The sequence below is a fragment of the Salminus brasiliensis genome, chromosome 12 (genome assembly GCF_030463535.1).
Source record: "Salminus brasiliensis chromosome 12, fSalBra1.hap2, whole genome shotgun sequence".
In the NCBI taxonomy this organism is placed as follows: Eukaryota; Metazoa; Chordata; class Actinopteri; order Characiformes; family Bryconidae; genus Salminus; species Salminus brasiliensis.
The window spans coordinates 8692819-8822944 of record NC_132889.1 but is presented as its reverse complement, the minus strand read 5'-3'; the positions used below and the strand labels follow the sequence as shown (position 1 = coordinate 8822944).

General features: G+C 42.6%; 2 protein-coding genes across 4 annotated transcripts in view; one reads left to right on the top strand and one right to left on the bottom strand.

Moving 5' to 3' along the window:
- Positions 1-13882: 13882 nt before the first annotated feature.
- prkar1b (protein kinase, cAMP-dependent, regulatory, type I, beta) lies at positions 13883-126073 on the bottom strand. 3 transcript variants are annotated; one of them, XM_072694032.1, is made up of 11 exons: positions 125945-126073; positions 124915-125111; positions 99183-99353; positions 94439-94530; positions 49365-49426; positions 48059-48105; positions 38116-38274; positions 34457-34517; positions 30134-30255; positions 17101-17182; positions 13883-15784 (listed from the first exon to the last, which is right to left on the bottom strand). In XM_072694032.1, exons 2-11 carry the CDS (start codon positions 125092-125094, stop codon positions 15612-15614), a joined length of 1149 nt encoding a protein of 382 aa, XP_072550133.1. In that variant the 5' UTR covers positions 125095-125111; positions 125945-126073; the 3' UTR covers positions 13883-15611. The 3 variants fall into 3 exon arrangements, with proteins under 3 accessions (XP_072550133.1, XP_072550132.1, XP_072550135.1); XM_072694031.1 differs by lacking the exon at positions 125945-126073 and adding an exon at positions 125569-125664; XM_072694034.1 differs by lacking the exons at positions 124915-125111; positions 125945-126073 and adding an exon at positions 102484-102661.
- Positions 126074-129453: 3380 nt separating this feature from the next.
- Positions 129454-130126, top strand: part of LOC140573970 (dynein axonemal assembly factor 5-like) — a 51785-nt gene continuing 51112 nt past the window's right edge. The window contains exon 1 of the mRNA XM_072693618.1: positions 129454-129985. Within this exon, the coding sequence (XP_072549719.1) occupies positions 129454-129985 (532 nt within the window). The remainder of the gene's footprint in view (positions 129986-130126) is intronic.

Here is a 130126-nt window from a genome sequence, read left to right as displayed (position 1 = left end):
TGGGGCATTGGTTAAACCACATGGCATCACAGTGTATTAAAAAAATGCTTTCCCCCCATTTCTTTCCTTCTCAGATATAAACAATGTTATAAGTGATTCTCGGATGTAGTTTGGTGATACTGTTCGCGCTGCACAGCTACTCAGATGTTGTTTACATCACCAAAGTGCCGACTGGAGATGGACCACAGGGCTGTAAGGGCCATTCAAGACAGGCTCATATTGTAATTGAAGTAGTAATACTTGTGAGTTTTTGCTGAAAGGTTTTTGTGTCCAAATATACTGCTTGGATGAGAGTGGAGACAATGTTTGTGTGTGTGTGTTCCTGAAGAAACTATTGCAAGGCATCGATCAAGTGTTCACATACGACACTCACACAGGTTTGGATGATGGGCAGACAGACAGAAAGTTCAGTGTTCTTGGCTCTTCTTATTCTCCCCAACACTCCCTGTTTTCTGAATACTCTCTCTTTGATGCCATTCATCCCAGAAGTGGAAAATGCTGAGAAAAAGAAGTGACATGAAAGTGAAAACCAGCATGCTATTCCAAGTTCAGAGTGAGTGTATCGTTCCTTTGTTCTTCATCCTGTGGGTTTATGTGTTCTTCTGTGACCCTAGAACGTGTTCAGAGGGAACCAAACCCTTCCTTCTTTTCCCACATGTGCTGACCACAGCACAGTCCACATTAACCCTGACCCTAAGCATGTTGTTACTTAGCACACAATAAAGTGGTTAGCAGTTCAATACACTGCCAAGAAAACAACAGCACAGTATGAGAAAGATAGAGGCTAATCAGCATTGCAAGAAATAAAAGTCTAAAATGATAGTTAAATTTTTTCCATTTAATCAGTTAAATCTGCAGAGATATGACGTGTCTGAAGTTTTTGTTAAATTTACAATACACCCATGAGGTTATTTTAGATAACAAGCAATGGAAGCATTGGGCAAAATGTCTGTTACTGTGAATAGTTAATAATAAGAATGAATAGAAGATTAACTGATCCCAAAAGGTAATGAAAGATCAGCCATTCTTATCAACACGTTAAGTAAGATTCATGTAACCATTCACTTCATAATGTAATTAAGAAAAGGCAACAACAAGGGATAATGGAGGTCAAGTTGAACACTTTTTTAGACTTTTTTTCTGCTAGAAAAGCAAATCAAATATTGTGTTTGACTGCAAAAGACCTTCAGGGCGATTTAGCAGTGTGGTGGTGCACTGTTCTATAAAGGTTTTCAATGAAACTCCTAAACAAGACTGATGTAGATTTTGAAAGCAAGTCCTGTGGATAAAGGTCAAACAGAACAATGAGAAAAAAATATGTTTGGAGGAAAAAGATTTTTTAGAATTATATGAAAAGAAAAAGCTTTGACAAAAGCTTTGACAGCACTTTAATGACCCTAAACACACCTCAAAATCCATAATGGACTACCACATAGGGCAAGGCTTGGCATGGGCCTCAACCTAAACATGATTGAAAATCTGGTAATAAGACTCAAAAGAGCAGCACAATGTCCCAATAATCTTACAGAACAAGAAGTCTCATGCAAAGAATCCACTCAAACAAGAACGGGAAAAATCGTATTTGGAAAGTACAAGTATTTTCAATCTGTGATACTTGCCAATGTGGGTGTTACCATGCAAGGTGCCCAAAATATTGCTTATGGTCATTTTTCTTTTTTGTATACTTTAAATCTGTAAGTGAAAAAAGCAATGCTTCTTAAAATAACTATTTAGCTGATTTTAAAAAGGCACACAGTCACTGGCCACTTTACACCAGTTAACTTCATGCAACCTTCATGCAGATCATCAAGCCTTGAACTGTTAAGCTATTTAGGAATCACAAAAATTCACACGCTTATATGGTATCAGTCATACTACTAGCTATGCAGAAGTGAGGTCTGCATTTCCCATTTCCATTAATAATGTCATACAGTGTCAGGAGAGTCAGAATTGAGGTTTATGGGATGCTAATTAGTGGGATGATGGGAAATTGGGCAAATACAATTTTAGCAAATTTAGCATGTCTGGATAACAGCAAAGCATAGTTCATGACACACTAAAATACTCTCACTAACGGGTACCCTCTCAATATACACACTCACACACACATAGTAGGACCAGCCTGAACATGCAGTCCCCTCTGATCCCCCTTCAGAATCACTGAGAAACACTACCTCTTTATTCTCCCTTCCAAAAAAAAAGCCCAGGAGTCGGGGAGTTCCAGAGTGAAGGCATGGCTCAGGGTGAAGTCAGTGAGAACATAGCGAGTGTGAAGGGGGAGAAGAGATGGTTCAGAGTGAAGGCAATGAAAGTATGGCTCAGCCTGAAGACAAGACCTTAGAATGAAGGGATGGCTCAGGGTTAAGGCAGTGAAGACATGGCTCAGGGTGAAGGTATGGCTCAGGGCTACATTAATGAAGGTTATGGCTCAGGGTGAAGATATGGCTCAGGGTTTAGGCAGTGAAGACGTGGCTTAGGGTGAAGGTATGGCTCAGGGCTACATTAATGAAGGTTATGGCTCAGGGTGAAGATATGGCTCAGGGTTTAGGCAGTGAAGACGTGGCTTAGGGTGAAGGTATGGCTCAGGGCTACATTAATGAAGGTATGGCTCAGGGTTTAGGCAGTGAAGACATGGCTTAGGGTGAAGGTATGGCTCAGGGCTACATCAGTGAATGTATGGCTCAGGGTGAAGGTATTGCTCAGGGTTAAGGTATTAAAGGTACAGCTCAGACTTAAGGCAGCTAAGGACCATCAGAGTCCATTAAAGAAATGTGTGCACTTGAAAAGAACAGAACCTCTGTATTTATAAAGATTGCATTTGTGGGTGTAACATTACTTTCAACAGGAGTTTTGCTGCCAACACAAAGATTGCAAGAGGCAAAGTCAGGCAAAAAAAAAAAAAAAGTTGTGTAGTGTGTGTGCTCGGACAGTTTTCAGTTTCTCTGACAGTTCTCAGTGTTTTCGCTCATGCTCAGTGGATCAGCTGTCCTCAGTTTGGCATTAGTGGTGGGCTAAGCCTTAAATTACCCCCAATCGCAAGGATGGTGTCATGGGGTGCTTTCCTCTCCCTCTCTTACTGGCCAGTGGATGTGGATGAAAGCTGGTGGAAGGAGAAGGTGGAGGAGGAGGAGAGAGTTAGGGAATGAGTGGGGGAATGAGTGATTCCTGAATGGAGGGGATTATAGGAGATTTCTGTGGTTTGTTTCAGCTTGGCTGGCACTCCAACGCCACTAAGCCTCTGGGGCGGATGTTCGGGAGAAGGTGGAAGGATCTTTCTTTAAAAAGAGAAAGCTCAGTCCAGCGTGAGGAATCTCCAAATGGTGTCCAAAGTCAGACTATGAGCAGCGCTCGCATTCCAGAGCCTGCAGATTGGCCGCATTAAACCCGCCTCAGACACAAGCGTGTTGCGCGAAAAATTGTAAAACAGTGTAAAAAAGAGAACAGTGACACAGCCAGCTGTTTTGCACCAATAACACACCTGATCCTGTCTGAATGGGTGGAGAATGCGGGAACTGTTCAGGCATATTTTGGGTGGAATGAGGAGGCCGCTCTGCATGCAGTTTCTTTGATGTAGCCGAAGTATCTGAGAGCTTACTGTGTGAGTGTGAGTGTGTGTGTGTGGTTCTGTAATGGGAAATGATAATACACCTGGCGCTGCTGTGTGGGTACCTCTACATCGCTGTTTTACAGGCTAAAGCTGTGACGTAATTTTGCATGCATCAGGACATCTGTTAACAGCACCATTAAAAAAACGTTCCAACATGCGGCCTCCTGCAGTGCAGTGAGCTCCTATGGAAGCACTGATCCAGCTGCCAGCCTTTAAAAGATAATTAGAGGAATTTTACACACATCATTTTGGAACATTTCTTATAGTAATTTAACCCTTTACTGTTTGGGTTTGAAGAGTCTGATGAAGAGATATTGGGCAGCACAGTGGTTGTGCGATTAAGAGAGGTCAGCTAGCATATGTGTGTGTGTGTGTGTGTGCATTAAGTTGAGTCTCTGGTGTGCAACAATAACTGCGAACCCTCTCCCACTCTCTTCATTCCAGCCCCTCGCCTCCCTCCCTCTCACACAAACAATACTGTCTCTTCTCTTATGCTAAAGTAAACACACAGGGTATCCCGCCAACACACACACACACACATGCAGTGATACATACTGAGCCGTGGCGTCTGAAGTGTCAAATCCGGCTCAGGAAAAATAAACAGAGGAATCAAAACAGGCTGATTAACAATAGGAAGTGTCTCCATTATGGGCTTATATTAGCCTTCTCTGGTTACAATGCTGCATTCCCGAGCATTCCGGGAGCTTTGGGTGGAAGCCGAGGCAATTCCTGCACGGCCCATCCTCCCTGAAACAGCTGCCAAATGGACAGTGGTCATCACGCTAAGATGAGTTAATGATCCAAGTCAAGAGGCTCTGAAGTGTGTTGTTTACAGAGGGACCCCAGTCTTAGATGGAATTGTGAAGACAGCCTCAGTGCCAGCAGGCCCCGTGTAGGGACTCTATTGACATGCTATCAGGAGATCATCCAGATGTTTTACTGTAATATTGGTAGACAGCTCCTAGTCACCTATTGATCTTAATAAATTAACATAGATGTGATCAATTCAGTGACAATTGTCCACTTATCCTAAGTGTATTTGATCAGCCAAGATGTGTTTCGGGTACTAATTTAGCTTTTTAGTTTTAAACTGGAGTTACGAGTTCACCAAACACTAGAAGTCAATAGTAACCTTAATCCTTTCCACAAATACAAGCCCACACACTCCTCCCAACCACAACCAGGTCTTCATTAAGGTCATGCAGACATTCTTACTGATTGCTGATTCTGTAAAGCTGCTTTGTGGCAATGTCAGTTGTAAAAAGCGATATACAAATAAATTTGATTTGATTTGATTTGACTTCTTGTTCTTGTTCTTCTCGTTTTAACTATTTAAACCATTAACAGTGACAGTGTAACAGTGTTGACATTTTTCACCATTTTGATGACGTTTTTTACCATTTTTGTTCCTTTTGGCATGTCTAAAAACTGAATTTTATGGTATTCGAGTATTATCATTTATAAAAAATGTGGGAGATTCACTCAACATCATGATAACAAATCTGACAAATAAGACATTATTAACACAATATTGTTTCACTTCACTTCACTTTTTTTAGAAGTTAGAAGGTTAGAAGGTTAGAAGTTTGACGTCTTACTGCCACTTGTTTTGTGACACTTTTTTTTTTAACTAGAATTGCTTTCAGATTTTATGCAGTTGTAAATCAGAGGTAACATAATTGACCAGAACTTTAGGACAGATATAAAATATATTTTTTAATTACCAAAATACATATTGCTGCTGCCCAATGAAAAACATGCATCTCCAGTTTTTGTCCGTTTTTAGTTTTCTTCATCCTTTGAACCCTGTAGCCTGTGTAAAGATTTCTAAATGAATAGACCAAAAGAAATGCTCCAAACTTATCTTTCTACATTGACTTCCACTAAAGGTTAAGAAGTTTTTATCCTCTTCCTGTAAAGTTGCTGTTCTGGAGATGGTTTTCTTTGGACAGCGGCGATATTCTACAGAGAATATTCTGTGCAATTGATTCTTGTCATGTGACGTCCCGGGCTGATTTCATTCCAAACAAGGGCTGGTCATAAAATTTTATAGGACTGTGTATTAAGTGAATTGTCTGTTAATTTACTTTAAGTCAATCTGTTCCTAAACTGTTGGTTAAACTGAGATTAAATTTTTTCCCAATATTTAAATCTTGAACCCAACTATCTTCAGTGTGTAGCAAAAACAAAACAATTAGCCTTGCTGTTCTAATACTTTTGGAGGTGACTGTGGCTTATCTACATCCACTGAATATTCTATGAAATTGATTTTGTTAATAGAGTGAGCCCCAACACTGACAACAATTGACTTTGTTTCATGTAAAAATCAAGTTGAAGAACCAAGATGCTTTATTATCTGCATGTACTGATGTACCAAAGGAAGTGGCAAATGAGTGAAGATGTAACCTGGCCAGCCAACTCCAAGGTTTTCAAACATTGCATTGATTATTTGTTCTGGCTCTCTGCTCTGGTTTGGACTGTATGTGCAATTTTCATGACAACCGAACTGGTTCCATGCAATCAATATTGTCACAAGCCTAAGTGGATGAAAAGGTTATTTCAAATCCCAATATTCATAATAGCTCTGTTGGGTCTGAATAGTTTCTTGGGACCTATGGTAAATGTCAAATGAGACAGAGGACAGTGAATCATCAATCAAGGGTCACAGGGGGCTTTCGCTAGATAAGAGTAAAATGCTGCTCAGACTCTAGTGACTACAGTAAGGATAATGTAAATTCATGTGTGCCTGGATCCTTAAAAGTGTAAAGTAAAGTGTAACTGCATGCATATCTGGTTAGAACATAGAGCTTTGTATCTTAAATCTAATTGTATTTAAGTGGATTTAAGTGGATCTAGTTGACATCAATTACTTAACAAGTATAACATTGACAGTCCAAGATTAAAAACACGGAAGCTTATGGCTGCTTAAGGAACTCACTCATTTTTATTGATGATGGGCTCATAATGTACAGCAACAGAATGAAATGAAGTCAGAAATATTATGCTTGCCAATTTACAAAAAAAAAACAATGCCCCTACAACAGGTAACAATCGAAAAAGGTTGGGTAAAAGCCTGGAAAGCATCACAAAAGAAGATACTATCTAGATATTTTTGGTTCGTAGAAGAGTATTTCCGGAAGTTCTACGATTTTATTTTATAATTTTTTTGTACATTTATTTGTTTATTCGCACCATTACATGTAAGCTTTTCAGGTTTAGTAGACATATTTAAAAAATAATACAAGTTCATAATTTAAACATTACATAAACATTTTGCTGTAACCTTACTGGCTAACCTTTTAAGAACATTGTTGAACGTTCCTGTAATGCTCTCTGCTAGCTGGGAATGCATGATGTCAGCAAGCAAGCTATCAGATATCAGATTATGGCCACCTACCTAATAGTAGAAATAACCACCCCTGGCTCAAATGACATTAGGTGACAGAAGGTGTTCATTATAGAGGCTAACTGGTCCACTGTGGTGCATCGATTGTTCATCAGTGTTCACCACATCACTGTTGGGATGCACTTAATGCACTTAAATAATCTGGTCCTATACTTTTGGTCAAGCTGAGATTATGATTCTTTCCAATATTTTCAAAAACAAACATATTCAGTATGTAGCTTATCTACGTCCACTGACGTGGAGCAACTAGTTGTTGGAGGCCTCTGGAACGTTTAGTGGTGTACAAAGCTGACTTCGTCATAGCTCATACAGCAACAATGTCCCTTTGCTTCTTGGCACTTACAGAGATTACCCCAGAGAATACTACCGTCATTCCGAACACATGCTGCCCTGTCAACTACCTTTTCATTCTCCTGTGCCTCTAAGACTTCCCTGGTCAGTGAACAGATATCTGGACATTATCTTCTTTCTTACCATCTCAATGTTCTATTTTTTGGGGGGGATTTTACACAGTTACTATATTAAAATCTTGTAAAGTCTTCATCATTGTGGCCTATCAGGTTGTTATTTTAAGATTTTCAGTTCCTAAGTCACTTCCCAAACATGGCTGTCTTTTGATCCTACATAAGATGTCAACGACTCAATATGACCTCTGTCACCCACCACCCCAAGCCCTACGACTTTGTTCACTCAAAGAGCCGGAAAATCCTAGACGCCATCTTAAAAAGCAATTGTAAAATCTTAACACTCGCAGATCCGGACCACTAGCAGTGTTGTAGGTGTGTTATTTTAACGTTGTGTGGGACACACTGCTTACATCACCTGTCTCATTATATGATTAATGTTTTTCTATCATTTATTTCTAATTTTACCCCATTTTTCTACTCAATTTGGAAGGCCAATTACCCAATCCCATTATGTGAACTCACCCACCTCACTGGCAAAGCCCCCAACACTAGAAGGGTGAAGACTAGCACATGTCTCCTCCGACACATGTAAAGCCAGGCAGCACTCGGAAGAAAAGCAAGGCATCTCCAGCTCTGATACAACAGCTAACAGACACCTGTGCAGACCAACTTCATGGGGGGAGGCCATCAACCCACCCCTGGGAGAGCAAAGCCAATTATGCTGTCTCGGACTCCAGCTGCTGATGGCAAGCACCATGACCCGGGATTCGAATCAGCGATGGGACTCCACAAGATATGCATAATCAAATGGTTACCAGAAAATCACAGTAGTTTCTGCACTAGGATTAATAACTAATGAATAAACCTAGTGTCCACAGGGTTAAGATCCAACAAGGAACAACTTTTAGAATCTTTCAACACTTTTAGAATTAGGCATCTTTGTTCTCATCTTATCCTAACATACCTGATAGCTCAGAATGGCTTTCTTTTCGCCCCTTCTGCTTCAGTTCTTGGCCCACTTCTGTTCACCCTGTGAAGATATTTGGTTTCCCGACTCTTGGCATTTGAGATCTAAGCATGTTCATGAGGCAAAGTCTTTCGTAGTATTAGCTTTTTGCACTAATTTATTGTTCATGTTCTTTAACAATCTTCACATACAACTGTATTTCATATTTTGCTGTTAAGGTTTATCTTGTATTTACTTGATCAGATGAAGGCAATAATAGAGATCTAGTCTTTTAGGTCATAAACCCTTGCAGGTTCTCTGAGTACTTTAAATGTACTGTACCGTAAATTGTTGCAATTGCAGATCAATCACACTGCAGCATCTTCCTGGATTGGAATATGCTCACTGTGAGCTTTGTAATGTCCTCAGGCACCCTGGGAAGAAAAGAATTGCAAAATATAAAGGACCCATTAGAACAACTGCGTTTTCTGCGTTCCTCTAGGGCTGATCTGGACTAAGAGCTGTGGAGGGGTTTTGTCCGTGGGCTGCAAAAGTCATGTGCATCTTTGGGAATGTTGTGGGGAGAATGACTGACCTACTTTGGGACTCCGATGCTTCTGTTTGTGGGCCTTCCGAATGTTTCTTGATGAGTCAAGCTGAAGAAAACTGACGGGGATGAGCACTGACACTGCAAGCCTGAATGATTTCGCCTACACTGGATGTATATATTTGAACTACAGACTTTTAAGCAGCTGGAAATGAGAAAGGATAACAAGCTGGGGAATGAAAACGATGGGGGGAAAAGAACAGCAAACAGTGAGGGTTTATCTTTCTACCATCTCTCTCTCTTTCTCCCTCATTCAGTGGACATCGCCTGGCCTGGTGAAAATAAACAAGTTGATTTAGACTTACCATGACTCGGAGCTTACATAGGCCATCCGTTGATGTCAATCCACTACCCAAGCAGTGGATGTTATGTGCCAGTGCAAAATGTACATACAAGATTCACTGCTGAAGAAAGCGTTTCATCTCAGCCTCTTTGATTTAAATCCCAGCTGCAAGAGCAGTGTGTGGCACCGCGAGCCACAGCTAAAGCATAGCTAAAGCATTTCTTCAGCCTCAGAACAGATGAGCTATCAACCCACCATCAACTTATTTTAAGCATGGTACAGCCCATAGCCCTGCGTCCCATCACACTGCAAGCCTAGGGGTTGATTATTATGGAATGCTTTAAAGTGCCACAAAGCATAAACCTGTGTTTTCGAATAATCAGGGTAACCTGGCACACAATATATACATGTATACATATACAGGATCCTCCCAACCTTCATTAGCACTTTCATAAGCAATTAGAAGGCAGGTATGGCTTGTTTCACCCACACAGCTTTTTTTTTTTACCCCAATTTTAAATTAAGCCAATTACCCAACCCACTTGTTGGGAGTACTCTCCCCCTATCACATGTAATGTTCCCGACATTGGGAAGGTGAGGACAGACATAAGCAGAGCCAGCCACCACCTCTTTCAAACTGCAGCCGATGCAACGTCACCAGACAACCAATACACTTGAAGGAACCCAGCTCCGCCAAGTACCCAGTATACCCAGCTCTGATGTGTCGGCTAGCAGATGCCCTTGCCAGCCCGCATCACATGTAGGGATGTAGTGATAGAGAGCCATCTACAAAGCCATCTACCCACCCAGAGACAGCAAGGCCAATTGCACTCTCTCTTTCTCCGGCTTCTAATGGCAGGCAGCATGACCCAGGATTTGAACCAACGATCCTCAGGTCATAATGCCAGGGCCTTTATGTCTATTAGCTAAAAGGCCTCCTCAGGTCTGACCAGAGGTATTTTGGAGGTGAAGCATTCAACCCAAAATATATTGTACCAGCTGTTAAACATGGTGGTGGTAGCATCATGCTCAGGAGCTGTTTTGCTGGTAGTGGAACTGGTACATTGCACAAAGTGAAACGTGGGCAAAACTGAGGTTTCCAAATAAACATTTAAGGTGTTGTGTAATAGTGTTTTTATACAATGAGAAAAAAAGCAGAGAAAATGCACTAAACTAGTCTTGAGAGTCCTCCGTACCCCAAGACAGAGGTGAGACCTTTATTGCCGATAGCCTGGAGACGTTTAGTAGTCGTTTGAACTGCCTGCACTCTTTTAATTGTCTCTCAGAAAACGATCTATTTTACTTCTTCCATGTAAAACCTAAAGAAATAAAATAAACTGAGCCACAGAGTGAGCACTCACTCATCATCTGGCCTGATCATGCACCATCTGTCTCTGTCCCTTCATTCCCAATCCCTCCACCAATCCTATGAGCCCAGAGCACTGCTCATTCACCTGTGACCCTCAACCCTGGTGGGTCAGGATTAAAGCCTGATATGAATAGGGTCCAGGCTGTGATAGCCGTGTTAGGCCAGGCTTAGCTGTGGCCACGATGGCTAAAAGGTCAGCGGGCATCGCTGTAAAGCTGGACCTCAGTATCAAAGCTCAGTCATTAGCTGCACTGGTCAGGGGCTAATTTTTTAAGCAACGGTGTAAATTGGCCACTCTCCCTGTCTCCCTTGCTTGGCCAGAGGGAAAGAGAGAGTGAGGCATTTTAATTGACCTAAGACAGCTATCACCACCCCCCCAAATCTCCAGAGTAGAGGAATGACAGATGGGTCGCATGGGAAAAGAACATGTAGGGAACAAGAGAGAGAAACACAGTGGTCATCACAAGCCAAGGAGTGGAAAAAAAGCTAAAAAAAATGTAATGTAATGCATACTTTCTCCCAGTCACATCATTTCAAACTGCCATTAATGCAACCTCATTGGACAACTGAACATGCTCGGAGGAGAGCACTGCCAGGGGTGTAGAGGGCTTTTTGGGGGTGTAGAATTAGGATAATTCTAAGAGCCTGTGACTGCGGGGCCCTAAAAAACATAGTAGTAATAAACTGTGTGGGTCAGTGTAGTTTCTTTTCCTAGGGCCCACAATCCCTAGCAGCAGCTCTGTGTTTATAGCTGATAGTTTGAGGTTTTGCTAAAGAACTCTAATGTAGGCCTCCTTTTTAGTACTCCATCCAATTTTATACTGGCAGCAAAACAGCCCCAGAACTTCATGCTACCACCACCATGCTTAACAGCTGCTTATATATGCCCATATGGTCACATAAAGCCGCTCACCAAATCACCAAATCTTTTCAAACTGCCATTAGCCCAACGTCATTGGACATCTGAACACACTTGGAGGAGAGCACTAATGGGCAATTCTGCTATGTCAGCAAGTAGACTTTAATTAACGTACTGCGCATTTTGTATTCCATCATTTTATGAACATAAAACAGCTGCTTTCTCTCTGTATTGTGATCTACGGTTTCATCATGTCCTTTAAAAATAGCTACAGGAAATTGGTAAAGCCTTCAGTTTTAATGGCTCACTAGTTTTACACCGTTACTATCCATTTTTGCACCTCCAAACACAGCCGCTGGCTTATTGAGTCATTTTAGTGCATTATCTGGCCAATCAGTATATTTCCTACTGAGAGGTACAAATATGGCACAGTGTGGAGGGTCTAAAGAACGTTTTTTACAGTGTGGTCAACCCCAAACAATTTAGGCAGTTACTCTGTACGGGGTGATTTGGACAATGAGTGCTGTATCTTAACATGAACTACTGAAAAAGAAGAGTTCATTCATGTCCACACACTTACAATAGGGTTGAGTTCAGGACTTTGGGAAAGCCATTCCAAAAGCTTAATGTTAGCCTGCTTTATGCATTCCACAACCTCTTTAGGTTTATGCTAGGGGTCATTGTGCTGTTAGAGCATCCAAATCCCGTCCAAGCTTCGACAGTATAGCCAGGGGTGCCGTTTGGTGGGGGGTGGTAGGGGCTTGTTGGGGTGTGGAATTAGATCAATTCTAAGGACCTGCGACGTATTACGTGAGTATTTTGGCAGACTTGTTAAGAGTTGTGTGGCCCAGTGTTATATCTTTTACTGGGGCCCAAAATCCCTGCCAGAACCTCTGCATATTCTTCATTATTCCTTTCAATTTTTCCACTGGCAGTAAAACAGCCCCAGAGCATGATGCTGCTACCACCACCATGCTTAACAGCTGGTACCATGTTCTTGGGGTTGAATACCTCACCACCTTTACTCCTTCAAACCTACCTCTGGTCATAGTAGCCCAAATAACTTAATCTTTGTGTCATCTGACCATTAAACGTTCCTTAAGATGGCATCTTTGCTCTTATGGTCAGCTGAAAACTTTAGTCGAGCTCAGAGGCGTTGAGCTTAAAGGCAGCGTCTCTGTCTATGGTGATGTCAAACCTTTTTGGCTGTACTTCTGCACTACTCTTAAACTTTCCTGTGGTACTATGTGTTGGTCAATCAAATGAGTGTTGTCCAACAAACCCTTTTTATGTGAACACAGAATCTACCAGCTGTAGTCCATCATGATCACTGGCAGGAACTGGTTTTGGCAAGTTAGGACATTCAAGCTTTTTGCACCAATAAATTTATATACTTGGCGGGTGTATGTATTATTTTGACCCTGTGTTGACATCAAAACCCCACCGCTCGCTAAATAAATAAATAAATAAATAAATGTGCATCAATTTTTTTTGTTTTCTATTAGGTCTTATGGACTTGATACACATATGCATCATTTGACCAGAAGCAAATATATGATAAAGACAAAAAACACATGAGTGAAAAAAACATGAAAAAAAGATGTAATTCTTCCAGAATTGTAATATGTCTCTTTCAGCCGCAGTCTGCCCTCAGCATGCATAATTGTGTGTGTGTGTGTGTGTGTGTGTGAGAAAGCGGTGGTCTTGGACACTCCAACATTCCTGAGTTGATTTAGTTGATTTAGTGATGTTCAGATGAGTTGGAATGTGTCAAAGCCTCTCTTTAGCTTTTAAAGAGAAAGGGTAATGGGCAGAGAGAAGGAGAGAGAGAGATATGAGAAGGGGGCAAAGAGACACTGACAAACAGACAGACAGAGAGAAAGATGGGGAAAGAACAGATGTGACAAACAGAACAATTCACAGAGAGAGAGAGAGAGAGAGAGAGAGAGAGAGAGAGAGAGAGAGAGGAAAAGAGAAAAAGAAAATGGGGAGAGAGAAAGAGGGAAAAAGAGAGTGAGAGGGAGAAAAGTGACAAAAAAGGGGGAGAGAGAGACTGAGTGACTGAGAGAGAGATAGAAGTGAGAGAGGGAAAGAGAAAGAGAGACAAAGTGACATAAAGTGAGAGAAAGGTAGAGAGTGACAGTAAGAGAGATGGAAAGAGAGGGAAAAAGAGAGAGTGACAAAAAGAGTGACACAGAGTGAGAGACACAGTGACACAAATTAATAGAGGTAGAAAGAGAGTGACCCCAAGAAGAGTGATCAACACGCCATGAAGTGGTCAAAGTCCCACAATTCCACATATCACTGTGAGTTCCATGCATCAGTGTCCAGCCTGAGCTGAGTGGACATTCAAAGGTCAGCAGACTCAGAACGGATCCACAAATGAAGACACTGTCACTGCTGTTCAGAAGCTTTTCTTTATTGGCTTTACAAATGGAATGGGTGTGTGTGTGTACTTGTGTGTGTGTGTGTGTGTGTGTGTTGGCAGAAACACAGCATACAGAAGCTCATCTGTTGTGCAGAACTGAAAAGATCCAAAAAACACCCGTCTCATCAAAAACTGTGCAAACCCAAACACTAACATAAAATTCACACACACCTCAAATCTCTCCTGTTTTTGTGTTGAAGTATACTGTGTGTGTGAACGTGTGTGTGAGTGGTGTGTGTCTACTGAAAGTCATAACACTATCGCATGTCGGGAAAAAGACGATGAAAAATCTGAGCTTTTCTGAAACATCAGGACTGAGCAAGAACCCCCCCGTCCCCCCCTCCTCCCCGGAATAGAAAAAACTTGGAGTCGACCCTGTTACACTGCAATTGCCAGCCTATCCCTCAACCCTCAAACCCTCAGCACTACCTGAATCAGCACCAGACCCCCCCTTTAAGCCAATGGTAGAAGCACAGTTTAAAAAGCACTGAGGTTGCGTTACAGAGTGTCCGAGAAGAAAACGGTCACCAAAAAACTCAGCGTCATGGTCAGTGAATGAAGCCTGGGCTCTGACCACTGAATCAGAGCCAAAAAACAAGCAAACAAACAAACCAAAAGAAAACAGACCCAAAAACAGAGTGCAAGCCTGAACGGTAAAGCCAAAGCGTGAAGGCAATGTGCAGCCACATCTAAACACACACCCTTACCTTATTTCTGTCCAAGAACCTCCTCATAGATATACAGTACAGTGCAAAAGTCAGAGACCCCCCCTTCCTTTATTTCATTTTTCAATTAAAACACACTGAAGTTTTTTTTATTTTTGGACTTGTTTTGAGTGTGTGGATTTGTTTTCTGCCAAGGACAGAAAGCTGAGGCTGCAGTGAGCACAGGCTCACCATCACTAGATAATTAAACAACGCAGCCTGGTCTACTGATTCTGGATTTCTGCTGAGGAACACAGATGGTAGGCACCAAAAGTTTGAATCCATGGACCCAACCTGCCTTGTGTCAGCAGTCCCGGCTGGTGGAGTTGGTGTGGGGAGTGTTTTCTAGCCATGCTTTCTAGGCCTCGCATCAATGCCACAGACTAGTTTCTATTAGTGATGAAATAAATGAAGGTTGCTCTGTGACTTTTCCACTTAATACAATCCATAAGTGTGCATTTATCGGTCTCTGGCTCTCAAACTCCAGATTGCAAAATACGTACACATACAAAAATCCTACTCCGGTCCGCCTCCTCGAGTCTTGCAATTCATAAATAAAGCTACAGCACGGGTCACAAGAAAGTGCACAAGAAAAGTGAAGAGCGCATGAAAATAACAAACAACAATAAGGACAAAAAAAAAAAAGAAAAATAGAAAAGCAGAAGCCAAAAGAGAAGAAGGCAGAAAGCTTGTATGTCATCACCTCCTATGGCAACTCTGCCCCACAGCACCGGCACCGGCACCCTCGCGCAAAAGTAAGCAAAGGAAAGAAACGTGAGGCCTTCAGTGTGGACACATGGAAGAGCTCATCAATGAAGTCCCCCCCACCGGATTTATGCTATTATCTCACTCTCTTCCCAAAACACACACACACAAAGTGAAAACTGGAAGGGAATTCATCAACGAGCTGTTCCACACACCCCGTCACTGACTCCCACAACCCAGACCCCAACCCCAGCCCCTGGTGATCAACCCCCCCACACCCGGCGTGTGGGTCAGACGGTCAGGGAGATGAAGCTGTTGTATCTCTGGATGTTCCTCTTCAGGATTTCGGAGCAGGGTCCCAAGACGCGTTCGAATCGTGGCCGGTCCAGCTTCACACACTTCAGCGGGCCCCGGGCCACCACGGTGGCGGCACGTGGGCGGTTCAGGAGCAGCGCTATCTCACCTGCGCACAAGGAATGTTGGGGAACATTGTTGTTGAATGTTAGTCAGTGTGTACTGTATTAGCTTGTAATTTGCACATTAATTGCTATTAGCATGTTAGCGCTGGGTTGGAGCATTAGCTTGTAACTAGCACGTTAGCTCACGGCTAACACCTTAGCTCATGGTAAACCTTTCAGCCAGTCCCAGTCTGGTCGTTAAAATGCCATTTTTATAAAGATCAAAATTTAAAGTGTTATAATTCTGTCACCAACCAGTCACCAGGTACTGCGCCATTCAATAGCCTGTAATATCATATTTTTATCATATTGAATGCTGTAATAAACTGAAAATGGAAACATTTACAAATTAACATTAATTAAAGATATAGTATTATTATATTACAGGACTTTCTGCAGGATTTCTATTAACATTTTACAGTAAATACAAACAATTAGCAAAGTTTGGTATTAAGCATACTACAAAAGCAAATATTACCAGAATATTATGACCACCCCTGGCTTGGAATGAACTGGCCGCACATTACTGCACATATAAATAAGCGAGCCCACCAGTCAGTTGCCAAACAAACGCCATGGGCAAAGGACATGGTTTGACTGATTGACTGTCCAAAAGGGTCAGGCGAAGGGTGGTAGCATCTTGGAAACGGATAACTTTGTGGGACGGCTGGTCTCCGAGTGGCTCAGTGGTCAGATGTGCTGCCACTATGCCAAAGGCGTCTGGTAGCTGGTGTGGCGGAGTAGGGGATCCAGTGCTTTCCTTAGAGTGTGTCGGCTTTGCCGGCAGTTCAAAAAGAGGCTGTGGCTGGTTTAGCTTGTATCGATTGAGATGTGTCAAGTCCTTACCTCCTAGTGTCGGAAGCATTGCTAGTGCTAGTGGGAGCTATGAACAGGTGGGATAATTGCCAGCACTAAATAGGGAAAAATTTAATCCCTAAAAACGGAAAAATTAACGTCTTCCACATTGAGTGGCTCCAAACAGCATAACTGTAGTGACCATTAATGCCAGAGGGGATCGCTGACTCCAGCGAGTGGTACAGCGGACCAGTAACCTCTACAATAAACACCTCCCGCCACCTAATACAGTCCATGCCACGAAGTCTGGCTTGTGTCATCTGAGCCAAGGGTGGCTCTTACTATGAGGTAGGTGGTCATAATATTCTGATATGACAACAAATACATTCTATAGATTATTATAGAAGCAATGTAGAAGTATATGTCTTTAAGTATTACTATAGTTACTAATACCAACTTTCAAGAAACACCATCAGCTGAGTTTTTGGAGCTTTACTATGGGCACTGTAGTTGTCTGTTAACTTACCAAAATAATCAGACGGTCCAAGGCGCCCCACCTCCACATATTCCTCATTATCAGACCTACGCTGCAGAACAGAGGCTGTACCCTGAAAGAGAGCGAGAGGGGGATGGGGTAGGAGAAAGAGTGAGAAGGGAAGATCAGAAAGATTAGCTGCACAGATTTTTGCTTTATACCCTCGCAGGTGCACAGGATTTCGACTAGGGTACTTGTGCATGGGTGCTTGAGTACTCTGTTAACCATTTAAAGAGCCAGTATTTGAAGGCCAAACAGGCTAATTACTAGACTAAGTAAGTAGTGAGCAAGTGAGTACGAGTTTATGCAATTTAGGCATACAGTCGTGTGAAAATGTTAGGACACCCCATGAAATCCCATGAAGTGTTTTTAAATCTTTTTTAGCATATGGACACTTGATCATCATTTTAACAATATTAAGAGATGGAGGTAATATTACTAAACACAAAAAACTGAAGGAATGTCTTTGGGAAAAATCATTTGTAAAATGTAATTAATACAAATATTTCCCTGTGGAGAAAAAGTTAGTACACTCTCACATTTATTACTACTTCAGATGCCTAAAATTACAATCAGGTGCAGCACATCAGCTTACAGAGGGTTTTCTGAGGTCTTTTTTAAACCGCTGACATTTAGTTTGGTAAAGTGAGTGTTACTACCATGGTGAGATCCAAAGAGCTCTCTGAGGCCTTCAGAAAGAAGGCTGAGGATGCAAGTGAGTCTGGTAAGGGATTTAAAAAGATTTGGGATCAGTTAGAATTCAGGCGTTTCGCTGTACACAAAATAACGTACAAGTGCAATAACTGCCAACATGGCCAGGTCAGGCTGTCCTAGTAAGTTCTGTCCAACAGCAGACCCCAAAGTGCGTAAAAAAAGTGTCCAACAATCCTGAAATGTCACCACAGGATCTACAGGTAGCTCTTGGCACAGCTGAAGTAAACGTTTGTATCTACCATCAGAAAGAGACCACACATGTTTTATTTTCATGGGAGGTGAGCAAGGAGGAAAACAGAAATAAAAACAGACCAGGACCAGGACATCTGGAACAATGTGTTTTGCACAAATGAATCCAAAGAATTATCTGGACACAGTAACAGAGGACTGCTATATGGGGTAGTGGTGGCTCAGCGGTTAGAGTGCCGGGCTATATATATAAGGGTTGTGGGTTCGATACCCAAGGCCCTTTACCCTCTCTGCTCCCCGGGCGCTAGAGTTGGCTGCCCACCGCTCTGGGGGTGTGTGTACTCACTGCCCCTAGTTCACTAGTGTGTGTGTGTTCACTACCACAGATGGGTTAGATGCGGAGGACACATTTCGCTGTACAGTGTACACTGTACAGTGAAAAATACGTGCACCTTTATCTTTAAGAAATGGCAGTTCAGGGGACCTGTGGAGGTCAAGATGAGGCCTGGAGAACCAGGAAAACTAAGGTCAGACAGGTGAATCATACCCCCCAAAATGACATATGCATAAAACTAAGTGCTGTTAAAGTATAATTTGACCCCATGTTAAATGAAGTATGTTTGTTTTTTCTTCTCTGTGATTAATCAATGATCTATTTGATACTCAAATACATTATTCAGCATGCAGATCCCGAATTTAGACAAACACACTCACATTCATCACTCAAGAAAACACTAGGAAATGCATGCAAACAACATTGCTAGCATTCCATTTACCAAATGACTAAAGAAACAGCAGTTTTTCTGAGATGTTAAAGCACTGCTGGGGCAATTCTGGCAACAGTTCATTTCTAATGAGTTTATCATGCACTGGTTGAGGCCTGTGAGGTTAATATGAGGTTAATACTGAACAGGTTTAAAATAAACACTCAACACACCGAAAACTGAACACTCAGCAGAAACAAACCAAAACTCAGCAGATAAATACCAAACACTCACAGGGTAAACCTCGAACCCTTAGCAAAAACACACAGAACCCTCAGCAGGTACAGGCCGAAAACTCAGCAGGTGAACACTGACGGCTCAGCAGGTAAACACTGACGGCTTAGCAGGTATAGACTTAACACTAATCAGGTACATGTCGAACACTCACCAGGTACATGCTGAACGCTCAACAGGTAAAAACACTCAGCAGTTACACACTGCACAGCCAGTGTGCTCACACAAAACACTCAGCGGGTACATACTCACTCACTCATTTTCTACACACTGAACATTCAGTGTGTTTACCCTGAACACTCACTGGGTACAGCGAACACTCATTGAGTACTCAATTAACACTCAAATTATCCATGCTGAAGCCCCTGTGATACACACACACACACAGAAAGAGAGTCAGAGAGAAAGAGACATGAAGAGTGACACAGAGAGACAGACACGGAATGAAGAGCAGCCGAGTCCTCTGAGAAAGAGAGAACGAGACAGACGGACAGACACAGACAGACGGACCGGGAGACAAACAGACAGAGAGTTAGAGAAAGAGAGACATGCAGACAGACTTGGAATGAAGAGCAGCTGAGTCCTGCTGGACAACCTGGCTGAACCCAGCGACCCATCAGTATCGGCATATGTGTGTGTATGTGTGTGAGAACAGACGACACTCCCGAGCTGAGCAACGGAAAAAATATCTTAATGATTTATCACCAATCTGCAGCACAGTGAAGAGGGAGAATCAACACACATCACAGCTGCTGAAGAACTGAGAGAGAGAGGGTACGCGAGAGAGAAACTGAGAGAGGGTGAGCGGGAGTGTGCATTTTTGCCTCATTTTTACAAAACGTGCGTATCTTGATGCCTGCTGCGCGCAGATAAATGCAAATGTGCATGTGTTTGTCGTTATTAATCAGTTAACCACGCTCATTATTCATATTCAGACATCACCTGTTACACCAACTGCACACACTCTTCATCATGCGCCGGACAGCGGCCGTAGCTGGATGTTATTAGCTCTCTGACCCCGGCTGCCCGCCATTATGTGCATGCAATACAAACTGGAGTTGGGCGGTATCTACTTTGTCAGCACAAGGAGCTGCGCAAGCAGTGCAGATGGATCTATGTTTGCGTCAAATCTCATCCTGCGATATTTTTAAAACCGAAAAAGATCAAATACAAAGTCCCACTTGCTTGCAGGGCCACAGACTAATTGAGCACTAAGGACCCTATCTTACACCCCGCACAAGGTGCGCCGCAAAGCTCGTTGCTATCTTATATGCCACCAACAGTCTAGTTTCACACCTTCCGCCTGTGTCGTTTAAATAGCAACACTGCTTGCGAATTTATCTATGCTGATGGGCGTGGTGGTGTTCAGGTCCATTTCTGGAGTGCTGCTATCTTAGCAACGGAAAACACAGGTGATCACTGCAATCAAACAGCAATCTGCAAGTCACACCGCATCTGACTCTAAAAGGGAATGGCAAGTGACTCGCCGATAGAAAAGACACAGGGACATGCACTGAATCATGCTGCGCGGTGCGCACTTGGCGGCTCGCCAAAGATAGCTGAAATAGGGCCTTAAGTGTTAAGGGCCTTAAATCAATAATTTTATAAATGTTAAAACAACAGTCTGGCATTTTCAAATGTTACACTGCTCTGGTTTAGAAGAGAGAAACTGGTTAGCATTAGCTTGGTTAGAAGGATAACAATCTGCTCACCACAGAGCAAATTCCAGTGTGGCTGACGGAAAGCCCACTTATAAATATTTACAGAATAATGACTCAGATGGAGCTCAGATCTGCTCAGATCGAGGACAGAAAGCTGAATTTAAAGATTGTGTCCTCATGGTTTTGAGGACAGTCCACTCTCTAGCTAGCTCAGTCAGCCCAGTGCAGCTGCTCTGCTGACTAACTGCTGAGCTGCCGAGACCCGTAGCCAGCTATCTAGGCTTAGATAAGTTAGCTAGCAGGCTAAACACCACAGAACAGGCTGTGTTCCAGCCAACTGAGGCTCAAATGACACAGTGTACAGCCTCATATCTGAGAGCACAAAGTGGAGTGAATGGAGTGTTTTTCAGGCAGATTTAGTAAACTGGCTCACCCATGTCTGCTTGCTCTCCCTTTTAATCAAACTTAACCAAGCCACATATGGAAAAAGTAAAATGTTGCAATATACCTTACTTCCCTTCAACTTGTGTATCACCTAGCATCTTATGTTTCCCACCTGTAAATACAACACCTGTACTGAAAGTATTTCCCATTTCTGACACCATTTGAACGCAGCATTCATCAACACGACAGAGAAGCTTGTTCAGTAAAGTAAAATTTAGTTGCTAGTAGAACCTATCTGTCATTTTTTACAGTACTGAGCATATGTTCAGCTTATGGTATCCTAAACAGCCATAGGCAATAATCTGTAGTGGCTTGCACACACATGTGTACACACACATACTGCCCCTGCATGACCCTACAGTCTAGCAGACGGCTTAACAGCCAGCCTGCTTCTGTAAGAGTGTGCTTTTTCATAGCGGGTGCTCCATTATAAGGGGTTTGTAGCACCTTTACTGTGTTTCATTTGGCATTAAACAGTCCCGCACATTCATACCTTTATTACTGAGGGGAACAAATTGCTAACAGACCATGGTTTACACTACAGTGTGTGTGTATGTGTGTGTGTGTGTGCATAGGCTACTGTGTTTAAGTGTACTTTAAAGGTGAGTAAATGAACTAGCTTGGTTTCAAAGCCGTTTTTTAGGCCTTGGAAAGCTTTCAGCAGCGCTAAATATGAATATAATGAATGTTAACGGATGAACATAAGGCCTGTACAAAGGTGTGACTGTGTTTGTGTCTGTATGCATTTGCAAGTGGGAGGAAGACATCAAACGAAGAGCTTCCAAAACCTAAGCCAACATTCATACGGAGAGACTTTTGCTGCTCGGCACAGGCGCTTTCCAAATCTGTGTTGAAAAGGGGCAGTACTGGCAGAGGTGGGGACTCCAGTGGAGCCTCCTGGCTTTGCAATTTTTACTTTTTTGGAACTGCTGTTGCAGGTCCTTCAGCAGCATCTCGTTGGGGTTCAAGTCAAGACTTGGACTAGGCCACTCTTAAACCGCATGCCAGGTTTTATTGGGTGATTTTAGCCCCGATTTGTGACTTTTGTTTTTAAGGATCGCTGACAGTCGTAGGAGCAGACAAGGTTTTCTGTATTATGCTATCAATGTTGCAGATCTGGATGTTCCAACACACACTTAACATTATGATTATTATTATTATATTCTCCCTATTCTCAAATTACCCAATCCGTACGTACAACGAACAATTAACTTAACATCTCTATCTCTTGTTAGTCTTGTTAGTTATGGATAACATATAAGTCAGTTAAAGTGCTCAGACAATGCATTATCAAGTATTACATACTCTGGACAGAATTTATCACGGATCCCATTCTTTCCAAACGCCTTTACCAGATGACTAATGGTTCCAACAATCCTATAAAGAAGAGTCAGGAAACTGTATCAGACATAGCTGCATTGTCATCTTTCTATACAAACTCTGAAAGGGTCTATTCAATGTTACAAATATGTAAAAGCAGAAGGAGTCAGGAGTGTAAATTATGTTAAAAGTGGGATAATGCTTGTAGGATTACAAACAAACTGGCCAATGATTTATTATTAACTAATGCCAGGGTTACACTACGCCATTTCTTAGTCTGTGCTGGTTGGCTCTGAAAATATATATATTTGGACTGACAATTACTCAACCCATTTGTAACCCCCTACCCCCCCAAAATCGCATGCAAAGCCCCCATCAGTAGTAAGGGGGGGACTAGCACACGCCCCCTCCGACACATGCACAGTCAATTTTTGCACAATTTTTCAAACTGCCATCGAAGCAACCAATGTGCCTGGAGGGAAGCACCGCATACCCGTCTCCAACGCACCAGCCTGCGGACGCCAGTCACAGCCAGCACCACAGCAAAGCAATGTGCGGGGAGACGCCATCTACTCGCCCTGGAGAGAGCAAAGTCAATTCCCGATCCCTCCCAATCCCATTTCAAACCAGTCGGAGCATATCAAACATGCTTGATTTTTTTGACCTGACTCTAAGCATCGTCTAGTAGGCTACACTGATCAGTGACTCAGTCTGAACGGGTCGAGTTTCAGGCAGGTTTTAGACAGTTTGTTAATTGAATTTTATGTTCTACCTTAAACGACGCAGCATCTACATGTCCAATACCAAAGCACTATTTAGAGTGGAAATTCGTATAAGAAGCCAACATCTGCTTCATATGTGGGGGTTGCCTCTAATACGTGCTGTGCTACTCACCTCCAACTCCCTCTACAGTCTGTACAGACCATGCTAGCTCGGTCTTCCCACCCATGTCCTCACCTAAAGGTCAGCTGCACAAATGGCCGTGCAAATCTACGTTTCCTAGATAACGTAGATTCTGGGCAGTGGTGGCTCAGCGGTTAGAGCACCGGGATATTGATAACAGGGTTGTGGGTTCGATTCCCGGGCTCGGCAAGCTGCCACTGTTGGGCCCTTGAGCAAGGCCCTTTACCCTCTCTGCTCCCCGGGCGCTGGAGTTGGCTGCCCACCGCTCTGGGTGTGTGTGTGTACTCACTGCCCCTAACACGTGTGTGTGAGTGTGTGTTCACTACCAGATGGGTTAAATGCGGAGGACACATTTCGCTGTACAGTGTACACTGTACAGTGACAAATACGTGCACCTTTACCTTTTACCTTTAACGCGACGCATGAGTGTTTTTACGGCGTGTTCGGTTCAGTCCAGCAACAGGCCCACATGCAACGACTGATGAAACCATTAGCATGTAAACAACATGCCATGCTAAGCTTAGCTCAAGCTGACTAGCGACTGACTACGGCACGTAGCGGGAGCTAAAAGACCCGCCTGCTTGTGCTCGTTAATGTGGCATTTCTGCTGGACGCTGCAGTGTTTAGAATTCCTAATGGTGCATGCAAATGAGGGAAACGGGTGGTCGTCCCAGATATCCCACAAACCGCAAGACTGGCTGCTGAACCTTGTTTATGAAGGAGCAAAGAAGTGTTACCACGGCGCTTGTAACGCCCTGCTAAATCTGGTGGTGCGGTTTATGGAGCTGGCTCATAGAACGCAATACGTCAGATGTACTTGATCCCCGTGGTTAAAAGACTTGTAAACTGATGACTTGTTGACACCTCTGGTGTATAGATTCAGAGTGGTTCCATGCCAGGGCCTGGGGGTTGGAGTGGGGGGTGGACCCCTGGGCCTCAGTCATGTGGGGCACAGGGGCAAGGTTTCCGAACGTGTTCTCAGGGGCTATGAATATCGTAGGGGTGATGTCGTTATTAGGCTGATGATGGCATGGCAGTGGCCCAGTAGCTCTAAACTAGCATCACATTAAAAGGTGTCATAGTTCCAGAGGTGTGTAGGAACTAACTCCACTTCCTTTTTTTTTCTACTGCACTGTGGGTTTAGGATCCTTTATGTCTCTCTGGACGAGCAACAAGGAGGACATAGACAGGGAGGAACATGCAAACGCACAGGCACAAAAACGCTGTTTGCAGAACTACGTAAGGGGCAAACTTATAGTTTATGGTCAGCTACCGAAATTTGGTAGTGAATGACTCATCGACCACATGTGCACATTCCACACACACACACACACACACATTCCACAGCAAAAGCATGACCTCCACTATAAAGTGACTCGGGGTAAAGTGTTGCAGTTAGACGTCTATGTGTGTGTGTGTGTGTGTATGTCTGAGACTGACACAGGACAGTAGAGAGTGATGGCGGGCAGAGAAAGGTGATACTCAGCCTGCTCAGTTTCAGACCACCCAGCTGTGTCTGCAACCCACAGAAGAGTGGAGCACAGTGTGTGTAAAACGGTGTGTTAAGGTCTGAGGTCGTAAAAGAGTGCTACAGAGTGTCTTATAAAATGGAATGCTGTGTTATTGCTGAGGAGTGTGTTGCAGACTGTGCTAGAATGGGTTACCTAGTGTGCAACAGTGCGTTAGTGTGTAACACTGTGGCAAATTGTAACAGAAGCTTGTTACAGTGTTTCTGTTAGTGGGGGTGTTACACAAAGTGTGTTACGGTATGTACGGAGTATTACGGAGCCTTTCTGATTGTGTCAGAGTGTGTAACAGTGTGCAAGCTTTAACAACTTAGTGTGTCTTAGTGTCTTATAAGTCGTAACAGAATTGTGTAACACAGGGGTGGATAAGGTTAAACACTTCTGGTGTAACACAGTGCGTAACAGTGTGGTACAACGTGGTTTACTGTGAGAGTTTTACTTACTTTTATACAAAGCATGCAAAAGAGTCTGGAACCACAGGGGCAAGCTGGCATTTGAACCACTGCTTTTCGAAGTACTGAGTTGATGTCCCACCTCCTTTTGGTTCATTTTAAGCTGGTCATATTAGGAAAAGAAAAACTCCCCTGAACCGCTTGTAGCACTTACCTATCGGCACAAACTGGCTGATGGTCTGACTCTGACTCAGAGGCCTAATCAACCAGTTACAAGAAAAAAACGGGCAAGCCTAGTTTTGCTGAATCGCCATTGGCTGAATGGTAGAATGGTCAATGGGATTTCAACAATGGAGAGGCTGGGACCAAAATATCTGTGCTTTATGTTGAAAAATGTGCCAAGGCATAAAGGTCGGTGGTTGTTGCGGTAGTGCTGCCGGACGAGGACCAGCGGGTGGCGCAGTATCGTTGTTACTGCCTCAATAGTAATGCTGGGGAAGGCCGGCACGGTAGTGATGTTGGGCAAGACAGGTGCGGTACTGACTGTAACAGCGTGGTAGCAGTGCTGAGCAAGGCGGGCGGTGGTAGTGACGTTACCGCTGTGATAATAATGCTGGGCAAGGTTGACATAGCAGCAATGCTGGTCACTGTGGAACTGCTTCTCTTTTTGGTAATGATGCTGGGCAAGCAACGCTACCGCGTGGCAGCGATGCTGGGAGAGGCAGACGGGCGAAGCCAGCACAGTAGCAATCTTAGCACTGCGGTAGCGATGTGCTGGCCGCTATGGCACCACTTCCCTTTACAATACTGTTTTAAGCAAGGAGACACAACCTCAGCTTACCTAAGATAACACCTCCTCTGGACAGCACACATACTTGTTAGCTTTGTGGCAAAGTGTCCACTCTAGGAGTTTTCTAGGCTAACGAGGTAGTCTTTTAACAAGTCTGTCAGCCACGAGCTCAGTCAGTGAGTCAGTCAGTAAATAAACTGCCTCCTTTAGGTGTTCCGGCAATACTCTTCATTTCAGTTTAGGGGTGAGACATTAGATAGGACTGCCGCTGCTCAAACTAATCTGCATTTCGGTAAATGTTGTAAACGTGAAGCACAAACTAATGGTCACAATTTATGTTTGGACACGTTATATTTGTTACATGTCTGGAACTTTATTTCTTACTGCTGATACTATGCTAAACTAGAATGTATGTTATTCTCAGATGCTAGCTAGCAGTTAGCTACTTAATGAAGCGAGGGAAGCAAACAACGTGGAAAAATTGTTGGTACTCCTCGGTTAATGAAAGAAAAACCCACAATGGTCACAGAAATAACTTGAATCTGACAAAAGTAATAAATTAAAATGCTATGAAAATTATGAAAGTCAGACATTGCTTTTCAACCATGCTTCAACAGAATTCTTTTAAAAAAATAAACTCATGAAAAAGGCCTGGACAAAAATGATGGTACCCTTAACTTAATATTTTGTTGCACAACCTTTTGAGGCAATCACTGCAATCAAACAATTCCTGTAACTGTCATTGAGACTTCTGCACCTCTCAGCAGGTATTTTGGCCCACTCCTCATGAGCAAACTGCTCCAGCTGTCTCAGGTTTAAAGGGTGTCTTTTCCAGACGGCATGTTTCAGCTCCTTCCAAATATGCTCAATAGGATTTAGGTCAGGGCTCATAGAAGGCCACTTCAGAACAGTCCAATGTTTTCCTTTTAGCCATTCTTGGGTGTTTTTAGCTATGTGTTTTGGGTCATTATCCTGTTGCAAGACCCATGACCTGCGACTGAGACCAAGCTTTCTGACACTGGGCAGCACATTTCTCTCTAGAATCCCTTGATAGTCTTGAGATTTCATTGTTCCCAGCACAGATTCAGAACACCCTGTGCCAGATGCAGCAAAGCATCCCCAGAACATAACAAAGCCTCCTCCATGTTTCACAGTAGGGACGGTGTTCTTTTCTTGATATGCTTCATTTTTCCGTTTGTGAACATAGAGCTGATGTGCCTTGGCAAAAAGTTTCCATTTTTGTCTCATCTGTCCATAGGACATTCTCCCAGAAGCTTTTGGGCTTGTCAACATGTAGTTTGGCAAATTCCAGTCTGGCTTTTTTATGATTTGTTTTCAACAGTGGTGTCCTCCTTGGTCGTCTCCCATGAAGTCCACTTTGGCTCAATTGACGGATGGTGCGATCTGACACTGATGTTACTTGTGCTTAAAGTTTACCTTCAATCTCTTTAGAAGTTTTTCTGGGCTCCTGTTACCATTCGAATTACCCTTCTCTTTGATTTGTCATCAATTTTCCTCCTGTGGCCACGTCCAGGGAGGTTGACTACAGTCCAATGGATCTTAAATTTCTGAATAATATGTGCAACTGTAGTCACAGGAACATCAATCTGCTTGGAAATGGTCTTATAACCTTTACCTTTAACATGCTTGTCTAAAATCTTTCTAACCTCCTGAGACAACTCTTTCCTTCACTTTCTCTGGTCCATGTTGAGTGTGATACACACCATGTCACCAAACAGCACAGTGACTACCTGTAGCCCTATATATAGGCCCACTGACTGATTACAAGATTGTAGACACCTGTGATGCTAATTAGTGGACACACCTTGATTTAACATGTCCCTTTGGACACATTATTTTCAGGGGTACCATCATTTTTGTCCAGCCCTGTTTTATGAGTTTACTTTTTAAAATAATTCTGTTGAAGCATGGTTCAAAATCAATGTCGGGTTTTCATTTGCTCATTTTCATAGAATTTTTATTTATTATTACTTTTGACAGATTCAAGTTATTTCTGTAACCATTGTGGATTTTTCTTTCATTAACTGAGGGATACCAACAATTTTGTCCACGTGTGTTATGGTCTATAAGTAAGGTGGCCCATTATTTTTCTGCATTATTATTATTTCAAAATGTTAGTTAGACCAAAAATATTTTCTTGAAAAGTCAGGACATAAAGGTATGTGCCTTTATTGTGTAAACTAGCTGAAATATGTTTGAGCATTCATTTTAAAACTATGATACATTTACAGAATGTGTAGTAAAATGTTTAGTAACTGTATAAAGAAAAATCCTCATATAATATAAAAAATAAGGAAACTATAGAAACCTTCTCATGCAACAGTGTATTTGCATGTATTGCAGAGCATGTATTTGAGTGTGTAAGTGTGTGTTACTGAATGTGTAACTGTGAACAAGCACTGTGTAATGGATTAAACGGTGCTATCAGATAGATGTCGCATGGTTGTATTTCCAACCTGCTCCACAGTCCTGCAGCTTTGTGTGATGGTCAGCGTTTTTGTGGTAAGCTAACTGTGGTAAACGAACTCCACCCTTCGTGTTGAACGACTTGTGAAAAGGCGGATAAAAAGGAGGTGGATAGAGGGAAGATGCAGAGGAGTAAATACTTCAGTAGGAGAGTGCGTTTGTGTGTAACCGTGTGAGTTTTCAGTTTTCTTTAGGGATAAGCAGAGGAAAGTGATGGCTTCTAATCAACACTGAGCAAGTGTGTAATTAGACATCAGTGTGTGTATGTGCTTGTGTGTATGTGTCTGTCTGTGAATGCATGTGTCACAACACTTGAAAACCACAAAGAGGAAAATAAGAGGGAGAGAAACTTGCTCATGTGGTTTCTGTCACTGTGTGATACACTGTCGTCTAAAGATATTTGATGAGATGCTGCAATATGTATATATTATGAGATGCCAATATTTGAAAATCTCTGATTCAAGGTACTAATTTCAATACCACGACAAATAATTAAAATAATAATACATTATAAATTAAAACAATATTATTTAGAATATTGTAAAATATGGAAAGAAGCCAATAATCTAGGTGTAATAAATGTCAGATTATTAATATTACATAAACAGTGGCATGTAGCCTTTAAGTATTTAAAGCAAACAAGGTCATATTTGTGCAGATGCAAGTGCAGCTCTACTGTAGAGTCTTCTAACTCTTTATGCAGGTCTTAGGCTGTCTTACTAGGCGTCTGAATTTTGTGGAAATGTAATAATTGTAAAATTAGAAGACTTAGGGCCCTATCTTACACTCTGCGCAAGGCGCGCTGCGATGCTCATTGCTATCTTACACCCCGCCAACAGTCTATTTTCACGCCTTCCACCTACGTTGTTTAAAAAGCAGCGTTGCTTGTGAATATATCTACACCGATGGGCTAGAAACTTTTTTTTTTTTTGCCCCAGGTCTCCATGATAAAACGCAAAATGGTCTCAAAGTTATTAGTCAATATTTATGGAAGGCTTGGGTTTTCATGTTTCTGGTGATATTGCAGACTTAAGAGTGGTCCTTGCTAAGTAATCCTGAGTCATCACACACTCACCTCAAACCATGCTGAGCCGTTGAGTATTCTCTAACAGAGATCTAATAGATGTGATTTCTGACACTGTATGACACATCTGACACAATCTACCAATAATCTATTGGTATGGTCGATTGGTAATCTACCATTATAGACCATAATAATAATAATAAAAAAAACAGCTGATCTCACCAGACTGCCGCAATTCATAGTCATCAACGAGAAGAACAGAAGAAACGATGGAGAGATGGAGGAACAGAAAGATATGAAGAATGTGCTGGAGGTTTTTTGGAGGCTGTGACTCTCCAGCTGTTCTGTTCAGCTTCATGAATGTGGAGTTAATCACAGCACCGTTCAAACAGCTGCCAGTCAGAGCGAGGAGTGCTGAGTCAAGCACTGCGGGGGTCTACAGCTCCCCAGAGACAAAATGTCACAGTGCTGAGACTAACACACACCTCTGTAACGATGAGGTTGTCCTCATTTGTCCTCAGTTGTCCCTGCGCTACACACACAACACGGCACACACCCAGACATATGCACACACACCTCTGTGATGATGAAGAAGTCGTCCCCTGGCTCTCCTTGCACTACAATCTTCTCGCCATCTTCAAACTGCACCGGCTCCAGCGCATCAGCCACCGTTAATCTCTCCCACTTCTCCAGAGACTCTACACACACACACACACAAGGGGGAGAGAGACATTTCACTAATAGGAGAGAGTTTTACACATACATATGGACAAAAGTATTGGGACACAATACTCAGTTAATTGAGTTAGTTGCTCAGTTAATTGTTTCTTCTTAAATCAAGGGTGTTTTAAGAGTTTATCCTACTTTGGTTGGAGCAGCTGTATCTACTGTCCAGGGAAGAAGGCTTTCTACTAGATTTTGACAGAAGCATTGCTGTGAGCATTTCTTTTTTTGCATTCAGCGACAGGACTGTTAATGAGTACAGGATGTTGAATTATCACCACCACACCTCATCATCCCCAACTCTCCAAAGCATCCCAAAAGTATTGGATGGAGCACCAACCATCATTCCAGACAACACGGTTCTTCCACTTTTTACCCATCTAGCCCACATCCGGGAATTAGGTGCCAATAGGTTCATGTTTATCTGCTCCAGAGATTCTGTTCTATTGGCAGTACTTCTCTACAGGGACTAGATAAGCTGTTGGTGTGTGTGCATTTATACATCTGTGTCAGCAATAGGTACTTAAAAGAAGCTGAATGCGTTCATTAAATGGGGTTTCCACAGACTTATTCTGTCTTTATAGCACAGTTTAACATACTGCAATATTACTGTGTGTGCTAATACATACCATATATTATGCAGCTGAGAGGATCATCGGAGTCTCTCTCCCCTCCGTCATGGACATTTACACTGCCCGCTGCATCCGCAAAGCAACCAGCATTGTAGATGACTCCACCCACCCTTCACACAGACTGTTCTCCCTCCTGCCATCAGGAAGAAGGTACCGTAGCATTCGGTCCAACACGACCAGACTCTGCAATAGCTTCTTCCTCCAAGCCATCAGACTTCTCAACTCAACTCAACTTCTGTCTTTTCTGCTACATGCACACTCTCTCTCTCTCTCTCCAACCATTTACCCTAGATAAAATGGGAAGCATTTTTTTTGCACAAAGCATTTGCACTAATAACTTTACTACCTCACTGGACTCAATATTTATTACACACTGCATAATTTGCACACTACCGCCAATTATTTATTATTCTCTGTCTGTACTGTGTTGTGTTGTCTGTCCGCACTTGTTTGTGTTGCATTTGTGTTTTGTATGCACTGTCTATGTTGCACCATGGTCCTGGAGGAACGTTGTTTCGTTTCACTGTGTACTCTGTATGTATGTATGTATTGAAATGACAATAAAACCCACTTGACTTGACTTGGCATTGTGTATTAAGTGACATCACAAGGTGAGTCAATTATTGAGAATAAACGTGTGAGTGAATGAGTGCATATGTGAGTAGTGAAGTGAGGTTGAGAATTTGGTGCCAAATGGACTCAATCTGCCTTGTGTGAAGAGTCCAGGCTGGTGGAGGTGGTGTTGTGTTATGGGGGATGTTTTCTTACCACGCTTTGGACCTGTTGACACCAAGCAATCATCACTTGAATGCCACAGACTATCTGAGTATTGTAACTGAGCATGTGCATCCCTTCCTGGCCACAATTTACCATATCTTCAAACACCTACTTACAGCAGCGACTGCCAGCATGTCACAAAGCAAAGACTCAAACTGACAATGAACCTGATGATGAGATCAGTGTTCTTCAATAGCCTTCCCAAGTACTGGATCTGAATCCAAGCGAAAGACCTTAGAGACATGGTAGAATGGCAGGTTAGCAGTGTGAAAGTTCTCCTGAGAAATCAGCAGGGATCGTGTAAATCAAGCATGTCAACACCGACCAGAACCTCAAAGGAATGTTTCCAGCATCTCTTGGAATCTGTGCCATGAAGAACTGAAGCTGTTTTGAGAGCAAAACAAGACCCTACCCAGTAATCGTGTACTCACAGTGTTCCTAATAAAGTGCTTAGAGAGTGTGCATGAAAACATGCCACTCAAACATGATAATTACAGGCAACTTCAGCTGAACTCTTCACACAGTGCGTAACGCTTGATGCTCTTGGTGCCTCAGCAAGGACAGCCTTCATTCACTCAGCGAGGTTAGCTGTCCACTCCTGGCTGAAGGAGGAGAAGGCAAGTGGAGAGTGACTGCGTGCGTGTGTGTGTGTGTGTTGGGGCCAGTCTGTCTGCATGCCCCAGACTGATGGTCACTTTATCACTCTGGCTAAAGCCTCCTCACGCCTGTGCAGATCCGTAACAGCTTCAGTCGAAACACTACCCCTACTCTACACGCTCCACTGAGCAAACGCAGTGTGTGTGTGGGTGTAAGTGTGCATTAACTCCCCCCACCCATCACCCCCACACCCCTTGCTAAACGACATCAAGGGCTTGTCACCAATTTTGTGGCTATCGCCAGAATCAAAGAAAAACAAAAAAAAAAGAAAACCCTTTTAAAGGACAGAGACAAAGAAGGCCGTCATGGAGAGAACACCAAGAGAACGAGCAAGAGAGGAAAGCAGAAAGAGCCGACATGAGTGAGTGTATGTGTGTGTGTGTGTGTGTGGTGTTTGCTCAGGCAGCTAATAACTCATTATACAGCCTCATATGACCTGGCAGTTCTGTGAGGTCAGGGGGTCCACGCTGACCATATCTCTTCGTCTCCGTCTCACAGAAGAGGTGTTAGAGTGTGTAATTGTATCTGGTCTTCAGAACAGCCGCAGTGGCCGCTTTAAGTGAACTCTCTCTTAGTAACGGTCAGGGGTGGAGTTAACTGAGATTAACTGACAATTACTAATCTTACCTTGTGCATGTCCTTATTCTTTTGTCTCTTTTTGTTCTCCAGCTCAACTAACCCCAAAACAATGCATGCAGAGGTGGAGTTAAGGTAGAAATGCAAGCTGCAATGCTGTTATTTTGTAAAACTTCAACTGTGTAATGGTGTAATTATTATTATGTAATTATTAGTAATTATGCTGCTCTGTGCAAGCATTACATTTCTCTTTTGCTGTATATATGTACAGTCATTTCTATTCTATTTATAGATACCATCCCCTTATCCCACATTCTGTGTATACATACATTCTATTTATGTTTTTATATAACACTGCATGCACAATAACTCCTAATTGTTGGTCGTTTCTATTTTGCACGTTATGTAAATAATACTGTATTTTGCACTTCTGGTTGGATGCTATCTGCAGTTCATTGGCTTTGTACCTGTAATCTGCACAATGACAAAGTTGAATGTAATCTAATCTAATCTAATGATGTTATGATGTGACGCTTTGATAGTCCAACAGTGTAATAATGCAATATGTGACGCTAAGATAGTTTAAAAGTGTAAAGGTGTAACGATGTAATATGTGATGCTGTAATAGTCTAACGGTGTAATGATGTAATAATGTGATGCTGTGATAGTCTAACGGTGTAATGATGTAATAATGTGAGGCAGCGATAGTCTAACGGTGTAATGGTGTAATATGTGATGCTGTGATAGCCTAACGGTGTGATGCTGTGATAGACTATTACAGCATCACATATTAAACCATTACACCGTTAGACTAACATGGTGATAATGGTGTAATTATGTAATGTAATAATTCTGTACCGGTATAATAGCCACCAGTAAGGATGTAATGCTTTAATAGTGTAATACCATAATACTACACAAAGAACAACAATGCACTGGAGTACTGGTTTTGTGGTGTAATACTGTAATGCTGTAATGGTGTGAGGCTTTAACAGTGTAATCATATACTAAGGCTGTAGCAGTGTAATGCTGTTTGGTACACTGGTGCAATGCTGAAATGCGGTAGTGGGGTAATGCCGTACTGGTGTGATGTTGTAATAATGTAATACTTAAATTAAATGCATTAAATGAGACTCCCTGGAGCAGTTAAATGTGTTAAACACGTATTGGCACCATGCCTATTGCCAGACGCGGGCTAGAGGGGTATAAAGCCCCTTGCCTCCACTGAGCCGTGGAGAAGTGGAACTGTGTTCTCTGGAATGATGGTGGTGCATTCAATACTTTTGGGATGTGCTGCGGAGATGGGGATGCGGTGGGGCAGTGATCATCCAACAGCCTGACCTCACTCACGCTCTTGTTGCTAAATGCAATCAAATCCTCATGGCAATGCTTTGAGATCTAGTAAAAAGTAGCCTTCCCTGGACAGTAGAGACAGTTACTCTGATAAAAAAAAGGATAAACTGTTTTAAAAAAGTAACCATGAAGACTAGTCCTGTAGTGTCATTACAGTGCACTCCTGTACACTGTGACTCACCGAGGATGGACACCTTGCTCAGGAACTCTTCGTACATCTTCCTCTTCCTCAGCGTGCTGCCCTGCGGACACAACAGTGGCAGGACAGGCTTTAGGCACGCTGCACTAACACTGTAACCCCACACACTCACGCCCACACTGAACACAGTGAACACATCACATTAGCCTCCATTGCTGATGCACAGTTATTCTAAGAGCAAAGTAAGCATGTGTCCTAAATCAGTGTGTGTGTGTGTGTGTGTGTGTGCATGTGGGCCTCCCCACCCACTTGGAAAGGGATTTTCCCCAAAAATAATGATGACAAGCCCCAACCCAGAGAGAAGCTCATTTTCACCCTTTCATCTTTTCACTGCAAGCGGAGCGCAGACTGAGAGAGCAGAAGTGCGAGAGTGTGTGTGTGTGTGTATGGGGGGAGGTTCTTATTCAGAAAGAGCAGAGTGGCTCCAGGTTTGTAAGGAAGTCACTGTGAGTGAGTGTGTGTGTGTGTGTGTGTGTGTGTGTGTGTGTGTGTGTGGGAATGATGCATTTACGATGGCGTCTCAGCGTTAGACAGCGCTGCCTTTAATTTAATTTAATTTCAGATTTTCTTAAAATGTCAGAACTTTTCCCCAGCGAACGAGGCATTAAAGCCAGAACGTAAAGCTGCTGATTAAAGGAAAATCTCCCTTTATCTTCGCCGCCATCCCACACACACACCACACACACACAGACTGCAAGTGAACCAATGCAAACACAACATCACGCCAATTCATCACTCATTTACATGCTTTTTAATCGCTGCTGTGATTGGTTCTTTGAGCGATGTTGGGTCCATTAAGAGCCACGCTTGGATTAGAGATGTGTGAGTGTGAAGAACCTTTAACTGATGGTTTAAGGTTATGTGAAGGAATTCTCTTGTAGCCTTCCTTCATCATTACAATAATGCCAGGGGTGGGATTAGACATTAGAGGGGTGTAAAGCCCCCCATTGCACTGAGCTGTGGGGCAGTGGAGCTGTGTCCTTTGGAATGATGGTTTTTCATCCAACACGTTTGGGATGACTTGGGGAGCTGGTGTAGATGTGTAGATGTGGTTGCTGAATGCAATCAAAACCTCACAGCAGTGCTCTCCAGAATCTAGTCGAAAGCCTTCTTTAATGGACAGTAGAGACAGTTACTCCAACAAAAGCAGGATATACTGAATGTTTTTAAATACCCTTGATTTCGGAGTGAGAAATGAGGTGTCCAAGTACTTTTGTCCATATAGACTTCACTGGCTAGTATAGGAGCCTACTGTGTTGGCTTACGGTGGCTTCTCTGAACTGATCTTTTGCTAGGCCACAATGAGTGACAACACACATCTGAGGTGAGGCAACAGGTGAGACTTGTGAGGTTTTCTGAAATGAACATAGGGTCAAAAATATCCATACAGTGCTAATATTTCCTCAAATGTCCCATAGCAAATTAAGGAGCTCGACCAGATACTTTGGTGTCCACCAACAAGCCTATGGCAGACCTCTGGTTGGACATTTGACCACTCTTCAACTTGTTGGGTTTTTGGTACGGCTCCAGCCTTTAGGCATAGTCCACATATTTTTTATTGAGTGTTGAAGTTACGACTTTGGGAAGGCCTTTCCAAACACCTTTGATGCTTTGCTGAGTACTTGGGATCATGGTTCTGTTGGAGCACCCAATTATTTCCAGGTTTTTAACCATCTACCTGATGGTTTGAGGTTATGTGAAGGAATTCTCATGTCGCCTTCCTTCTTCATTATTCTATCCACTTTGTGCAGTGAACCCCCAGAGCATGATGCTACCACCACCATGCTTAACAGCTGGCACTGCTACAGTCTTGCAAACACCTCTTTCTTGTCTGAGCATGAAACCTTCCTCCAGAAGTCTTTCCTTTGTCCATAAGCTTGAAAGTGTGGGTTTTGGTGCAGGAGCTTCTTTCTTGGAGGTCAGCCTCTCAGCCTATGGTGATGTAAAACTTGCTTAACTGTGGCAATGGTGCATCAGCAGCCTGGGATTCAGTGCGGACCTTTGTTTTGGTGGTCCCTGGGTCGTTCCTGTTCCATCTGAACCCATTTCCTCTTAGCTGAGGGTGAGACTTTGGGTCTTTTTCCAGACATTGGTTGCACCTTCCAGTGACTAATTGTTTGAACTAATGATCTTGGAATCTGCTCCAAGCGACATTCCTGACTTGTGCAAATCTACGATCGCCATTCTCAAATCTGATCCATCGTCAGTTCATTCCTCAGCTCCATCATTTCAATCCTACACCAGTTCATCTCTTTCTTCATCTATCACTCCATGCTTCCATCAGGACATCACTCCATCTCTCACCCCTTCATTAGTCCTCCACAGAGAGCCAAACAAACACACACACACACATACACACACACACACACACACACACACACTATTACTGCCTTAATTAACTGCAGCTCTGCATAACTAAGTTCTGATTTTCCCTACAACTGTCTGTGTGGGAGATAGAGCAAGAGACAGAGAGAGAGCAAGAGACAAAGAGAAAGGGGAGGGGTGTGAAGAGAGAGAAAATCTGTATTCCTCCGTCCGGTTCTGGGTTCAAAAAAGTTACCAAGGATGCTGTCCAAGCACTCTGAAGCATGTACCCAGTGAGGGCGAGAGAGATACAGAGAGAGAGAGAGTGAAACAGCTCAGTGAAACACAGAGAAACCTCAAACACACTAGCATTTAGCTCTCCCTCTCTCTCTCTCTCTCTCAATCTCTCTCACACACACACACACACACACACACACACTACAGAGTGCATTTTTCGAATGATGAAGCTGCACTCAGCCTCCTTAGTGACGGTGCTCGCTCAGTGTTTGGGTAAGGAATGCCCGAGGGTGGAAAGTTTAGTCCAGTTTGAGTGTGCCAGTCAGGTCGTGGGCACTGGAATGTTCCGCTGGGAGCAGGGGGGTGGGGTGGGGTGGAGTGAGGAACCTTGGCAAGATACACTCCTGTTCTGTCCCCGACTTACAACACAAAATGGGAAACTTCAGGAATGCTGCAAAAACACTCCCACACTGCGCTATCAGAGTAAGAACACACTGGAGAAGAACTGCACAGATAAAACAATGAAATTAATACAGGAATATGCATTTCATCAGAAACCCCTACCTAGTGCTTTCATCATCTGTCCACTTTATCAGAAACCCCTACCCTGTGCTTTCATTAGAAATCCCTACCTTGAGCTTATACTGACCAGCCACTTTATTAGAACCCCTCCCTTGTGCTTCCACTCACTGGCCACTTTATTGGAAACACCTACTTTATGTTTTCACTCACTGGCCACTTTATGAGAAACCCCTCCCTTGAGCTTATACTGATTGGCCACTTTATTAGAAACCCATAGCTTGTGCTTTCACTTGCTGGCCATTTTATAAGAAAGCCCTCCCTTGTGTTTTCACCCATTGGCCACTTTATTGTAAACCCCTACCTTGTGCTTTCACTCACTGGCCATTTTTTAGAACCCCCTACCTTGTCTCTCAACTTACTGGCCACTTTATTAGAAACCCCTACCTTACGTTTTCACTTACTGACCACACTTGTACCTGTTGATGGTTCCCAGGTAGGGCTAGGAAGGAGGGGTTTCTAATAAAGTGGCCGGTGAAGTGTGTTTGTGTATGTTACTGCAGCTATGTCAGCTTGTGTACCATGAGTATGCGGCGGTAGCTGTCCCGGTCGATCCCCCACAGCTTCAGGTCAGTCTTGGCTTTGACGGTGGCGGCGCGGGGCGTTCCGTAGATCAGTGCCAACTCCCCGAAACTGCCCCCCTCCCCTATACCAGTCACCCACTCTCCATTCACATACACCTACAGAGAGAGAGAGAGAGAGAGAGAGAGATGGTTAAATTATTGAGGGGAATGAAGGGGAGGGAGTATAACTTGCGCAAGAAGCGCAGATGGTTCTACCTTTAAGTGGCTTCCTGCCTACCAGCGCTGTCCAATGAAAAAAGGTATCAGGTGGCTTTACCGCAGAAGACACAAATGGCCTTACCTTTGAATGGAAGTCCATTTAAAACACAAGTTTATTCCAAGTCGTTTAGAGCATTTCTATTGGTCCATTCATCCAGAGTTCTGAACTACAGTTCAGATTAGATACAGGGTTCAGATACGTGTTTTTCATTGGACAGCAGCGTTATGTTTTAAACCGATCAAATAAGTCATCACTGTTTACAATTTTAAATAAATCATTCAATAAATTAAAAGTTAAACCATCAGGCTGACAATCACAAACATTACTGCTCTGGTTTAGGAGAGAGAAGCTGGTTAGCGTTAGCTTAGTTAGCAGTATAACAATCTGCTCACCACAGAGCAAATTCCAGTATGGCTGACTGAAAGCCCACAGATCGAGGACAGAAGGCTGAAGAGAACATTTTATCCTCATGGTTTTGGATTTGCAGTCCACTCGCTAAGCTAACCCCTGCTTAGCTTGCTTGGCTACAGCTCCAAAAACTTGTGTCGAAGTCGAGCGACTGGTGCTGGCAGTAACAGAACAGGCGAAATGAGAGACCGGTTCTGCTGTGTTTGGACTCGTAGCCGGCTAGCTAGGCTTAGATAAGTTAGCTTAGCGTAGCGTGCTTCTTTTTTTCCCCCCACCAGTTTTCAGGGCATGGCATCACCAATCAGTGAGCTCCCACAGCGCCCCCATCCAATGACTCTCTAAAATGCACATGGGGAATGAGCGTACTTGGCCATGTGCTAGAAATCTTACACATCAGACATGTCATAATATTGAAACACTGTCCTCATTTCATGGTCAACAGTTTTTCACACCGTGGTATGCTGCATTACCGCTATTCCGCTTCAAGGGACCAATAAATAGCATAAAACTGTCTCACTAGACGTTTGCAGTTTGCGTCGCCTTCTGGATTGGCTGGAACTGAAAAATCTGCTCGTACCATTTTTGTGGAGGGGGAACTGGCACCAGACCATCCTTACCCAGAAAAATGAGAGTTATGAAGCTCCGGAGAAACTAACGTGTCAGGTGTTTGTGAGAGCCTCCTACTAGAACGTCATTAGCTTCAGGAGCTTGATTTGATTCAAGGTTCTTCTACTTCTTGGACTCTTTTTCTCAGTCAGAGCTTCTTGATCAACTCTACATTTGCTCAGACCCAGAGTACTGATTCCTCTACTCACAGTGAAAGGATGGACTTGATCTCCAGTTTTGGAAACATGGAGGCTTTTCCTCTTATTTGGCTTCTTTTTATGTAAGTGAACTATCAAACATCTAATCTCAGAAAGTTCTCCTGAACAAAATTCCAATGAAAGGTACCTAATGGCCACTTGGACTTAGATAATAAATGAAGCTTGGTCTCTGACTTTTACATGATACTGTGTGTAAAATTCAACTCTCACCTGTTCTTACATTATTGGGTTCTGCTACAAGCTCCTCAAGGCCATCGAAAGTACACCACTTTCTGAAACTCCCTGTAAGCTGTGTTTGGTCAGGGGGCGTTCAAGGTTAACGTGTGATACCTGACCTCACACCTTTATCTCTCGGCTCGGTCCGGTTACTGAATATCTCCCATAAGGAGAAAATGAAGAACTCAATCAGGCTGATGTTACTCCGTTCTGCTTTATCTCCAACCACGCTCGACCTTGAGCTGCTACTGAAGAACCTGCCATACCCTCAATCGCTCACACCTCACTGCCCCGGGTGTGTGTATGTGTGTGTGTGTGTTTGTGGATGAAGCTTTGTATGTGTGTGTGTTGGAGCACAGATCCACACACACATACTGTGGACTCTCACACACAGAGCCCTCTTTCATTCTTGGACGGGCCAATTGGGTTTCACCTGTCGATACACGATCCACTTGTTGACTTTATGAGGGAGAGATTAAAAAAAAGGAGTGCAAAAGAGCAGGAGGCAGGAAAAAAAGAAGGAAAAAAAAGTTCATCTCCTGGCACAGTCCTGCCAGACGGTCTGACCAGCGTCCAAATTACGTTCCAGAGGAATCCACGCCTGAGCAACCGTGACCTCGCCAAAATGATACAGAGGCCAGTGGGGTGGCTGAGGGGAGTAGTGTTGTTAAAGCAGCCATTATTACATTTTTATCATTTTTATCCACATTCTTATATTATTTTACATTTTTATTCATACATATATATTGTTTTACATATAAAGACACAATAAAAAAATCTGGTCCTTAGCAGGTCTTAAAATTAGGTAAATACAACCTCAGACACAACAGATACAACAGATACAACATTCCAAAATGACAGTGTCATTATTTATTTAACAAACACTAGGCCCAATTAGAAAAGTCATGTGTGAAAAACTAAATACAGCCCATGATTCAGTATCGTTCTTGAGGAATGTTGGTCGAATGTTGGTTGACTCTTGCTTCAGTTCTTTTGCGGGGAGGTTTGAGGGCATTCTCTTAAGGTCCAGCCCTAGCATTCCAGTTGGATTGAGGTCTAGACTTTGACTGGAACACCTTCATTCTTTTCCTTTTCAGCCATTCTGTTGTAGATTTGCTAGCATGCTTGGGATCATTGTCCTGTTGCATGACCCAATTTTGGTCAAGCTTCAGCAGTGAGACAGAAGTATCCGAGAATGTGGTGGAATACAGAAAAGGTGATAGTCGACTCAATGACTGCAAGGTGGCCACGTGCAGTGGCTGCAGAACAAACCCATATCTTCACCCCTCCACCACCATGCTTGGTAGCTGGTATGAAGTGTTTGTACTGATTTGTCAAACATGGTGATATGCAGCATTGTCAAACATCTCCACCTTGGTCTCCTCCAAAGGAAACCTTGTGGTTTGTAAATTGAAGCTGTGCTGCCATGTTCCTTTTAGAAAGCTTCCACCTGACAGCCCTTTCAAACAAGTCACTTGTCTTAACATCTTAACTGATGCCTGTATAGTCTCAATTGTTGCTCTTGGGTTCCTAGCAGCTTCTCTAAGCATTGAATGGTCTTATCTTGGGGAGAACTTGCTGGGATGTCCACTCCTGGGAAGACTGACAACTGAATGTTTTCCACTTGCGAAATATCTCTCTCACTGTAGAAATGGCCTTGTAACCCTTCAGCCCAAATTGATGAGCAGCAACAATTGCTTCTCTTGATGTATTTCCTTCTTGGTATTGGGTTAACATATACCTGAAGGCTCCAGATCAACAAACAGCCAATACGTCTGCTTTTATAGGGATGGTCATGCTTGCTGATGATCAATTTATCAAGGGCATTTGAGCAGCATCTGGCTGCCACTTACCCTCTTAATTCCTATACAAGCAGTAGGTGTACTTAATTTTCCACACATCTGGTTCAAGGCACTCTAGAAGGATTACTCAGATGTTCATGTGTCATACTTGACCATTAAGTGTTTAAAGGACTTTCTGTTCTTTTTTGGCAGATAGAAACAAAAAAATGACTTGATCTTCCGACGAGACAATGCAAGATGCCTCATCCCTCACTGAGTGATGGAGTGGGCTTAAGAAGTTCAGATGAATCACCACATTTAGGTTTAGGATGTGTACAGGTGAGTGTATTAGCTTGTGGCTAAAGCAATAAGGCTGAGACGCTATAAAGCACGGCTTTTGTTTTAGATATTGTAAAGAGAACCATAAGAGGTACGGTGCGTTAAAAAGTTTGTGGACACCCCTTGTATTGGTGTGAATTCAGCTACCTTAAGGTGTAACCTCCCCTAGTGTTAAAAGATCTAGTGCAATCTCCATAGGAAAGCACTGACCGATAGAGCGGGTGCTCTGGTGATCTGCTGGTGCAGTGGCCCATAAGTCTAATGGCAAGCCTTGGCTAGAGGGATATGAAGCCCCCCAGCATTTGGGCTGTGGAGTTGTGGAACTATGTGTGATGGATCTCTAGGATGAGTTGGAGTGGCAGAACTAATCATTTAACATCAGTACCTGGCCTTACTAATGTTTTCATGGCTAAATACCATCAAAGCCTCACAGCAATGCTCCAACATTTCCAGAAGAGCAAAGAGGGACCACTGGATGTGCAGGTGTCCACAAACGTTTGTCCAAAGATCTTGACTTAAATAAGACTTCAGCAGCAGTGTGTGAGTGTATTAAAGAGTAATTCGCATCATACACACAAAACACACACACACACACACACACACACACACACACACACAATGTGTATAGTAAGCTGAGCTCCAGGTTTGTAGCAGATTTATTCTCTCTGCTAATGAGAGACATCACCAGAGCATTCAAGTGTCTCCATTCCACTGTGTGTGTATATGTGTGTGTGTGTGTGTCTGCTGATGCTTGGAGGTTTATGAACCCTGACGCACTCTTATAAGCCCTGGCTAATGCCTGTGTAAATGTGCATGTTGTGTGTGTGTGTGTGTGCACGAGACAGGCTTGGCTGCTCTCTGGCACTGCGCTGCTCTGTGCTGAATTGCTTTGGCCCGTGAGCTCTCCACTCCGCATTGTGAAGTGGCTGCAGGCCCAGCGCTGTCTCCAGCTCAGACGCAGAGATTAGGGCTAATATATCACTCACGGATCCACGGCTTAAAGGGGCAGCTCGGCAAATGCATCTGATTTACACAAATCCACATTCCCTCCCTAATAATTCTGGGGCTAATGTAGCTATTAGCAATAAGCATTGTGTAAAAGGCCAGCGCAAGTCATCACACATGTGCTTCAAACTGTGTTATGAATCTCTTACTGACTTGAATATGCGATTTCCAAAACCGTAACACTCACTGTTACCTACGAAAATGGACAAATGGATGTTGCATAAGGGATCCAAGGTGGCGCAACTTTCTAACTGCATGCAGCCAGAAGTATGGCTTTCACCATCCAGGATTTTAGTGGTCTGTCCAGGTAAGTTTACATAGACTCATCACAGACATGGCAATATTGAGCCAAAGTCTCTTGTGTGTACGTGCAAGGTATTGGGGAGGTGTAGCCACGTAGGGAAGACCTAAACGTAAAAAAGGATGTTCAAGAACAACCCAAGACCCACCCAGGCCCACCACCCACCCTAAGATTTACCTTGTAGCTGCAGAGTTAAAGAAACAAACCTGATCAGAAAGCTGATCAACTGCATTCGGGTTTGTACCATCGCTTTACCGCAGGCTACAGTGGCATGCATATAGAGTATATATATATATGTATGTATACATAGGTGCTCTGGTGGTGTCAGCAAGTCTTCCTTTCTGCAAGAGGTGACGGAACAGAGACAATAAACAGAAGGATGCTTCACTTTCGGTGGTGAATAGATGCAAATCTGTATAGGTTTCTTTAGAAAAGACAAGACCCAAGACTGGATGGCGACGGTGAGAAATCTGTATCTCGTCTGTATAAGCTTCATGTTTCTTATCAATGCTTTAAAACAAAAATCTGTAATCTCGTCTGTATAAGCTTCATCTTTCTTATCAATGCTTTAAAACAAAAATAACAGTAAGAGGCAACCACAAACAGTAAGGAAAGAGCAAAAAGTGGAACTGTGTCGCCACTAGTGCAAAATATGGGGGTGGATTTTGATTTGCGTTGAGTTGCGGGACAGTTCGTTAAGAAAACAGCAGTGTTTATATGACTGATAGCCTATTTTAAGAACTACTTTTCCATAAAATCTCCCACATCAATTGGTCAAGTCAAGTCAAGTTCAAAGAGATCTGGGCCTGTGCCCTGCAGTGTGCAAGCCAAGTATTATAGTGCCAAGTTGCTCAGAGCAAGAAAACCTTGAGAGAAACGAAAATGGGGACACCAAAAAGGGGAACCCATCCTTCCTCTGGCTGACATGGAGACACTAAAGACACAAGCAGAACTGAAGACCTAAGCATCAGACCAATCAGTGATAGTGGACCCCACCACCACCACATTTTTATTTCCAGCTGGTGGAAGCAATCCTGTGAGAAAGAAATGTCACTGTTGTACCCTAACCCAGATACTGTGAGTTGGGAGAAATGCAAAACAGCAGTAGCAGCTCTCTCAGGACTCTTCCCTGAAAGAGTCGTTGCTGAAGTGTTATGTAGAAAGTAAAATACTGAATCTGTATGAGGGAGATGCAATGCAGGGAACACTAACAGCTTCTAGGCTTCTTAGAGGGAACGCTGGAGGAAGGGTCAGTGTTTGTTGGAGGCATGGATTTTGGAGGGAACACTAAAAAAAAAAAAAGAGGCGGTATTTGGTGAAGTGGATTTTGGAGGGAAAACTGAAGGAAAGGCGGTATTTGTTTGGGAGAGGGACTTTGGAGGGAACGCTAAAAGAGAGGTGGTTTTTGGTGAAGTGGCTTGTGGAGGGAACACTGAAGGAAGGGCCGGTACTTGTTTGGGGGTGGTGCTTTTGGAGGGAACACTAACAGGAGAGGTGGGCTTCTTGGAGGGAACATTGAACGGAGAGGGGTTATTTGTTTAAAGATGCTGCTTTTGGAGAGAACGCTGAATGAAGGGTCTGTGTTTGTTGGAGGGATGGATTTTGGAGGGAACGATAGAGGTGGTATTTGGTGAAGTGGCTTTTGGAGGGAACACTGAAAGAAGGGGCGGTACTTGTTTGGGGGTAGTGCGTTTGGAGGGGGGAATGCTGAAGGAAGAGGCATTATTTTTTGGGAGTGGTGCTTTGGAGGGAACACTAAAAGAAGAGGTGGTATTTGGGGATGTGGCTTTCGGAGGGAATGGTGGTATTTGATTGGGGGCGGTGCTTTGGAGGGAACACTAAAAGGAGCATCTTTATTCGTTTTTTAGGGTGGGGATTTGGAAGAAACACTAAACGGAGAGGTATTATTTGATTGGAGATGTGTTTTTTGAAAGGAATGCTAAAAGAAGTACTGCTACTATTTGACTGGGTGCAGGGATTCAGAAGGAACACAGAAGGGACAGGCAGTATTTGTCATCTCTATCTGAGCTAAGTCCTCAGCTTTTGGAGGGATCAGCTAAGCAAGGGGTTGTATTTGTTAGGAGGCAAGCTTTTTGGAAGGGAATATTGAAAGCAATTTTGAAAGGAATGCTGAAGGAACCATCGTTATTTGACAGGGTGCAGGGATTTGTTGGGAACTTTGAAAGGAGAGGCAGTATTTGTCTGGAGATGTGGTTTTTGGAGGGGACACCAAAGAAAGACCCGCTCTGTTAAAACAACTCGCCACCGCTGAGCCATCTCCATCTAAGTCTTTGAATTTTGGAGGGAACAGCAAAAGAAGGGGCTGTGTCTGTTTGGGGGTGGACCTTTAGAGGGAAAAGAGGTGGATGTGTTTGTGGTTTTTGGAGGGAGCGGTGAGAAAAGGCTTGGGGGGGGGGATACTGAAAGGAGAGGCGGTATTCAGGGATGTGGCTTTTGGAGGGAATGATGACGAAAGGAGCGGTATTTGTTTGGGGGGCGGGGCTTTGGAAGGAATGCCAGAGTCTCCAGCTTCTGGAGGGAACAGCGAATGAAAAGGGCTGTATTTATTTGCACCTAGTTTTAACGAACCTTAGCCTTATATAAAACATTTTTGGTCACTATATTATTTATATATTCATAAGTGGTGCTTATTCTCAAATGAATGAAATAAATAAAAGAATGAAAATATAACATGAGCAGGTGCGTTTGCCAGCGATTTCCTAAACGCCTATAAAGATCATTTAGTGCTGTCATTTTATCTGTTGCTCTGTAACTGGATAAAAGGCAGGAAGAAAAAGAGAGATAAAAAGAGAGAGAGAATAGTCTTGATCGCCCCTCCTAACTGTCTGTCACTATCAGGACTTCATCAGTTGTGCCATGACCGACCCTACCATTATCCTGTGCGCACACACACTCACTCACACTCCTCTCCCGTTACCCACAGCTTTATGCGTGTAAAGCGATAAGGTCTTTTCCTGTTTAGCCGTGGTTCGGCTTTTTATCTTCCCACTTAAACTCTATCCCCTGTGTGTCGCTAAGCTAAAACAAAGCCGGCTCTGATCTGCTCTGTTCCGCTGCGTTAGAACAGCCTGCCGCCGCCGAGTCATCTCCATCTAAGCGAGACCCCCTCTCCCCTCCCCCCAGCAAGATGCAGGAAAGGTGTGTGGGCATGTATGTTTATTTGTGGGAATCCACAGGGGGTGAGTGCTGACGGGCCGCACGTCCCGTCTTAGAACTATTATCTTTTTTTAAAGATGACAAAATCTTTAAAAATCATGTTTGTTAAATATTTCAAACAATATTACTTTTATAGTTTCATCATGCTTTGAACACCTGCACTCATGAGTCGTGGTGCACTATTCTACTGTGCAGCAACGACTGCACAAAGAGTTACTTAATGGAATGGAGTCATCAGATTGGTCAAACCTGATGCATTCTGGAAACAAGTCTTTTTGGTCAGCAAAAGTATTTTCTGAGAAAAAGAATGTGGAATTTCATGAAAAGAACACCTTTACAACTGTTAAGCGGGCTGGATCAATTATGCTGTGGGTTTATGTTGCAGAACATAAAACAGTAAAAGAAAAAAAAAGAATTGCTTAAAATATTAAAGGTATGTTTTCTTTTTTGAAATCACATCTCAGAGTTCCCACAGTCCTTTTAGGAAAGCCCTTTTCAGGACATTTCCAGGACTTTTCCAGGATTTCCATACCAGAGACCATATGCACACAATGAGCGTGCACAATGCACACTAAAAGCCTGTCAGCATCAATTGGTTTTACACATAGGACACATTGTTTGGTTTTACACTGGATGTCCTATTCAACAGCTATGCAAATCTTTTTTCATGAATCCTTTGAAATTTCCAAAGGTGAGGTGAGTTAAATCATAGCTACACAGAAAAGAGCTCAAGTTGCAAATTAATAATACATTATGTCTAATTCAGTTTTTCTCCCGATTCGGTACTGCACCCATTATTAACCCACCCATTCTCCTGACACTAAAACTCCTCTAATACATGCAAAGCCAGCCACCACACTCCGCAACCACACTTAGCTCCGCAACAACTTTCAGACTCCACCACACAAGCTATCATCACTTAAGAGTGATGACGAGCGAGATCGGCATCTACCCACCTGGAGAAGCACAGCCAGGGCCATAGTGGTAGCACGGTACCCTGTGGAGCCCCACATCCTTCTTTTTTTGTATATTGTTCTACATCAGTCACCAAACTGGGAGCAAATGACACGTAGCTAGACTATATCGATTCAAGTTAGCAAGAAAACAATTCTGGCAAATTTTGCTAACACAGTTCAACAACCGACGGCTAACGAAGAAAGATTGCCAATGTGTGTGTTTAGCAGCGCTCTACTCATCAATGCCAAACGTCTGTGTAAAGAGTAGTGAGCTATGCATCCATTTCTAATGTGATGCCAGTGTAAATACCTGTGCACATGACAGAGCCTTATCACTAACTATAACTAATACGGCATCATTGCCTAACATAAGCAATTTCAGTGGGTCAATAGCTCAGCTTCTCCAGGATCTCACTTAAATTTCCAGAGCATTTTAGTAATTTTCCTGGAAGTCTCTAAATGTCCGGGTTTTCCAGATCTTCCAGGACATGTGGGGACCCTGACATCTTCTTATACTTGTTTAGCTATTTGCAATAACATATATTTGAGACATAGAGGTTTCTAGCTGGAACCACTCACTGTACATAGGGTAAACAGTGATCACCCAGTGGAAATGACAGGATGTTCATGTTCAAGTTTAGTTTAATACAAATTTAATGACATAATGAACTCACGTCCACTTCCCCTTGATCAATGACGTAGAAGTTGTCTCCCTCGTCACCTGAGATGGAGAGAGGGACATGATGATTAGTATGTGACCTATATTATAAAATTTTACTCTTTCCAGACACAGTTCACAGATACAAAAAGCAGTAAAGGCACTCTCCTTCTCAAACCATGTACCACTGGCCACTTTATCAAAAACCCATTTGTTGTACTTTCACTCACTAGCCATTTTATTAGAAACCCCTATATTGCATTGCCATTCACTGGCCACTTTATTACAAACTCCTACTTCGTGCTTCCTCTCTCTGATCTGTATCACCTGATTTGACCGTACAGTAAAGAGAGTGTAATGTGTGTGTTTAGTTCTTTAAACATTCATACACCCATGCTAATTGGTGTTTCCCACATTCATACAGAAATCCACTGTCCAAAAAGAGCTTCTGTATGAATGTGTGTGTGTGTAAAAAAAGTCAGTGATCTGAGCTTTGTTGAGTTCACTGGAGTTCATAGAGCTAATTAATACTGAGCACACTACACACTCATAAATCACATTAACCATTTATCTTACACACATACACATACACACACTCCTGTCAGCTGCTCTCTCTCTCTCTTCTCTAACCTGCTCTCTTGCTTTCATCTCATTCGTCTGTCTCTTTCTCCTTCCTCTCTTCCTGTCTTTCATCACCTCTGAAGGCTTTGTTTTTTGTGCTGCCGATCCCCAAGCCATAGAGAGCAGGCAAATATTTGACAAGGACAAACACACACACACACACAGCCTTCCTTAATTCAACTACTCACATTCCTTTTCTTACCTGTGGGAGAGTTTGAATTGCTTGAACTCAGTCTGAACCAGTGTCCCCAAAACCCAAACATGGTTTAAATGTCAAACATATATCTAAATCTAAATCAGATCTTAAACCTCAAACTCAACTCCCAAACCTAAACTCAAAACTCCAAAATTAAACCCAACCCCCAAAAATACAACCCCCTAAAAAAAAGCCAATCTCAAACCCCCAATCCGACCAAAACCCCAAATTCAAATCTTCAATCTGACCAAAAACCCAAATTCAAACCTTAATTTTGACCAAAAACCAAAACCTAAACCCAAAATTCCAATAAACCCAACTCCAACCCTGGACTCCAAATTCAAAACCCCAAACCTTTACCTGAGTAAAATACCCTGGAGTGTGCATGCATATCTGGATTTGATATGTGACTATGTATGATAAAGATCACAGAGACAAAAGCAACTGTTCTATGTGTAAGTGTGTGTGTGTGTGTGTGTGTGTGTGTTACGTTTTTTTTACAAACCTTGCTGAATGACAGTTTCTCCAGCAATGTGTGTGACCGGGAACATGGCATCAAATATATCACTGAAAAAGAAACACACACACACACACACACACACACACACACACACACACACAACCATTAGTGATGTTTTAAACTATGCAGTCACATTTACTCTCTCACCACACACACACACACACACACACACACACACAGTGTGGTGTTTGTTATATTGGACAGGATTAATGAGCAAGTAAACACACACAGACAGACAGTAGTCACTAAAAGGAAACTCTTCATGACCCTGACACACACACACACACACACACACACAGTTGTCATCACATCATATACTTCTACCCATGCTCACACAGTTTCACACACTGTGCCTTAAAGCTCTTATGCACCCCAGTGTACAGTGTTTACCACAACACACACACACACACACACACACACACTTACAATTCCCTTCCATATCTGACATAAACAGGTGTGTCTGACAAAGAGACCCTGAGTTTGTGTGTGTGTGTGTGTGTGTGTGTGTGTGTGTAAAGGTTTATGACCTCAGTAACTCTGCGGCCCCACTCAGTCCCTACATTTGACCCCTGTTGGTTGACATTTGACCTTTGGATCCCGCAGACCTCCTTAACACTTACTACTGATTGCTGGACCCACTTTACTGAGTGTACACTGCTGCTGCCATTGTTGTTGTTGCCGTTGTTGTTTTGTGATTGTTATTGTTATTGTTGCCCCTGTGGTTATTTGTGTTTATGACCTGTCTGCCCTGCTGGCTGAATAAACAAGTGTGGAGTGGTCTGCTACTCTGTGCAGTGCTTTCACAAAAAGAGAAAATACACAAATGTAAAAAGTCCTAATCTCCTCACACTGTTCTGATTCAATGCTTTTTGTAGCAGCTTAGAGATTTTCAGATTTTCGCCCATTCTTCCTGACAGGCAGAAGGCTTCTAGTTCTGTGCGATTCTAGGGCCGTCTGGCTGCACTGCTCTTTTAAGGTCTTTTTTGACAGATTTTTAATGTTTAAGCCAGGGGACCGGGAGGATCACCTTTTGAGGCGTGTTTTGGTTCATTTCAATGTAAACTCAATTCCCAACTCGTGCAAAATCCCCAAACTCCAACCCAACCCCTAAACAACTTCCCCAAAATATAAACCCAAATTCCTCTTGACCTCCTAAACACAAACTCTAAACACAAATCCAACCCAAATTCTAAACATTAAAACCCCACTCAAACTCAAACACCTCACTGGAATCCCAAACTCAAGCCTCAAAATCGCAATGCAATTCTCGCTCAAATCCCAAACCTAAACTCAAAGCTTTGATGACCCCAAAAATACAAACTCAACCCCTGAACTTAAACTCTAAGCACAAATCCAACCCAAATTCCAATCTCCCATCACAGACCTTACACCTCAAACTCAACCCCTAAACCCAAACGCTAAACACAAATCCAACCCAAACCTTTAACATTAAAAACCCCAAACTCAAACACTTCACAGCAATCCCAAACTCAACTCCCAAAATCTCAAATGCAATTCTCGCCCAAATCCCAAACCTAAACTCAAAGCTTTAAACTAAAACCCAACCTCTAAACAACACCAAAAATACAAACTCAACCCGGAACTCAAACTCTAAACACAAATCCAACCCATATTCCAATCTCATAACTCAGTCACGACAGACCACACACCTCAAACTCAACCCCAAACTCAAACACTTCACAGCAATCTCAAACGCAATTCTAACCCAAATCCAAAACTCAATCCCCAAACCTTAAGCTCAAAACTGAAACCCAGCCCATTAACAAAATGTGATTTCAACCCCTAAACTCAAACTCTAAGCACAAATCCAACCCAAATCCCAATCTCAAGCTCTCACAGACCTCACACTTCAAACTTAATCCCTAAACCCAAACTCTAAATACAAATACAACCTAAACCTTAAACATTAAATCCCAAACTCAGCCCCCAAAATCAGGAGCGTTAGTGAAGTCAGCTCAGATTCCAAAAGTATTGGACGGAGCACCATTATCATTCCAGAGAACACAGTTCCGCTGCTCGACAGCTCAATGCTGGAGGGCTTTATACTCCTCTAGCCCACACCTTGTATTAGACATAGTGCCAGTAGGTCAATGTTTACCTGCTCCAAAGAGTCCAATTGTAGTGGCAGTACATCTCTACGGGGAGTAGACAAGCTGTTTGTGTGTGTGCATTTGCACATCCGTGTCAGCAGTGGGTGCAACTTGCAAGTCACCAAGTGCATACATTAGAAGGGGTGTCCACAAACCTTTGGACATATAGTGTGTTTAACTGAATCCATTCCTCCCTTTATCACAGAAATGCTCTTCTGTGTCACTGGCTGCAACACAAGTCCAAAGTACGGTCGATTGGAGAGGTGTTCTTTTCGCTCTACCATTATATCACCTCCACCTACCATAGAGGAGAGCTTTGTAGTTCTAGAATTACAGACAGTAGTCCATCTGTTCCTCTGCATATATGGTTAGCCTCCTTTCACCCTGTTCTTCAATGGTCAGGACCCCACAGGACTGACCACCACAGAGCAGCTATTATTTGGGTGCTTTGTCATTCTTAGCATTCTCTATCAGTGTGTTGTGCTGGTACAAGTGGACATCTACATCTACATCTACAAGGTGGACCAACTAGGTATGGTGTTTCTAACAGTGTGGACAGTAAATGGACAGACACAGTGTTTAAAAACTCCAGCAGCACTGCTACTGTGTCTGATCCACTCGTACCACCAGTGCTGAGAATCTGAGAATGACCCACCACCCAAATATTACCTAATCTGTCCTGTGGGGTCCTGAGCATTGAAGAACAGGGTGAAAGGAGGCTATTAGGGTATGCAGAGGAACAGATGGAGCACAGTCTGTGATTATAGAGCTACAAAGTGCTCCTATATGGTAAGTGGAGGTGATAGGCCGAGTTCATCCATTCTGAAGACCAAGGCCAGACTTGAGTACTACAAAGTTAGGGCACATCACTTAGTCGCCCTCTCATCTTCCACTGCTCTCTCTATCATTTCTCCTCATTTCCCTCCACCTCTTCTCCTTCCTCTCTTCCTTATCTCGCTCTCTTTGTCAGTGTGAGTGATGACCACAGGGTCAGTCTCGCTGCCACACACACTATCAGTCAGATCAAACCCCTGCACACCTAATCGCAGTTTAACGCCTAATTGCTTCCTCATTCTCCTCACTCAGCCTTCCTCTCTCTCTCTCTCTCACTCGCCCGTCTTCTCTGTGATCTGTTTCCCTCACCGTCTACCTGTCTGTCATCCTCCCCCCTTCCCCTCCCTTTCATTACTATCTGACAGTGTGTGTGTGTGTAGATTAAAGATGGCTCTGTGCTGATTTCTCTCCGGTCTGGACTCAGTAACCCTAGGAGGCCTGGGACAGAACGAGCGCACAGCCTATATCTTCCAGGGTTTCTAAAATCAACACAGAAGGAAATTATATATGGAACATATCTAATATTTGGTTAAATGCCCCTTAGCAAATTGCACACTGGCAGAATTTAGCCTGGAGAGTTGACCACTCTATTTAAAAGTTGCAGCTCAATTGGTGGGTTTTCTGGGACAATCCCTGACCTCTAAGCATAGTCTACAACCCCACAACAGGGTTGAGGTCTGAACTTTGGAAAGTCCATTCCAAAGGTTTAATTTCAGCCTGCTTTATCCATTCCATAATGCATGTTTGGGATCATTGTCCTGTCGCAAAACCCAAACTGTATCCAAGATCAAACGTTGCTGGCAGGAAAAACAGCCCCAGAGCATGTTGCTACCACCATTATGCTTAACAGCCTGGGGTCAAACGCCTCACCTTCACTCCTTTGTCTTATATCACCATAAAACTTTCCTCTGGAGGGCTTTTCCTTTGTCCATGTGGTCAGCCGCAAACATCAGTCAAGACTGAAAGTGTTGACTTTGGAGCAGAGTCTTCTTTCTTGGACGGCAGCTTCTTAGTCCATGGTGATGTAAAACTTGTTGACTGTAGGCAACAACAATGTTTCAAAAGCTTCCAGTTCATGGCAGGTCCGTGCCCTTGTTGGTTCTTCGGATTGTTCCTGACCATCTGAACCAACTTCCTCTCAGCTGAGGATGACAGTTTGGGTCTTCCAGAATTTGGAGAATTGACTGCACCTTCTAATAACTTTTGTTTGAACGTTTTGACGTAAGCAAGAATTGATTATTTATCTGCAGTTGTTTAGAAAAGGTTTCAATAGACATTCCTGACTTCACTGAGCTCATTCAGACTTTCTGTGTGTTGGTCAATTCAATGAATACTATCAAACAAATAGTAATCTATGTGGGCACAGAGAAGCTACCGGCTGTAGTCCATCATGATCACCAACAGGACGTTAAGAGGCCTTGACCATGGCAAGTAAAACCCAGAAAGCAAGATGATGTTGGTACAACACTGATTTTGGTTGAGGTTGAAATTTTGATATCAGTAATATGTTGAATCAACGGTAAAGTATTGATGAGCGTTGCTGGTTCCTGACATTGGCAGCAATGACCCTTAATATACATTGAGTAATAAGTATATATAGTTATAATTAGAACTGGCAATCCCAGCAGAACCAAACAGATGTTTTTATCAGTGATATGGTACTGCAGTAGTGTGGGTTTTCTGTAAATGTTTTGTTTAAATTTAACTTTGCTTCAATAATAATTCATGGAGCAAAAGTGATGACGAATCAACATCAGATTGGAATTTAAGTTTAACGTTAATCTGTTCAATGACTGATTGCTTTCTGGGAAGGACATATTGCAGCTTTCAGCACCAGTAAATTTATCATCTGAGTGGGTGTGTGTCAATTTTGAACCCTGTATGACTAATCGTGTCCCTGTGTTTCATTCCGGAAGTCTGAATTCTTGTTTTATTCCCTTATAAAAATCTATGTTGTCTAACAGTTCAAGCCACAGTGTGTGATAAGTGTATGTGACCTCCCGACCAGAGCTGTACGCCTACTGTACCGTTCCCAGTTCCCTGACAGATAGAAGCAGGAAATCTTCAAAAAGAAAAAGTCACATTTCAGAAGAAGCCAAGCCGTCCATAAAACTCCTGACAGCGTGTCAGTATGTATGTGTATGTGTTTGTGTAGATCCTCCAGGGCAAAAGCGCTTATCTGATTTCTAGAACCTGTAGCTCACGACAACGTTGCTCCACCTGAGCGTGTGTGTACACGTGTGTGGATATCTGTGTGTGCATGCATGCATCTGTATGTGTGTGTGTGTGTGTATGTGGTAGCGACTTTCCATTCATAAAATACAACAATGCACAACACATCACCACACAGCTCAAGACTAAACAGATAGACCTTTAGTTACGGGACACTGAGAAAATACACTGAGGATACACTCAGTGTTTGTGTGTGGCCTTCGTTCGGATGGAGGTAAGCTTTTGGAAGGTGTAACACTGCACTGCAGAGGAAATGTAGATCTAGCGCGAGCCTGTGCGAGTTCCTACACACACCGTCAACTCACTTATCGCGCAAACACACCCTGTATGTGTGTATGTGTGTATTTTTAGAGGAAGAAAGAGTTTGTGTAACTCTCTCAGTCTGAGAGATGGGTTATTTGAATGGGTAGTTATAGGTGTCTCTCTCTCTCTTATCTCTTGCAATTTAACACACTGTGCCACAGACAATCAGACGTTCTGATTGGTTGAAGCTAGGGACGTCCTGATCAGATTATTTTGCCCCAAATTCTGACCCAATTAATGCGTTAATGACTTTTAGCCCATACCAAGCCGACCAATCTTTGTGTTTGAATAAATAATACAGACACATGGTTTAGATAAGCTGCTAACTTTATGTGTGTGTGTGAGAGAGAAAGTGTGTGTGTTTGTAGTAGTACACACTCTGGACTGATATCTGTTGTTGCTGGTCTACTGGTGTGAAATAACTGGTTTATAGTGGGTAAATGTGCTAATGTGAATTGGGTTTCTATAGAATATGTGTGTGTAAGCATTAGCGTTAGCCTCCACTCAGTTCTGAATGTGCTCAACAATAATTCAGGGTGCAAAAGTGATGACGAATCAGATTGGAAGTTAATGTTGACAGTCTAACGTTGATATAACATCTGTTCAATGAATGATTGCTATCTTGGAAAGACACACTGGAGCTTCCAGCACCACTGAGTCAATTTCTGACCCTGTATGACTAATTTTATCCCTTTGTTGAAACATTCAGAAAGTCTGATTTCTTGTTGTTGTTGTTTTTTTTTTTTACCTATGAAAGATCTACGTTGTTGTACGTTGTAGTCTCATTTAGAAAAAAACCCCACATTCAACCACATTCAAGGCATTCATGTCCACAATGAGTGTATGTAACCTTCAAACCACAGCTGGAGGTCTAACAGTGGGGGTTCTCCACTGGACTGTTCATAGTTCGCTGACAGATAAAGGCAAGAAATCTTAAAAAAAAAGTTTCTGGGCAAACCTGAGGCTGCACTTAATAGCATGTCAATTCTGTGCAGCACCATTAGAAGTGCAATCGCCAGCATGTAAAGTATTCCGAAAGTTATATTGGCCATCTGTGATCACTAGAGACGGACCAATCAGTGTTTGGGGGCCTATATCGAACACTTCAGTCAATCGCTAATATCGATCGAAGGTGAGGCTGGATGCTACTATAACCTTTCCAGGTAAAGCATCATCGTGCAGGGCTTCCTGCACTGTCTCTCAGGACAAACTTCCACACTGTGGAACTCCGCGCACTAGCTGTGTGAGTCTGAATTCCCATGCCAAACTAACTTATCTAGCACTAAACCTCCATTTAGCTGCTTATCTAGCTGCTGCTGTACTTTAAGGTGGTGGTTAAATGTGGGCCCAACTGCTAGCAGTGTTTGTGAGCTCTCTATACTGGGCTGAGTGAGTCTGTGAGTCTGCAGAGGATGAGAACAAAAAGAAACGCCAGCGAATATAGGTACAACACTGCCTTTAATGGGTTTCTGCAGCCGTACCCAAGTTCCATATGTCCATCTAGCAGCTGAGTAAGGAACTGCAGCGCCCTGTGACTGGGGAGCCTTGTCAGAGCTGCTCAACTCGCAAATAAGAGCTGAACGGCCGATAGCAGATAGATTTTTCTATCTCACTAATGATAAGCATGGTTTTAATGGGTTTATAATACAGAACCAATGGCTGACCTCTCAGTGCTGCCTGATCTTTCACTGAAAGATCTGGATGCACATATTTGAGTGATAATACAGTAAACGGACGAGAAGAGTGAAGAAAACACAGTGAGAATGCTCTACGCTGCTCATACCTGCAATGCGTTATCCACCTGGAAGTGTCTTTAAGAGTTTTATAGGCATGTGAATTTGCTCCATAGGCAATTATATAAACATGATCTCTGTGATAGCAAATGATTTTATAGGAATTCACGGCATTCTGCAGGAACGCAGGAAACTGCGTGAAGCAATAAAACTTAATATAACATAATAAAAAGTAATCAGCCTGATTATTGTGTTAAAATGTTTTATTGTGTTATAGATTTGACCACATTCTCAGTGTAGATGATGTAGCTTGATTAACTCTAGTATAAAAAGCTTCTAATGGCTTAATGATGATTTTAGATGTATGTAGGTTTATATCAGTTGGCATGGAAGTCTAATTAATGCTTTATACTCTGGATTGGATCATTTTCCAGGGATATTTCCAGAGTGCTGCCTAGTTTTTGGGTGTTTTTAGGCATCCTAGCTGCTGGATTACTGAGTATGTCACAGTAACAACCCAGCCAATGAGTCAACTAACAGCTTAATTTAACAGCACATGAGGAAGCTGATTTTAAGTTAAACAGCTTCTTGACAGGGATGTGATAGATAGTTCATTACTTATTATTAGTGCAGGGCGATATGACCTCAAATCAGTTTTTTTACATGATCAATAGATTTACATGATATATATACATGTTTTCTCGATAGCCACAGACTGAATGAGGTGTATAATAATAAAATAAGATAATAAATAATAAGCATGGACAATATCACATCCATTAGATGTTATTAGATGTTTAGTTTTAGTACAACTATTTTCAAAAATATTTATTTTTAGTTAAAATGTTTCTTTCCACTTTTTTAATGGAAGGTTATTGGTAGTTTTGTTTTGAAGTTTTAGTTGAAGATATTTGTTATTAGTTACTAGTTTTACTAGGCCAGACTTTATAGCACTACTTTCTTTTCTTACTTTTTAAGTACTTTAATATAAGATCTTGTTTCTGAAAACAAAAATATTATATAATTAAAATTAAATACAAAACAAAGTAATATATGGAATATGGAAACTTAGATATCGTGTGAACTGCCCTTTTGTCTTCATTATTTTATTTGTTTATTTATATACAAACAAACAAATAAAAGAACATCTAAAGACTCAAACCTCTCAATACATAACTAACTTAACTATGTTATTAATTAGGTAAATCCTTCATTTCAATATTCCAGTAAAACAACAGGCCTCCGACCTCTAAGGGTTAAAAACTAAAGGCTCGGGGAGGCTTTGATGAAAACGGCTCTTAAACCGCCAAGCTCGTCTTTCACCCCACCACGTTCGCTAAAGACCCTAAGATTAGCGTCGTCTTCTGTTGTGGGCGGACTATGATAATAAGAGAGAACAAAGGCTTACATCAAAGAGGGAATGCAGAAGAACTGTTTGTGTTTGTGTGAAAGAGCACGCTGTCGCATTTTCACGGTTTTGCCCGGCCTGGCGCTGCCATACTCACTTTAATAGCCGAAAAGGGAAAGTACAGGAAAAGCGTATGTTTACTATAAATGCATCTACTGTGAGCCATGATTCTAATGAGGCTCCTAAATCTTCTCGCTCTCTCTCTCTCTCCTCTTTATCCATTCTCACTCTTTCAAAGAGTTGGCACTATAAACACAAACAGAAGGGTTCCTTTATCTTCAGTCAAGCCTCGGCCTGCCCTCCACTCGCAGCGAGAGGATCGCTCCGTCACTCAGAGCGAGCGCTCAGAACAAAGGCCTGCACTCTCAGAGCCTTAGAAGAGCCCCCTGCCTGCTTCTGGTTTGTTGGTTCCACCCCTTCGCTCAGACACCCTCCGAATTAGCTACTCGCTCTTTCCTTCGTCTCGGACTACGTTCACACAGCAGGTGAAATCAGAGCAGATCTGATTCCCACTTTCTTTTTAATGTGGCCTGCATCTGACATTAATCTGAACAGGCCGGGCTGCTGGACTGACCCTCACGCGCAAAAGAACAATCCACTTGGAGCACTCATCCAGCAGACGCAGCTGTCCTTGATCTTTCCTTAAGATGAATACACTCTTTTCAACACCTGAGCCGCTGCTTAAATTGACGTGGAGGACAAGCACTAGACACCGGACTCCTGATGAGTAGAGCTGCAACAAACGGCTAGTCTGATAGTCGAATAGTCTAGCGCATAACGATTCAGATTGGGAATCGCTCAGTTATCAGATTTTACATTTATCTTAAGGCTGTTTTATGTATTGAAGGGAATAGAGATGAACACCTTTTTCAAATATTCACTGTTTTAATGAACTTTACTGCTGATTTACAAGATAACTTCCATTTTTTTACCTGTCCAAAATTTCTCCATTCAACAAGTAGCTTCTTTGCAGCAGATAATTAATTTAGTAGTGATGATAGATAGATCAATTTTGAATGAATTAATATGAAACAAAGAAAAATCCCTAAATACTCAGTCAATTCCTTCCACCACAAAAAGTAGCTTTTCAACATATAAGTCATTACTACTCAACAGTACCAATTCTAAAACACCAGGACCGACTAAGTGGAGGTTTGTTAAGGGCCCATCGTAACTGCTGGTACTGTAAGGCTCACGTTCTGTGGTATGGGTATAGCCACAGAACTGTCGAAGTATCAAGTTTATCCAGATACATTACAAACGAAGGGCCCGGCCACTGGTTTATACAAATACGAGTTCTTGTAACGCTTAACACAGCGTCTGTTTACAGATGATGTCCTGCCCTTCAGCAAAAAAAAAAGCCAATCAACTTGCTGGTTACAGTAAACAGAACAGATCAGAAAATCTATTTTTTTCGTCCATTTTTGAGACAAATGCTAAAAACTACTCATGAGGTTTTGGTCAGATGATTTTATCAGTGGTTTCAAAATGTGAAATGTGAAGCGCAATGTCAAAGTCTCTCCCCATTAATAGATACAATTTAGAATTTAATCTATACATCCGAGGCACCTGTATCCTAATGTGCATTGCATCAATAATGCTGCAAACACATGAAAAGCCGGCTCTCCTGAAAAAATCAGGAGTCTTAATGACCTCTTGCTCCTTCCAGGATGAGAACTTAACCGGAATCATCTTCTAGCTCACAGGTGCTTTTTTTGAAACTGAACGACGGTCAAATCTGTGCTCTTTTAATAGCTGTAGTTCATTTCGATGGTCTAGAGGGTTTTCTCAATCTTGAACAATTCGCCTAGGTACACGACCCCCAAAAATCTCATAGATATTCCTTGTGTTCACAGCGCTAGGGTGCTTAATGTGTTTTATGCAACCGGGCACAGGGGGTTAAAACATATTCCTTATAAAATTTCAGGCTTCTTTATTTTGTAATATTTTTATATAAATATAATATATTTTTATTTAATATATTATATATATAATATTTTATTTAATATATTTTTGCTCTATTACAAGCCTTTCTATAGACATTTTGTCCGCTAGCTGACGTGCAACAGTTGATTGTGAAGGTGATCTCTAAACAGAACAGAAATGCTAATGAAAGCGGGGAATTCCCATAAGGAAAATCCAAAGCTCATTCAGGCTCCTGAATTACAGTTTTTTCTCAACCGCTTAAACACAACTGTCAAACGCGGAGACCGTTTTTTTTTCATGCCCCACAGGAACAGCACAATGAACAAAACACTGAATGCCTTTCTACCGCTTACATATAAAAGTCATCTGTCAGCAATATCTAATAATTAACCTCATCATGCAACTGCCTGTGGCTCACTTAACACATTAGGACGCGCTAAATTCAGGGTGCATCCTATTCAATGAAGAAAACTTGACCTAATAGGATCCCATTCCAAATAATGTGTTTCTTATTGTAGCTGTATGGAGGGGGAAAAACATGCAGGTGGAACCCTCTTACAGTCACCTGGACATGACTATATAAACCCCCTGCTGGGACAAAAAGCCTCACCTGGACACTGCAGAGACTTTAATGAATAGTCCAACATCACACCACTGCCATCACCTGTAATTAGCTTCATGACTGCTAACAAAGTCCTAAGATGTTTCTTGATGTGCTAATCCAGTCTTAGACTAGTGCATAAATATCTTAACAGTGGTTTAATGGTGGTTCGTATTTGTTTACATTTATATCTACATTATAGGCATTTAGGAGATGCTCTTATCCAGAGTGACTTACAAAAGTGCTTCACTGTTTACTCAGAAAATGCCCTTAGCTAGTTTGAAAAAGATTAGGATTCAAAAGATACCTCTAAGCTTTGATACTACTAAATACAGAAGTCAGTATGGAGACCAGCATACTTAACACTACACTTCACCCAAGTACTTTTGGAAGAGGTGGGTCTTCAGTCTGCGTTTGAAGACAGTGAACGACTCATGGAAGTTTGTTCCACCACTTCGGTGCCAGGACAGAAAAATGCCTCTCAAAATGACGCTCATCTTCCGGGGATTTTAAGGGATGCCGGATCAAGCCGAGCCGTACTCGAAGGGCTCTTGGTGCAGATCGGCTTTTGACCACTGCCATCAAGTACGGGGGCTGGGGGCTGGTCCATTCTTGGCTTTGTAGGCCAGCGTCAGGGTTTTGAATCTCATACGGCAATCAGCTACAGGAAGCCAGTGAAGAATGCAGCAGTGGAGTGACATTGCTGAACTTATAAGATTAGATTCATCATAATATTTAGTACTTGTAAGTGTGGTCATACTATTCTGATATGACTGTATACATACACACTCTTGACTCTTGGATGACACTAGCGAGACGTCGTGGTATGGACTGTATTATGTGATGGAAGGTGTTTTTATATAGAGGTTAACTGATGCACAGTTGCAAATCGATTGCTTTCCTACCACTTGCCGGAGTCATCGTTCCCCTCTGGCACCAATGGCTAATTGGGGACCAATGTAAAGCCAATGGGAGGCACTTACTGTGCGAGTCCATTCTCAGCACACCCTCACAATGGCGGCTCTAGAACGTCCCACAAAGTTAGTGGTTTCCGAGATGCTACCACCCTTCACCCGGTACCCTTATCATGTCCTTTTGGACACAAGTCAAATCGAGTCCTTTGTCCATGACGGTCATCTTGCACTCTGCTACAACTGACTGGTGTGCTCGCAAATTTAGCAAAGTGCATTCCAAACCAGGGTTGGTCATAATATTCTGATATGACTGTGTGTAGCTTTACGGATAGGCTTACTCCTCCTCGTCCCAACCATCAGCAGCCAAGCATTTTCAGGCAGCAGTTTCCTCAGTAGTTAATGTAATTAATAAAGGTCAGTTACCAGGAACGGTAGAGGTCAAGTTCAGGTCTGGAGGAAGTTGGGCAGACATTGGAGCACTGTTCTACTGTGCATGAGCAAAGTCATCAGCCTCCACCTGTGTTAAAAGGCCTTTTATTACATGCTTTTTTTTGCCTTCTTTTAGAAGTGATGTCACATCTCTCTCTCTTTCCTCCCCACCTCCATGTGTCTGGTCTTACCGACTGCCCGGGGGTATGCTCCGCACCCTGCCTAGTCCGTCAGGATCTGCGCGAGTCCTGATGTTGCAAGACCTGGGCTGACAACGGGGCCAACGGCAACAACAATCAACAGTTTAACTTTGCTCCCATCTCATTATTTGTCAAGATTAAATTTACAATTGAATATATATATCCAGTCTACCAAAGAAATATCATAACGGCACAGTAACATTAAAAATAGTTAAAGGTAGGATTTAATGGGCTCTTTAAGCAATTGAGAGTTCGTACAGAATGGACGCCCAGGCTGACCTGCAGGGGAAAGGGTAGAATGTGAATGACTGGAGCGGAGCGCAGAGAGAACAGTGCTGAATGATACAGTTATAAAAGTTATAAAAGTTTAAGGCATGAGTCATCCTCCATTATCATAGAGGGATGGAAAACACCTTTATAGACACTATATAAAGCTCTTTATCATTCTAACCTGGCACGGCTCACACGCTACAGCCCCGCCTCACACACACCAGCTGCCAAACACACACAGAGGAGGAGAGAGAGATTAGCACAGTGTAAAAAAGAATTGTTGCTTTTTTTGTCCAAATGGCTTCAAGCTAAATTCAGTTAAACTGACCGTGGGGAATAACTCTACAGTTCCCTCCTACATTCACAGGAATGATTTTGCAGTGGAAAAGGAACATGGATACTGGATTAGGATTTAGATTTTTACCCGATGAGGACTCAAGTGTTATATAAGGTGTTTTCTTCTCAGTGTATGATACCAACATTAGCTAACATTAGGGTGAGTATATTTAACATCTAGGGAACGACAGCTAGAGTAGCTACTATCTAGCTAATATCAGGGAAAGTAGGAAAGTAGTTAACATATAGAGTAGAGTAGTTAACATCTAACATCAGCTAGAGTAGTTAACATCAGGCCACCATCAGCTAGAGTAGTTAACATCTAGCTACAACCCTCTAGAATAGATAACATCTAGCCAACAACAGCTAGAGTACAGTAGTCAACATCTATCTAACATCAATTAGAGTAGTTAACATCAGGCCACCATCTACTAAAATAGTTAACATCAAGCTAAAATATTCTAGAATAGGTAACATCTAGCCAACAACAGCTAGAGTAGAGTAGGTAACATCTATCTAACATCAGCTAGAGTAGAGTAGTTAACATCTATCACAGGAACGGACGTTTGGCAACTGAAAACATGGATACTGGATTAGAATTTAGATCAGTTACCGTTCTTTATAAAGTTATTTTTCTCAGTGAGTGATACCAACATTAGCTAACATTAGGTTGAGTAGCTTATATTTAACATCTAGAGAATGTCAGCTAGAGTACCATCTAGCGAATATCAGGGAAAGTAGTTAGCATATATATAACATTAGTTAGAGAAGTTAATGTCTAGACACCATCAGCTAGAGTAGTTAACATCTAGCTAACATCAGATAGAGTAGTTAACATCAGGCCACCATCAGCTAGAGTAGTTATCATCTAGCTAACATCAGATAGAGTAGTTAACATCTAGCTAACATCAGATAGAGTAGTTAACATCAGGCCACCATCAGCTAGAGTAGTTATCATCTAGCTAACATCAGATAGAGTAGTTAACATCTAGCTAACATCAGATAGAGTAGTTAACATCTAGCTAACACCAGCTAGAGTAGTTAACATCTAGCTAACATCAGATAGAGTAGTTAACATCTAGATAACATCAGATAGAGTAGTTAACATCTAGCTAACATCAGATAGAGTAGTTAACATCTAGATAACATCAGATAGAGTAGTTAACATCTAGCTAACATCAGATAGAGTAGTTAACATCTAGCTAACATCAGATAGAGTAGTTAACATCAGGCCACCATCAGCTAGAGTAGTTAACATCTAGCTAACATCAGATAGAGTAGTTAACATCTAGCTAACATCAGATAGAGTAGTTAACATCTAGATAACATCAGATAGAGTAGTTAACATCTAGCTAACATCAGATAGAGTAGTTAACATCTAGCTAACATCAGATAGAGTAGTTAACATCTAGCTAACACCAGCTAGAGTAGTTAACATCTAGCTAACATCAGATAGAGTAGTTAACATCTAGATAACATCAGATAGAGTAGTTAACATCTAGCTAACATCAGATAGAGTGGCTAACATCAAGCTATAGAATAGTTAACATCTATCCACAACCAGCTAGAGTAGAGGAGTTAACATCTATCTAACATTAGTTAGAGCAGTTAAAGTCTAGGCAGCATCAGCTAGAGTAGTTAACATCTAGCTATAACTACTCTAGCTGGTGTTAGCTAGCTGTTAACTACTGTGAGTGTTGAGCATAGCAATTTTAGCTTTGTTGGGACAGGGACACTGGGGATACAGTTTAGGGTTTTGAAGAAGAGAAATTGGAAAGGGTTTTGTAAAGCTTCAAAGGTGAAAAGAAGGTTAAAGAAAAGAGCAAGCAGGAGCGAGAGCAGAGTGGATAGACTGAGGCTAGCAGAGAGTGTGAGTGGCCTGAAGATAATGCACTGAGGGCAAGAGTTTGTCCATGAATCAAGTCCTCAATGTGTCTGGAGATCTGGCAACCAGGTTGCTTTCTTTCAAAGCCCTTTTTTCCACCCAGCTTAATCTACTTAGGGTGGCTCAAAATAAACTGTTACATTACATTACATTTACAGCATCTGGCTGGCGATGGCCGGCGAATGTAGGAAATTCACTTGACATAACACCAGTAACAAACCTGTGTCTGAATGAATTATACTCCATGAGGCGGCCAAACTCCAAGTAAGGTACACTAACAATGAAAGCTTTTTGGAATTATAATAATATGGTGGAAGATGACTTTACTGGTGTTACTTTATGTTGTGAAAAGCTGTGCTTCTAATTCTCAGACTGAGATGCCAGAGAGCTAACAAAAAAGCTAGTTAGCGAGCTAATGTTACACAGTGTCAAATCCAGCTAGTCAGCTAGTTTGGAGCACTTTAGGTTGGTACTGGCCACTGCATCTGTACCGAATCTATGCTACGTCTGCAGTGAATCGAAGGATTAAACCTTTACTGAATCTGTATTATGTATGTTTACACTGAAACAGTACTAACTCTCTTTTAAGTCTAAACTGAGGGAGTACTGAATATGTACTGAATATCTGCTTTGTCTGCAGTTCATCTGTATTGGATCTGGATCTGAATCTATACCAGTACGAATCTTGCACTGAATCAAGATCTGAAATGAATGAACTAACACTAAATCTGTACTCTATCTTATACATTTTATGCAGAATGAAGTCGATCTGTACTGGATCTGGATTTGTACTGAATCTACACTTATTCTGTACCGAAATAAATCTGATCTGAATTTAAACTGGATCTATACTGAATCTTCACTAAATCTGTACTAAACCAACACATAACCTGGATCTGTATGGAACCTATACTGATTCTGTTCTGACTGTACTGAATCTTCACTGAATCTCTACTAAATATGCCAATAATCTGTACTGGATATGCATCTGTACCTCATTTATAATTGATTAATACTGAATTTGGATCTATACCGAACCTTAGTTGATTCTGAACTTGATCTGAATCTGTACTTAACTTTTTAATGGATTAGTACTGAATCTGGAAACCTGTACTGAACGTTTGTTAATTTTTTTGTTTAGAATCTGGACTTTCCACTAAATGTCTCTGTTTAATGATCTATAAATAATTTATATAAAATACTGCGTCCCCATTATTATTACTGGCAATGACTGACACTTCTAAAGAGGAAGGCCGAGCCTCAGACAGGGTTTTTGTGTGTGTCTGTGTGTTTGTTTGTGTGTGTGCATGTCAAAGGTTACACGAGAAGGCTTTACAGCTAATGGAAATCGCGACTGAAGGCAGCAGTGAACATAACGATGGACAGGAAACTGGTGCTGTAAAACAGACACACTTTCCCCTGGTTTCTGCAAGCCACACTGCAGGTGTGTGTGTGGTACAGCAGTGCATGTGTGGGAGGAGCTGTACTCCTGGTGTTAAACCAACAGCTCGGGGTGTTAATTATGTTAATGTAGCGGTGCACACACACACATACACACACGCTTAGTGCCTTAAGTCCACACACCTGTAGGTTTTTACAGTGGGGACATAAAGCACTGCATCCTGCCAGCTCTGCAGAACACACCTGCCAAGAGTGGACAACTATTTACACACCCTGACACAGCTGTGGTGGTCTCTGTTTCTTCATGCTGGAATCAACCTTCCCATTTCACTGCAGACGTTCCGATCCGATCTAAACATCAGAGCATGAAGCATGTAATCAAACTGACCTGATCTACGTTCTATCCACAAATGAGTTGATTCTGCAGCCACTGCAGAGTCATGGAAACTGCACATCGCTAAGAAATTAGAAAACAGTCCTATTTAGAACCATGAAGGGATCTTGTGGATTCTTACAGATTGGACCTCTACTGTATATAAATTCTTTCAAAAAATGAATCTGTCCGACTAAGAGTGGGAGACCAGTCACCTGAACTGGACAAGAATTACAGTTTTTATTGAAAATCTGGATCTGTACTGAATCTAGACTGTATTTGTACCGAGGCTACACTGAATTCACTGTATTTGGGTCTGAACTGAATCAACAATGGTCTGTGACAAATTGGTACAGACTATCTGGCTGATTCTGCAATGGATCTGCACTGAATTAGGATGAAATTATTGATGCATTTGTACTAAACCTGTATTCAATCTGCACTAGATTTGCTTTGGATCTGCACTGAATCTGTACCAAATCATAAATTAATCATAACTGAATCTTTACCAGAATCAGGATCAACACTGCAATGACTTCCCACTGAATCCATACACAGTAATTCTGCACTATATCTGAACTGAATCTGTGCACCAAATCTGCAATGAATCTACACTACATTCAAACATACTGGATTTGGACTGATTCTGAACTGAATCTGCACTGAATCGGTACTGAATCCATGCATACTGAATCTAAATTCTGAAACCTGAACTGAATCAGCTGAGTGCACATCACTGCACATCCGAGTGGAACGCTGATAGTTGGAAGTTCTACACAAACTCACAAAGCTTTATGAACACCATAAAGTGGAAGGTGAGGGAGTGTGTGACCTGGTTTCACTGAGAGAGAGAGAGAGAGAGAGAGAGAGAGACAGTCAGACGCATTAACACCTTTACCCCACATAAGTACTGATACACACACACACAGAGACATCTCTCACTCTTTCCATTTGTTCTTATCAAATAAAGTGTGGCACAAGCACAAATGCATGTTTATGCTGCGCTGCTGTGCGGTTGCCACGGCGACCAGAAGGCCCGGGTGTGTGATAAACTCTGAAAGCTTCTTCAGAAGGACAGATTCCACCCTGAACCTCTGCCAAGAGTCAGTTAGCATGAATACCAGACAGCTGAGGCTGTTAGTGTTGTGCACTCACACACACACGCACACACACACACACACACACACACTAATATCCCAATAAAACCTTTCTTCCACTGTTGCAAATGGAGACAACGATCACCATAACAACAATAATAAGTGTGTGAGAAGAACATGAAGTCACACACAGATTTAGCACAGTCTGCAATACTGAGCATGACACGCTCTCATTCCACACACACACACACAAAGGGCACCACACACAGAGAGGACAGTGGAAAAGCCACTGAAGTGGACTCAGGAAGAAGAGAGGAAAGAGAGAGAGAGAGAGAGAGAGAGAGAGAGAGAGAGAGACTAAAGGAATGTGTAGGAGGGAAGAAAGGCGTGGAAAAGAGGAGGGAGAGGGTGAGAGAGAATGGAGGAGAAGAATCACTCTGTTGTGTGCTCAGGGGACACCTTGAAGGGGAAGCAGCTACGTGGGTGAAAAGCTGGAAAAGGCGTAGGATGAAGAAGGCAAACCCCGGCAGGGTGGTCTTCACTATCTACAGCTACAGCACTGTCATTAACCCCTTGACGCCACTAGAGCTGGATGGGCCTTGATGTTTGGTGGGAAGGGAGGGGCACATCATTATGATTAGAGTTGGGAGGGTTGCTTTAAAAAATGGTTTCAGAAGGTCTAAGCTGATCCTTGATGGTCAAGGTGGTTGGAAAGCTGGTCATCCAGGCCAAAAACCTGCCCTATACTGGTCAGCAAGCTGGTCAACCACCTCTTGACCAGCACAGTGTGTGTTAAATTTGGTTTTGGGCATGGTTGGTTATGCTGGTCATGTTGGTTCATCAGTGTGGGTAAACTGGTCATGCTGGTGGACCTGCCGGTGATGCTAGCCCTGCCGGTGGACCAGCGTGGTCTTGTTGGTCTCGCTGGCCATGCTGTTTGACCAGCGTGGCCATGCTGGTTGAACAGCGTGGTCAGACAAGTCAACCAGCTTTGTGATGCACAGTCATGTTTGTCCAGCATCAACAAGCACCTGACTATCCGTGCGGACAAGTGAAATCCGAACATGATCATCAATGATTCTATAGCTGCTATTTTAGGGTACAAATGCTTCACAGTGTTGCATTGAAGCTACAGTCATGCAGGTTTTATTACTGTCCTGGACTGAGAGGCTGCTGTCCAAGAAAGAAGCTCCTGCTTCAGAGTTTGCAACTGGCCACGTGGAGAAAGAAAAAAGCCTTCTGGAGGAGTTTACTGAGTTGTTTGGCCACAATCAGCAGAGGCATATGTGGAAAAGTGAAGGTGAGGCATTCAGCCCTACAAAAGCACAGCAAGGCGAGGCGAGATTATTTGTATAGGACCTTTAATAAACAGCGGCAATTTAAAGTGTTTTACATAATGAATACATTAGAAATATATATTTTATAAGCAATAAAAAAATGTTTAAACAAATAATAAAGAAATAATAAAGAGGATAGTCATAACTAATTTCCTACAGCCATAACTAAACAATATATTCATACTAGCAATATTTTAAAACCTCTAGGAGTTGATCTTTGGGATCTCCATGCTAGCAAAAGTGAAAACTTCCAGTAAGTGGTGATAAGGATATCAGCTCTAGCAAAATGTTAAAACCTTGAGGAGAGCGTAGCGTAGGATATCTATCTAGAAGTATTAAAACCTCAAGGATTTAATGCTTGGCCTATTCGTTCTAGCAATATTTAAAAAACCTTGAGCAACTGATCCTTGGGATATCCATGTTAGCAAAATGTCAAAACCTCCAGGAGGTGGTGATTCGGATATCAGTCCTAGCAATATTTTAAAACCTCCAGGAGTTGATAAAGCTGAGGATAACATGTCCTCAAGTCATTTCCAGCACCCTAAGTGAGAAAAACAACCCTAAGCTGTAATTCAATCATTGGGATATCCTTGGGATCACTGTACCAACTGTTAAGCATGGTGCTGGAAGTTCTGGGGCTAGTTTGCTGCCATTGCTGGATGGTACGTTGTGGGATGGGATGTGTCGGTTCTAAATGAAAGTTGATGCTGCTGTTGAGTTCTTTGTTCACATGAGTTCATGCTGTTTCTCTTCCCAGCACCCACCTGCCCCACGCTCTAAACTCCAGAGCTAAACTGGCAGGGAATAGGCATCTTTATGTTCAATCTGCCAGGAACCCTGCTTGTAATTACTCTGTTTTCCCTTTGGCATGAAGAACTGATGACCTGTAGTGTCAGAGACAGCTCAAGTGAGAGTGTGTGATGTGTGTATGTGGTAAGAGCAGGGAATTAAAAGAAGTTAAAAAGTTACAGAATGCAGTCATTTCTGCAGAAAAGAGGAAAAAGGATCGATACAGTCAACAGCCGGGGCATTCCAGAGAGCGTCATTATCTCTCCCGGCGAACAGATGAATCAGTCCCTCCTCGCTTTCCCTCTTCTCTTCTTCCCCTTTTGCTTTTTCCTCCCACTCGCTCAATCCTCCTCCGTTTGTGTCTTTAAATCTCCCCCAGCTCTGTCTGTCAGCCGTTTGTTCTTCGTTCCTTAATCACTTGTTTCTCTCCCTCCCCTACCATCCTCCCTCTGTCAGTCTTAAATCTCAATAACACTCCCTTTCCCTCTCTCTCTTAGTGTCTCTTTCTCTCTCTCTCTCTCTCTCTCTCTCTCTCTCTCTCTCTCTCTCTCTCTCTCTATCTCTCTCTTGTTGTCTCTTCCTCTCCTTCAGTCACTTTAGAGGAGGAAAAAAATAAAAGCCTAAAAGAGAACAGAGCTCGGTTCGGCCTTTTGCACCAACACAGACACACACACACACACACACACACAATTTAAACAAAGGTTACACAGAAAGGCGCGCATGGACAAGCAGCCCCATCACGTTCGCTCATCCCTCTGAGAACAGACAGCCCGAGGGCCTATCATTTCCTCTCCTCTTCTCTCTTTTCTCGCTTTCCCCTCATTCAGCCTGTCTGCACCGCTGAAGGAAACTACAGCGGCTCGCGAGGAGAAGAAGAGTTTACCTTTACGCAAGAGAGGAGAGGAAAGAAGAGAGAACAGAAGGGACAGGAGACGGACACAAGAAGATAAAAGCAGAGCAGGACAGAGAAGAGCAGAGAATAACAGAGAAGAAGACGAAAATAGAAGAGAAGAAAAAAAGAGAAAACAAAAGAAAGTAGCAAAGGAGAACTAAAACTAAAGGAAAAGAGAAGAAGAGAAAAGAAGAGAACAGAGGAGAAAAGCAGAATGGAGAAGAGGAAAAGAGAACAGAAGAGAAGAGAGAAAATGAGAAAATAAAGTAGGAGAAGAAATGAGAAAAGAAGAAAAGACAAAATGGATAAAAGAGAAGACAAAAGGAGAACAGGGAAAAAAAACTTAGAAAACAGATGAGACAAGAAAAAAGGAGAAGTGAGATGAGAAAGGAGAAAAAACAAAAAGAGAAGAAAAAGAGACAAGAAGAAGAAAAGGAGAACATTCAGAAAAGAGAAAAGAAGAAAAGAAGAAAAAAACGAGAACATGGAGAAGAAAGTAAAGAAAAGACACAAAAGAAGAGAGAAAAGAAGAAAATGAGAACAGAAAAAATGACAAAAAGGGAAAAGAAAAAAGAAAAAAAGAGAAAAGGGGAAAAGAGAAGAGAAAAGGGGAGAAAAGGAGAAGAGAGAAGAGAAAAATAAGACGAGAAAAAGAAATAGAGAGAAGCTAAAAAGTGAGAAAAAGAGAAGAGAAAAAAGAGAACAGGGAAGAGACGAGAAGAAAATGAAGAAGAAAAGGGAAGAGAAGAAAAGATGATAAAGACAAGAAAAGAAAGAGAAGTAAATAATAGAAGAGAGGAACAGAAGGGGCTTAACTGGCCCACAACACTGAAAACACTGTAAATCTGCCTATTCAGCCTACAGCAGTTTAGCTCCGCCCACTCACAGTCAGGTGTTTCAGCTCAGACTGCTTTCTGAATGAGACAAAACACAGGGCAGTAGGGTACACACAAGAGCGAGAGAGAATGAGAGAGCAAAAATGCACGAGAGAAAGAGAGAGAGGGGAATTGAACCTGAGACTGATGTTAAGTGACCAATCAGTCTGATATCCAATATTTTCCGGAGCACTTCGGCTTCGGATTGAAAAGCAGACCCATCACAGCGCACTGGTCTGCTGTCTTCTGATTATGTGGGTCCAGAAGTGACACCTATCCACACTAATATCTGTACCTCTAGCACAGCTTAACGAAAAGTACAGGAGAAATCACTACAGTAACCATAGAAACCACCCAATTCACTGTATGTGTGTGTATGCTGGCCACAGTATGTGTGTGTGTGTGTGTTCTTGTTTGTGTGGCCAACGTGCTGAAGAGATGGTGGAGGTGAGGTCACTGCAGTATGAAAAGGCTTTAGGAACGGCTGTCCATGCTGATTACTCATTCTGCCACACACACACGCACACACACACACTTCATATAAAGCACAAGCACGCACATAAACACAAACTGTCACACACATGACCCGTCCCGCCCCCTTTCCCCCATACAAGTGTCCAATTAAAAACCCTACACATCCCCTCCTTCCCTGCCAATGTGTACACACACACACACACACACACTGTCCCATAAGCCGACAGCTCGTTGTGATTTTTTCTCTCTCATTAACACTTTCCCTAAGGTAAATAAGTCGATGTGTGTGTGTGTGTGAGTGTGTATGTGAGATTGCACCACCTCTGGTTAGGTTAGGCTGCATAAAATCATCATTTACTCATCAGCGAAGTGAAATCCAGTTCAATTACACACTCTCTCGCTCTCTCTCTCGCGCGCGCGCACTCATTAGAGTGGAATTAGCGGGCCTCTCTCTACGCTTTGATATGCGGACAGATGAATGGCCGGTGTTGTGTGGCGGTCAGTAATTTCTGGTCCATTCAGTTCACAGTTAAAGAGGCCACTCTCCAAACCAACTGACCCAAATGCACGACACAGTTGCTCGTCTAATTTTAAAACTACACTGAGTAGCAATTAGCGACACACCAGTGACATCACCACAGAAAAGATGAGAAATGGAGAGATGAGCAGAAGAGAAGAGAAGAGAAGAGAAGAGAAGAGAAGAGAAGAGAAGAGAAGAAAAGAGAGGGGAAACAAAGAGAGAAGAGAGGAGAAGAATCGAGACGAGACGAGAAGAGACAGGCAATATTATTAAAGAGAAGAGAGGAGAAGAATGAAGAAAAGAAAAATGGAGAAGAGAAGAATGAAGAAGAGAAAAATGGAGAAGAGAAGAGAAGAATGGAGAAGAGCGGAGAAGAGAAGAATGAAGAAAAGAAAAATGGAGAAGAGAAGAATAGAGAAGAGCGGGGAAGAGAAGAATGAAGAAAAGAAAAATGGAGAAGAGAAGAATAGAGAAGAGCGGAGAAGAGAAGAATGAAGAAGAGAAAAAGGGAGAAGAGAAGAATGAAGAAAAGAAAAATGGAGAAGAGAAGAATGAAGAAGAGAAAAATGGAGAAGAGAAGAGAAGAATAGAGAAGAGCGGAGAAGAGAAGAATGAAGAAAAGAAAAATGGAGAAGAGAAGAATAGAAAGAAGAATGGAGAAGAGAAGAATGAAGAAGAGAAAAATGGAGAAGAGAACAATAGAAAGAAGAATGGAGAAGAGAAGAATGAAGAAGAGAAAAATGGAGAAGAGAACAATAGAAAGAAGAATGGAGAAGAGAAGAATGAAGAAGAGAAAAATGGAGAAGAGAACAATAGAAAAAAGAAGAATGGAGATGAGACGAGAAGAGAGAGGCAATATTATAAAAGAGAAGAGATGAGAAGAAGAAAAGAGGAGAAGAATAGAGAAGAGAAGAGGGAAAAATAGAGATGAGAAGAATAGAGAAAAAAAGAATTGAGAAGAAAAGAAAAGAGTAGATAAAAGAAAAATGGAGAAGAGAGAGAGAGAAAACGCAAGGGACAAACGACCTCATCAAAAAAAAGAACCACACACCAATGACCAAGCGACCCTAGACCACAACCGACACTTCACCAAGGAAGTGAAACTTCCACAGTAAACACACACACACACACACACACACATTCACACACTCACACACTCACACACTCACACACTCACACACACACACACCACAGAAAGGAAAAGGCAGGTCCAACAAAACAACACAGCAAACTTCCAACTAACAGCAACCTTTACTTCCCAAACACTGCACTAAACACACACACATACACACACACACACACAGTGGTGAGTGTGGCTGGTGTGATAAATCACTCTGTTCATTGAGGGCTACTTATTAGCCAGCACGTCTTCTAGCCTAGAGTGTGTGCGTGTGTGTGCGTGTGTGTGTGTGTGCTTACCACATCTGCACTGCCAGAGCAAACACACCTGCCTGAACACTGTACCACCCAAAATATAACCATCATATCACACACACACACACACCTTACAACAGCTAAAAACAAAGCACAAATCAGGGCCACTCGCCATGAGGAATACCGGAGTGCACGGTGAACCTCTGAGAATGACACTTATCAGGCTCCCCTGAATCTCAGGAGGAACGGCTGTAAAACATCTGTTCTCTTTAACTTAAAGCAAAGAGCCTGGGGCTGGGGTGTCAAATCTCGTGTCAGGTTACACGGAATTCAAAGTCAAGTGGACCGAGCCAATAGGCCTATTGCTCGGAAAACCCGAAACTGTGTCCAGTTCTTTTCTTAAGGGCTAATGAAGTATTACGTGTGCTTAGGATCCAGGCATGTTTTGAATGATGGGGTTCCGGGGTTCTGATCCTTTCTTTTTACCACTGTGTTGCAGTTGCCGATATTTTTTACAGTCTTCCACAGTAAAGAGTGGTCCGTTGTCCCGCCCCCAAGCTGAGTCTAAGATTTTAATTGGTTCTGACACTGAGTTTCATTTTCTGTTGTCCCCCCCAGCCCTCCCAAGCTGAGTTTTTAAATTGGTTTAAGTGAGACTGCCCATCCTCCCACCCCCCCCAAGCTGATTTGTAAATTTAGAATTTTTTTTAGTTTGATTGACTAATGTCCCGCTCCCAAGCTGACTTTAAGATTTTGATTGGTGTGAGCATCACTGACTGTCGCCCCACCCCCTAAGCTGACTCTGAGATTTTAATTGGTTTGAGCATCACTGTCTGTTGTCCCACCCCTAAGGCGATTCTAAGAGTTTGATTGGCTTGAGTGTGGCTGTCTGTTGTCCCACCCCCTAAGCTGTCTGTTGTCTTGCTCTCCAGGTGACTGGAGATTTTGATTGTTTCTGCCACTGAGTTTCAATATCTGTTGTCCAACCTCGAGAGCTGATTCTAAGACTTTGATTAGTTTGAGTGTTACTGTTGTCCCGCCCTCTGATAAATCTTTACTGTTTTACTGAAGTCTGTGAGCTGCAGGTCAGCCCTCATGCATTTACCACGTTCATCTAAGCAGCGCAGGACTATACTATACAGTGCAGCGCTACTGACGGGGGGAGGGATCCATTTAGGTAACAGCCTTTGTTGACATACATGGCAACAAGTAAATTATGCAGGAAAAAACAGTGGGATTCCCCTTCAGTAATCATGACAATTTTGGCCCACATAAAAAGACTTTATGATCAGCAACTGAATGAAGCGTCTTTTGTTAGAAACTCTAGATCTTTGCACCTTTTCACTTTCATGTTGGACTGAAAGTGGAATTTTGAACACTCTAGTGTGCTGCAAGAGGTTTGGACTCACTCTCCCTCTGGGGCTCTGCACTGGACAAGTCAGCTGGTGGACTGAAATCTGTCTCAGGGAAACAGCACCTTCTACAGGCTTTATCAGTAACTGCAGGCCCTGTTTTCTCCTCTTTTCTCTCCTCTGGAGAAGCAATCCAGAGTGTGATTTCATATCTACAGGAAACAAACACGGAACCTGCTGCTTTAGTTCTGAAGCGGATGTGTGGTCACAGCCCCTGATTACCTCCACGTCCCGGTCACGACCTGTGATCTGACGCTCGTTGGTACTTCTATCTGATACCCATGTACTGATACAGGTAGAGATTGTAGACTTCCTCCCAGCTATGCTTTTCTTTTGTTTTAGGAGCTGACTACTCTAGAACACACTGACCTTAGTGGGCCTATTTTTATTAGGTAAGGCAAGTATCTCCAGCAAGTCAGGGAAAAAAACAGGAATCTGAGGCGGGGGTGGGGGTGTCATTATCTATAATATCAGGTGATGCAAAGTAATGTTTTATAAATACTCTGGCTCCTCAAACCTTGTCCCAACAATCAGGCAGCCATGAGTCCCTCTGTGTATCCCCATACATCTGTTTATGTAGCTACTAAAAGATACACACACACTTCTTCAGTATGTTCGTAGGTTCTATTCCCAGATGACTTTATTTGGGGCAGTGGTGGCTCAGTGATTAGAGTACCAGGCCATTGATGACAGGGTTGTGGGCTCGATTTCCGGGCTCAGCAAGCTGCCATTGTTGGGCCCTTGAGCAAGGCCCTACACACCATCTGCTCCCCGGGCGCCACAGCAATGACTGTCCACCACTGTCACTGTGTGTTTGATCACTATTGTGTATGTGTGTCTACTGCACGGATTGGTTAAAGGCAGAGGCCAAATTCCATCTGTTCTTGTCTTACAAAAGGCTTGTACTTCTGTGAGATTCTCTAGCCATCTTGCTGCACTGCTCTTCAGAGGTCTATCCACAGCTTCTCAATGACATTTTGGTCGGGGGAACTGTGAGGGCCTTCAGCTACGCCTCTTGAGGTTGTCCATTGTGGATTTTGAGGTGTGTTGAGGATCATTATCTTACTGAAGTCATCCTCTTCTCATCTTTCATCTTCAGCATTTATTTTAAATACTGTGTGATGTTGGCTATAAAAATTTTAAATCCATTCTTCCATCTACCAGTGCAGTGTTCCCTGTGCCACTGGCTGCAACACGAGCCCACATTCCTGGGCTTAACAGTTGGAGGGGAGTTCTTGTCCTGAAATTCTGTACCCCCCCCCCCCCCCCCCCCCAAAATATCTTAATAGCTCAAGGTCATCCAAAGGTTCTATTGTAACTTCTGCAGTCCACAGGAGTTTTGGTAAGACTTTACTCTGATAGTCCATTGCAGACACCTTGTAGATGCTCACCTGTCAACTGATAATCTCTTTTTTAAGAAAAGTCGACTAAATTAAATCAATCAGCCCAGAATGTCTGATTATAGAAACTGATATTAAATATAAAGGGATTTTACTGAACATATTAATCAGCAGCTCATCTGATCTAAACGATATGACTGAATTATTTATACACACACAAAGATCGATCAGGATGATCCGATACTCAGCATTAGGAGACTCGGATCGGAGGGCAAAATAAGCTAATGGGGACGTCCGCCCATTTTACAGTTCTTTTACTTTAAAAGAACCCCTTTTTCATTTGTAATTTCGATCCTCAGACAGTCTTCAGAAGGTACTCTCTGAAGATTCAGAAGATGGTCACTGTCTGTCAGTACGGGGTCAGAAGGTCAGAGGGCTGAGGGCAGAGAAGCAGGGGTGAAGGGCCAAAGGTCCACAGGGTGGCCGGTTCATCAACTCATTACCCGTCTGCTTAATTAGTGGATTATGCCAGCTGCATGCTCAGCAGGGCACACACTCACACACACACACACACCTTACTGGCTGAACTATCAGCATACAAATATATATATAGTGTAAGTTTCTAGATGGACAAAAGTATTGGGACACTTGCTCATTCATGCTTTCTTCTGAAATCAAGGGAATTAAAAAAGAGTTTATCCTGCTTTTGTTGGAGTAACTGTCTCTACTGTCCAGGGAAGAAGGCTGGAGGACCATTGCTGTGAGGATTTTATAGCATTCAGCAACAAGAGCGTTAGCGAGATCTGAATGTTTGATGATCACCACCCCACCTCATCCCTGTCTCTGCAACTCATCCCAAAAGTACTGGATGCTGCTCTAGAGAGTCCTATTCTTTTGGCAATCCTTCTCTACAGGGACTGGACAAGCTGTGTATGTATATCTGCACATCTGTGTCAGCAATGGGTGCGACTTAGAGCAGTTGTATGCATTCATTAGAAGGGGTGTCCACAAATATTTGGACATTAGTGTACTCATTGGCAGTACTCACATATATATATATATATATATATATATATATATATATATATATATATATATATATATATATATATATATATACTACACACATGCACACACGCATACACAGAGAATTGGGGCTGTGTGATGCTGTGAGGGTCCTCAGTGTGGAATGACGCCTATTTGTTCCTGCACTTTGTTATGGTGTGTGTGTGTCGGAGTGCAGGTCTGACGGACACACTCCAGCGACGTTAATGAGAGATCAAAGCGAGGCTGAGCTGACCTGTCGGAAACCCGGAGAGTCTCCAGGGACGCATACATCAGCCTATTAAAAAGTGCTGACAAATTACCCACAATCCTCCTCATCCATCTCGCTCTGGCCATCAACAGCTCCTTCCTTTCAACTCTCTCTCTCTTTCTCTCTCTCACCCAATCTTTTTCTCTTGTTCCATCTATCACTCCCTCTCTTTCTCTCTCTAGCTCTTACTCATCTCTCTTTCTCTCTCTAGCTCTTACCTCCTCTCTTCCTCTCTCTACCTCTGATCCTTCTCTCTTTCTCTCTCTAGCTCTTACCTCCTCTCTTCCTCTCTCTACCTCTGATCCTTCTCTCTTTCTCTCTCTAGCTCTTACCTCCTCTCTTCCTCTCTCTACCTCTGATCCTTCTCTCTTTCTCTCTCTAGCTCTTACCTCCTCTCTTTCTCTCTCTACCTCTGATCCTTCTCTCTTTCTCTCTCTAGCTCTTACCTCCTCTCTTCCTCTCTCTACCTCTGATCCTTCTCTCTTTCTCTCTCTAGCTCTTACCTCCTCTCTTTCTCTCTCTAGCTCTGATCCTTCTCTCTTTCTCTCTCTAGCTCTTACCTCCTCTCTTTCTCTCTCTACCTCTGATCCTTCTCTTTTTCTCTCTCTAGCTCTTACTCATCTCTCTTTCTCTCTCTAGCTCTTACCTCCTCTCTTTCTCTCTCTACCTCTGATCCTTCTCTCTTTCTCTCTCTAGCTCTTACCTCCTCTCTTTCTCTCTCTAGCTCTTACCTCCTCTCTTTCTCTCTTTCTCTCTCTAGCTCTTACCCATCTCTCTTTCTCTCTCTACCGCTTACCCATCGCTCTCTACCTCTTTACCCCCCCCCCCTCTCTCTCTCTCTCTAGCTCTTACCCCCTCTCTTTCTCTCTCTACCGCTTACTCATCTCTCTTTCTCTCTCTACCTCTGATCCTTCTCTCATTCTCTCTCTGTAGCTCTTACCCATCTCTTTATCTCTCTGGCTCTTAGCCATTTCTCTTTCTCCCTCTAGCTTTTACCCATCCCTCTTTCTCTGTCTTGCTCTCTCTCTATCTCTCTCTCTCTTTTTCTCTTTCTGTCTCTAGCTCTTACTCAATCTCTCACTTTAGCTATTATCCCAGCTCTCTCTCTCTCTTCTTTTCAACCCATTTGTCTTTCACTCGTCCCAGTCTATCCCTCTAGCTCTGTTCCACGTCTCCATTTCATTCCCATGTTTTTCTCTCTCTTTAGCTCTCTAGCTCTTACACCATCTTTCTCTTTCTTTCTTTCTTTCTTTCTTTCTTTCAAACCCCCACCCCATCCCTCTCGCTAGCCCTTAACCCATATCTCTCTCAGTTCTATCTCTTTGTTCTGTCTCCTTCTCTTCTCTTTCTCATAGAGTTTCCTGTAATGTACTCTGGCTGGTCATTGGTTACTCTATACTGGTTTTACTTAAGGGTCAGCAGCAGGGGCTCCACAGCTCTAACAATGCTGCCAAAATACTCAATTAATAAATTTTTAGGACCCCTTTCAGACAAACCTGGTGGTAGCGCATTGGACCGCTGAGCCACTCAGAGCCGCCAGCATTAGAACTTCTCAACCGTGGTTTTACGTCTGTCTCTGGTCCAAGGCGCTTTGTCATTGTTGATCCTAGATTATACTACTAAATTATTTGGAAAAATTCAGGGTACCCCTTCTTGAAATTAAGATTAATTGTAACTGGACCATGCAGCAAGACAATGACCCTAAGCACACAAGTAAATCTACGAGGAAACTGTCAAAGCAGGAGAAAGAAATTCAACATTCTGGAAACGCCAAATCACCTCAACAATAACTCTCAAAAAATTTGTGGAAGACTAGAGCTAAGCCCACCAACATCACTAAGTTGAAGCAGAAATGGGCCAAAATCCTCCAACTCGCTGCAGAAGTTCCCATACTTTCTCTGACAAACATACTTAATATTTGGGTACATTTAATTAATAAATGAATTCATACATACAGAAAATGAATTTGTTATTAACTTCGTTTCTTTAAGCGTTCCTGCCTCACCATTCCTGTGCAGAGGTGCCAAAACGTTTGCATTCACACGTATGGCAGCATCTGGCTTTAGAGGTCGAACAGATAGCATTTCTGCATTTGTTTCTTCAGGTGCGCGGAAACAAGAAAAATACTTTCTCCTAATGGAGATCACATCAGCAGGAAACCAGATAGCCGCTATGCTAACACTGCGCTAGTTATTATCGGAGGGACACAGGCCGTGTTTGGACAGCAGATAAGTCCACTTCAGTTCATCAAAAGGGCCTTTAACCTTGATTAAACCAGTCTCTATCTAAATCTCCCCTTCAACCCCCCCTCCCGCCTTCCAGCTATCTGTGATCAGGCTTTATTTATCTGAGATGGTGTTATCTTAGCCCCATTTACTTTCCATAAATGCAAACAGCTGCCGAAAAAAAAACAAATAAAAAAACAACACTATGAGGAAAAACAAGACGGGCAGTTAGCTAATGGTTTGGCCGTAGCGATAAGGGTGTTAGAGCAGGTGAGCAGGTGTGGTTAAATGCGACGCTGGGTACAGTGCCAAGCCACCTGTAACAGTGCAGCTGTTCGATGGCCCTTATGTGAACGAGCGGGGGTAGAGTGTGTGTTTGTGTTAATGTGATTGTGTGTATATGTAATGCACTGTAGTGTGTGGCATGGTTATCAGGGTTGTGACATTAGGAAATGTTTAACAGCGGGATGAATCATGAGCGCATGTCGTAATGGTCGCACCATGACGGCCAGCGTCAATAAGCAGATGAAGGTGAGCGTTACAACTGAAAAGAGTCTAAAAAAGACAAGGGCCATGTACGGGCAAAAAAACCTGGAGATACCATACGCATCACGATACAGGGGTTATGAGTCAATACACCCATCAGCCATAACATTAATACTGATTAATATTGATAGTGCTTAAAATGCTACAAAGGCTACACATGGACCTACCTCTTACCAAGATTAGGATGGTTAGGATATTCAGCGGATAGTCGTGTTTCGCAGCTCCTGAGATTTGAGACTTTCTAACAAACATCAACAGGCTTCCTAACTCTCCACTTTGACTTCTCATGGTTTGGTTTCAGATCTCTATAGCAAGCTTACAACTAATATGCAACAAACACTCGGCATAGTAAAAGTCTGAATCATGACTTGTCTGTAAAAGGCAGAGACCTGGACTGGAACCCAATTTGGAATAACATATTTTCTACTTTTAATATGACTATCTGTGAGAAAAAAGTGTTAATGGCTGCTAGTATGGCTGCCAAAAAAACAATCTTAAAATTCAGGATTGAGCAGTGGGTTCTTGTAAAATCTTTATTTATACATTATTTTTTGGATGTTCTTATACTAGAGCGAATTAATGCCAGATTACATCATGCCAGTGCATGACCCCCCCCCCACCCCTTTATTTTAATTAATTAATTTATTTATTATTCTCTCAGTCTCATTGTGGTGCGTCAATGTGTTTGTTTATTCAGTGTCTTGTTTTTGAAAAATATATTCACAAAAAAAAAAGTGTGAATGTTTTTTACGTTTGTTTGTACGTTTCGGATGGAGAAAGTAAGGGTGCCAAAATACTCAATTAATACATTTTTAGGACCCCTTTAGAATTTTTTAGGCCCTTAGAATCTCCCTAACCTGGTGGTAGCGCATTGGACCGCTGAGCCACTCAGAGCCGCCATCATTAGAACTTCTCAACCGTGGTTTTACGTCTGTCTCTGGTCCAAGGCGCTTTGTCATTGTTGATTCTAGATTATACTACTAAACTATTTGGAAAAAATCAGGGTACCCCTTCTTGAAATTAAGCTTAATTGTAACTGGACCATGCAGCAAGACAATGACCCTAAGCACACAAGTACATCTACGAGGAAACTGTTAAAGCAGGAGAAAGAAATTCAACATTCTGGAAACGCCAAATCACCTCAACAGAAACTCTCAAAAAATTTGTGGAAGACTAGAGCTAAGCCCACCAACATCACTAAGTTGAAGCAGAAATGGGCCAAAATCCTCCAACTCGCTGCAGAAGTTCCCATTCTTTCTCTGACAAACATACTTAATATTTGGGTACATTTAATTAATAAATGAATTCATACATATAGAAAATGAATTTGTTTTTAACTTCTTTTCTTTAAGCGTTCCTGCCTCACCATTTCTGTGCAGAGGTGCCAAAACGTTTGCATTCACACGTATGGCAGCATTCGAAAACTGTGAATGTTTTTTTTACGTTTGTATCGAATGAAGAAAGTAAGGGTGTACTTCATTTTACATTTTTTACACACTGCTTCTCTATTTTGGCATAAATTTTGTTAAATAACGAAGGACATGGTGGAATGGTGGATGTGTTGTTGTTCGTCTAAGGTTGTATTTACCAAATTCTAAGGTACCAGATGTCCTGATACGTAAAAATCACTGAATTCCAAGAGGGTGCACTTTGTGTTTCACATGACTTTATACAACATTAAGAACTACAATTAAGAATATTGACATATGAAATTTTGTCTATAAAAACTTCTTCACATAAAAAAGTTAAAACATAGACTTTCTAGGTTACTCGTATTCCAGGTGGCCCAATGTAGTGTTGTATGAGTTTTGCCCAAAGACTGTTGTCATTGGTCTAGCGCAGCACAGTCACCCAGAACAAGAACTCACCCCCAGTCTCCCACATGGTGTGTCACCTCACTGGCAGGTACACTCTTAATAATAAAGCTGCTATAGGTCCATAAAGAACCATGTTTGTCATATAGATGTGTGCGTTTGAAGAACCTATAAAAGACCCTGAAAACTTCATGTGAAGGTTTTTTTTAGCAATTTAATGGGCACATATCTATGAGAGAAAAAGTGGTTCTTCTATGGCATCACTCAAAGAACCTTTTGTAGCACCTTTAGATTTTAGAGTGTAGTGGTGTTATCCGTTGCAGCAAACGGCAACCAGTTCAACCTATAAATGACTTTATGTGGTTTTGGCTTAGCTAAAATTGAAACTTCTGCATCCAATTAAACCTAAAACCCAACTTCTGCTCTGAATGATCCATTTTGAAGCTTCAACAAAGTCGACATAGTGCACCAAACTCATTACACTAGGATTTTAACTTATTTTAACTTACTTCAAATCTCAAGGGTTATCTAAGGCACATAATATAAGCTGAATGGGTTCAGTTGGCACAAACTATTGGGAGCCCCTGCATTACAGTATCATATAATACTGTAATATCAGTGATTGCTGATGGAACCTTACGGTCATCAGGGTTCAGAATATGCACCGGAGCAAACCCCCATTTTTCTCTTTCTTTCCTTCTTTCTTTCTTTATTTATTCCTTTTATTACAGCCAAAAGGTAACAAGGCTGTCTTTAGCTGCTGAACAATGGGCTGCTGTGTGGAGTTGGCCTGAAGAGCAGGCAGGTGGCACTACTGGCACTGGGGGTAGTGCCAGGGCTGGAGGTGGGGGGGGGAGAGGGAGGTTAGAGTGAGGGCAGCAGGGTCACCTGAGCATGAACATAAGGCACTGGGGAAACTTCCAGGAGCTTTAATCACCTTCAGGCCAAAAGAGATTCAATGTGTGCTTTTAACAACAGTTTAACCCTTTAAACAGCCTATGGCCCGCCGGCCGAACACGTTATTATAAACTACTATTACCAAATAATAATAATAGTGTGTAATAGGCCTTTCTGCATTAAAGAGTTAATAAAGAAAACTCTTCTAATCAGCATCTAAGTCGGTTTACCAATAAAGTTTAACTAAACTAAAAACATACAAACATCTATAGTGAAGGCTAGAAAAAGTAAGTGAACCTCTGTGTTAAAGGTTTTTTCAATTAGGAAAAGGCACCCAAAGGCTGTTTACTGAAAATTCAGGACTGTTGCTACTCTCACCTAGAAGAGAGCACCATGTTAAGATCACTTCAAGAACACAATAGGCAATCCTGAAAGAGGTGAGAAAGAACCCAAGGCTAAAAGCAAAGGACCTACAGAAGTGCCTACAAACTGCAAAACCATTTTTATATGTGTCCACTTTTAGAAAAACACTCAAAAAGAATGTCGGACACCGCCACGTAAGCACAAAACACCAACCCAGTCCCAGGTTGGCCAAAACTGCCTAGATGTTTACAATGCTTCTGGGAAAATGTTCTATGGATAGCTGAGACAAGTGGAGTCCTTTTCTACAAATGCACAATGCAATATTTGGAGGACAAATAAACAGTGTGCAGCTAAACACCTAAACCTCACCCCAAACGGCAAAGCATGGTGGAGGGAGCATCATGGTTTGGGGTTGGAGGGCCTGGGAATCTTGTGGGCATTGAGGGAACAATAAATGCAATGGCACAAGACATTGGGTGTTGCAACATGACAATGACCCAAATCGCCAGATTTCTGACCTGGAACATTCCGTAACCCTGTCAAAAAGCTGTGGCATGAGCTGAAGACAAATCCTGATAAACTGGCACTGACACTTCTGAATGGCCCAAAATTCCTCCTCGACACTGGGCAAATTTTACTTCGAGCTATAGGAAACATTATAGGCGGAGGTGATTCCTGCAAAAAGGGGATTTAAAAGTTATATTTAATTCAGGGGTTCACTAAAAGCTGAAGTTCACTCATTAGTTATTAGTATATTGGTTTATTTCTTGGAAAACAAAAGAATTGCCATTGCAATTCCAATACCTTAGTAAAGGAAAGTGTAGTTCTAGTTTTATCATACAGATATTGCAAAAATTTTAAGAACTTAAATGTGTGTATGTCCTCTTTGACCAGGCCTGAGGCCCCCGTATGATCAAAAGCCGAGAACAGCAGCTCACAGAGCACCAGCGTATTTTGACAAATGTGCTGCAGACACATCAGCGGCGACCTCCCATTTTTCATCTCTACATCGTTTCTGAAACCTAATCTTTAAGCTTCTTTTTTTTCCACCTCCACACAGAGGCTGAACAATAGAGGAACGTGCCTCTCTCCTGTACGAGAGGGAGAACTCTGAGCAAGGTTGAATGAAAGAGCCTTTGATCCAGCCAAATAAATGGGAATGGCAAATCGGCTCCAAACTCGACAGGCATCAGTAGGTTGCAGCAGTGGTGAAGGACGAGGCTGAATCTTGGGAAATAAACACATAAGCCAGCTTTGGAGCAGCTCTGAGGGCCAGCTGAGTCCTCCACAGCCTCATCCCTCGTCCTAATCGAAACAGATGATAACATAATAGAGCGATAATGGGAGGAACAAATCTGAGGCGTTTAGCTTACATAACTGTAGGGTGAGTAATGAGCAGTGATGTTTCCTTCACATGAAGCTCGGAGCCAAGGCTGCAGCTTATGCCAGGAGCGTTCAGGGTTCAACTCGAAACATCCGCAGCCCAGATTACAACTGTCTTCTCCGGGACTGGTCAGGCCGGGACCACGCAGACATGTATTTGCGGCACGACATGCAAGTTGCTGCTTGAATTGTTTTACCTGGTGAAGAGAAACAACATCTTCACAACATCTAGTGGAGTCAGGAACACCATTTAAACTGCAATGGCATGGCTGCTGATGGAACTAGGCCCTGATGTTTATTAGTTTTTGAGATAGCAACACCGTTCCAGCTCCAGATGGTTCGGTCTGACTGTGTGATGCAGGCTTGTATGCAGCCTTTCGATAAGGCACACGGTTCCCACGTAGCGATGGACTGTTGCAGAATTATTCTCCCCACAGGAATGAATGGGGAGCAAAGATTTTGGCACCCTTCAGATGCAATGGTGATACAAATACACTTGGCGTACAACAGCAACCACCTAGCAACACCCTAGCAACCACTAAGCGACATCACAGCAACTGCCTGGAATCCCAAAGCAATCGCTATACCACCATAGCAGCCAATGTGAATACCTCAGCAACCATTTAGCAATCAGCCAGCACCCATTCAGCAATACCTCAGCAACCACTTACGAACACTAGAGCAACCAACATGGATACCATAGCAACCACTTAGCAATTTCATAACAACCACTTGGGATACCATAGCATGCACTTAACAACAACCTAGCAACGCCATAGCAACCACTTAGAAAACCATAGCAACTACCTGTCAACACTATTGAGAACACCTGGGATACCATAGCAACCACCAGTATAAACCACGTCATACACTTAACTACAACCTAGCAACGCCATTGCAACCACTTAGCAACACTATAGCAACCACGTAGAAACACCATAGTAACTACTTAGAAAACCATTGCAACTATCTGGCAACACCAGTAAGAAACCTGGAATAGCATAGCAACCACCTAGCAACAGCCTACCAATTGCCTGGAAGTGAAGTCCACTTTAGCTGCACAGCCATTCTGCGTTTCTTTCAGGAAATGCACTTTTCAGGTTGATGTGACTGTGGAAAGAAGTATGATGTGTATAGAGCTCTACTTTCTGCTCGGATTCAATCAAATGCTGCAAAGCAACCCAAGAGCTTAAATGGCTCAGATTAGATGGCTGCAGAAAAGGCCTGGCAAAGCATTTTAGAGGAGCAAACTCAGCCTTTGGTGATGTCCATGGGTTCCACACTTCAGGCAGAAATTGACAGCGAACGCTTAGCAACCAAGTAATAAAAATAATCCTTGTATTTATAATTGCTAGCCTGTCCAATTACTTTTGTCCCTGTGAAAATAGAGGGGTTATGTAAAAATGACTGCAACTCCTATGTAATTCACGCCCTGTGGTGGTCTTGATTCCTGTGACGGACAGTAAAGTTGACTTTCAGTAATGACCCAGGCCAAGCCAGGGCCTGCCCTCCGGCACAAGTCATTCCTCCCACAGCCAGTTATGATTTAGGGCTGTGAGGTCACTGTGAGGAATGTTCCATGCTCATTAAACAACCTGCTAATCAATTACTGCGGCAGTGATTACATCATGGGCCATGCCCTTACAGTATGTCTCCATCGATCGTTACAGCATGCTTTCACAGCATTACTGCCTTCATGCCCGCTAGCCAGGCATGGTGATATGGGTGTGTTACATTTATGTTGAGCAGTGGTCTTGTTGCTTTTTTCCCCCCCTAAAACAAACAACAAAAAAAAGTCACACACTCAGCAGAGATTCAGTGGGGATACGCTTATATTTGACACTAAAAGATTAAAGGACCCATATCATGGGAAATGAACTTTTCCTTATATTAAAAGTGTAACTTTCACTTTCCTGTCCATACAGTCCAACCTGAGCAACTCGGGGTGCTTCCATTATGCTGATTAATCGTAATCGAGGTACGAGGTCGATGTTCAATTAATCACCTCACTGATTGGAGGTCAAATTCATAAGACACACTAGTGCTTCTTCAAAAAGGTAAATACTGATCATTTGATTGTTTCAGAAGGTCAAACAGAAAAGGTTGCACAACACAGAAACGTTCACCTTCTGTCAAGTACGTTCATTTAAACCCTCAGTACTGGGTTGGGGCTCATTCACCACTACTTACTGGTGACCCTTTATTTGGAGTGGTTATTTTTAGATGGAACAAGCACTCATTATACTCTCAGTAAAATCTCCACAACGCCTCAGTGATGGAGCAGCATCTGAACATCCAGTAGATCATCAAGAGACTTTTATTGAAGACCTCTACTGAATTTAGCTGTTCTTCACTTTATTTGGAGAGTCCAGGTATAAATCACTGATCATCTAACAGCTCTAATACAGACCATCTCAACAGACCTGTTGCTGAGACCAGTCTGCCTAAACTTTATTAGGTTGAGATCAAGGGCTCAGGATGAGGGTTAGGATTAGGTTTTGGGCTGAGGTTAGTATTTGGACTAGAGTTAGGGTTAGGTTTTGGGTAAGGCTGGGCTAGGTTTGGTTTAATGGAAGTAAGATATCAAGTCTACTTGATGTTACATATCTACTTAAGATGTTAAGATGTAAAAGATGCATCAATAGAACATCTTCAAGATACCACAGTGTATTCAGGTGCTTCACTGCTGCACTGATATGTTGTTGATGTGTTACCGACACCCTGTTAAGATTTCAGAAATCATCTACAAAGGACCTCTCCAAATAATACGTTACAGAATTACTGTAGCAATGCAGCTTGAGGCACTGCTAAGATTTTGCTGAAGCCCAGGTTGCTATGTTAGTGGCCTTCAGCTCGTCTGTATTGCTGGGTCGGATGTTTCTTCATGACAATAACCCGTTGATTCTCTATAGAGTTCAGGTCCAGAGAGTTGGCTGACCAATCAAGTACAGTAATATCATGGTCAGTAAATCTTTTAGTAGTATGTTTGGCATTGAGGGCAGTAATTTACTTTCATCTGAAAAGTGGACTTTAGAGCACTAAGCAACAGGCCAGTTCTTTTCCTCTTTAGTCCAGGTAAGACGCTCCTGACATTGTCTCTGGTTCAGGAGTGGCATGATATTAGGAATGAAGCAGACACCAGCCTCAGTCCAGGTTCTTAAATCAACTTTTCTTGACAATCCTCTCAACGCTGCAGTCATCCTGGTTGCTCGTCCACCTTCTCCTACCACATTTCCGCCCCCCTTCCAGACAACTTTCCATTAATATGCTTTAATACAGCTAGTCTTTCTAGTAATGACCTTCTGCGGCTTGGGTGTCGATGATCGTCTTCTGGACAACTGTCAAGTCAGCAGTCGTCCCAATGAATGTGACTGCATGTGCTGAACTTGACTGAGAGATACAAAATATTTACACTGTTTTTAATAGAAATTTACTTCAAATGAAATATTCGAATGAATCACGTCATGAATTATAAGCCATTCTGAACAAAAAAATGCTTGAAATATGTAACTTAATGTTTAATGTATAAAATATATATATATACATGTATCTCCAAAATGGTGGCTTAACAGGAGAAGGCAAAAATGTTCTTAGCTCTGAATGGACAGTAATGCAAAATGAAATTTTGTTTAAGTAATTTTAAGCATTTCTATTGGTCTGTTCATCCAGAATTATGTACACAGTGTTCAGATCAGCTTCCGGGTTCAAACCATGGAGAAAACTGAAAACAGGCAAAAATGGAGACAAGTATTTTCCATTGGACAGCAGCGATATGCACACTGTATGTCAATCAGTATACTGCACAGTCACACATGCTGTTATATGATACTGTGCCTTTAATGGGTTATATGCAAACAAGAAACCCAGTCGCAAAAACAGCCTGCCTTCAATTAAGTTTGTTTTTGTGATGTCACAAAACCTGGCATTTACATATTTACACCACATTACAGCAGCTTAAATCACAGTTTGTAGTGTCTTTTATGAAAACAGCCTATGGACACTAAGTCGCTATAACAGCCCGTTTTGAGTTTGTTCTGCTTGCACATTTACATAAATCCACATTTACACCAGGCTGGTTTTTGAATAAAGCACAATATAGGACAGCCAATCAGCACACAGTTCATTTACATACATCAGTCTCAAAAGGGTGGTTATAAATCCTATAATGTACTGTTGTACTGTAATGTTTTGAATATTTGCTTTATTACTAAATAAGCTACATCAGTGGTCTTCAACCCTCCTTCAACCATCTTCCTGCAGGTTTCAACTCCAACCCAAATCTACAGCATCTCATTTAGCCAATCAAGGACTTCTGAAAGCAGTAATTAGTTGGATCAGGTGGGGTGGATTATGGTTGGATCCAAGGTCTGCAGGAAGGTAGGTCTCCAGGAGCAGGGTTGGAGACTACTGTGCTGGAGTATTATCCTGTAATTGACACCTGTCACGGGAATCTCATGACACAAGCTTAGCAAGTCGCCAAATGGTGGTGTGGCGTGAGAGCTTAATTGCATGCATCAGGCTGAAATGAAGAGTTGGGCCTAAAGTTTTGTTCTAAGCCTGCCTGCAGCCCAAGAACCAGGACACCCGACCCAAGCCCCATGAAATTTTGTCTGTATATGACTAGACTCAAACTACACCATCAGGTTTATTTAAAGTCCAAAACGGACCTAAACCCAAGGCGTTTGGGCTTTTGCTTAACCGGCCCAAAATTAATATACGTAATAATGGTGCTGGTTAAATTATAAGTAGACAGAAAAACACATAGGAAATAAATAAATAATAAATTAATAATAGAAAACAAATCATTATAATCAACAACCCAAAATCACAGCAATATGCAAACTAACCGAGTGATGGCCGATGCCTCGCAAGCCCCCCTAACAAATATCTAGCAGCATATTTGGATCTGTTGGCGACTCTAAATCCAGTAGTGTAGTGACTTGAAGTTAGAGTGGCGAGTAGCTACAGCCAATGAGAGTGCAAGACACGGAGAGGAGATAGACAAGGGGTGGAGTTATACGTCATCGTCAAGTATGGCTACAAGAAAGGTGGTTTCTTCTGTTTCTGATGCAAATCAGCACATAAACTGACCTCCATTTTGGTCTCCCGCATGGCCTCGTATCAGTTCTCGTGTGGTTTCGTGACAAAGCATGTTTTTGGAGTGCAGACAGACTCGTTGTAGGTTCCTCCTGGTGAGAGATCTTGTAATTCATGATGTCGTGTCGCTAATCAGTCGTGTAGTGTGCCACTAAACCACAGTCAGTAAACAATTCCCAAATGCAAGACGACAAGTTGTGTAGTGTGAAGGGTACAACGATCAGACGACTCTGAAAGTCATATAGTGTGAACCAGGGATATGCAGCTGGCCAGCTGCCTCCTTAATGGAGGTCAAGTTGAGGTCTGGAGGACCAAAAAAATGTTCTCATAGGCTTGTTCGTAGTATTGCTAGGAAGGCAAACCAAAAGCCCTGGCCCCCACTTGTCTACTGCGCAGTGACACCTGCTCAAATATGACCTTCATGGAAGGGTCATCAGAAAAATAAACATTCCAGTATCCCCACCACAAAACATCTGTACCAAGTCCTGACCATGCAGGGTGCCCATCCATTTCTTCTGTGCCTTTTCGCTATTTTAGAATTTCAAACTTTTCAAACTATCTAGCATGGATAAACGTCCCATACTTGACTGTACTCACATTGCTAGTTTCTGACAGAGGTGGGTCAATGGCCTGTGGAGCTGTGCCATTGTGCTCTCCGGCAGCAATGGACTTTGTGATCCAGAACTACTCATCCAACATTAGTATGTCACACCCTTAATGTTTCAATCAAATCCTCACAGCAATGCCTGAAAAAAACTAGTGGAACGTCTTTACAGAAGATTCTGAATTCTTGAGAAAGATACTGCAGCAAAGAAGGCGGAAAAACTCCTTGTTAACACACTCGATTATGGAATTAACATTGGATAAGTCAATGTCCACAAACTTTTGACCAAAATTTAGTGCCTTTTTAAAGCTCTAGCATGAATGACCTCTATCCGTCAAATTACTCCAGGGGACACAGGGGCAAGAAAGCTGCACTGCAAGGCGAACTTGCTGCCTGCTCCGACGCGTCCAAGACAAGTTGTCCCGGCCTTCAGAAGTGGACCGATCTGATGGGATGTCAATGTCCTGTCACTTAGCACTGACTAGAAAGTCACACCCCATAAAAATCAGCAACAATCTGGCCATCTTTGAGCCGAGTTGACACTTTGACACGACCACACACACACACGCGATAATTGGACATTGTGTGTGGCCGTTGCCAGCCAATGGGGCTCTGTAACTATAGAAACAAGAGGAATGTTCCAGGGAACTCTGAACAAGAGCCCCTCTCGGGACCAAAACAGAAACTGGCCTTATATGTAGGGCCCATATTGTGAAAATCCCCCCCCTTCATTTTTTTCCTTCACTCGCAATGTCGTATGCCAACATTGGTCAAGCTCCAAAACGTACCACTCAGCTCCAAAAACAGCCTATTTTAATTCCATGGTTTTTGTGATGTCACAAACCCCACTCATTTACATCTGCCTACTCAGCCTACAGCAGTTTAGCCCCGCCCATTTACTTTGAAGTTCTAAAGGAAGTACTTCAGGTTGATCTTTTTCTGTTGCCGTTTTTTTAAGTATTGTAATTGCATTTTACCTTTTTAATGAAACACATTGCAGGGCAGCCAATCAAGAGAGGGCTCATTTACATGCCTCGATCTTAAAGGCACCTTAACGCAAATAGAGAGGTTGGAAAAATGCTGACTATTCGGCCTGCAGCAGCTTAGCCCCACCCATTCGGGCTGAAGTTATAAGGACTGCATCAGGTTGGACTACGTTTTGAATAGCTGAACAATGATGGGCAGCCAATCAGGAGAGGGCTCATTTACATACATTAGTCCTAAAGGTACAGTAACACAAATAGTCATTAGTGTTATTGGTGTTAATTCTATGGCATATAGAGAGGTTGGAAAACTGGAAAATTGCTGTAGTTAAGCACCGCCTTTTCATGCTGAATTTATACAGAGTGTATCAGGTTGATAAGGCACGATGATGGGCAGCCAATCAGGAGAGGGCTCGCTTACATGCTGCAACCTTAAAGGCACAGTAACAAAAAAAAGTCAGTTCAACTTTACAGCTTAGAGAGGTTGGAAAGCTGGGAAATTGCAGTTGATAAAGTTATAAAAGTTGGTTTATTTTTGGAATGGGGCTAAATGCAGAGCAGCCAATCAGGCGAGAGCCTATTTACATGCATTAGTCTTAAAGGTACAGTAACACAAATAGTCTGTGTTAATTGTATGGCATGAAGAGAGGTTGGAAAACTGGAGAACTGCAGTAGTTTAGCTCCGCCCATTCACGCTAGTTATAAGGAGTACTTATAAAAGTTACAGAATACAGAATGCAGGGCAGCCAATCAGGAGAGGACTCGTTTGCATGCCGCAGTCTTAAAGGCACAGTAACACAACTCTATGGCTTGAAGAGAGAGATTGGAAAATCGGACAATTGCAGCAGTTTAGCTCCGCCTATTTAGGCTGAAGTCACAGGGAGTGTTTCAGCCTGAGTTGCTTATTGTCTGAGGCCTGTTTCATTCCAAGAGATGACAGGATGAAGAAAAGAATGAGAAAAATGAAGCGTAGGGGCCTTTAAATCCATGGCACAGCTCATGGATAAACCCTGGAATGTTACTGAGTTATCCCTGATCCTAAGAGCTCACCCTGAGGACACTCACAGGCACATCTCCAGCTACGAAACGATAAACATGCGCAACCTGTGGCCAAAAATCCTGACGGCCAATCAAAGGCACGGCCGCTCGGCGAGGCAGTGTGATGAATCAGCAGCTGACGGAAGGCTGGAAACGCTCTGTGTTTTGGGGGATTTAAGTGTTGTGGTTGTTTTGGGTCCGCTTAGGAGAGGCTTTAGCAGCGGAAAGCTGAGGGCTTTCTTTCCTCTTCATGGTGCCTGTGCGGCGATAATGGATTCTCTGCAGCAGTGAAACTTAACTCAGCCAAACAGACGCTGCCACCTGAGCGCCGTTCCCACAATTCCCGACGACTTTAACTCCGGCTCAGATGTTGCGGGGGTAAAAGGGAGGGGGTGGGCGGTGGGGGCAAGGGAGGTGGGTGGCTCGGGGCCTTCACCGTTTCGTGTTTGTGACATCTCCCTCCACTGGAACAGACGCCGGAGAGAGCGTGGAGAATTGAAATGATCTGAGTAACTCAATCCTCCTCCACCCAGAACACACTTTCCACACTGCCCTATACAATGCGTCTCCTCCCTCCTTCTCTGTTGCCATGGTAATGGGGGAAACAAAGCGTATACAGAGGGTAACCCTTTTGCCCCTTGTGCCCGTCTGTCCCCTGTCTCCAACTCTCACTCACACACACACACACACACACACACACACACACACATATATATATAGCAGACAAACCCATTTGAAGAAAGGTCCATACATACAGGTCATTTCAGGCTGGAGAAATCAAAAATCTAAAGGAATATTTATTTATAATGAATGAAAGACTTTCTATTAAAGACTTTCTATATATTTCAACTAATTATCATAAATTATAATATCATTATGTTTTAAACAATTAGCTTACCTTCTGAAAACTTTCCCAGTTTAATTTTGATTTTGAACAATTAGCTCAGTTTCAGGGGATCTCAATTCTCAAAGATTTTGACAAACTTCCTAAATTAGCTTAGTTTCTCAATATTTTGGCAAACTTTCTCAAACTATTAGTTTATTTTCTAAAGATTTCAAACAATTAGCTCGTTTTATGAAGATCTTGAGAAAACATCTCAATTATTCTTGACAAGCTTTCTCAAATAATTAGCTTATTTTCTCAGGATTCTGACAAACGTTCTCAAACAACTGGCCTAATTTCAAAATATTTCTTAGTTAGCTTTGTTTTTATTTTACCCAATTTTTTCAATTAACTTACTTTATGAATATTTTGACTAACATTTAAAATTATACCACATCTTCTCAATAATCTTAATTATACCAGTCTTCTCCAATTTCATTAAAACATTACCTCATTTTCTAAAACACTTGACTAAATATGTCAAAACAAGTTTCTTTTCTCATGATTTTGATCAACTGTTAAAATAATACCTTATCTTTTTCAGATTCAGATTTCACTTATTATAATGAATGAATGGCTTATTTTCCCATAATTGTAACTAATTATAATGAATTATTGGCCTATTCTCTCAAGGTTGTAACTCATTGTAATGACTTAATGGCTTTTAACTCAATTAATCTTCTCTAATATTTGAAATGATACCTTATATATCTTCTCAAAATGTTCTCCAATTTCATTAAATCATTATATTTACCATATATAAATGTATACCATATTTTCTAAAGAATTTGACTAAATATGTCAAATTATAGCCTGTTTTTTTGAGTTTGACAAAACATGCTTACCTCCTCTCATTGTCATCCAGATGAGCAAAGAGCACATTCTTAGAAATGGCCTTAGCCAAGGCTGTCATCGTCTTGTAATCCTTTGGGATGACCTGCAGACATAAACACAACACAAACGTGACCATAAAGTTTACCTCCACCTCTTCCTCGGCTAAAATTAGACAAACTAAGTGCGGCAGACACTAAAGAAGAAGCTCAACCAGAATACGGCAAAAACAGGCTCCATCAGTATCTTCTAGACTCCCCAGAATCCAGAATCCTGTCAGAAACATTACAGTATTAGCAGATTAAAAAAAAAAAAATACAATAGCGTCACAGATAGAGCACAGATATTTCCTGATGTCCCAATCTGATTCAATTGAAGGGAATATGGCTCATTTCCATGGATCAGGACTTGGCTATATTAAGCCCAATCCAGTTTCGATCCTTTGTTTTTACTGCTGCCTTTTTGGTCCACTGGCGTCCTCTAGGGGCCATAAACAGACATTATTCCACGGCCATTTAAATGTCCACAGTGTGGAAATGTTTTACATAAATGTGCAATATTGCTAGATTTCTTTTAATCTATAAACTGCAAATATTAACAACTCTTTGGTCCCCCTGCTACTGACAGCCCTTCTTATTCATCCCCTACCACTCATCCTGCAACCCAATCTCTTCATAGTGACTCTTCCTTCATTACTGACATAATAACTACTTATAAGACTAGTCTTAATCCACCCCCTACAACCTAAACTAAAGCTTGTCTACCTGCCCTGGCCCCCTTTACCTCATAATCTGTATTAACCAATCGCTGCTTCTCAGTCAGGTCAATGCTTCTCGCAGTGACCTGACCGACAAGCAGTGATTGCTGAAGTTACTGCCATACTTAAAAAAAAAAAAAAAGCTGGTCTGGACCCATCCAATCTAGATAAATACCACCAACCTTCTCCAACCTTCCCTTTCTGTCCAAAGTTCTCAAGCCAACTGTTGGCAGCCAGCTACAAAAAAAATATTTAGTGTTTAGTCACCAACAATCATTTTGAACCTTTCCAGTCCGGTTTCCGTCCGTTCCACAGCATTGAAACGGCTTTATTTAAGGTCATCGGAGATCTCCTTGTGTCTGCAGATGGTGGTGCTCTCTATATCCTTTCACTGCTAGACCTAAGTGAGTCATTACACAGTGAGGCTGCCCAGGGAGTCATTCTTCGGTCATAAATCCCCTACCTTCGCACTTAAGGGGTTCCCGTTTGGACGTATTACACCACTTTAAACTTATCTTTCACTGTTACATGGACGACCCCCAGATTCATCTCAGCACCAAATCCATCAAAGACCCAGTACTACTTATCACAAATCAAAAATTGGATGAAACAGAACAGTCTCAGCCCTCTCTCAATCTGCTCAAACACTTTCCCATGTCTTCATTTCCAGCCAAACTACTGTAAGTCCCTTCTAGCTATCATCAGCTCTTCCTCCATTCACAAACTCCAGTTGGTCCAGAAATCTGCTGCTCGTCTCCTCACCCACATCCGCTCACATCACCACATTACAACCAATTCTCCGACATCTCCACTGGCTTCCGGTTAAACATCACATACAATTCAAAGTTCTTCTACAATCGCTGCATTCCATTTGCTTCAGAAGTCGGATGTCAAAGCTGGGAATAATTGTATGCTAAACAAAAAACAGTTTGCTAAAGACTTTCAAGTTTACCACAACTGGTTCAACAATCCTTCACCAGAGTTTTATGGCAAATTTAACCAAATACGTCCCACTTTTTATGTCCCAGGTAAGCAATGCTAGCGATACCAGTTGATCATGCATTCTATGGTATTTTGTGCATCCAAACATCATGAGAACACGTCCACATGTGTAGGTCTGTCTATCAGTGAGTATTTCTTTGTTTATTTCTTTCTTTTAGTTTTTTGTGTTGCCTTTGATGCTTTGTGTAGTAATGATATAATCTAAAGAATGAAGAATCTGAAGATATAAATAATATTGATGATGAAAAAGCTCAATATCTAAGCTAATATCTGCAGTTTCAGCTGCCATTTACCCAGATTCAAGCCTGTGTGCTGTTCCTCTATTTGCGTTTTTTTTTTTTTTTGTGGATCATGCCACCAAATCCATGTGGCAAAAGCACAAAAAGGTTTGTATGTAATTAGGAAATGTCCAGAACACCAAGAAAGCCACTCGTAGGGTTGCTTTTTGGCCGCAACAAGCAAAGGCATTCCATGAAAAGAACATCTCTCCAACTGTTAAGCATGAGGGTGGATGAATCATGCTTTTAGGTTTGTGTTGCAGCCAGTGGCATGCGATGGATTCAAATAAATCCTGGAAGCAAACATCACACCTTTAAAAGCTGAAGATGAAGAGGATGGCTTCTATAGCTGGTGAATGACCCTAAACACGCCTCAAAAGCAACAATGCACTGCTCCAAGAGGCTCTAGCTGAAGGATCTGCCATGGCACTCACAGTCCCCTGACCTAAACATCATCAAAGGTCTGTGGATAGACCTCAAAAGAGCAGTGCAGCACGACGGCCCAAGAATCTTAAAAAAACCCTTTTGGGCTTTTGCAAGGAAGAATGGTGAAAATCCTCCGAACAAGAACTGAAGAAGACTCTTTGCCGCTACAAAGAGTGTTTACAAGCTGTGATACTGACCAAAAGGGGGTGTTACTAAGTGCTGACCAGGCAGGGTGACCAAACTTAGAATTAAAAAGGCTGATTTTGATACTAATTGTACAAATTCTTCTTCTGTTCTGATTGGCCCTACTGCTCCTGACTAAAAAAAGCAAGCCAGGCTAAAACACACTCCTTACAATTCGAGAGTGAATGGGCGGGGCTTAACTGCTACAAACTGAACAAATGTTGGATAAATGTTAATGTGTCATGTGACAACATAATAGGAAAGGGGAAAATGGGCTTATTCGGAAGCTTAGTTTCCAATATGTTGACTGTACAGGCAGGAGGCTTTATAACTTTACCTGCTACATCAAATGCTTTTACTGTACTTCTTTAAGTTGGACTGACTTCGATACTTCCAGGGTCACGTCAGCCTGCTCAGATATCATGCTCAGATATCATGGGTAGCTCTGATGCAGTTTTCTTAACAGCTGCAAGCCAAAGCACCTGCAGGGGATCAGTCATGTCTCTCTTACATGCACTCTGAAAGCTCCTTTAAATTTCAATTCTGGGTGAACCCCCACCCCCCCCCAAGCTTCCCGTTGATTCAGACCTGATTCAAGAATCTGCACGTCCGAAAGCATTAACATAATTGCTGGTGCAGCAGAGGCTTCTGAGGGCCAACAGCACTGCGTCACGCTCGTCATTTAGCATTAAAGCTGAATCATGTTCAGGCCACCATTAACTAGCATTTTTTTCCGTTTTACTATCATAGTAGGAACGCAGGGTCATCGGATGTAGTGCATGGGGACCATTTTATCATCAAAATTGTATGTAAAAGATGTTGTCAAGGCCTGACCTGTGGAAAATTGTATGTAATTTTTGTCTTTTTATTTTTTGTATTTTAGGTTTTTTTTATGTTATTATCTACATACATTTTTATTCATTATGAAAGTACAACTTGGAAAATTCATCAAAAGCAACAGCCATTTCTATATATTTGAAAAGCCAATTGCCCAATTCCCATCACGTGAACCCGCCCATCAACTAGGAGGGTGCAGACTAGCACATGCCTACTACTATGCCTGGAGAACGGTGTGGAGAATCAATGAGAGTAACTGTGCAGACAATACCAGATCATGAATCCAGTGGTATTTTTTATTATTAGAACAATTTTTGACTGTTTTTATATAGTGACACTTCATGACTTCATGAGTTTTATTTTAAAAATAAGAACAATGCAAAGTATGCTGTGTTTGCCCTATCTAAAACAGCTCATCAGTTCATTCTGCTCCCCGTAGCTTCTGCACCATTTAAGGTGGAACAGACAATTCCAGTTAGAAGCTGGAGACTAACTCCAGCCTAGTGAAGACAGCTTGTGTGTTTACAGTGTCAGAAATGAGCACTGAATTTAATTTATGGTCAAATGTTCTACTGAGTTTTAGCTGCATTTTTGGGATTCACTGTATGTTGTTGGAGGACAATTCAGCAGATTTGTTGAACAGATTGCTGATGTCACCATGTTTTATCTGCATTTTTGGGATGTGCTGTATGTTTTGGGAGAATAATTCAGCAGATTGATTTGCAGCACAAATAGAATTGTTTTAAAAATGAATATATGCTGGATATGCAAATCCCATCATACTATTCAGGGACGTGGCAAGTATCACAGGTGGGATCTTCCAAAGGGGTTAAGAAAAGCTAAAAAAGCCACTTTTGTTTCTCACAAGAACAGGCAAGCCTGTCTGTGTGAAAGAAATGTCCAAAGCGTGACCCTGCAGGTAGCAGGGACCAGTCTGAGCAGTAGATGCTGTGGCTACACCCACGCTTCACTGCTCTCACAATTACAAGCCGCTGACGTGCAACAACCTCAGTGTCATTAGCCCACAATTAAAGCCCTGTCATGGTAATCACATCCTAATGAGCAGCCAAGACGGGACAGGAATGGAGGAGGCAGAGGGAAAAGGGAGCTCTGACGTCAAGGGGGCCCTGTTTACAGTTTTATATCGGAATACCTCTAAGGCTGATGGAGGGTCCAAGAGCAGCCACTTGCCTGCCAGGCCTTAAATGCTCTGAGAGCCCAGGCCACTTGCAGTAGATTGCTTCAGTGTACGTGTGTTTTGCATGCGTTTCTCACCTTCCGGACATAGCTGACCGCATCCTCCTCTGTGTAAACCTCGGCACTGACCCCACCCCTCCTGCGTCGGGCCTTGACCACAGGGTTTGGAGGTGGAGGGGAAACCTCATCATCATGGGAATCCGACTGAGAGCTGGACTTCTGTCGGGCCAAAATCTGCTTGCATTCTTCCTGCAGAGACAATGGAGGGTGAAGAAGAAAGACAGGGGGTTAAGCAGAGATTCTCTATCCTTTTAAATTGACTTCTTAGGCTCAACCTGCTCAATACATACTGTTTTTTAAATGCCCTGCATGATGATGCGCTCGCCGTGTTCACCTGGAAAGGTTCATGTAGCCGCCCTCGCCCTCAGCCGGTACTGGCGATTGAGCGATCGTTTTTTTTTTTAGACATTTAGACAAAACCCAGCTCTAGTGGCAACCGTTTCTCATTAGGCTAAATGGGATCTTGTCCAACCTCACAACAGGATCATTAGGAATCAGGCTGATCTGCCCTGCTTGTGTCCTGCCGCTGTTCCACGGGAGAATGTGGCAGCAGACTATTGTAAACAGATGCAGGTGCAGTTTGTTCTTTCTTAACCTCTCATAATTCATCCTGCTGAATAATTCACTGACACCGCTAACGACAACAGGGTGTGCGTGTGTGTGTGTGTGTGTCAGCGTCTGAGTCGACCAATGTGATGGGTGAGGGACAGACGTAGACAACACACACACACACACACACACACATACACATACACACATGTTTGTGCTTAAATGCAGCTGCAGCTGTGGCAGCCAAACGCTGACGAAGAAACTGAGCCATAGTACAAAAGGACTGGGCACAGGCAGGACACACTGCAGTACAGCACAGCACAGCACTGCTACCTGCTGGGACACACACACACTGTTAGAAGGTTTGCATCACATTTCCTTAAATTTAGGATGCCTGCACTACTGACAGCCACACCCATCATTTGATAGAATAGGATGCTTTAAGGCTGCCTCTCAATAGCAACAGGCTATTCACCTACAACAGCTGAGCCAGAGTTCACACCTAATAGTAGCAACAGACCACAGAAAATGTTGGGTCACAGTGGCGAAACCGCCAGGGCCTTAAAGACTGTGGAGGAACCTCATAAGGTGCTTTGAAAAACTTTCAAGAAAAGGTTTTAGAAGAAAAAGGTCCATCAAACTGTGGGTAACTGGTCTTGGATGATCTAAGCTGGTCCTTGATGGTCAAGACATACCATAACATAGACAAAACATACCAATACCTTTTAAGCAAGCTGGTAGTAAGTATGTTCTGCCACTTCTACATGAATGTAGCCGGGGGGTGGGGTAGGGGGGGCACTACTAGCACTAACGATGGAAACATTGATCGGCTATATATCTTTATCAGCTGATATTCAGACAAAATATCTGATATTTCTCTGACATGCCAATCCTGAGTGTCGATCAGATCATATTCCTTACTCCTCTGCTACATTACGCTGCAGTTCCTTGATCAACCGCTAGGTGGAACTACGTAGATTGCACAGCGGTTGAAGAAACCCATTAGAGCCAGTGTTGTACTCCACTCTGTGTGCTGGATTCGTCAGTCTGGAGGGGTGTGCGTTTACCGTATCTGACTCAAAACCCACACGTGCTAAACTAATGTGTCTCGTAGAGGAAGCAGAGTAAAAAAATGGCCAGTTGTTTGATAATTGAGCGATTCATAATCGTAACAATCATTTATTTGTTTCAATAATCGACAGATTATTCGACTATCAAAATAGTCAGTTGTTGATGTTTTTACGGGCTAGCGTTTACGGATACGTTCACCCGATCAGAGGAACAATATTCCAGCTAGACTGAGTAACACAGCAGATTCTTACACACCCAACTACACCCCCATGTGCCTCTACTACCATAGGAGAGTGTGTGGAGTGTAGAAACACAAAAAAACAGCTTAATAGAACGATCTCTCTTTGTCGCAGAAAGCCAACGGTGCTTCTGATTTCCGTTTTCCGTTAACCTCTCGTGTTCGCTGCATCGTGGAAACCACAGGGCTGCACTCACAGGGCCGTACACCGTGCGCCTAGTGTGTATTGGCCCTCTCTTCTGGCCAATCAGCTTGGCGAGCCAACCAGGAGCCAGCATGTCCCACCTTGGATCGTGAGAAGACACTTTAAAGAGGGAGGTCATTAACACAAATATACACACACGCAAATATCCTGTGTATCATGTGTACATGTGTGCTTGTGTGGCATTGTTTCTCTACGAGTGCACAGAAAAACCTCATTTACCACCCCGTAACAAAGCAAAAGTTCAAGTTATCAATCTCCTGGAAGACAACAGGTCCTCACCGAGGCATAAAACCATGTCTCTCCCACCCCCACCCCCCATCACCCCTGGCACACATGCTAAGCAGAGTTCCAATATGACCAGTGCCTCTCCCTCCACTTCAGAGCACCGTCTTAAGCTGCATCTTCAAGCAGCTCTGCAGTCACAGGTTTGGTTCGGCAAAATGCTAATTCCTCCTAACCTCCTTCCGTCCATCAATACACTGCAAGCTGAACAAGCACATGTAGCCAAACTCGCACGCATGCGCCCGGGACACACACACACACACATTACGCAGAGTCATTCCCTAAGGGACCACAGCCAGCGGGAATGCAAGGACACACACACACACACATAGACTGCAGGCAAGGGAAAGACGATGCTCAGCCCTTTCTCGTCAGCTTTACCCCTCGTTCGCTCTCTCGTTCTCATTCTGTCTCCCTTCCTCCCTCCCTCGGGTGAAGATGCAACTTAAAACAACAGAAGCGTGTTATTCCTGTGTTTATGCTTGATGTCTCTCTCCCGGTCTCTCTCTCTCTCTCTCTCTCTCTCTCTCTCTCTCTCTCTCTCTTCCTCTTTAGTCTGAAATGACCAGTCAGGTGCTGAAGACACAAAACTCAAACCAACAAAGCTATAAATCATACACACACATGCACAGACATAGACATACACACACCATCAGCATTGTATTGAGATCACAAAAACACAAGGGGGTTGCAAATCAAGCAAGCAGAGGGGAAAACACACACACACACACACACTCCTGCACACACCTGCGTGATCATTCCCGATGTAGTACTGGTCTTGCAGAGAGTTGTTTTTATTGTGGTTGGAATGAAAGGCCCTGGTCCAGGCCGGCTTGGTTTTACACACATACACACACACTCTCATTTAGCAATGAGGGCACACAAACAGCCACCCCCCCCCCCGACCCAGAACCCCCCCCCCCCCCCACACACACACACACACACACACTCACACAAAAACAAAACGCACTCACCCGCATGAGCGCCAGCTTCATTAGAGAAAGAGAGGATCGGCGCCGCCACAACAAAACTGCATGGCCTAGTGCGCGAGTGTGTGTGAATGAGAGACAGCGAGAGAGAGAGAGAGAGAGAGAGAGAAAGAGAGAGAGAGAGCAGAAAATACGTGCAAGAGAATCTGACTGTATGATGCGAGTCTGTGAGCCAGGCTACAGACAGGACAGACGGATGGACATTTGCTATGGAAACGGAAGGACGAGATGCTCCCTCTTTCTTTCTATCTCTCTTTCCCCTCTTTCTCTCTCTCTCTCTCTCTCTCTCCCTCTCTCTCTCTCTCTCTCGCGCTCTCCTGCTTGCGCAGTTACTCCGGATCAGCGATGCTGTGAAAAGCACAGCCTCTTCTTGTTTCTCCCCGTTGTCATGACAACGAGATAGCGCAACATCCCCCATCCCATTGGAGGGCACAGGCAGGAAGTGACATCGGCGCTTACGCAAATGCCATCACACATAGCTCACATACACACACAAATGTCAATAGCATGCTTACATACGCGACTGCTGATCCCCTACTCATCATCACGCACTTGCTCACTCGCAAAGCTCCCCTGAGACAGTGAATGACACATCCCTATCCTCGAGTGACCCAACACCACCCTCCCCCCTCTCACCTACATGTAAAAACACTCTCTCCCTATTTAATCTGCATTAAGAAGCAGGGGTTCGAAATTTGATTCTTTGCAGCATCTGCATACCGACGATTCTGAATCGACTCACAAATGTCAGAAATTGATTCTCAGAAAAAAAACAACAGAATCTTGGAAATACCGAACTGGCAAGCACATAACCTGCAAGTTTTAATGGTAAGGATTAGCATGTTTATGCATATTCAGAAACTGCATTTTATCGAGAAAAAAGATTTGGTCCATCTTTTTTTATTGGTTCATTCATCTGGGAGCTGTGGCACAGTGTAAACAGCAACTGTCAGATTCATAAAAAGTAAAACTGTGACGTGAATAACCAGTAAAAGATCATGTTATAGCAAACAAGGACAGATACTGTTGTTAGCTTGATGCTAATATGACTTAGGAATTTTCATTGTCAGGACAATTGGAAATAGCATTATGGTAGCAGGATTTCACGAATATAGTCGGGCTCTAAAATTCCGATCCATCACGAACAACAGCATTCCAAACTGCCTCTGAAAGCAACATCGACACTTCTGCAAGTTTCCAATGCCAAACAGCTGCATACACTAGGGATGACCTGATCATCTGTTATTTTGTCCCCAGATCTGATCACAGTATCTTGATACTGATCAGCCGATACCAAATCTATCCAATCTTTATGTTTGTACAAATAATTCAGCCACACAGTTCCGATCAGATAAGCTGCTGATTAAACCGTTAATCCCTTTATTAATTATTTATTTATGGTTCTGAGTGCACTCTTCAGTGCTGGTTTCAAAACAAGGAAAGGAGGTTTCAGGTGTTTCAGTGATTATTTTTATAGTGTTAGATATTATGGTCTGTTTTCAGCCACCCGATCCACTAAAATATGCTTGGATCAGCCCTGGTCTGGATCCACTGGATCACCACCGGCCGGAGCACTGGATGCTGAAGAAGTTTGAACGTGTTTTTTGAAGTAATGAATCACGCTTCACTTTCTGATCGATGAATCACGAGTGATGGGTTTGGCGGACGCCAGGAAAACACTACTAAGATCTCCTGGACTATAGTGCAGTCAGTAAAGTTTGGAGGAGGGGGGATAATGCAATAGTGGTGTTTTCAGAGCTTGGCCCTTTAGGTCCAATGAAGGATACTGTTAATGCTACAGCATATCACCAGCAGTTCCAAGCACAAGCATGCGCCATAAAGACCATAAAGTGGTTTGACAAGTGTAGTGAGGAGGAACTCACTACAGTGGCCAGCACAGAGCCCTAACCTCAACCCTGGCATGGCTGTGTCCCTGTTACTACATAAACAAAGACAAGGTTCTATATTGAGCTTGGGTTTGGTGTAGAGCAGGGGTGGCAATGGGGCCCAAAGTCCAGCACAGTTTGATGATTCCCTTGCTCTAACAGGCCGGCTTAATTAGCCAATTAATTGCCAATTAGCATGCGAGTTGTGTCAGGTGTGCTTGATCAGGACAAACCTACAAAGTCCTACAATTACAGACAGGTGTGACGGTCAGGTTCTCACACTGTTTTTGACCCCATAGTTCAGAGTGTATTCAACAAGCAACCTCCAAGCTGCCAATCATGGTAGTTAAACAGTATATACATATCAGGGCTCCAGACAAAACATGAGCTTAAGGGGCCAGTTGCTCCTAAAATATTTTACCCATTAACAAGACTTGGGAGGTGAATTTGGTGAAGGGAAATTTCTCATTAGCCACGCGAATTCCTGAAGCCACAAGCCAAGTTTTACTGTGACTTTCTGTGGTTGTGCTTTTGCTTGAAGTGGACTGTTAAAGTACATTTTCATCTGCATCTTCCAGCAGTCCACTGCTCCACAGAAGCGTTCCAAAACCACAGCTTGTTCACAGAGCCATACGGCAGTCGATTGATCCACAGAGCCATTCCAGCTGTCCTCTGGTCCACAGAGCCGTTCCAGAACCACAGCTGGTTCACAGAGCCGTTCTGGTAGTCCACTATTCCACAGAGCCATTTGCCACATGCTTTTTATTAACTGCTAAGAGCACAGCTCGGCTCTTTATGTCTTTATCTTTCAAGATAAAGACATAAAAAACAAGTATATTTTAAATAAAATAAATCAATAAATAAATAAAATCGCCCATAACAATAATAAACCAACGCTGCCATCTGTCGCCACTGGCGAGTTAATTAATAACATTACTCGCCAATAAATATTTGCGAGTATGCGAGCCCTGCATATACCGACATAATTTCCTAATTATCATCCCCATAAACGCTAAACAAAAAACAGGCAAAAGAAAAGAAGGAGCGGCCGTCATGGCAACAGTAACGCCGGGCCTGCCGCTTAAGCTGTCAGTCAACATGCTGTGTATGTGTGCGTGACAGTAATGGACACTGCAATTCACGCATGCAGCATTTCAGACACACTCCATTATCACTTCGCAAAGATGAATGGCGGTGGATGTGCATGTCAAATCAGGATAAGTGTGTACATAGCTGCTCAGAAGAAGAGACAATATCGACACCATTGGTGTGTATTTCAAATCCAAACACTCTCTCTCTCTCTCTCTCTCTCTCTCTCTCACACACACACACACACATACACACACACACACAGGTCTGGAAGCATCAGTAAGTTTGATGGTAAAGTAATGTGAACTTGTGTGAAACTCACCAGATCTGCGACATAGCAGCTGTCCGCCGATCCGATCAGACCAGATCAGATCTTTGTGTTTCTATAAATAATGAAGCCCCACAGTGTAGATGAGATGAGCTACTTTACGGTAGTAAACCAAAGTAAAATCCCTGTATTTTTAGAAACAACGGTTTTAAACTCTTTAATATCTTACAGTCCAGTCTGACCTACCTGACCATTCAGCTCCCAGTTCCATTACAGTGGAATGCGCCGTTCAGAGCTGGTTTAAAAGCAAAGAAAGGAGCGTGGTTTATTTGTCTGGAAGTCAGAGCATTTCCACCATAGTTGGTTTCTAACCAAGGGTAATTCAAGGGTAAATACGGGATGGGAGGAACATTAGATGGATCTAATCTAAATGGATCTAATGGGATAAAATATCTTTGTCGTTGCACAGCTACAATCAAACGGCAGAAATAGGCAACTATTTTCTGGAAGAGTGAAGAGTTTAAATCCTCCTCTTCTAACAGATTAGCTCACACACTCATTACCTGCTGCTCTGTGAGTCATTTGTCGGGGCTGAGGTACGTCTACTGCGAGGCTCTGAGCTAACTTTAAGCTAAGGTTTTCCACTTCTACGAACTTTCCGTTCCACCTTAAATAATGCAGAAGATACGTTCTGCTGTTGAAAACTACACTATGTAACTTCCACTGTTTTATAGATAGATTGAGAAGAGGTGGTACAGAGTGTACAGTGTAAAGTGTCTCGTTGGATGTGTGGATAATAAGGCGCAAAGCAGATGTTAATGATTGGCAAAAAGAAGTGAGTTGGGTGTGCTATAGCAAAGGCTATAGAGTGAAGGAAGTAGCTGAATCTGCAGGTGTTTTGAAGCGTACGGTCATACGGGTCTACCAGCAGTAGACATTCCATTTTTGTTCCCTGCGGCCAAAAGGTGCTAATTTAACTTAACAACGGATCTCCGATATGCATTCTGTGGTGAAATTTGTGGTGAGGACAGAGGACAACTTCTTCTGACGACGACTCTTCCATGGAGGTTATATAGGTGCAGGTGTCGCTGCACAGTAGAATAGTGCACCACCACTACAAAGTCTGCTAAATCTTTCTCAGGGTCCTCTGCAGTCAAACGAAGAAGTTGTAGTTGCAAGGAAAATAGACTGATATTGTACACACTAGTGGTCCATGAAACAACACTGTGAAGAGTCATGCTGTATTGATTTCTGGATTAAATCATTTTAATAAGTCAGAACATTTAATAAATCAGAACATTGCAAAGCCTGGTTGCAACCACGGGACTCCAGTCCCTTGAAGCAGGGCCGTCAGCCGCTACAATCTGTGCACAGAGAGATGAAGTGATTAGGTAGGATGCTTTTTTTATTTTATTTATCCATGGTAAGGGCACATGTTCTTTCCCAGAGCTGATGGGTGTGGACGGAAGAAATTGGGTGCTGTGTTCAGATGTTTCGCTCAAAGGCACAAATGGTGTCCAACTGAGCTTCATGACTCCAACTCATCCTAAAGGGTGTTCAATCGAGCTTCATGACTCTTTATCTCATCTCAAATGTGTTTAGTTGTGCCATCACTGCAACTCTGCAGTTCTGAAGAACTTGCTTGTCCACATGCTTTGAACTGAATCTTTAGGGGGTGGATGTGTCCAGACATCCGCTTGTCCAACATTTCTTCCAAATCACCACAACTAATCTCAAAGGTGTCCAACTGAGCTTCATGACTCAAGGCTTTCGGTTGTGCTCAATGATTCCAAATTATCCCAAAAGTGGTCAGTTGTTTTCGATCTCTGCAATTCGTTCCAAAGGTGTTCAACCAAGCTCCACTACTCCAACTCATCCCAAAGGTGTTCAGTTTTGCTCCATAACTGCAACTTGTCCTAAAGGTGTCCAACTGAGCTTCATGACTCCAACTCATCCCAAAAGGTGTTCAACCAAGCTTCAGGTGTTTTAATAAATCAGAACATTGCAAAAATCTATGCAGTTGATTCACAAAGCACCTTCATGCCGATTCCTTACACAGACACACACCCACACACACCTCTTCCTAATCGCATTAGCCATTAGCTCCAGCACCAACACCCACACACCCGTCCACAGCAGGCTTGCCCAGCGTTGACAGGCTGGGGGTGGTTTTTACCTGTCTGGACTGATCTGAGGTCAGTTCATCCTCTCTAAGGCCACACCACCCACAGAGAAACTCCATACATACACACACACACAGCCTCGAAATACCTCTTACACTCAATCACACACACATACACACACTCTGGCGCTGTCCACACCTGTCCGTTCGTCAGGCTGTAACCCCTTGGCTGTGCCACTAAGCCATTAGGCCCAGAGGGACAGGACCACCATCGCAGCGAGGTGAGTGTATGAGAGTGGGAAGCAGGGTATCAGGTTCCTCTTAAAGTCTATGGGCATGCCCCATTTGTGGGTGGGTGTGTTTATTTTTCTAGGAAGTCTTGGAGAGGTATGTAAAAGCAACTTTTCAAAGGATACCTAGTGAGAGCATCTTCTCACACCCTGTGTGTGTGTGTGTGTGTCTACCCGAAAGGTCACTGGGTTTACCCGTTACATTTGAAGAGATACTACATCACCCCCCCCCCCCAACTCTGACTCAAGTTGACATGTTAGACAGAAAAGGTCAAAGAAACTCTGATCTAGTAGCAGCCTGAGACATTCATGAATGCACACACACACACACACACACACACACACACACACTGCTACTACTACCTCACACTCTCACCAAAACACAATCATTAAATGTCTATACAGGATCAGCCTATAACTGCAAGCACTTTCACCAAGCAAGCATTTCTGAACCTAGGCCAGGTCGTAACACAGGCAGTCTGGTCTTGTGCAGCGTGTTTTGACACTAAGCTACACGGTCTACCAAACTGATGAAGCAAATTTTGGGATAGGTCATGTGTTTGATGTGCACACTTGCTTAAAATCTATTATTAATTTGGTGTTGTCCAGACACCTGCATCCAAATATGTTCAAATGAGCTTCATGACTCTACTCATTTCAAAGATGTTCAACTCAGCTTCATGAAACCAATTCATCCCAAAGGTGGTCCTTTGTGCTCCACCACTGCAACTTATCCCAAAGGTGGCTAGATGTGCTTTAATCCTCAACTCATCACAAAGGTGTTTCGCTGAGCATCATGACTCCCACTCGTCCCCAAGTTGTTCAACTCATCCCAAATGGATTGATCTGAGCTTCACCCCTCCAATCTATCCTAAAGGTGTTCAGTTGTGCTCCATCACTGCAACATCTCTCAAGTGTTCAACAGAACTTCACCATTGCAACACATTCCAAGGGTGCTCAATTAGGCTTGACTGCTCTGACTACTTCTAAGTGATGCACACTGGAGCATTACTACAGCACTACATTACTACTCCTCCTCTTTCGGTTGTGCTCCATCACTGCAAACTGTGATGTGGCTCCAGCAACATCTTCCATTTTGCTTAAAGCTGTTCCAGTCTGAGCCCTGGCATTCACATGTGGCCTCTTTTGGAATGCAGAACAGGGTTGTGTGCTCTTTATGGCAGCTGTAACAGTCCACAGTAAAGCCTGGTTGCAACCACGGGACTCCAGTCCCTTGAAGCAGGGCCGTCAGCCGCTACAATCTGTGCACAGAGAGATGAAGTGATTAGGTAGGATGCTTTTTTTTTTTTATTTATCCATGGTAAGGGCACATGTTCTTTCCCAGAGCTGATGGGTGTGGACGGAAGAAATTGGGTGCTGTGTTCAGATGTTTGGAGTAAGCTGTCTCGCTCAAAGGCACAAATGGTGTCCAACTGAGCTTCATGACTCCAACTCATCCTAAAGGGTGTTCAACCGAGCTTCATGACTCTTTATCTCATCTCAAATGTGTTTAGTTGTGCCATCACTGCAACTCTGCAGTTCTGAAGAACTTGCTTGTCCACATGCTTTGAACTGAATCTTTAGGGGGTGGATGTGTCCAGACATCCGCTTGTCCAATATTTCTTCCAAATCACCACAACTAATCTCAAAGGTGTCCAACTGAGCTTCATGACTCAAGGCTTTCGGTTGTGCTCAATGACTCCAACTTATCCCAAAAGTGGTCAGTTGTTTTCGATCTCTGCAATTCGTTCCAAAGGTGTTCAACCAAGCTCCACTACTCCAACTCATCCCAAAGGTGTTCAGTTTTGCTCCATAACTGCAACTTGTCCTAAAGGTGTCCAAGTGAGCTTCATGACTCCAACTCATCCCAAAAGGTGTTCAACCAAGCTTCATGATTTCGAGCTTCATCTCATCTGAAACGTGTTCAGTTGTGACTGGATCTTTGGAGGTGGAATGTCTCCGGTGCCTGTTCTGAGCTGAAGATGTTAATAACTGTTGGTGCTGTGACTTTAGCCCCAACAGGGCATTACTCAAATTTTATCGTTTTGTATTTTAAGACTGAGAATTCTGCTCTCTCTGCTGTTCTGCACAATTCAGAGTCTCATACCTTCTGCACTTTAAGACCGCGCTCCACACTGCCTACTGCACAATCACTGACTTTACTGTTCCAATTAAATTGGTTGCTGTTATACTTTGTTGCATATTAAAATTTTATATAGACAATAACTGAATGTACAACAACAATTAAATATTTCAAAGATATTTACTGTCAGTTTTTACACTAAACTGAACAAATACTATAGTAGATGACATCAGCACTGAAAATGCGTTGACATCAATATGTTAAGCCGCATCATTTTAACATGATTTTAATTGTTCTTTTTTATGACTTCAGCTTTTTTAGGTCTCAAAAACACTTTAGTTAACTAACAAATAAAATTTGAACAAAATGAAGAAACAGCAAAACCACCATAACAGTTGTTCTTTCATATTTAAGGCTGGTTAATACTGTGCATGCACCGTAACACCGGACAGTCCACACTGCTCGACATTCATGCCTCTTCCACCGTCGACACTGGCGACAAACACATACTTTGTCCGCTATTATGTCACTTTGGCCTCATAGTAGGTATAATAAAGGTCCATTGGTAGGGATGCTTTGGAAATCAGTTGGTCTTGCAGCCGCTAAGAGCAAAGGTTAAGGCTAGATTCTGGGCTTCTGTGTTGATTGGTGATGCCAGTGTTCGTGTTTGTGAGCTTTTGGCTTTTTGGCTTTCAGCCCTTATTTTAAGCACATGTGTTTGTGTGAGGAATAGCTTGCAGATTTGCCAAAATAAAAGGAATTTTAAATGCTCAACTGAACTTTCTTGAATCGGTTAGATTAATCGACTAATCAGCAAAAATAATCAATTGATTAATCTTGGAGAGAAAGTAAAAATAACACCTTTAGCTTTCAACTTGTGGCATTTTCCACACCCAGACACACTGCACTCCACAAGCGTTCATCAGCTGAATCGTATCCTTGTCTTGAGAGGACACAATGGTTTTGTTCCACAACCGTCATGAGTGATTAAAGTAACTGCCATACTGCTAATGCTAACCAGCATCACTGTATCTTTAGCCTATACCGTGTGTGCAGAATTATTAGGCAAGTTGTATTTGAGAGGATTCTTATTATTATTGAACAACTATGTTCTCAATCAACCCAAAAGACTCATAAATATCAAAGCTTAATATTTTTGGAAGTTGAAGTGGGTTTTTTCAGATTTGGAGGATATCTGTTTGTGCAGGTAACCATTTCTGTGCAGAATTATTAGGCAACTTAATAAAAAACAAATATATACCCATCTCACTTGTTTATTTTCACCAGGTGAACCAATATAACAACACAAAATTTAGAAATAAACATTTCTGACATTCAAAAACAAAAACAAATCAGTGACCAATATAGCCATCTTTCTTTTCAATAAGACTCAAAAGCCTTCCATCCATAGATTCGGTCAGTTGCTTGATCTGTTTACGATCAACATTGCGTGCAGCAGACACCACAGCCTTTTCCCTCCCTGTAGATCTCACATTTCATGAGGGACCACAGGTTCTCTATGGGGTTCAGATCAGGTGAACAAGGGGGCCATGTCATCATTTTTTCTTCTTTTAGACCCTTACTGGCCAGCCACGCTGTGGAGTATTTGGATGCATGTGATGGAGCATTGTCCTGCATGAAAATCATGGTTTTCTTGAACGATACCGACTTCTTTCTGTGCCACTGCTTGAAGAAGGTGTCTTCCAGAAACTGGCAGTAGGTCTGGGAGTTGAGCTTCACTCCATCCTCAACCCGAAAAGGTCCCACAAGTTCATCTTTGATGATACCAGCCCATACCAGTACCTCACCTCCACCTTGCTGGCGTCTGAGTCGGAGTGGAGCTCTCTGCCCTTTACTGATCCAGCCTCGGGCCCATCCATCTGGCCCATCAAGAGTCACTCCCATTTCATCAGTCCATAAAACCTTAAAAATCAGTCTTAAGATATTTCTTGGCCCAGTCTTGAAGTTTTATCTTATGTTTCTTGTTCAAAGGTGGTCGTTTTTCAGCCTTCTTTACCTTGGCCATGTCCCTGAGTATTACACACCTTGTGCTTTTTGATACTCCAGTAACGTTGCAGCTCTGAAATATGGCAAAACTGGTGGCAAATGGCATCTTGGCAGCTTCACGCTTGATTTTCCTCAATTCATGGGCATGTATAAAAAGGATGATGTGATCAAAACACTCATTTGCCTAATAATTCTGCACACAGTGTAGATCAATATCCACCACGGCTGTGCTAGAGAGTGATACATAATATATCCAATGATAGTTTTACGCCGGAGTGCTCCTTTAAGAGGCATCTGATGCTTAGGTAGGTGGGCGGATGGGTGGCTGAGCAGCATGTAGTTGTGATGATCAAACACACCAGCTGAGACAAAAGGTACACTCTACAGGCTGCGAGACGCTGATTCATCCCCATCTGTTAGCATCCACATGCACGCAATATGGCCTTCAGATTGGAACGCACAGAAAGAGCCATGTGCCATCAGTACGAACAACAACTGGTGCGCACACACACACACACACAGATTAACACTCCTAAAAAAGAGTTACACAAACAACCTCGACAAAAACAAAATGTTTAGTGGAGAAGATGGATGTTTGCCTATGACACACAGCAGCTGTAATTGCATGTAATGGTGAAAAATGAGCCACAGGGGAAAGGTGAGGGGTGGGAAAAAGAGCAGGAGCGTGTGTGTGTGTAACAAATTAATGTGCCTGTGTTTACTCATTGGCCACTTTATTAGAAATACCTACCTTGTACTTTTACACACTGGCCAATTTATTAAAAACACCTACTTTGTGCCTCCATTCACAGGCCATTTTATTAGAAATACTGACCCTGTATTTCCTCCTCTGGCCAATTAATGAGAAACCCCCACCTTGTACTTTCACTCATTGGTTACTTCATAAGGAAAACCCTACCTCGAGTTTCCACTTATTGGCCACACCTACCCTGAGTTTCCACCAACTGGCCACTTTGTTACAAACACCGGACTTGTGCTTCCTACACTGGTCAATTCATTAGAAACCCCTGTTTAGTGCTTTCACTCACTGGCCACTTTAATAGAAACACCTTACTAGTGCTTCTGCTCACTGGTCACTTTATTAGAAACACCTTACTAGTGCTTCTGCTCACTGGTCACTTTATTAGAAACACCTTTCTAGTGCTTCTGCTCACTGGCCACTTTATTAGGAACCCTTATCTTGCGCTTCCGCTTACTGGCCAATTTATTAGAAACCATCTTGAGTTTCCACTTATTTGCTACTTTTTTATAAACACCCACCTGGCACTTTTACACACTGGCCACTTCATTAGAAACCCCAGCCCTGAGTTTCCACCTACTGGCCACTTTATTAGAAACCCCAGCCCTGAGTTTCCACCTACGGACTACTTTATTAGAAACCCTACCTAGTGCTTTTTCCATTGGGCAATTTATTAGAAACCCCTACCTTGTGATTTCACTCACTGGTCACTTTATTAGAAACCCCTATCTTGTACTTCCTACACTGGCCAATTTATTATAATCACCTACCTTGTGTTTTCACTTAATGGCAACACTTCCAATTCCAATCTATATTAGGCTATGAAACTCCATCAACAGACCCCTCTCTCTCTTCCTGTCTGTCTGTCTGTCTGTCTGTCTGGCTGGTCATTTGTTTTTAATAATAAACACTGTATACAATCTTCCATTAACAGTAAGTTGTGGTTGCCAAATAAAGTCCCATTAGGAATTGTCCCATGAACAGCACATGGGTTTTAAATAGTGCATTATGATGTGTTAATGATGCGTCAATACTTTGATGTGTGTGTCCTACGAGTGTATATTAGAAACTAAGCAGATCTGATTGGCTCAGCTGACTAGCTTAGCCAATCAGATGTTACAACTGAAAGAATCTCTTTTTCAAAATGAATCTAAACTGTTGGACATGGCCTAAATCCTTCTTGACTGGACTGACTGATGTGGAACGTAGAAATACAGATGAAATTTACTCTGAAACCTCAGTCTAGGAAAGACTCGCTCTCTCTTGTGCTCTCTCTGTTGCTCTTGCGTCCCTCTCTCTCCAATTTCTGATCAGTAGCCAAATGTCCCAAAGCAGTTTGCCTTTCATCTTTTAGGGGGAATGATGTTTTTCCATTCCATGCTGGAGCAGGATTATGTATAGGAGCATAAATATTTGTGTGTGTGTGTGTGTGTGTGTGTGTGTCAGTAACCACAGCCACCTGTGGCCCATTACTGTCCCACTGCAGTGCTCTCCCATGTGCCAGTAAGGGCAGTTCCGTGGCCATTCTGAGTGAATGGCTGCTGCACAGCGCGTTTTGGGCCGACCATCAAAGAGGTGATTAAAATGCATGAGTGAGGATGAAAGAGCGAGCGGTCAGAAATAAAAATGACCTTCACCCATTCGCTACGCTAACGAGGGTCAGAGGCCCGACATTAGCATCTGATACAGGGTCAGAGGAACTGGCTTCACGTGGGCCCACTCTGCATGTGTGTGTGTGTGTGTGTACATTCGAGGATAGCACGAGTGACAGAAGGAGGCGGAAAGTGTACGTGCTGCATGTGTGTACGTTAGAGGGAGTGAGAGAGAGTGGGGGGGGGGGATGGTAGAGTGGCTGATAAAGTGGTCCAGACAGAATTGGGCTATTCCTTTGTAGGGACGTCCCAATGCCAGTTTTTCGCCCCTCCAATCCAATCAGAGTGCCTTAAGAAGTGTTTTCTTTGTGTGAGCTTTAATTATTTATGTCTTTGGTGTGTAGGGGTCAATTAAAAGGTGCTTGCCCCCCATATATTGCAAAAAAATTAAAGAGATTATCAGGATCAGCCGGAGTGCAGCCGGTTCTTTGAGTGATGCCATAGAAGAACCATGTTTGTAATAGAGACGTGTCCGTGTGAAGAGCCATGTGAACAAAAGTGTATCTGTGCTGCCGAGAGGAGATGTGATCTTAGGAAAGCTGAGGTTGCGTCTCCTTGCTTGAAATATATTGTAAAGGGAAGCGCGAAGACCTACTGTGGTATTAATGTGTATGTCAAAGTCTGTAGCGATAGCATGTGGACTCAACATCTCAGTGTTATCATCTGTACCGTAGCGTTAGCATTACTACCTCAATGACTGCCGGCCTAGCTCAGCATAACTACTGCCACGTTAGCATCACTATTGCTAGCATCATTTTTGTTGACTGTTACAAACACATAAAACAATCAATTTATAAAACATTTATTTGCCAGGAGTTAGAAATTTGGTCAAATTTACTAAAACACTGATTTTTTACACATTTATACAATTATAAAATGATAGCATTATCTTTAATATCAGCATTATAGATACGTCTGCCATTTATTTGGAATGTTACAAATTCAGTAAAATAAACAAAAAAACGTAGATTAGCTCTACAACGCCATAATTAGATTTCTGATTTCTGGGCCGGTTTCGATACTCTGCATTTTTCAGGACCATATCTACTGATGCTGATGAAGAAACATCTATAAAATGTAGTAACAAAAGAAAAGTCTGATTATAAACACAGTAAAATGAATCAAATTCAGATCTTTTAGATCACCTAAACATTCTGTTCTCCTGAAATACAATGTAATACAAATATCAGTATTTATATATTAAATATATTAAAAATCAGTTTAAAATATGGGACAAATCTAAATGCGTTTAATGGCACAAATTTTCTTTTAAGACATTATCTCCCGAATCCAGTATGACGCCCATCTCTGTGCACCCCTTGTTTGGGTGGGCTAAGATGACGATAGGGTTTTTTATCGATACTGTGTTGTGTGTTACATTACAAAGAGAGCCTAATTAGACCTGTTTCATTGTATACAGTATAATATGTAAAATAGTTTTTGCTGGCATTTAATTAATATTAATATTTAAAAACATGCACAAATTTAAAATTTAAATTGTACCTACGGCATGTTAGGATTGCTATCGCAGCATTGCGGGCTTCATCCAGCACTACTGTGTGACTCTGCTCGGTACTTTTAAAGCAAAGTATTTGTAATGATCCATAATGAATTTACTGCCAATATCTTTATTAATAAAACAAACGGAAGCGATGTGGCACGTCATGCCTCGACACAGCAGGCAACTTGAACGCTTACTGAAAGGCCTGGTTTAGTGTGTGAACATATAATTTCACATGGGAAAGAGAAAGTTTGGCAGCAGGAACCATGCTGGAGCGTTATCTTAGTGATCTGTCGTTCCTCTGCTAAAGCATTTAGCGGCTCAGCCATATCTGCACCCGTGTGGCTCTCTTTGTCTCATTGGCTCTCTTGTAAGGACCACATGAGACGCTCCCTGCCACTCCAATGCTGCTGTCTCTGCTTCAACATCAACTGAATACTAACACAAATCCTTGACTATAGGTGGATAGTCGCCTCTCTGAGTTGGGTGGAAGCTTGGACATCACTTGCTTGATGGTCATCTGGTTGGGAGAAATGACTTGTTACCAACCAGAGGACCATCGAGCAAGCGTTTTCACGCGAGCTTTTAATGCAGAGGGTGCCAGTGCCATTACTCGCCCATCCATCTCGTGTCTCTGTTCTGTGAACGCCACAGACTGTCCTGGACGCTGCACTTCAGTACTTCTGAGTTCCGCCTTTTGCGTTTCGTCAACATCTCGTTATCATTATTTGTGAACTGATTCAGAATTGTCCACGTTCGTATCAAGATGCACCCAAGAATCAAATTAGTCCCCCCACACCTACTGAAAAAGCTTATGAAGCCATTTCTATAGCTCTCGAACTCAACTGCCCTCCAGTGGACGCCCTCCAAAAATCTCTCAAAGAGCAATGCTTAAACTACTTCAGGAAGAACCCAAGAACATCATCTACAAAAAAACTACAGGCCTCTCCTGCCTCAACTAAAGATGAAGAATGGGATCCGTGGCAGAACAGCACAGCGGAAACCACTACCCGCCAAGATGAATTTCAGTGCTCATCTCAATCTCACCATTAAACACCCACATGTTGTCTTTGGGCGAAGGCCTGACCCTTACCATTGTATGGTTAGGTTTAGGGTTAGATTTAAGGTTGATTTAAGGGTAAGGTTAGGGTTAGGTTTAGGTTTAGTACCTAGGCTTGATTTAAGGATAGGTTTAGGTTTAGGATTTAGGGTTGATTTATAGGTAAGGTTAGGGTTAGGTTTAGGTTTGAGATTTAGGATTGATTTATAGGTAAGTTTAGGGTTATGTGTAGGGTTAGGATTTAGGCTTGATTTAAAGGTAAGGTTAGGGTTAGGTTTAGGTTTGAGATTTAGGGTTGATTTATAGGTAAGATTAGGGTTAGGTGTAGGGTTAGGATTTAGGGTTGATTTATAGGTAAGGTTAGGGTTAGGTTTAGGATTTAGGCTTGATTTAAGGATAAGGTTAGGGTTAGGTTTAGGTTTGAGATTTAGGGTTGATTTATAGGTAAGGTTAGGGTTAGGTGTAGGGTTAGGATTTAGGCTTGATTTAAAGGTAAGGTTAGGGTTAGGTGTAGGGTTAGGAATTAGGCTTGATTTAAAGGTAAGGTTAGGGTTAGGTGTAGGGTTAGGAATTAGGCTTGATTTAAGGATAAGGTTAGGCTTATGTTTAGGATTTAGGCTTCATTTAAGGATAGGGTTAGGGTTAGGTTTAGGATTTAGGCTTGATTTATAGGTAAGGTTAGGGTTAGGTGTAGGGTTAGGATTTAGGCTTGATTTAAGGATAAGGTTAGGGTTAGGTTTAGGATTTAGAATTGATTTAAGGATAAGGTTAGGGTTAGTTTTAGGTTTGAGATTTAGGATTGATTTAAGGATAAGGTTAGGGTTAGGTTTAGGTTAAGGATTTAGGGTTGATTTAAGGATAAGGTTGGGGTTAGGTTTAGGATATAGGGTTGATTTATAGTTAAGGTTAGGGTTAGGTTTAGGATTTAGACTTGATTTTAGGATAAGGTAAGGGTTAGGTTTAGGTTTAGGTTTGAGATTTAGGGTTGATTTATAGGTAAGGTTAGGGTTAGGTTTAGGTTAAGGATTTAGGGTTGATTTAAGGATAAGGTTAGGGTTAGGTTTAGGTTAAGGATTTAGGGTTGATTTAAGGATAAGGTTGGGGTTAGGTTTAGGATTTAGGCTTGATTTAAGGATAAGGTTAGGGTTAGGTTTAGGTTTGAGATTTAGGATTGATTTATAGGTAAGATTAGGGTTAGGTGTAGGTTTAGGATTTAGGGTTGATTTAAGGATAAGGTTAGGGTTAGGGTTAGGTTTGAGATTTAGGATTGATTTATAGGTAAGGTTAGGGTTAGGTTTAGGATTTAGGCTTGATTTGAGGATAAGGTTAGGGTTAGGTTTACATTAAATAGTCAATCATTTACATTCAGCTTAGAGTTTGGTTGCATTTAACACATATCCAGCTGAATTTTTGTTAAATGTTAGGTAAGCATCTATACTGCATTTATAATGCACCACCCAAGTAAAGTGATCCAGCATTATTACTGCAAAGTCCTGCAAAAAGCAGAAAACGAGCAACATCACCATTTTCAAAATCCAGGTTAACAAAAAAAAAAAAAAGGCTCAAAAAGAAAACTACTGACCTATTTTCTGTCTGTACAGCAATCAACCCAAACTGGTCATACTTTATCAGAGGGAGAGCCTGTAAGCCTCTTACAAAATACAGGCCAAATGGCTTGTTTTATATATTTATCTCACAGTCTTATGCACAAGTTTGGGCACCCTTGACCAAATTACACATGCAGATTATTTATCTGCGCTGATACTAGCACTAAACACACTATATCAATATCGGCAATAGAGAGCACCGATACCATGAAGCTTGCTGACTTTTGATTTTTAAAAAATGATTTTTTGATCATTTTTGTTTGCATACCTTGTTATGAAACCAAATGTTTAAACAACCACTTAATGCCAGTCACAAATAGTTTTTTTCCACTAAACAGACATTTAGGGGCAGTGGTGGCTCAGCGGTTAGAGCGCCGGGATATCGATAACAGGGTTGTGGGTTCGATTCCCGGGCTCGGCAAGTTGCCACTGTTGGGCCCTTGAGCAAGGCCCTTTACCCTCTCTGCTCCCCGGGCGCTGGAGTTGGCTGCCCACCGCTCTGGGTGTGTGTGTGTACTCACTGCCCCTAACACATGTGTGTGTGTGAGTGTGTGTGTGAGTGTGTGTTCACTACCAGATGGGTTAAATGCGGAGGACACATTTCGCTGTACAGTGTACACTGTACAGTGACAAATACGTGCACCTTTACCTTTTTCACCTTTATTTGATGAACTTTTACATTTACAGCACTTTCTGTTTCCATCTGGTGTTTTTTTTGGTCCTGAAACCAAAAGTTGAGTTTCAGCAGCTTGTTTAAAGGAAACATATGGAAGTTTAGTAGCTTTTTACACAGAGACGTGAATCTAATTGTGAAATTATTGAACTTTTAATTTATTTTATAGCTCTGAAACCTGTGCAGTTTCTCAACCAGCAAACACTGTTCTTTCAAGCTTATTAGATCTTATTTGGGATCAGATATAAAAAAGTACAACCTATAAAAAGTGAAACTCTATAAATGTCAGGATTTATAGCACCAGTATTTAAGTCAGAGTAAAATATAAAATTTTTAGAGTTTATTCCAAGTATTTTCAAGCTTTTCTATTGGTCTATTTATCCTGAATTGTTTACACTGTGTACAGAAGCAGCTACAGGGTTTAAACCACTGAGACAAATAAAAAAAAGATTGGAGATCTAAATTGGAGATACAGGTTTTTTACGGGACAGCAGCAATATATATATATATATATTTGAATTCTGTGAGTACTTCCTCCACTGTCTGTGTTCTTGTGCTGTCCCCTTAAAAACACACTTCCATGTGTAGTCACGTGACTTCGTCTTATCCAGTCTACATCATGGAAGCAACATGTAGGAGACCTCAAACTATTAGCCAATAACTAATGCTAAGAGCTAATGCTAACAGCTAATACTTGAGTTGACACGAGAACTAACACCATAGCCAACGCTACAGGTGCACCAGAACTGACATTAGAGTTAGCACTTAGCAAGAGCTAACAGCAGATGTGAATGATCGCTAATTAGCACGTAAATTATAGCTAGTTAGCATACAAAGGCTAATAGGTGTCAACACCAGACTTGACAATGGGGCTGGACTTGAGCTACACTGGAGTTTACCTCAGTTATGATAACCTAGTTAAAGAAATGTTTGCTTTATTACGCATTAATCGTAATCGAGGTAAAATGTTCAATTAATCGTGATATTGATTTGAGGTCATATCGCACAGCACAATGACCTAGCAAAATCATCAGCGCGGCCTGTGAGGAAACTTGGAAACTATATTTTATATATTTTATCACAATGGTGAATTAACCTTGACTGCCAATCACGTCTTTGGAATATATATATAGCTGTTAATAAGTATTTTTTTGTTGAAGAACAGTGCCCTCAAGTGCATACAGGTCCACCAGAACTAGCACTTCGAGTTAGCACTTAGCAAGAGCTAACAGCAGATGTGAATGATCGCTAATTAGCACATAAATGATGGCTAGTTAGCATACAAAGGCTAATAGGCGTCAACACCTTGACTTGACACTGCGGCTGGACTTGAGCTACACTGGAGTTTACCTCAGTTATGATAACCTAGTTAAAGAAACAAGAAGAATTTTAGCTTTATTAGGCAGAATAGTAAATGGTACACGTTTGGGGAAAAATGCTAATCTCACCAGTAGCGCTCACATTAGCCATATAGTATAGCCTAGCCTAGCCTAGCACTTTAACAAGAGAGTATTCACTTTCGAACCACCATGTAAGGTTAGCTAGCAGAAGCCACACGCCGTAACGCAGAACCTCGGCTTTCCCATCTGGTAGTGAACACACACTCACACACACACACACACACACACACACACACGTGTTAGGGGCAGTGAGCACACACACACCCAGAGCGGTGGGCAGCCAACTCCAGCGCCCGGGGAGCAGAGAGGGTAAAGGGCCTTGCTCAAGGGCCCAACAGTGTCAGCTTGCCGAGCCCGGGAATCGAACCCACAACCCTGTTATCAATATCCCGGCGCTCTAACCGCTGAGCCACCACTGCCCATTACCATTTTCCAGCTCTGGTTTGGGAATACACAGAATTCCACAGAATTCCACCGAATTCCGACTACATACCGTGACTAATCGCGAAACCACGCCACTATAACAACCCGAACACCCCAGCTAACTATATACATGTATACCAGTTCTACATAGCCATGGTGACCGAGAGAAAGAGAGCGAGAGAGTGCTTGCGAGAGTGCGTCCAGTTCAGATTATCATGCAAGTAGGTCAGCAAAGGCAGCATTAAACTGCATTCAGATGCTCAGTCAGATGACTGATCACACACACAAAAAACACATGCACACATACACACACTCCGGTGTCATCTGATAAACACACGTTACCTTTATCTGTAGTCACCAAAGACAATCTAATGACCAAAGCCGCTGCTGCTTCAGTCAGTGCGAGTATGAAAAGCCCTTTGTTGGAGAAGCGCATGACGAGCGGTAATATTAGCGCCCCATTTCATGTCTCCACAGTGTGTGTGAGGCTATTAGCACCTCTGGCTAATTCAGTGACTGATGTGACTTTCATAAGACTCGTAGAGGAGGGCTCTGAAAGCCAGCGGCACTTATAGCAGAACCCACTGCGCTCCTTTTTGTGCGTTTTAAAACAAAGAGTGGACGGGAGCGTGGTCGGACCTTTAAATCGGCTAACTTCATAGCCATCCAGAGAGTATCGGGAATCGTCTCTGTCCATCAATGCCCCTGTTCAAGCCTAGTGGATAGCCAATCAAGAGTGTAACTGGAGCCTGATTGCCTGTCAATCTTCAGATGCTCTCCTATTGGCTATCACGATGTGACTAAAGCGCAGCAGCCAATCACACTGCACCTTTTGTTTAATAGCCAGTGTAACTGTAACTGAAGTGTACCTGAAGCGCAGCAGCCAATCGAAAAGTAACTGCAGAGCAAGAGTTGGTCGTGCTGTAAACTCAAGAGTCAATAAAGTGAAAAGTGTGAAAGCCAATCAGAGTGAACCTAAAGTGTGATAGCTAATTACGGTGTAACTGAAGAGTGACAGCAAAGTGTGACAGCCAATCAGAGTTCAGAGCCAATCTAAATTATGGCAGCAACTCTAAGCGGGCCTGAAGTGTGATACTTTAGGTACCCTCTGATTGGCTATCTGTTTTCTGAAGTGTGACAGCCAATCAGAGGGGACGTTAGGTGTGGCAGCCAATCCATATGGACTTGAAGTATGGTAGCCAATAAGAGGGAACCTGAAGTGTGATAGCCAATCAGAGTTTATCTAAAGTATGATGGCCAATCAGAGGGGACTTTGGGTGTGGTAGACAATCATAGTGTACTTTAGGTGTGGCAGCCAATCCAAGTGTACTTGAAGTGTGATAGCCAGTCAGAGGGGACCTGAAGTGTGACAGCCAATTAGAATTTACCCAAAGTGTGATCGCCATAGTGCACTTTAGGTATGGCAACCAATCCAAGTGTACCTTAATTGTGACAGCCAATAAGAATGTGACTGAAGAGTGAAAGCCAATCAAAGTGTACCTGAAGTATCTGGTCGCTGGTGTGATCATTACTGGGATAAATTACACTACAAGATACCTTAACAATTATATAGAGGGTGTGGTCAGACGTACTGGGACACTGAACACTGCATGCTTCAGCCATAAAATCCTTGTACATTTATTTCCCTCTCTAGAAATGGGGGCCACATTCCCAGCAGAACGAGACAGGGTGGTACATTTCATCCCACAACAGCCGCAGTCCTTCATGTGAAAAATCATTTTCTTGGCCTTAATAGTGTACAAATGTGTGACGGGCTGCTTCAAAGGCTAAACTTCACCTCCTTTTGATAATGTTTTTTTTCGTTCCGATGGAGAGCATCTAGCCAACTGGGCAACAGCAGGTTTGAACATCATATGTGTGTCACACAGAACAGACGTCCCCATTGCGAGATTTTACCCTTTTCACCAGCGGCTTTGTGGTATCCTGTGGCAGCCTTGCCTGTCTTACCAGCATATGAGCACTACTCTCCCAGTTTTCTTTGGTTTTCCAGATCCAGTCTTGACCTCCACAGTTCCCCTGAACTGCTGCTGCTTAATAACTGTCCTTAATCCAGAAACTAGAAACCGCAAGCTGAAAACAGTCGGCTGTCTTCCTATAGCCTTCCCCTGTTCTGTCAGATCTTTAGACAGTTGCTCAGAGAAGCCCATGGTGGCCCAAGTGTTAGCACAAGGCTCAAAGTGTTAGAGCATTGCTAAAGCTTGGACATTTAATACCACAGACAGCCTATTATTCCACATGAGACTGTATCTGCTGATTTGGACGCGTAAACATGTAGAATATTTCGGATTGCAAACGCAGTAAATTAATCCAGCTCTTTTGGAGCGTATATGAAAATAAACATCAGTCCAAAATATCGGTCAAATCATTTCCGAAAGCACCTTTCAGGCCATACTGATGACGTCACTATACCTCTCTGGTTTTTAAAATACACCTGGATTATGGATTTCAGCTGTGTGGACATTTAAGCCGTCAAATATCACCAGTGCTAATACAATTCACCCAGCACCCAGCATTACCAAAGCTTCTACTACAATACACTCCATCAAAAACGTCCCGTCTGATTTCCTCACCCAGCTTCCCAGACCTGGATGAAGCCAAAACCTAAGCCTAAGCCCAAGCCTAAAACCTAAAAAGCACACATTCCATCTTGGAAGTCGGCTCTCAATGAGTAAAGCTAAGGCAGAGGTGACTAGCTATACACAATGTAAAACTCAGCGATGCTAAATGTGACTAGCTAAATGCTAATAAAGTGGAATTAGTTTATTCTTGTCCCAAGTATGCACCAGTATGGAAATTCTGGGCTGATGCTGATACGCAATGTTTTTTCCCCAAGCATTTTAATTTGATTCCTTTAAACTAATTTATAAAATTTGAAATTGGGGCTACATAAAGCTGGGCAATATGACATATTTGTTATATAAATGTTGTTAACGTGATTCACAATATGCTTTTCTAAGCACATGAAGGATACTGTTAGTGCTTAATATACACCGTGATAATCTGTGAATCTACTATGAATAGTAGAATAGTATCTGAATCTGTCGCTACTGATGTTTTTAGTGTGATTACATTTATTGTGATAAAAATCATGTATCGCAAAAAAGTCTTTAAATATCGTGATATAGTATTTTTACCATATCGCCCAGCCCTAGGGCTACATCTGCTTGGCCTCAAAGGCAGCACAATGGAGAAAATGCAGTGCGGTAGCTGAGCATCCTCCTAAACCTTTCATTTCTATGACAATAAATATGTCCACAAGCATCAGTCAAGTCTAAACATCTGCCCAATTATTTTTTTTCTCTAGCAAATATCTGCTCATAACAATATCATCATGCAATCTATGTACTACTATGTAAAGATGAAAATGTAAGAAATAAGCCATTACACTTCCAGAACACCACAAGAACTTCAGAATTCTGGAATATTGTCCCAAATCCACCACCCAACTGCAGACTATCCTAATCAGAAGTAAGGCAGCAACAAGACACGAACCAAACAGTGGCGTACCATAAGCGGATTCATGTCAAAGGAACCAGAGGACCACAAAACAACGAGCGGAGCTTCAGGAACGCACCTTCTCCAGCTTCTCAAAGTGCTCCCGCAGGAACTTCATAGGACGCTCGGGCTTGGCGATGCACAGGTTCACGATGCACTCTTTCAGGATCTGCTGGACGTTGTGCTTCTGCACGAAAACCTCACAGCCCTTCAGACTCTCGTCTTCTTCCAGATTGGAGGAGGTGGAGGAGGTGGCCATCTTATCTCCTATCGCTGCTGCAGGGTGGTGGTGGTGTTGGGTTGGTGGGGTGGGAGGGAGGGGAGATGAGGGAGGGCAGATGGGGTTATAGAGAAAAATTATTTTAGCTTGGGTCGTTTGCACCATATCAACTTCATATATTCATCCAATCGGTTCACAAAACACATTCACACAGAAGATGCCTGGTGTCAAGAGGGTGCCTGTGCGTTTGCACATTTCCATGGAAACCGCTGTGGAGGTCTTCAGTGATGCTGATGATAGAACCCTCTAAGCTGATCTATCCCCACAGCTCCACACTGAAGCATGTAGACACACCATTTACTGGGAGCCTCTTGGTCTGCTCCTATTGCTCTTATTTATATCTACTGTATGAATTAGCAACGAGGAGAGCCTAGCCTGCCATCTGCGATGATGAAGAACGTGTGTTTCAGGTCTACAGACCTTAATGACATTATAACATTAACCATAACAAACCATATAAAGCAGCTTTGCGTCCTTCTGCTCTGTGTAGGGCATCCTCTCTCACTTCCGCCATTGATTCCCAATGAACGCATCCTCACTGACCACTGGCGATGAAGCCCCTCAGTTCTGACTCAGTTCACGAAGCTAACTCCCCCACCTAAACAAACCTGACCAAAGAATCGAGCTGAAGATGAACACACACCTCACACAAATCACCTGTTTACCGGCGGTGGCTACTGTTAGCTAGCCAAAGCGCTAGCTAACCTTTCTGCCGGTGATGGCAGAGACCGCAGGCTACGTAAACACTGCTCAGATTCATGACATTCAGCAACAATCACGAGACAGTGTTTTTAAGCAGCTCCGCCGCCACGAATCCCACTTTTCTTACCGTTCTTTACAGGACAGATGCTGTGGACCTCTGGTCTGCAGAAGGTGATGGTGGACGGGGGATGTTGGAGGCTGGCAGTTGCTGCTGCTGCTGTTGACTAGCGACGTGCGACTCGTGGTCTTTTGAACCGATTCTGTTCAACGACTCGGTACCGAGTCCGGACAGAATCGGCTTTTTTTTCTTCTTTTCTTACTATCTGTACTATCTGTAACTTACTATTTCGAAGTTGTTTAAAATATAGTAAAAATGTTTTGATATAAAGAAAACGTTTAAATCATTAAACCACGTGGTAACTGTAAAAAAAAATCCTAATAATTTTACTGATTTATTGTTTTTTTTAGCATCGTCACAACATTGACGTTGCATAAAATATTGTAATTTTTTACCAATTAAAAACAAAACGGAACAAATATTAAACAGCACCGTAACAGTAAAAACATCATTTTAAACGACACTGTTTACATTCTCCTCTTGTTGACCACGATGAATCTTTCCTGACATTCATTTGATGCATTATTATGTGCAGGATCATCACAGTATTGTATTTGCACGAGTTTTAAATGATAAAAAAGGAATAAAGCTCACATCAACAATCACCGACTCTGTCAAATTGAAACGGGCAGTTCAAAAGAGTCGGTTCTGCAAACTGATCCGAACTTCCCCTGGCTGCTGTTGATTCCCCTCGCCTCGCGCTGCGTCGATTCCAGTGACGTCAATAGAATAGATCGCCGCGATCGACCCCGAAGCTGCTTTGGAAACGCGCGTGTGGCGATCACGTTTTTAAAGCAAAAATTGATCAAACGAGGCACCAAAAAAATGAGCTGATGATTTTTAAAAGGACGTAACTGTACAGGGGGGGTTCCGGTCATGTAGATTTGAGTTCAGGGCTGCGTTTCCAGTTTGAGAACTTCGGGTCAGTTCGCGTCAGTGTGCGCATTTACGCACGTTTTCACAGTCCTGGAACAGATCAGAGTGGCACAGAGGCTCTCTGCTGCTCGTTGCGCTTGGCCTACGTGATGGGGGCTGTGAAGTGGCTCAGTCCGGAGAGGATTAATGGGACACAGTATGATTCCCTGAGCAGTTTGTAATCAGCACATTCAATCTCACATGCTTTCTGGAAAAACACAGTTTATTGGGGTGCAGGAATTTCGAAAATCTTAAAAAGGCAATTGGGGTTTAGCTGTATCCAAATTTAGATCCAGCTGGTTTCAGATGCTCTAAACCAATCGCTGATGGTCAAGGAGTACAGAAAGCTGGTCCTCCAGATGAAAACATACCCCATGCTGGAAAGCCAGTTTGACTCTTTTAGTCAGGTTGGTCATTTCAGTAGACCAAATAAACCAGACCAGAACATACCCTGTATGCTGATCCAGAGCTAAGATGGATAACTAACTTGAGCAGGGCAATCAAACCATACATTGGCATGACATTACCGCCATTACTGCCATTACCACAACAAAGAAATCACTGAAAGATTTTTGTTGGTGATTCATCACTCCAGAATTTCATGTAATTTAAATATTATTTAAAATAAATATAATAACTCGCTTATTAAATATTTAATATTGCTTTCAACTGCTTTAATTGTGTCTGCTCCAATATTAATAAATAAAAAACAAATAATTAATTCATAAAAATCACAATGTGTTACATAATAACTTTAAAAACTCATAATGTAATATTTGTTTATATCTAGTCAAACCTTTACATTTTAACAATATATCACCTCCCCCACATTACCGTCATTACCGCAGACACCGCCATTACTGCCATCACCACCACTACCACAATAACCTGTGATTTCGGTACTGCCATTACCACAACAGCCTGTGATTTCTGTACTGCCATCACTGCCATTACCACAACAGCCTGTGATTTCTGTACTGCCATTACCACAACAGCCTGCAATTTCTGTACTGCAATCATTGCCGTTAGCACAACAGCCTGTGATTTCGGTACTGCCATTACCACAACAGCCTGTGATTTCTGTACTGCCATCACTGCCATTACCACAACAACCTGTTATTTCTGTACTGCCATTACCACAACAGCCTGTGATTTCTGTACTGACATCACTGCCATTACCACAACAGCCTGTGATTTCTGTACTGCCATTACCACAACAGCCTGTGATTTCTGTACCGCCATCACTGCCATTACCACAACAGCCTGTGATTTCTGTACTGCCATTACCACAACAGCCTGTAAATTCTGTACCGCCATTACCACAACAGCCTGTTATTTCTGTACTGCCATCACTGCCATTACCACAACAGCCTGTGATTTCTGTACCACCATTACCACAACAGCCTGTAAATTCTGTACCGCCATTACAACAGCCTGTTATTTCTGTACTGCCATCACTGCCATTACCACAACAGCCTGTGATTTCTGTACTGCCATTACCACAACAGCCTGTGATTTCTGTACCGCCATTACCACAACAGCCTGTGATTTCTGTACTGCCATTACCACAACAGCCTGTGATTTCTGTACTGCCATTACCACAACAGCCTGTGATTTCTGTACTGCCTTCACTGCCATTACCACAACAGCCTGTGATTTCTGTACCGCCATTACCACAACAGCCTGTTATTTCTGTACTGCCATCACTGCCATTACCACAACAGCCTGTGATTTCTGTACTGTCATTACCACAACTGTGATTTCTGTATGATTTTTTTAATGTTATAACTATGGAACATAGTGGAACATGACAGCCAAAAGTGACATTTTGATGTTTGGAAAAGTAATTTAATCTTGTAATCCTGATCATTGAGATGATTTATCCAGTATCATGACCATTTAGATGCAAAATTATAAAAACAAATATAAAAAAAGAGAAAAAAAAACACATTAACAACACATAAAAAATATTGGTTGTGACGGTAATGCCACCTGCAGAAGGCAATGACAAGATTTCAGTTTCTGCATCAGTATCTTTTTAAGAAACGAATGCTAAAAGCAAACTGAACTTCCTAAAGAATCACTTGTGTATAAATACTGTTATACTGTTCAGCTCTACATACACTATGTGGACAAAAGTTTTGGGACACCTGTTCATTCATTGTTCCTTGATCAAGAATAACTCTCTGCTGTCCAGGGAAGAAGGCTTTCTACTAGATTCTTGAGCTTTGCTGTGAGGACTGGACGCACTAGCGAGGTCACGATGTTGGCCACCTCATCCCCAAAAGTACTGGATGGAGCACCATTCTGCCCCCATGCCATCGACGGCATTAGGCACACTTCCTATAGGTAAATTGTTTCCCCTGTGCGCGCTCGCACATCTGCTCACATCAGCAATGATAGCAACTCAAAGTAGCCGAACGCATTTTAATAGAAGGGGTGTCCGCAAACATCTGGACATATAGTACAGTCCCTGTCCTCCCCTACAACCGCCATTAGGAGTGCACTCATGGCGGCAGCGGAAGCCGGAAACCGGTTTTTGTTTGTCGTGGTGCGGTTGGTTTCCACAGCAACCAGGGACTCTCCAGCACGTGTGTGCAGCGATGGCGGCCGAGGAGGCTCGAGCTGCGGCTGATGTTCTGAGATCTTTAGCTCGACACCTGAACTGTCTGAACGAGGACAACAAGAGCACCAGGAAGCGAGCCTTAGAGTCCATCCGGAAAGAAACCGTCGGCGATAAAGGGCTGCCGAGCTCCGAGCTGCAGGAGGTGTTCGCGGCTCTGCTGAAGCCTGTGCTGAAGTGTGTGTCGGACCCCGCGGAGAGATGCAGAGAGACGGCGATCCAGACGATCACGGACTTCATCAGAGGTGTCCCGAAACCGGAGGACGGCCTGCCTTATTTAATGCCCTGCTTGGCTCAGCGGCTGGGTGCGAAGGAGATCCAGGAACCAGCCGAAGAACTGCGGCTCTCCATGGTGGAGCTCCTCTCTCTCGCGGTGGAGGTTTGCGGAAGGAAACTCGCCCCATACCTGGACGACATGATCAAAATCCTCCAGAGAACCACAGTCGACCCTTTTCCTGACGTTAAGAGGGAGAGCTGCAGGTGTACGATCCTGTTCGCGCGGTGTGTACCAGGTAGGCTTCCAAGCTCCATCAGCTAGCGAGCTAGCTAGTGCTAGCTTGCTAATGTTTTGGAAGCTGGCTAGCCCTGATAAAGTAGCCTAAAGTTAGCCAACTACCTCATACAGCACTGAACACTAACACAGACTGTCCGTT

Excerpts from the sequence above, each read along its gene's own strand:
- prkar1b (XM_072694031.1), bottom strand. The coding sequence starts at position 125,629 with ATGGCGGAAGTGAGAGAGGATGCCCTACACAGAGCAGAAGGACGCAAA. Across the intron at positions 94,531-99,182 it reads CGGTCAGCTATGTCCGGAAG|GTCATCCCAAAGGATTACAA; the intron begins GTGAGAAACGCA and ends TTATGTCTGCAG. Across the intron at positions 15,785-17,100 it reads TGGACCGTCTGATTATTTTG|GTGAGATAGCGCTGCTCCTG; the intron begins GTAAGTTAACAG and ends CCTTGTGCGCAG.